This window comes from Arctopsyche grandis, chromosome 2, assembly GCF_051622035.1.
Source record: "Arctopsyche grandis isolate Sample6627 chromosome 2, ASM5162203v2, whole genome shotgun sequence".
In the NCBI taxonomy this organism is placed as follows: Eukaryota; Metazoa; Arthropoda; class Insecta; order Trichoptera; family Hydropsychidae; genus Arctopsyche; species Arctopsyche grandis.
Genome location: NC_135356.1, coordinates 8,471,731 through 8,615,909, shown reverse-complemented (window position 1 = coordinate 8,615,909; position 144,179 = coordinate 8,471,731). Strand labels below are relative to the sequence as shown.

Below are 144,179 nucleotides of genomic sequence, written 5' to 3'. Positions count from 1 at the left end.
CTGTGATATACATATAATACAAATTGTATTATTTGTAATATTTGTAATAATAATATATAATAATGATCTTTTGAAAGTTCATAATGTTTGTAACTCAATTTAATTTATAAAAAACTATGTATTTTTTTTTATATAATATATATATTTACATTTTTTTTTCGATATAAAAATTTTAAACTTAATTTTCTGAAACCGGTGAAAGTCGGCCAATCGGCTTTTCACGAAAACCGGCTTATTCTTTCGGGCGGTTTTTTAGAACCCCTTGTGTGTTCACTCCCTTAATGTGTAGTGTATTTTTTTTATATAAGCTCATCCTTAGCTTGCTAGTTTCTGAATAGAATGCTTTTCATATGTAACATTTATATTTGGTTGATTTTGCAACATCACACCAGACTACAAAAAAACTTCTAGTGCATTTTCATCTGTTTTAATATATGTACAAACATATATGTGCCTATACATACGTACATACAATAGCATAGTTGAACCGAATGCAATTATTCAAAATGGCAATAGGTTCAACACGTACAATTAAAGCGGTACTAGCACGTTGAGAGCAAGTGAATGCTCGGAGATTGGAAATTGTCGAGGTTTCGGCAAGTGCATTAGTTTTGCCGGCAGCAGGATTCGAATTGCATCGGCTGTAAGCTTGTCACTGCAAAACGCTTGAACTTATCGAATAGTTTTGGGTAACCGAAGAGAATCCGAACTTTGGTATCGAATTTAACCACTAGACAAAGCATTTCGAAAAGTTTATTTCGTGTGCACCGTGGTCATCAAAGCCCCCATCCCATCGATTCACATCCACTATATATGTTCAATTGTATATGTATTTCCATTTCAATTCTGACGGAAACGGACGTTCTTTTTATTACATTAAAAGCTTTTTATTAGCTTCACTCTGTTAGTTCAGTGACATTCCTGCCCGTTTAAAAATTGTGATCTAATTTTGAACTACTTCCTTTCCTCAGGTCACTTTGATATTGTAACATGGGAACAAAGGACATACCTATGTGCATTCATGGGAGATCAATAGACACCCCGGATTCGGCTAAAGGGACTCAATAAGTGAGTTCTCACAGAACGGAGCAAGTGCGGGTAGACCTACGTGCCTAGATAATAGACACGCCAACGGATCGGGGTTGCTATGCTGGGCAACTTGTCCTTTATATGAAGGTACTCACGGTAGATCGCGTTAACTAACATTGAAGTAAGTTAATATCTCCGATATGAAGCTATATAAGTTTAATCATCAACAAACTCATTCAAAATTACATCGGAATCTTGTGTCAGATTGAAGCGATGAAAACTAGCTATCCAAACTCTTCTTTCTACCAAACCTTCACAACTTACATATTAAACAGCTATAACAATTACTTTTTTCATTATCATTTACTCTCATCTCTATAAACTTTATATTACAAGCTTTTATACTTTCTCAGATAGGTTTTCAATTTATTTATTTATTAAATAAAGTAATATATTGCTGAAATTAATGGCCAAATCTACTATTGAAATGTTTTGGCCAAATAATAACCCCAACGTAACTGTCACTTACAAGTGTTGGAGAGAGATGTCCTGGAGGGTTACCTGACAACTCGTTCACAGATTTTCCGTTAACCGAGGATGCGCTCCAGGCATTAAATATACGGCCATCTCTTTCTCACCCCGTCTGTTCACCAAGATCTCGTGTACTATGCCATTACGTATACCGTCGTTATCGGTGAACAGACGGTCTGTGAAAGAGATGGCTGCATACGTAATGGCATAGTAAACGAGATATTGGTGAACAGACGGGTGAGAAAGAGATGGCCGTATACGTAATGCCTGGAGCGCATCCTCGGTTTACGGAAAATCTGTGAACGAGTTGTCGTGTCACCGTCCTGGAGCGTCCACACTCCTCATTAGAAGACCAATGGAGGTAGAAATTCTCAGGAATGAGGGTATCGATACAGATATATTAAGGATCAAGACTTTTTGCTGCCGGGCAAGCCTTTTAGTGAAATTACTAAATGTAGAAATTACTAAATGAATAATTAGATTGCTTGTTTAGACATAGAACGAAATTCCGGGACTCTAAAAAGCATAAAATAAAATAATTATGGTAAAAGAAGCTTTTTAAAAACAAGCTTTAACAAAAATAAAAATTTTAAAACAAAAATTGTTATAAAATTAAGATAATAGCACAAAACTGTAATTTGTTAAATACGATAACAGTACAAAAATATAAAACGTAAAGTAGTAAAGTGGTCTAATAAAAGCTTGGGTGTTCGAACACGATTTAAAGGTAACATAATATGTACACTCCAAGCTTTTATATTTGGTCATATAAATAAATGATTCTAAGACTATTTTACGTTTTACGTTTCTGTACTGTTATCTTATTAAACAAATAACAATTTTGTACTATAACTTTATCTTGTATTACAACTTTTTAAATCGTCTTGGAATGTATCAGTGAAAATCATACAGTTTCTTATATTCACTAAATGTGTATATATAGGTATGTATGTAGCATAGATTTGATCGATTTTAACAGCTGTTCCTTAGACATATGGTTGGTAAAACAGGGGCAAACGAAGTTCTGACATTCATAAAATATGTACACTACGTATTCCAAGTTCGCGTTTCATAGTAATCGTAATTATTGATCGCTTCTGACATTCAAAAGATAATTGCAAACCACTGGGGAAATACATACATACATATACCCATATAATTTTTGTTTAAATCATTTAATCATACGTGAAGCGAAGCGATGGCAATGAATTTATAAGATACCCATCACTGGATTTCTCACAATAAGCGTATATGTATGTATGTACATATCTACATATATAAATATAGGTGCACTTATTAAGAATATATATAATAACTGATTTTTTATGTTTAACGATGCACAATAAATATAAAAAATATTTGAAAAATATTCATTCATTAAGGGTTGAGTTATTGAATGATAAGTGTATTTTTACGTCAATTGACGATCAAGACAATACACATACGTACATACATATGTATATATTAATTAAAAATATGAGGATATAATATATATGAATGTATATGTTACAATGAATCAGTATTCCCTTTGAAATTATACTAGAAGAAGTATACTTTTGCCAACTCAATCGATAAAAGCATATCATACAAATCAGGACATAACAAACACGATGTCCAAACTTGGATGTTATGTATGTACATAGGTCATAACATTACCAATTTGACAAAATGACTGAGGGCTCTCAAATTAAAAATAATAGGGCATTCCATTCAGGTATCAAACGGATTTATATGAAGCTGTATTTGGAAAAACTAATGTCTTTTTTGCAAGCTTTTTATTATCTTCACTCTGTTAGTTCAGTGATATTACTGGTTGTCAAAAATTGTGATCTGATTTTGAACCACTATCACTCTTCAGGTCACTTTGATATCTTCCTGACACACAAAGGTTAGATAACATTCAAGCAAGCTATCACCGAAATTAAACTAAAGGAGTATAATCATCAACGAACTCATTAAAATTTACATCGGAATCTTGCGTTAGATTGCAGCGATGACAGCTATCTATCCATACACGTCTTTCTACCACCCCTTCACAACTTACAAGTTAAACAGCTATAACTATTACTTTTTTCACAAGCATTTACTCTCAACTCATATAAACTTTTTATTACAAGCTTTTATACTTTCTCAGATACGTTTTCAATTCACTAATTTATTAAATAAAGTAATATATTGCTGAAACTCATGGCCAAATCTACTATTGAAATGTTTTGGCCAAATCATAACTAATTATAACAGTGGTATAGTTACATTTTTCACTCTTATATACTTCCATCTCATACCAACTTAATATTAGAAGCTTTTATACTTTCTCATATTACTTTTTTTAATTCACTAATAGATTATTTTTCAAAATCTATCAAAATATAAAATTAATTTGAAATAATATCATGTTTAGTAAATAGAAGACGTGAAAAACGATGTTTAGAGAACATCGACAATGGACCAGAGATGCGCTAGTACTAGCGTGATGAAGTTTCAGATTTTTTTTCGTGCCATAGCAATGTGTAAAAACATCCCATGTGAAGTTATTTCAATGTGTAATTATTCTATTTATATGAAGAGGTAAATTAAAAAAAATAAACTACTAAACAGAGCATGAATTAAAAAAAAAACTTTTTTGAATGGGCTGACGGCAGTATAAATAGTTTATTTAGAATTCTTATATTATTTTTATGGATTCCTCATAATACAGAACATCTATTTCAACTCAAGCTGTTACCAAATTCCAAAATTCGCTGTTTTCGACGCACCCTTCTATATGTATGTACATACATATACACCTTGTACGCCCTTTACGTAATACAAAGAAACGCATCCGTTGATTCACACTTTCGTCAAACGGTTAAATTAAAGACGTGATATGAAAACCTACCGATATGTAATTACCCGACTTTGTTAGTATAAACGGCATTTTAAATAATTTACAATATGCATACATACTATGTATGGATTATCGTCAGCTACGAGACATATGTATGGTCGCGAGGACAGGGCCGATTGGGGATATATGTACATAGGTGTCGATATTAAAAATATGAACAGACGAGTCTAATTGCATCTCAGGTGGAAGTTGTACTATATTTACTGTTTTAAGTATTTTGTAACCTTTTTTTATCGCGGTTTATGTATCTTTTTATGTATGTAGTATGTACATATGTGATGGGATTCAATCTCACTAGAACAGTGTTATTCAAATAGAGGCTCGCAGATCAAATGTTCTCATTCCAAATTAGCAATTTATGAAAGTAATGATTTATGTTTTGAATGAATTATTATAGGAAAGTTTAAAAGTTGGATATAATTTATATTTAAATCAAAGGTTTATATATAATTTATATAAACCTTTTCATTTTAAATTGACATTGAAAAGAGAAATTGAGAAGATTGATGAAACATTGACATTGAAATGAAAAACCTGTGTTAGGTACGTATATATATATATATGTATGTATGTCCATATATTCTAATATGTAGCTTCTGATCCAGTGATAATAATCCATTTCACAGATTATTTTTTGTTAATATTTATATTAAAGTATTATTTTTTCTTAAAATAACTTAACCAATTTATTAATTTTTTAAACCTTGTAAAAATCAATAAAACCTGCTTTTATTAGAATTCCTTAACAAAAAAATGTTAATTTCAACAAAATATATGTACCATAGAGGTAAGTGGAATTCAAATGCCAGCTGTACAAAACTTTTGAATACTTTTAATATATACAAATAAATTAATTAATATTATAAGAAATTTTAAAATAAATAAGTAAATATAAATTTATGTAAGCATTTAACCTCTACTTAGCTCGAACTCACGTATTATCAACAAATCTGTTTTTTAGCTTTTATAACTTAAACACTAACATTTAAACAAAATAACATTAAAAATACCGACAAGAAAAATAACACGTAAAATCGATAATGATTAAACCAGACCAAACGTATATTGGGAACATAATATTTATTAAAACAATGAAAAATTTCACCCTTTCCTCGAGGATGACTGCCATAGACGTCATGTGTAAAATACCAGTAGCGAGAATGGTGTGACTAACAGTGTAAACGAAATACTTCAGGCATGATTAATTATTTAAAAAAAGAGCATTGTAAAAATACTGAAAACAATTTAAATATATTATATATTTATGGTTGAAAAACTCGATTTAAAAATTCGCTAACAAATGTTCAGAGAAAATTTCCACGAGCAGAGCAGCTAAAAATCAAAATACACTGATTGTTCATATTGTGCATAGTGAGCACAAAGAGCCAGGTGAATTGACGCACTGACTATATACACACATACATACATATATGTACATATATTAGCCAGCAGCATAGCTCGGTCGCTAAGCTTCTGCCTAACACCGAGAGGTCCCGGGTTCGATCCCATGAGCTGACCTCGATTGAAAATAAATTTTCCGAGTATACATATGTAGTGCTACTGGTCAGACCTGGCTATTTGTGCTCCAGGTCGATCGTTTCCTATCAGAGTTTGCCAATTTTCTCTGATTTCATCGTTGAAACGGTTCCCGATTAAAAATTGGCTAAAACTCATTCCTACCTACTATGTCACCACTATTTGAGTATGATTAATCTACAATTCATAGATGTCTCGTTGATTTGCGAGTTTTCAGTGTCTCGTAATTCAGCGACTTGTATAATAAAAATGCTGTATTGGCCAGGAAGGCACGTTTACCTGTAAGGCCTTCTTGGAATAAAAATGTAATAAAATAAAAATATATGTATGCAGCAACCGATTGTTTCAGGACTATCGCACCATAACGAACATCAGCCTGACTTATCCAAGAGAAAAGGGGGAGGGGTGAGAGGAGGGTGGAAACGCACCCCCCTCCCCCCCCGATTGAGAGCCACTGCCCCGAGCGACCCGCATGAAAACGCAACCCAACCAAACTTTTTCCACGGAAACACAACGGCTTAGATTTTGCGCGGAGCGTGTGCAAAAGTGTTCGTTAGGAATTAGGCGGTTCCGCGAGATACGACCCGCCCGGAGCGAAGGGGTTAAGCCGTCGGAATTTACGACCGCGCGCCGAATAAAACACACCACCACCGTATCTCCGACACCTCCTCTTCCACACCACCCCTTACACCCCCCACCCACCCATCTCCAGTCGCGAATAATAGTTAATCTAGACTAAATCTGGGTGAACTCGGCGACCGGGGCTTAAAGGGTTAAAGAGGAATCGCGCGATCCGAGCCGCGAGCTTATTGATTATATACTACGTACGATCGCTCGATGGGGTAAGTAGTGACGCCATTGTTTCAATGTACTCTTTTTTTAATTGAAGGCAATGTTGACTTTAGCTAGGCGAAGTATTTCGAGCTGAGTGTACTATTGATGTTGGGTTTATTTCAATTTTGATATTCGAAAGAAAATTTCCAATGTACATACACTTGACCTTCTTAGTACTGATTTTTATTTTTGAAAGTATTTTATTTATTACTAGCTGAACCCGGCATACGTTGCAATGCCACAATAACCGTTTTCCGTTCCATAGACATTCAATTTTATTTATTATTTATAATAATAATAACAATAAAATGACCAGTGTGACCTGACAGGTTGTCCCAAAGCGTCACACTAGTTTTATTTATTTTAATTATAACAATAATTAAAGACCGCTGTGACCTGACAGGTTACCCCAATTCGTCACAGCGGTTATATGATAAATTATACAAATTAAAAATAAATAAATAAAAATAAAATTATAAAAAAAATTAAAAATATGTAAAAATCCATTCATACATCTCTTTCAAACAAACCAGTGTTGAATCTCATGAAGCTGACCAAATCATCAACACGACAATTAAACAAGTCAAGATGTTCTCCTATCACGTCGAGGAACCGGACAGCCTCCACCAGTGACGTAGTTTCTGAAAGTAGACGTTCTTGTAAAAATAGGTTGAAATTGATGTACAAAACAAAAGAAAGAAAATAAAAACAATAAAAATTCCAATCATTCATCCCCATTCAAATAGTCTCGTGTTGAATCTCAAGAACCTAACCAGCTCATCAACATGACAATTGAACAGGTCCAAATGCTCATCAATTACATTAAGGAACCGTATAGCCTTTACGTTTTCGCAGGAATAGGTTGGAAAAGTAAATGATGACGCAAAGCTCTACCGCAGGCTTTGCGCTTTACAGGCGCTGAAAATTTAAATTCAAATAAAATTGAAGGTTTGTCGGTTGTTTATATGTATATAGATATATTTGTTGAGATGGGTCATCCACTGAGTGTTTGTGGTACAGCCCTGAATGGTCAGTACATTCGAGTGCGAGGTAGGCGTGGCGCGATTATTGTCACACTCGCGGCATGATGCGTTGAATGCGGCATAGCTTTACTTTCGCGTCAGTAAAATCGTAATTACGAATATTATTATTAAGAGGTTTTTTCCCGTTTTTTTTTTCACAGTAATCTTGTGAACAAAATTCGTGCATACAACAAATCCTGAAAGTTCCGTCGTAATCGGTTCAGTGGTCTAGGAGCCTATTCGAGACCAGACATTTAATTTTATATATATGTACAATATAGATATTGTAACGTAGAGATTATGTATTTAATTGGTACTCGTGGACTGCTGACTTACCATCACTAACCTCTTGATCTCACGTTCGCGCCAAAAAGGCCTCAGCATATAAACGAGCCGTATACAACAACCAATAAGGTTTCGCGATCCATCGACCAATGATATCTCTGTGACTACTTGACTAGAGTAGTTTCGGAGATAACTCGGTGAGTATAAATATTCGGCGGTTTTGGTCCATGCTTCATTCTGAGCTGGCAGGTTGACGGACCAAGAACAATAAACTAGCTCTAATTAATTTCGATTCCAGTTCCGATTTCAATTCCGGTTCCGATTTCAATTCCAATTCAAGATTCTTATTTCAGTGCCAACTCCCGATTCCAATTTCAGCTTCGATTCCCATTTCCTATTTCAGTTCCGATTTTTGATTTCTATTTCGGTTCCAATTCTTGATTCCTATTTCAGCTTCAATTCCTATTCCGGTTTCGATTATGATTCCAATTCTCGATTCTTATTTCTGTTCCAGTTCCGATTCCTATTCTAGTTCAGATTTTGGTTTCGACTTCAGTTGCGACTTCGACGAAAATTGTTGTTGTTTTTTTATTATAATTATACATATAACTTTATTTAAGTGAATGTATCAATTACTTTTCCGAAAGCATCAGTTGATATATTAACAGGTACAACACTTGAATAACATAGTTATCGTACGATATATGACAACACTGAAAAAACTCCGAGAAAGAATATGATGTACATTATGATATATAAAAGGTCTCGGTGAAAATAAATTAAAAATAGTTTTAATGTCAAGCAATAAAGTTAATATAAATTGAAATGGTCATAGATTCTGATGGCGTTAAAAATTCTAAGAAAAATTCATTCTTGAAGTGAAACTTCTTTGCTTATGGAACGTTGAAACGTTGTCGTGTTACGAAACGTTGGGCTTTATGTTATTTTTCTTCACTAATAGTTAAATGGTATTATGGGATTATTGCAATAAATTTTTTACTCAATTTATTGAAATTTTGCGTGCTTATAGATCATATGTATATAACACGAATACATACGCAGTACAATTTTTAGTATTTCAATTTTACATTTATGGTGGTTAATCTTGGCTATTAAGGCGCATACTATGCAAATATTGTAGAAAGGTTAGCATGCAAATACGGCAGAGTACTGTTTGAAACTTGAGGATGAAATTCAAATTCCATATGCATACAATTTTGCAAGGAAGTTGAAATGAAATCGGACTAGTTTCGAATAAAGTATATGTAACGTTACGTCAGTGGCGGGAAGCTCGACTTAAGGTATATTTATATTATTCAGCAGTGCACGTACTTTATGTTTGGTTTTAAATTTATGATACACTCAGCGGCTTCTTTGAATGTCAGGTTAAAAATAACAGAGTGTTGACTCATTTTTTGACTTAAGGCTAAGGTTTCGACTATTTATCACATCGACACAGAAGTGCATGGAAAAGACTACTTCTATTCATACTATACAGCAACAAACGTTTCGGCACATTCAGAATTGTGTAAGGCAAAATCGGCTTCCATATACCTTACAGAGGGCGACGATTTGGCACAATATTGTTTGGGTCAATATTGTCACAATATGACGTGTTACGAAACATATGAATGTCTCCATATAGAATGTACTGAAGAATATGTTTCGTACTGTAGTTGCCGTTGTGTGATGTGCCGGTATAAACAGACCTTTATACGTGCAAACAAATTAGCTTTGGGAAATAAAATATTCTTTCGCTGTTATATGAGACAGTTGTTTTATGAAAATCATCTGATTTGTGTTTATATAAAAATGGAAGTGTATACGATTCTTTTTCATTTACATTCGCATACAAGTCGAAAATGATTAAACCGCTGCAGCGTGGAAATATTTAAAGTGAAAGACGTTTTTCCGACGTCTTGTTGCTTACACTATTGTACAATTGTATATTCATAGTTACAATTTAATTATCTCTAAACAAAGAAGTGCATTAACAACAACAACAAATCCAATTCTTCTGCGACACTCAAGAGTTTCAGCATTGAAATAATAATACATTTATAAAACTTAATGAAAGAGAATTAAACACAACTGGTATGCAATTTATATATATATATATATATATATATATATATATATATATATATATATATATATATATATATATTTATATATATTTGTATTATCCCGAGATAGTTATAAATTTTACTGTATATATGCCCAAATATAATATGTATATATGTTTGTATATGTACATATAATGTGGAAATTGTATTTTTGATATATTTAGATGATAAACATATACCTATATAAATTTTATTTGTAGCCTGATAAGCCAAATATTAATCATTTTTGTCAATATTAAACACTGCTGTTGTACCCGATGAAATATCATCGCGAGGGTGTTGAGATATTAAGTTATTAAATAAAAAATAAATAAAAGTAATATGTCGGTCCTGTGTTCGATCCGCACGCGGTCGAAATTTTTTTAAATACCTTTTAAATATATTTAATTTAATATTTATATGAAAAAACCTACCTACCTAAATATTTAAGCAATATAAAGCACCAATAGAAAAATTCATTCATTATATTTATTTTAAATAGATGTAAACGCTCAGAGACGTCGTCTATTTGCCTAGAGGAACCATTGGTACTAAAAATTACATACAAATAAGTTTTTTCCTTTTGTTATTATATTCGTATACGTTTTGTTGGCATTCGTATACATTTAGCTGTGACGTACATATGTATGTCGAATCGAAACGACCATTATACATATAGTATGGCAAGCGTTATCTCAGACAGACACACAGAATAGCGATATTATATATATTTGATTTATATATTATACTTTGTATTAGTTTATGTTTATTGTATGTATTTTTTACAATATAAAATTTAATGTTTTTCTGTTCTTTTGAAGACTAACAATTTTAAATTTGGAGCCGAACTCAGCCCAACTTTGATTCGAACTCAGCATCGATTACTGATAGTTTTAAAAATATAGAAAAACTGTGACATCCACGGTACCATACCTGGTACTTTCGTACGATCTTATTATTTCGACAAGTTCTCCTACATTTTTCAAATATGGGATACACCGTTATCGATCACTGTCAAGCAAGGATAAAATTTTACCGGAAATGGTCCATAGGGTCGATTTGGTATATATCACTGTCAAGCAAGGATAAAAACTACTATAGATTTCAACGAAACAGCTCAAATGTTTCGTTTGTACCAGATATGGTACTGTGGATGCCACAGTTTTTCTATATGCTCAAAACTATCTAAAAAAAAACCACGTACCCGCATCCCACGCTGTGTAATTTCGCCCTAAGTATCTTCCTATAGCGGATTGACTATAATATACATATACATACATACAATAGTATTATCTTATTTTAATGATGGTGTATACAGTGTAAAATAAATCGTATTTACAATTCGCATATGTTCATAATTAATTGTATTAATTTATTAATAATACAATTACTTAATATAAAAATACTATAATACAATTCTGAATAAATAATCTGTAAAGGCGACGATAATAAGCAGATTATCAGGTAATCTGTGGCTGTTAAAATAAAAAAATAAATATAAAGAGTACGAGTTTTTTCAAATTTTTTGTGAGACTTGATTATGTCTTAATAAATAAAAATATAAAATAAATTTGGGAAAATTCATTAATTTAGGTCCGGGAGAAATTGTGTGGGTGTTCATACAAATGTACAACAAAGTGTCTTTCATCTAAAATATAATTTCGAAAGACACTTTGTATATACATATGTAAGGTTTAATGTATGTAACTATGTAAGGTTTAAGTCGTATAATCCGTAGCGTTAAAATTTATAAAAAAAAAAAAAAGAATATTAAAATACAATAAAACTAATCAAATAAATTATATAAACTGTGTACTATATTAGATTAGCCATGTTTAAGGGATTTATATTACAAATACCGAGCGAAGCCGGGTAAAACAACTATTTTACAATAAATATATAATAAATATATAACCTTCTCCTTTTAAAATTTTCGTTTAATACTGTTTTCTTGCAACCAAAACAGCCTCCGTCCAAATTTAATTCATCGTAATACTTTCTTGGCTCATGTGTATGTAGGTCGAACAATATTCGAGTTTCGCGCGATTTCCATCTCGCGCGAAGTAATTTTCCGTGAAAGTCGTCACTTATTTAAAATAAGTTACGACTCTGAGGAGTTTCGCTGTATTTTACGTAACACGCATTTAACTCGTTTCTCTTTTTCTCGGCGCGGGCAAAATATAATCCGCCATTCAGATGGTTCTCACAGACGCTCGTTATTTCGCTCGCTGATGAAAGGGGAGGAAATTTCGCAAAGAAGAAAATTCGTGCGTGTGTGTTTGTGTGTACATTTGAATTTCCGTTTTTAATTACTACGTAAACTACAGCGAGGGAATTTGCGTTGGCATTTTACGAACGCTTGCTTTTGACAGGTTTCAGGGAAACTCATTTTCTCGGCCGCTTTCGGTAGACTTTTCCCGACCACTCTTATGCACCGGAGTCTGATTAAATAAGTTTATGGGTAAAATCCCGCGAGGTGCATTCGAGCCCTTTCTTTCATCATCAAATTGAACAGGTCGATTAAAACCGTGTAAGCTTAGCGGGTGGTTAAATACTAATCAATGTATACATATATAATATCATATGTATAATACTTTCATTCATTATATTGTGTATATTTAAATACGCGAGTGTAAAAAATACGCGATTAAGAAAAATAATGGCTTTTAAAGTTTTCTTCAAAGCGAAGTTTCAACATTTTTAAATTTCATCACAAACTCATTGTGTGGTTAAACACCTTTTAACAACACTTCACCAGCACACAACAGTTTTATTCATTCACAAATGTTCTATTTAGTACTTTTTTTTTGATTTTTAAATGCTTTTTATAATTACGAAATTATGTTCCTTTATCTATTTTATAATAAATATAGTACAATATATCTATTTTAATAGCTACTGATCATTTTCTATTTTACAATTTTAATTTAATTTTGTTAGTAATCATAGTATTATATTATTCTAACGTTAATGTATGTACAGCATTATAAGAAAAATAACTCAAAAATCTATTTACAATTCTTATACATGCTCATAATACATCTAATACATTTGTAATATTAATTAGACTCTCTAAATTCGATGACCTAAAGCAGATTGTGTTTAGGTAATCTAAATTTAGTACTTTTAAGAATACACAAAAGTATTGAAAATAATATTATATCATCATCTACAGTCATTCGTCATCCACTGCTGGATGAAGGCCTCTCCAACACGCTACCACTCGTCTCTGTTTAGTGCAAATCCCATCCATCTCACTCCACACATTTTCTTAATTTTGTCTTCTTATCTTCCTTGCGGTCTTCATTTTAACCTTTTGCACTCTCTCGGGTACCATTCTAGCACTTCTTTTGGTCACCTTTCGTCCATTATTCTAGTCATCTGACCCTCTCATTGCCATTTCAATCTCTTCACTCTATCCACTATATCCACAACTCTTGTCATGCTTCTCACCCACGTATTCCATTCCCTTTCTTTCCTCGCTATGCCATAAACATATGTAATAATAAAATCATAAACGACGAGACAAGAATTGTAAATACGTTTCTTTCTCCCATTATGCTTTAAAGAAAGATTAAAATAAAACATATTATAAATACTAATAATGGCTATGAAAACTCAAATAAATAAATTCAACTTCTTGAAGCCCCTCATCAAGGGTGTAAATGGAGACAATAGACGAGACAATTTATCGCCTCCAATCCATCTATGTATTGCTGAGCAATCGATATAACAATAAACTGCGGTTGATCCTTTTTACGACGACCGACTTATCTTTAAACTAATAAGGTTTTTATTCACAACACAATAAAGTTGGTCAGATGATACGAACAAAGACACATTTATGTGATAATGTAAAACGACTAAACATCGTTTTTCTTTGTCAAAGCTATCCTGAATTATATTTGACAAAATAATCTTTTTTCGAATTTTTTTTTCAGATATAAAATCAGGCAGTGAGTAAGTCGGTAAATTGCTCATAGAATTTCCATCTAAGATAATTACCGTAGCATAGAATTTACCGAGAAACCTATCACTCGATAAATTGCCTCGTCTATGGTCTCCTTCAGTAAGGATAAAATGAGTAGTATATGTATGCATATATGTATGTATGTATGTACGTTACAGTCAAAGCGTAACCAAAGTGTAGAATATTTTTCATTTATTCCACATAGTTATTTCGCATGACACAATGGATTTACAGGTCAGAAGAATCAACCAATATTTATTAATTTTGAATATGGATAACAAAACCTGGGCTTTCAATGCAGCCTGATTTTGATATATTTGATTCACAGTAATGCTTTTCATATTTTTGTAAAGTAAAGTCATATTTTTGTTTTGAACATATTCTTAGGGCTATCGTAATATTTTCTCTTATCCAAAGTTCGTAATAGTAAGTAATATTAACGCATTGTTGAATCCTAAAGCATTCCGTAAAAAAATTCTGAACTGCTAATATGTATGTACATATAATTACTGGCGAGCACCAGTGAAACCGTATTTTCGCCTGTAGAAACATACACATAACATAAACATATATATATTTTAGCATTCAAAAATGCTGTGTTCTCAATGTGACAAGATCTTCAAATCGCTTGATTTATCCATATCGCCTAAGTGGTGTTGAATTAAAGTTTGTAGATGAATATTGTGATTTGGGGGTCTTGTTCTCGAATAATTTTCAATTTAAACGACACATAGACAATATTTGTTTGCGTGCAACAAAAATGCTGGGATTCTTACTAAGAGTTAGCAAACCTTTCCAGAGTACGTTGGTGCTTAAAATTCTTTATGAATCTTTAGTACGTAGTATTCTAGAATTTTCTTCTATTATATGGAATCCTACCCATATAACTCATTCATTGAAGATTGAGAGAATCCAAAAACGGTTTCTCAGATATCTTTATTTGAAACAGTATGGTTATTATCCTTGGCTATATCCTAGTGCATTCCTATTAGGGGCGTTAGGTTTTAACTCATTGGAGTCTCGTCGGAATATGCTACTGGGAAGACACTTTTTTAAGCTGTTGAATGGGATAATACACAATCCTCAGGTTCTAAAGGAATTTAGGTTTAATGCACCTTGTAAATTCAGGGACTTGAGAAATCGTGATTTGTTTGTTCCTCCTGTGGCTCACACAAATATGTTGTCAACGGCTCCTATATCTAGAGCGATATATCTGCTTAACAGGATTTCTGGTGAAATTGACCTCTTCAATATAAAATATACTAATCTGGTTGAGTGGTTATTGAGGAATGCCAGTGGTTGATTTTGCCTATTATAAATATTAATGATTGTTAATACTTTATCTATGTTTTTTCTTTTTTTTTATGATTTTATGATTTTAATGATGTGTTAATATTGTTATTATTATAAGTTATTATTACTGTTATCATGTTATTATTACTGAATGACCGGCCACAGCGACGCGTTGGAGATCTCTGTAATGTCACTGTGGCTAATATGTTAAATAAATAAATAAATATATATCTACTAGCTAATTTTTATTCGAATATGATTTATATAAAACGTCAAATGAGATATATATCAACTCGAGACGAAAAAATCGAAAGCGAGCTAAGAAGAGGCTAGTAATAAAGCAAATTTTATAAAATATATAGTGAAATGGAAAAAGTTATAGGCGTTTAAGCAATTAAAATCTGACATAGCTAGATGACGACGAAAAGGGATATAAAGCTTTAACGCGATCAATGTGGACGAACAATTTCAACGAACATTTTGGCGGACGTCATTTCCACTTATATTGATGACCAAACCGAGCAAAATGGCAATGTTTGAAAACGATTGGATAATAACCCAAACTTAAAAACGTCAGACGACCAAATCGTTTGCAAGCTAAGAAGATGTTAGTAAAAAAACACATAGACAATGATCACCGAATTAGGACGCATTGTGATCATAAAAAAGGAAAAAACATATATATTTGATAATCACCGCATCACGAACGCATACATACAATATACGATTGCCTTCACGTTGAGCCCGTCATTTAACACTGGCAGGTAAATTAAATTGAATTTATCTTAAGTATACACAGTTTGCGGAAAGATGGCGTGTTTTTGATTTTAGCTTTAATTCCATAGAAAGTGCCGGCGCTTTCGAACCGGTTGCCTTCGGGGCGGATATCCGAGCAGGTGTGGCCACGTCAGGTTTGCGGTCGAACCGGGCCCGATAGTTGGCCTCTCCTGGGAACTACTTCGCAGAATTAACTTGTCAGCGGCTATGATGTCCGGATAATTGAGCTGCTACCGTTCCAACGGGATTGTCGTGCAGACGGGACAGGACAGACGGGACTACTTTGGGATTATGTTACGGCACCTTTAAACTCGTCTTCAGCAAAATTAATTAGTGTTCAAAGTCGCATGTATCGTAGGTTATAGGACGCTTAAACCGTCGGGTATTAATTAATATATGTAATTATAAACGGCTAGATTGCTTGAACTATATGCATGTCTTCCTCTCCCCGCCCCCCCCCCCCTCCCCTTCACCTCTTGATGGCTATGGACGTGGAATAAGTGGAATCCTCTGATAAATGTCAAAGCGAAGCTATGACATTTATCAAATTCTACTCATACAGTCATTACTATGTATGAGTAGAATTTGGGTCGAAACTAAATACATGTAAATAAATTGGGAAATGTTACATTTTTAGTTTAGTCCTATAATACTACACCGATATGATAGGACTATGTAGTCCTACATTTAGTCCTATAATACTTCAGAGTCCACCTATATGAGACGTGGACTCTGAAGACCAAGATGATCAGCCGCATCGAACATTTTGAGATGTGGGTCTACAGGCGTATGCTGAAGATTCCGTGGACCAGAAAGATATCAAACGAAGCTGTCCTCGGCATGATGGGGAGAGGCAGGGAACTTGTTTCTGTCATCAAGCGGAGAAAGGTGGAGTACCTCGGACACATGATACGAGTCCAAAATACGAATTTCTTCGTTTGATAACCATGGGGAAGATAGAAGGAAAAAATGGATTGACAGGAAAAAGTTATCTTGGCTTCGAAACATGCGCATGATATGACCGCCGAAGAGCTATTCCGAGCCGCTGAAGACCGATGTGGATATCTTCAAATAATCAACGAGGTGGTCACCAACGTCCGGATGCGGACAAAGCATCAAGAAGAAGAAGAAGAATATAATACTTATATGAAGAGTGAAAATCCGTCTGGCGTGTTCCCGATTCGAGACATGGAACCTGAAAACATAGAAAGGGAAATTATATGTATGTAGATGCATTCGTGATGTTGGAGACGGATGTTGTCCATCACATGGAGCGTAAGATGCACGAACATCTCCATCCTCAAAGAGCTGTCAGTTTCAGAGAGACTCTCCACAACATGTAGGAAATCAGTTCTTTCCTACTTTGCCCATATGGACTGGAATAATGTGGAGAGTCTGGAGAGTCTAGAGAGGCTGGTTTTTACCGGAATGCTGAAAGAAAAGCGAGAGGACGTTCTCCCAAGAGATGGTCAGACCAGATCAAAGAACTGACGGGATCGTCCCTTAACGATAACTTCAACTTGGTACAGAATCAGGAAAACTGGGAGTTGGACAACTCTCAGTATTGTGCAAACGAGGAAGACGATAATTTAGCCAAAATTCAATACTGTCTAAAAAAAGTCTTAAAAGACTTTCGAAAATGAGTTTTTTCTTATTTGAGATGGTCATTCATAATTACATAAATACTACGTACATATGTAGATAAAGTAGTAAATAAACAAATGTTCAACATAAAATAATGAAACGAGCCGTTATATTTGAAAGAGGCGGAAGTCCAATTTCCAGTTTCAAAAACACGATTTCAGTTTGACTTAATTCACAAATATATTTATTACTTATATTTCGATATGTCCAGAATCTGAGAAAAGCAGAATAGACGTATTACGGGCCACCAGTATTTTTAAATATTGTAAAACGCAAAACATTATATTTAATGTTTTATGAGATATGTCTCAGAATTAAAATAGTAGACTTTCGCCAATCTCAATTACACACTAAAACTTCCAGCTTACAGATTATAATCAAAAACCTTCAATTATTATCAAAAATCAGATACAACTCACACACACACACACACATATGTTTTTCGAAATTTTAGAAAATTTAAACCATAAAAATGTAATTAGTGATGAATTCTCAGTTCAAATCAGTCAAAATCTCGAGATCGAATTTTTCATGATCACAAAACTTCATCTTTTGACACTACGTATGAACACAAATAATGTAAGATATTAATTAATATATTTTTAAGATAAATAATTTAAAAATATTCCATAAAGTAGAGGAAAGTGAGAGAAAGAAAGATAAAGATTCAAATTTTTAAAAATAACTTTTTGACTTAATTTCACATAATTTTTTTCAAATTCAAGTTATTTATAAGTACATATGTATGTATATCGCAATGCTATCTTAGAAACAATTTATTTCCTTATTTCAAATAAAAGTCAATATCAATGCTTTTATGTATTACTAGAATGATTAGAAATAAATAATTTTATTCGCATTTCAATGAAAAAAGTACATTTTAATTCGAGAGCGGCTGAACCGAATTTCTCCATCTTTTTTACTCTATGTACAGTACATACTTATATCATATTATATAGAGGGTGAAAAATAGACATAAGAGAAATCTCGTATGAGTACGAGTATGAGAAAAATAAATGTATATATGTATGTAAAGTCCAGAAACATATGCATGTATGTATGTATGTTGCGTAGCGAGTTTTAATTTGATTGATTGTAAAAGTTTATTTCAAAATTTCATATGCGGTTTTCCGCACAACAATTCACTCTAATTTACGATATTAATTTATTTCATATTGTGAAAGAGTGCGAGCTTGAGGGCATGAAATCAATTTATGTTTTTCATTTCAGCGATTTTAATTCCATGCTAACTAATGGATGGTGCTTTGATGGTTCATTCTATTTGCGAATAATATTCATCGAGTCAGCATTTTATTTGCTCATGCAAACAAATAAATTTGTGTCTATATTTTGTAATCATCAACCACGATTAAAAATATGTACAAACATGTATTGGTTTTAAAAACGTATCATTAAATGAATAATAGAAAATTTCTATAATCTTTACGAAGCATCTATCATTAGTACATTAATTATTTAGTAAAGATTCACGCTTGGAACAAGAACCCAATTCAAATTATAAAATGTATGTATGAAGAATGTAGAAAAAAATACTACGAATGAGCGAAATGATCAGAATTAATCATATAATATATATTAAAACGGACGCGATGTATGTGTGTATGTGGCAGACGCGTGGAGACACAGCCAATCAGATTCACAGTGGCGCACATTTAATCAGAGTCAAGTGGTCGAGAAGACGCGGGGAAGTGTGGTAGCGGGGAAGTGGGGGGTGTGGAGCGTTTGACATGTGTGACGTCAGCCACGGAGGGTACACATATACACACATCCACGAAGACACACACACATTAATTCATCATTTCGAATGGGTGAATGGGTTGGATTGGTGAGCGTGTAATGCACGCACTCAACTTCTTACGATTAATACGTGCATGCACGTCACTATAAATTACCTTACATTATATTTATATATATAACACTAGCTGAATCCGGCATGCGCTGCAATGCTATAACAACGCATGCAATTCCCGTACCCGTTCCAGCTGCGTTTTCGTTCCATTCTCGTTCCCGTTCCCATTCCCGTTCTCCTTCTCGTTCCCGTTCCCACTTGTCAGAAAAATGTAGGCAGCAAACATATATGAAATTATTCAATTGTTTGTTTATTTTACCCTAACAACGCAGGTCGCGACGCGACGCGAAAATATTTGAAATTATTGGGTTGCAATGCCACTCATTCCCGTTTTTTCCGTTCTCGCTTTTGGGCGATTTTTTTTTTATAGTAAGTTTCCCGGACATGACCGGAGACAGGCAGATAAACAGACGTTAATTTTAATAATAAGACAAACAGACATATAAATATATACCTATACATAGGGTTGCCATACGTCCCGTATATACGGGACATGTCCCGTATTTGTCCCGTTTTCTCCCTAAACTTTTTTCCAAAAACAGACTGTCGATTTCTTTAACACTGCTGTGGAATAAATTGATAAATGGTCCCAATCATTCAAAAAATTTAATGCTTTCGATTGGATGACTCTCAAGCAAATTCCTGAATGGGAGGAAATAGAACGAACCGTTGAATATTTGCAAGTAAGGAACATCGATGTTGGAAACAATGAGCTTCTTTTCAACCAGTTCGTATATTTAAAAGATTATTTAAATAAAAATAATACCAACGAAAACTGGGAGACAACGCTGAAATTGAGTATGGAAGAGAAATGGCTGAAGTTTTTTAGATATTCCAAGCATATTGAACAGAAGTCATGTTTAATAAAACTATGTGAGTATATATTTGCCATTCCATCCCACAATGCCAATGTGGAGAGAATATTTTCCCTGATGTCAACACAATGGAGGGATGAAAGAAATAAGCTGGCAGTTGAGACAATTTTGGTTTGCCAGTATAATTTTAAAATGACTTGCGTCCAATTTTATCATCATGTAAAAGAGGAAAACGATTTAAAAAAGACAAATTTTTTAAAATAAACTATTACCTACCTACTTTTCCATGTTTTTTTACGTAGCACTTAAATATCCCGTATCAATGCTTGGCAATTATGGCAACCCTACCTATACATATATATGTTATAGATATAATTTTATTTTAATTCGTGTATCAATTCCTTTCCGAAACCACCCGTTGAAATCAACGGGCACAACACTTGTTATATAATATTATAGAAGATAGAGTGTTATATATATTACAGAGCTAGAAATTGGACTTGAAATTATTTTAGAATGAGAGAGCATGTTCAATTTTGATTCTTATAATATATCTAAATTCCCAAAGGTTGATTTTATATTTGAAATCCACGTGGAATATCTGTGAATGTATACGTGCATATATTGTTGCATCGAAAAGACTTCGACATAAAATAAATAAATAATATATTTTTAGATTTTATATGGCGTCAGTGCTGTGTTATATCAAGTTTCAAAACTGGTGTGGGGGAGGTGGGGGGGGGGGGGGACGTTTCTCCGCAAAGGTTTGACATTCGCTGGACCCCGTGCCGTAAAATACTATATGACTTTTCGGACCAAAAGAAAAAGGGAATAATAAAAATAGGACGTGATATAAAGCAGATATCTCCAAGTTGCACTCTCCATATTCTGCAGTAATACACTAGACATCGGACAGTTTCGGATAAATCAGATGGATTTTCGTGAAAAGTCCAATATACATATTTCATATGATAAATCCCCCCTTTGTCTGAAATCGAAATTAAGTCTATTTTCGAAAATCAAAAAAATATATATTTAATTTATTATATAATATGAACATAAAATAAACCATTCATCGGACGGTCCTCCAGCTTCTTGACAGGGTAAAGGTCACAGATGGGACTTGGACTCGAAAAATTGTTTAGGCCGAGTTCGTACGGGTTGTAAACAATATCTGCCCATGTAGTCAACTACATACATATGTACGTCCAAATACGAATTTGGCATAAGAAGAATAAAAAGATCAGAAACTTTTGTAATAGATGTATTATGAACATAATTTATAAACAATAACAAGCATTTCAAAAGCAAAACCACATATCTATTCGACAAAAAACCAATGGAGAGTAAAAAACCTTTAGCAAGAAAACTTCACTGCATGGCAAATAGTAAAAATAATGTTTGAAAAAGCTGTTATGCTTTAGACAGAGTAATTAATGCATATAATAACACCTTTTACTAAGAGATCTCTTATTATCATAGAAATGAACTAAGTTTTGCTTAATGAACATATGTAAACTACGTATGTATTTTAGTAATTTTTTGATGCACATGTTTTTTGTTATTCTTAGTAAATGGTGTTTTGAACTTCTTTTCCTATTATAATTTATTCCAGGGTTTTCCAAACTTTTTTGAAACGGAACTTTTTGCAAATTCGTAAATTTTAACGGAACACTTATGTATGTATTGTGCGTGTAGCGGTCGGTAGAATTTGACTTTTATTTTTGAGTTCGTGTTTCGTATTTTGCGATACTTACATTAAATAACATTTTAATATAAAATACGTAAGTTGTTGATATTATTAATTTATTTATGGAATACGTGTATTAATGTAAATTTATATATTTCAGGAGATAAAAGTAATTGTCAACGTCATGTTATAGACAGCAAAGCTTACAGTAATATTACTAAAGACCTTGCATTGAATTTTATTGTCATAATATTATATGTATAGTTGAATAAGAAATAATTAAAAAAAAATTATTTCAGATAGAAATATGATAATTCCTTGAAATTATTAATGGTCATTTGATGAGGGAAAAATTTACTTTAAAATATTTGGACGTGCAACACATTTTTTATTTTTTTTTTATGTAGGGGTAGACAACTTTTTGCGGAGCATCCCGTTTTGATTCATGGAAAATATGGTCAGCTCACCAACAACCCTTTTCAATTTTGAAGTAGAAGTTGTTTATAAGTTGTTTCTATCGTATAAAACTATTAAAAATTTTCGCAGAATACCTATTCAGGTTTCTCGGACATACATAGTTTGGGAATCCCCGCATTGAAATAATCATATTTATAATAGCGTTATTCCGTGCGTCTGTGTATCTGTGGGTGACGCTCGACGTACTATAATAGTCGTTCCGATTTGACATTCACAGTTAAAACACTGCCAACATAACGTACGAATATAATACAAACGTAATAACAGATCAAAAAAACTTCTATATATACTGTTTATTACCAATGTTTCCTCAAGGAAAATAAGTCTCTTACCATGTAGCGCCACCTACTGAAAATTTAATGAATCAATTTTTCTATTGGTGTTTTATATTGTTTATATGTAGGTAGGTGATTTTTTACCATTTTTACAAAACTCTTCTTAGTTCAGAAAAGATTTTGTTGTGATACGAAGTTTGGGTTCTTATCCGATCGTTTTCATACTTTGCCATTTTGCTCGGTATGGTCATCAATATACATAAGTGGAAATGACACGTGACAAAATCGTAATAGACACGTGGAAATACCTCTTATTACTTTATACCCCTTTTCGCCACCATCTCGCTATGTCAGATTTTAATTGTTTAAACGCCTATAACTTTTTCTTTTTTCACTATATATTTTATTTTACATATTAAACAATTACACATAAATATTAAATTAAATATATTTGAAAAAAATACGACCGCGTGCGTATCGAACACAGGACCGACACATTTATTCCAATGTTTTTTTTAATTAATAACTTAATATGCCATAACCGATGCGAGTACATATATTATGAATACTAATAAGAAAAATAATGTGTAAAATATGAGATGATCACTTTTCAGTAGCCATTAAAACATACTTGAGATGTCATCATCATTTACAGCCATGCACTATCCACTGCTGGATGAAGGCCTCTTCAACACGCTTCCACTCGTCTCTGTATTGCGCCACACTCATTCATCTCAACATTTCGTCCACCCATTTTCCGTGCGGTCTTCCTTTTACCCTTTTGCATTCTCTCGGGTACCATTCAAGCACTTCATTTGTCCACCTTTCGTGGATTCTTCTAGCCACGTGCCCCGCCCATTGCCATTTCAATCTCTTTACTCTATCCTCTATGTCCACTACCCTTGTCATACTTCTCACCCACATATTCCGTTTCCTATCTTTCCAACTTATGTCAAGCATATAACGTTACATATCTTTCTTAGACAAAACTACGTACAAAACACAAGTTATACTCTAGCACAGCGGACCACTTTTTTACAGCGCTCGTTGTTTTTATTTTGGCCAAAGGATTGATTCTTGGCAAAGCCGAGCATAAGCCGGTTTCATCCACTTGTCGCTGTTGTTAAGCAGCGGACACACCCACCTCTGCAAGTTTTGTTCGACAACTTTTTATCCGGCTGTTTACCATAAAGCGGCGCCGGATGTACCGCACGCGCACCACACACCACACCGAGAATAACAAAACGAGAATGGAAAAAGAGAAAGAAGGCGACTCGGGGTCGAGACGCACGAGATGAGGGAGTGGTGGAGAGTCAGAACAAGACCAAAAAAAAAAAAAACGGGAACGAAATAAAAGGGAAAGTTTCTAGAGGGAGGCGTGTCGCGAATACGACCGAATTCCAATTCGAATATACGTCCGTCGGTACGGCCGTAAAGGGAGAGCGCCTGCAGCTCCTGCGGGATCATTCATCACTTTTGTCCGCCGTGATTTTCTTGAACGGGTGGTGGGAGGGGGTGCAGGGGGTTGGAGGAGAGAACAGCGGGAGGCTGGGAGAGCCCCCGAGGCGTCTCTAGGTCCCGAATTTGCATTCTGTGCGACTTATCGCGTAGGTGTGGAAGAAATTGACCACATGTGACAGCGGTTATACCGAGGAAGCGTCCCTTTATATCCAGGACCAAAACGCACCCTGAATCCCGTATCGAAAATTCATACATAGTTTTACACCTACCGACCTCGCTTACCGCATTGCTGTTAGGTACATACATACATACATACATACGTACATATACACATGCATACTAGTGTTGTAACCGAAGATATGTACACTACCGTCCATATGTTTAAGACCAAACCTATAACTCGATTTCTAATGTCCATTAAAATAATTTAGCGTAAAATAGTTCAAAGAAATGGGTATCATTTGTTTCCCTACACCCTTGGATTTAATTTGAGCAAAAAAAAGCAGGGATTATCCCATTGGTTTGTTGTTTTTTTTATATAAGGGTTCAAAATGGGCTCAAAGACACCGCGTGACGAATCGACACATGTTGCAATTCGACAACTCTACTATACGCAGTTTATGTTACGAACTTTTTTTGTTATTTTATTCTGCTGATATGACATCGAAACAGTTCAAAATAATAAACCCTAAATGAATTTGGTTCAGTTTAATCTGAGCAGTCAGACTTTGAAGTCGTATTAGCGAAAAATTTATAATACATAAAGAGGACAAAAATTTTTGAAGAAATATGGGAAAAAATAAAAATCTCACCATGGAAACTCAAGGAGCCATTATTGCTCTTTACAAACAGCAAAAAACCCAACGATATATCGCCGAAAATCTGAATATTTCGAAGACTGCAGTACAACAGACGATAAAAAAATTCCAAAATTCTAACAACATTATGGATTTATCAAAATCAGGACGTCCCAGAATCACAACTCAAGCATTGGATCAACAAATTATATTATTGAGCAAGCGAAATAGAAGGATAACGGCACCAGAAATCGCCTCTGACATAGAAAAGACAGCCTTCAAAAAAGTATCGGTCACCACGGTTAAACGTCGGCTGATGGAAGTGAAGCTGGGAGGGCGCATAGCAGTAAGAAAACCATTATTAAGAAGAAATAATAAAGCGAAAAGACTAGCTTGGCCTCTTCAGCATCGTAATTGGTCAATTGAAGATTGGTCAAAAGTGATTTGGTCCGATGAATCGAAGTTTGAATTGTTCGGTTCGAAAAGACGAGTTTACGTCCGGCGCACTCCCCAAGAAAAAATGATGCCAGACTGTGTGCTGCCAACAATCAAGCATGGTGGTGGATCCATAATGATATGGGGATGTTTCTCAAGAGCTGGAGTTGGGAATTTAATCAAAATTGATGGAATTTAAAAAAAAAAGGGTATTTGAAAATTTTAAAAGAACAAGTTTTGCCGTGCGGCCGGAACTTATGTGGGCATGATTTTATATTCCAACAAGATAATGACCCAAAACATAAATCAAAGATATGCATGGACTTCTTACAACAATAAGAAGAAAAAAAATATTTAAAAATCATGAACTGGTCTCCTCAATCCCCCGATTTAAACCCAATAGAACTTTTGTGGGACGAATTGGACAGACGAACCAGAATCCATCGCTCAACATCCATAAATAAGTTTTGGAATCATCTACAGGAAAGTTGGAAGTCCATACCTCCCATCACACTTCAAAATTTAATAAATAGAATGCCGAGACTATGTGCAGCAGTGATTAAAAGTAAGGGTGGGTTTTTTGACGAAAGTTCAGTTTGAAGTTTTTATTTTTTTATAATTTTATGTTTATTAATTGTTGTAATTTCTTTATTTATTTTAATAAATGCGTATTTTTTGAACATAACTGAGTTTATATTTTTTAAATTGGTCCAAAATTGTGTTAAATATGCTCCAAAAACACTTTGGTCTTAAACATATGGACGGTAGTGTATATCATCGCATGGGTGTTGGCATATTAAGTTATTAAATTAAAAAAAAAACCATGATTTTATCTATGTATGTATTTGAAGAATATAAGAAGGTCACAAAATAAAATTCGATATTGAGCCGTACAGACACATTCACACATACCGGCAGCATTATGAAATACTAATAGCTATGACAGCATTTTCGATACAAATTGAGCGCAAATGTATGGAAATTTGCACAAGACGAAAGTTCTACTTCCGGTTGTTGGATTTTGTTCAATTTTTTTTTTATTACTTAAAATCACTATCAGTATTATACACAATAAATATCGAGAAGATTAAAATAATTAAAAAGGTCAAAATAAAATAATGAAATATTTTTTTTAAGAAAAGTTTACGACTCTTAGTTAGTAAATAAATAATACAAATATAAAGTTTCAGATTGATACGTTCAGGGGTGTGGACAGAGTAGGGGCGACAACATTTTTGACCTTTCTAAGAGGAAAATATTCCACTTCGGTTTTTAAAATTTAATCATTTTATTTTATTTTCATCACATTAATACAATAATTACACTTGAATTTTTTCGTGAACATAACACATGTTTAAGGGGTAGAAAAATTAGTGGAAGAATAATCGAACAAGAGTAAACTGCCACTTCCGGTTGACGGATGCTTACCAAATTTTATACATAACTTGGTATTAAGCTTTAACTGATAGATATGAAATTTCAGTTCTACAGTTCAGATGAAAATATTTAAAAAATATTAGGTTATAAATATTTTTTTAGGATTTTTATATTATTTTTTACAGATTTTCCATTATACGGAACATTTTTTCCAATTGAAACCGTTTCCAAATTCCAAAGTTCACTGTTATTCGATATACAAAATATAGCTGAATGAGGTTGATCTATTTGGTATTTCCCTACATCAATTCAGGTCTAACATCAAGAGAATCTTGACGGATTGATTAATTTCTTCTCCTATTCTATTTTATAACCTTTTTCCAATATTTTTATACTTTAGTTTAGTTATGTAATGTGCTATTTAATAATATTATACCTTTCATTCTTTTCCTTTTCATTTGTTTATTTTGTATTTACCTTTTTCATTTGTTTTATATTTGTAAATTTCAATTTCTTCTTATATTCTATTTTATAACCTTTTTCCAATATTTTAATATTATAGTTTAATATCATGTTTTAGCCTTTATTCTTTTCTTTTTCATTTGTTTTCCTTATATTTATCTTTTTCATTTTTTTTTATAATCTTTGTAAAAATCTGTTATTGGACTCGGATGTTACATATATTATATATTTACTATTTTATTTTAAATAATTCTAAACTTAATAATAATTCTAAATTCTAAACTTAATTCAAACAAATTATAACAAATTAATAATAATTCTAAATTCTAAACTTAATTTAAACAAATTCTAAACTTAATAATAATCTTAATAAATGCTTGCGATTTAAAGAAATTAATAAATTAGATAAAATAAATAAAAGAAATAAAATCAATATTATAATTCTAGTTATAAACATTAGTTTTTATAGTTTAATTTTAAAACATCGAATACGTATGTCGTAGCTATGTAAACGCTACGACAGACTCTATGAAACACGTATAAATTTATTTTTCCTTTAAATAATAAATTTATGACTTTTGTGCATTGGATTGCCAAAAAAGTTGGAACATTACATATGTTGAAATATTACCAATGCTCCGAAATAATATGAAAACAAACAAAACTGCATTCATAATTTAAATTGGCTAAATTATGGAGCTAATGCAACTGAGTTATCTACCAACATATTATACATATACATATATGTAAGTACGCATTTATGACATGGTGGCCTTTACCTTGCTCAAAATTTTTTATTGAAAGCTCTGAAAGCTTTTTTCTATTTTTAGGATATGGTACGCACTATCACAAAAGGACAATATAAAAATAACTTGAATAGTCGCTAATAATTCTGATAAAGTTAGCATCATATGAGCCGTTATATTTTTAAGCGGCAGAAGGTCCAATTTTTTTATTTGACTTAATTCACAAATTGCTTTCAATTATTTTAATTCTATATGTATAGAATCTCGAAAAAGCAGAATAAACGTATTACAGGCCACAAGTATTTTTAAATATTGTTGCCTCGATAGACTTTTGCCATTTTCAAATACATATGTATAATGGCTCATATATTTATTCATATATCTGAAACCGTATTAAAATTACAACTGTGAATAAGATTTGATCAGACCGAATGCTTAAAAAGCTGAATTTAAAAGCCGAACTTCAATGAATATTAACGTTAAATAAATTCTAGATTTGGTTGCTTCTATAAAAAGTAAACATATTTAACATATTTAAGTAAAAATATTTAAATATAAATACAATCTGCTTTAGATCTTCCACTTTAGAGAGTCTATAGTTAATATTATGTATTAGATGTATTATGTACATTTATAAGAATTGTAAATATGTTTTTTAATTATTTTTCCTATTATGCTGCACATTAACGTTAGAATAATATAATACAATGATATATGTATATGATGATTACTAACAAAATTAAATTAAAATTGGAAAATAGAAAATGATCAGTAGATCATTAGCTATTAAAATAGATATAAGATGTACTGTGAACATAATTTAGTAATAATAAAAAGCATTTAAAAATCAAAAATATTTTGCCAAAAAAAAATTTGTCTAAAATCAAAAATGGAAAATACCACTTGTAACATTTAAAGCTTTCGAAGCTAGGCGAGGCCAAAAATTACGATCACTCACTTTAAACTATATCGTGATTTTAAAAATCATCCCCGCCAGAACTTCGCCCCCTCGCAAATCGTCCGCCATTAAATCTTGTTGCCGTCGAATTTTTTTACGATCACTCCGCGTTATCAGATATTTGATGGCAAACAAAATAAAACCGTTTGATGCGACAAGCAATAAAATCACGCTCGTTTATAACAAAACAAAACCGGTGCACCCCATCGCGCGGGGACGGGGATGGAGAGTAAAAAAATAAAATAAAAAAAAAAACAACAACAACAACGCATCCGAAAGAGGACGAGAGATAGAGGGAGAGGAAGACGTACACACATACACACACACACACACACACACACACACACACACACATAAAAAAAACAACAAACCGGCGAATATATTTTATTTTTCCGCGACATTGTTCCGCCGTCAGGATGCGAACAACAAGCTCGTTTCGGTACTATCACGCCACTTTATCGCGGAGAAACGATCTGCCGGGGATATAATGCGACATCCGAATTGGAGCGGGCGAAACGTGGGGTATCCCTTATATATATATATATATATATATATATATATATATATATATATATATATATATATATATATATATATATATACATATGTATATATGTATGCTCCGGAATGTGTGTGTACATTGTACATATCTATCTGTCTACCCTATATAAAGCACGCCTCTTTCCCACCCCGCGACGGGGACACATGACTATTCGCCATTAACCGAGTCCCCGTGTCTATGTATGTATGGGGGGGATAGCTGTAGTCTCACCTAAAAATGTCACACAATGGTTAAATCACTTGTGCGATTCTCAAATGTATTGCTCGACCTTTAATTAAAATGTTATAATCGAGCTTGTGAGTGGGGAGTCACCACAACTAGGAATTGCAATATCGAAAGTACCGAAACCGTTAGTATCGGCATTTGAACGAAAATAAGCCTTTAGTAATACCGGTATAAAAAAATATATAGAGTGAAAAAATAAAAAGTTATATGTGTTTAAACAATTAAAATCTGACATAGCGAGAGTGTGGCGAAAAGGGAAAAAACGACCGGAAGAGTGTGGATAAATACTAATAGACGAAAAGCGAAAAAACATTGGGAACAGAGTGGACAATACACGTCACCGAGAAAGATGATGGAGTATTTTCAAACGTGTCTATTACGATTATTTTTCACCATCGTAATGGCGGATGTGATTTCCACATATATTGACGACCAAATTGAGCAAAATGGCAAAGTTTGAAAAAGATTAGAAGAGTGTGGAAAAGAACCCAAATTTCGTCAGATGAAAAATTCGAAAGCGAAGTGAGAAGAGGCTAGTACATTTTATTTGTCAAAAACGATATCTCCATGTCTAAAAACGACATACACAATTATATTTTTGTCTGTAAAATTGTTTCAATTTTTACTGTTTTCCGATACATATCGTTAAATACAATATTCGGGAAAATTTTCAGTATCGCGGCCCCCTTACAACGTGTCTCAAGTTCAAATAAAAAAAAGTTTTAAATGATGACACGATAGGGCCTAATTATCTAATTAGTGTATGGAAAAAAAAATATAATTTGTCTTTCAACAACAAATAATTCCCCAGCTGATGTTGACTCTTCGTTTGTATCTCCAGTGAGTGATACAAACGAAGGACGTTCCTACTATACAATTTTGTACCCGAATATCGTGTATTTGAATGTTTGGGTTTGGCGTATTTTTCAATAAACATGTTGAAACATAGAAGCGCTGATAGGCATATCGGAAGGAAGGTTTTCTTATTTATTAAAAAATTAATTACAAAATAATACCGAAAGTACCGGGAATACCGGTATCGTTCTTTTTTATTTCGATAACACTGGTATCGGAAAATATGGTGTTTTTTCCATCCCTAGCCACAACGTAGTGCACTGCTAGAGCTATTGGATCCCAGTAGAGAAGTCGTGGGTTCAATTCCGGTCAATCAATCTTGTAGTCATTAAGAAAGATCAACCGTCAGAATTGTTGGAATTTTCGGATTTTTCTAGCTTAATTGTTGTGGCGGATCTAATAAACCGGTATCTTCCTTCCAGTTTCCACAGCTATTAGCATCTCAGATTTGTTGAATCTTATAAAATCTACATAATGTATAATATTTCTCGCAAATTTGATGTGTATCAAAAATTTTGTTGATTGTTCATATTCTATGTACTGCTATGTTTGAAAAAATGTTAGTACAAAAATAATCTATAATCGAACCGATCTATGTAGTATGAGACTTACATATGTACATACATACGTAAAATATACGGTAAACGGATTATCCCGCAAAAAGCGATCTCGCGCAAGTCACTAAGATCTGGATCACGGAACATCTGGCACTCAAGTTCTCGTTAATACAATATGTCAATTGATGGAGTTTTGGGTGCCAGATGTTCTGTGATCGAGATTTAAGTGACGTGCGCGAGATCACTTTTTGCGGAATAATCACTATCTAATAATTACATACATGCTATCGTATTCACCCCCCCCCCCCCCAGTCGACCCACGATGGCCAATTATATTTCGTTTCAGTTTCGCATTGCATTTTGGTTAAGAAATACAACATTGTTCGTGCGTATAGCGGTCGATAGAATTTGACTTTTATTTTTTGTTAGTTTTGAGTTCGTGTCTAGTGTTTTGAAATATTTACATTAATAAAATTTTAAAATGAAATGCGTAAGTTGTTGATATTATTAATTTTTTTTATGGAATACGTATATATTTTATATAAATGGAAATTTATATGTTTTAGACGGTAAAAGTAAATTAAACTGACACTCTGTATTATATTGAAAATTTCCAATCCTGTTTTATTTGTTTTTGCAATTTTTTTTATAGCTACATATAAAGAATTTTAATTATATTTTTGACCTAATTACTGCGTATGTTCTATTAACTGCACCTGCAAATGCTGTTTATACATTTTAACAATAAAAACTGTTTATTTCCAGCGAAATGAAATAGCAACTATGTACATTTTATATTATGAAATATTATTTTATTATATACACATATGTATATAGACCATTCCAGAATTCTCTAGATAACGTCATTCAATGCCAGTTGCGACCTGCGAGTCAAGTCAGGCTGTTTTGATCTAGGCGGAAACTTAACAAAAACAAATTGAATTTCGACGTTTTTTATCATATTTTGAGCGATTTGTTACGAGAGATTGTACTTATATAAACTAATACGTCTTTGGCTACCGGAGGCAAGTTTATCAGTCATTATTATTATGATAGTTTACTAATGATGTATTAATATCAAATCTTTGGAAACATTTTTGTCATTTATAACAATATGTTGCACAGAGGCTAGGGGGCTCATTGTGCCCCAGTTTTTAAGATCATTTATTTATTTTTTTATATTTGTATTTATTTTACTACAGATTACAATGGTGAGAACTTACAAAACGAAGACTAGAATGGACGGAAGCTAATATGGAAATATGCAACCTATGAGTGAAGTAAAAATTTTATATGAGAACCTATGTATGTATAATGCAAATTTTATAAGATATAAAAAGTTACAGGCGTTGAAAATAACACAGTGTGAAATACCGGTGTTGAAAATAACACAGAAAATAACACGTTGAAAATAATACAGTGTGAAAAATAAAAAGTTACAGGCGTTTAAACAATTAAAATCTGACAAAGTGAGAGGTTGGCGGAAAGCAAAATAATTACGGAAACTTTCCATTAGACCTCAAGATGATCAAAATTCTAGCATTTTCTAAACTTGTCTATTACGGCTATTTTTCACCACCGTACTGGCGCATTTGATTTCAATACATATTGTTGACCAAACCGCGCAAAATAGCATAGTTTCACAATGATCGGAAGAATGTAAGATATCAAATCCAATTGTTGTCAGACGAACGAACGAAGGCAAACATTGAAGAGGCTTGTAAAAAGCAATAGTCAAATATTCAAGTCCAGTAGCATTTAATACTATACTCGGAATAAATTATTTTCAGTCGAGTTCAGCTCATAATGAAACATGAAAGTGTGATAGACAGCAAATACCAGTCGAGGTTGAATTTTTTAACAATCACATTACTTTGTATGTATATGTATGTACATATGTACATATATACATATAATTGGTCGTTAACCAACCGTTTGCCTCTTAATGTCTCCAAGTGCAAGGTTATGTGTTACTCCAGATCTAGATCTATCCCCGATCGTACCTTTCCTTATCTTGCTGGTAACTCTTTATTGGACTGGATCGATTCTACTGTTGATCTTGGGGTTGCATTCCAGAGTGACATTCCATTCTAAATTTCTCTGATCATATTGACTCTGTGTGTTGCTCTGCCTCACGAATGCTTGGGTTTGTCTTTCGTAATTCTCAAAACTTCCATAATCCCGCTATTTTGAGGCTGCTGTACAATACGCCTCTATGATCTGGAATCCTTCCACTAAATCTCTATGTATGAAACTTGAACTTATCCAAAGACGCTTTCTTCGACTGCTTTATAAGGAGCAATATGGGATTTACCCATATTTATTTCCACACAATTCGTCATGGATATGGTCGGCTACACTTCTCTTGAACACAGGAGGAGTGTTGCCCTCATCAAGTTCTTGTTTTCCATATTTAGAGGCTATATCTCCTGTCCGTCTATCCTGGCTGAGTTGGGCCTTCATGCTCCAGATAGTGTGATATGGACCCGCCATCGTCCCCTTTTTCACACTCCTCTGGCTAGAACTGTGGCTTTTAGTTATTCTCCCATTCCTCGTGGCCTCCGTTTCTTAAATTCACTGGATGGTGCCATTGACATTTGTCACATCTCTCTTCATTCTCTGCACCACTTCCTAAGTTACGGAAGTCGCGACCATTTAGAAAGGTTGAGTTAGTTTGTTTAGTTATGATTTTTTTAATGTCATGTTTATTTATTTGTCTTTTCTTTATTTAAGTATTTTTAATTGTAAAATTTCATGTACTTTTTTCCTTTTGTCCTTTCTCAATCTTTTTAGCACACTCGTCCCTTTGGAGCAATCTGTTAGACGAGTGTGCTTGATTAATTGAAGATGTATAATAATAAATAAAATAAAATATATACACATATACATATATATGTATGCATGTATGTATGAAGATAACAAAAAAATTCTCAACGTAAAAAAAGCCCCTTGTCAAAGCGTACAGTCCAATATTAAACGGACGCGTTTAGACTTACGTAGATTTATTAACGGTGCACGTGAGGGGCTGTCAAACGTACACGTCTCGTTGACTTTATGGAATTTTGCAATGTATCAAACGTAAATTTGAACGTTTCCATATAACGGCTCTCGTTCCGCAATTCGGTCTTTGTACATAGCATTCGGCACAGTTACCTCGGAGACGGAAATCTCTTTCATTGCGATCGCGAAGACATTTCGCTTCGTTTACAAATTGTCCCTTTGTTTCCGTTTCATTACTTCCACCCCCTCGCCCGCCCACCGCCCCCGCCGAAATTTTCCGTGAGCACATATTACACAATACACATTATACGGGTAAGTATTATATGATATTATAATATACTCGGCGGGGGCTACTACCTGTGGAGGCTTGCGTGAATTGCCCGAAATGAGCCTATTTACGAGTGGGAACGCAGCTTATAAAGAATACAGCCGCCGTTTCGTATCTTAATTTCCATTTTCATTGCAGCTCATTACGACCCCCCATTCTCTGCATTCAAAGTCCCCTAGAGCTAGGGTGACCATATTTCCTAGGACTCAAAACGGGACGCTCCGCTAAAAATGCCCCCCCCCCCTTACCTAATATATAATTTCGAGAGACTTTGTATGTAAGTACGTACATATATATGTATGTTAGTATCTTTGGTTGGGAACTTCGTAAACAAAACAAAGTTTCTATGATTACAATTTTATTGATTGAATATTATATTTTTTTCGATTCAAATAAATTTAATTAAAAAAAATGAATATTTACTATTAGATCCGCCATGTTTAAGCTGTTTATATTGCAAATACTGAGCAAATCCGGGTAAAACAACTAGTATAAAATAAATTAAAAACGAGTTTCAATTAATTTTTCCTTCAAATAAGCATTAATATTGTCAAGAATTCTTGTGTACAAGAAAAACAAGAAAAAAGAAAGTTAAATTGTAAAGTGTAAAGTGAAATTGAAAGTAAAGTGAAAGTGTAAAGGAAAAACAATAATATTAAATCTAGTGTAGAAGATATAAATTGACGCATTAAATTACAATGGAGTGCGTTTAGATAAATTAATGTGATTTTTAAATTAAAAAATGCCACTTTGCATGAAGAAAAACATCTTCGATCAATGTGTTTTGATGACGTATGGATGTGAAACTTGGACATTGATCACCAAGTTGCTACACAAAGTCCAATGCACTCAAAAAAGTATGGAACGTTATATGCTTGATATAAGTTGGAAAGACATGAAATGGAATACCTGGGTGAAAAGTATGACAAGGGTAGTGGATATAGAGCATAGAGTAAAGAGATTGAAATGGCAATGGGTGGCTAGAAGAATAGGAGAAAGGTGGACAAAATAAGTGCTAAAACGGTACCCGAGAGAATGCAAAAGGGTAAAAGGAAGACCGCATGGAAGATGGTTAGACGAGATTTGGAAAATGTGTGTGGTGAGATGGATGAGAGTTGCGCAAAACAGAGACGAGTTGAAGCGTGTTGGAGAGGCCTTCATCCAGCACTGGATGGTGAATGGCTGTAGATGATGATGATAATGATGACCCAATGTTTGTGTGCCGCAGGCTGATTTTTTGTCGGCTAAAATTAACGTTTGAGACGTGTAAATTTGAGGTTTGAGACGTGTTAAATTAACAAATAAAATAGTCTAACATGCAAACTTCATAATCTAATTTATTTTATTTTGGAATTTTAAAATAAGAATTACATTATAACAATTCAACGATAAATTAAAAATTCAAATCTATCCCAACCATAAAATGGCGCCAATATTTTGCTCATTTTCCATAGAAAAAATATTGGGTTTGAGATTGAGATTATCATTACCATCGCCACATTCAACCGCAACAAAATCTAGTCGACTTTTGTCATGGAAAATTTTCATATGTAATTTGTAATTTGTTGCATATCGGGTAACGCAACAAATTATGTACATATGTATGTTGTGTTCCACTATGAAGAGACTAATCAGTAGAGGTAGGATAGTCACAGTGCTATCCATTGTTCCATTGTTGTAAATCCTTTATAAAAAAGGTTCGGCAAACCTTTAACAATGCATTTACAACCTTTGAACAATACGCGGCACCTTCTGGGTCCGGTGACTACTAATCAGTATCCCACAGTTCTAAATATATACATACATATATATACTTACAATTTGACCTCGAGGAATAAATCTGTGGAAAAATGATTCAGCCCTGGCTATTGAAATTTCACAAAACCATCGATTAACCCAATTATATTGGGTTATTTGCCCAAATTTATGTGTATACTACATACATATGTACACTGAAGCTTTAATTCATTATTACAAACTTATAGTAACAGTATGGTACCTGAACCCGACAACCGAGTTTGCTTAAAATGCCAACTGACATACATATACAAATATACATATGTATGTAGGTATGTTTGTACGTTTACGTTAAAAGTGGTAGAAATAGGGGAGTGGGTGGGTGGGCGGTTGGGGTCAGAAACAATTTGCATGTAAGCTAGTCTGCAAATTAGTTACCCTTGGTCGTCTGCCGAAGGCACTTTGACCGCTGAAATCCTCAATGTCACGAATTTATGTAGTTGCACATTTGGTTTTCCGGCTTTTGAGAGTTCGTCTGTTCTGTTTGGAAATTCAGCTGACAGATCGATACCTTCTAATAAAACCAACAAAGTGTGATCATAAATTAACTCTCCTTCCCTAGCCCGGAAAATTATCCCTATATAAATCGTATTGAAAAAATTTACTATATCTGTAAAACTAAATTAAATAAGCTCTCATATCCCAACTAACATGTACTTAAGCAAATTTCTTAAAAAATCTGTGTGGCAGAGAGATTCGGATATAAATACAACAATTGTATCAAACATGTATCTGCCCGAAAGAATATCATCGAATCTTAAAAATAAGGGTGATGATTCAAATTTAACGACCTACTCTTCAATATGTAGCTCTAATCTGCGGGATGTTACTGGGACAGTACATTTGTACATATGTAGGATTTATAAGACTGAAGATGATGCTGGAATTCCTTATCAATTATCAAACCAATTGTTTGAAAAAAATACAATTCCTTTATTTAAGACGAATCAAATTTCTATGTATGAATGTACATATGTGCAAACATATGTGCTTAATAGCAAAACTTGTTTTTAAACCTATCAAAATATGAGCCGTGATATTTGAAAGTGGCGGAAGTTCAATTTTCAGTTCTAAAACCACTGTTTCTGTTTTATTTAATTCACAAATTGTTATCACTTATTTTAATTGGATATGTCCAGAATCTCGAAAAAACAGAATAAACGTATTACAGGCCACCAGTATTTTCAAATATTATTAAACGCCAAACATTATATTTAATGTTTTGCAAAATATTTCTTGAAATGAAGAAAAGTAGACCTATACCTTTCAAATATAACGGCTCATATTATATGTACATTTGTTATGTCAAAGGAACGTCTATGCTTTTGAACGTCTATGATATGTTCATTCTCGGCCTCCGTGATGAGACAGAATGTTAAATTACAGAAAACGCAAATATCGGAAGGCAAAGATTGAAAATTGAAATATCTTAAGTCGAAAGATCAAAAAAAAATGGTGCATGGTAAACGGTACATACTCACTTAATTTGCGCTAGCAGGATACAACAGAAACAAGAGGAACAGGCTTTTCCTCCTGTATTAATGTGCGCGCGCAGAATACGGGAGGAAAAGCATGTTCCTCTTGTTCCTGTTGTATCCTGCTCGCGCAAATTAAGTGAGTATGTAGCTTTTACCATGCACCATTTTTTTTTTTGATCTTTCGACTTAAGATCTTTCGATTTTCGATCTTTGCCTTCCGATATTTGTGTTTTCTGTAATTTAACATTCTGTCTCGTCACGTAGACCCGTTCATTCTAAACATCTATGTCCATATAATTTATTATTCTACTAACTACTTATTGGAAATGTATTTGGTCAATCTCTGGTTACGAAATTTATTGTGCTTGAGCCATTATGAACAGACCTTACACGAGACATATCGAAAAACGAACCTGAGTTTTGACTTTCAACAAAACTTTCAACAGAACATTTGACTTTCAACAAAAAAAACTAAGCATCCTCTTTTATATATATGTATTATACTTAAAATCTCCAGGTCAAATTTTCTCATGATATGTATTTGGATAAAGTAAAAATTCATAAAGCTGTACATTTACCTATGTATGTATGTGTGTATATATAGAAACTCGAATAAAATGAACTTATTTACCAGTCTGGACAGTATTGCCAGACAGTATTGTTTCTTTTTATTTAGTTTTGTGCTTATTCACCTGAAATAATCCGATTCCCTGGAGCACTACGGATCCCCTTTCACCATTATCTACATATTTCTCATATCCGAACGTTTCAATGGGAAAATTTTTCATCGTCCGGTTCGTGTTTAATTTCGACGTCAAATTTTACAGTCCGCTGCAACTTTCCACTGTTGCAATTATTTACAAACATGTCTATGACAATGAATTTCAGTTTGAGAAACGATAGACTAAAAATTTCGACGTATTTGTATACAAGACGGTTCAAAATCCACAGGGAAATTGCCACTTATGCAACTTCTTAATCACAGTGGAAATCCACGGATATTTTGATTCCCAGATGCATTATATGTGAGGCCGAACACGGCTGAAGTGAAACTTCAGACGTGTTTTTAGTTTTCAGAAAGAAATAGCACGCACTTTGCGCTACCATTTCCGTAACGAAATGCACACAAATACATTTTCACTTCAAAAATACGATGTACATCTATGTATAAATAATATATAAATATGTATGAAGATAAAGTTAATTCGTATGCTTTTCGTTGCCACAAAAGTTTACACCTGAAACATTTTAACGCGAGAAAAAACTCGATATACCAGTTTAATAGGGGGTTGGGTTTTCGTTGTAGTATATTTATGTTAATTGCGAAATATTGCGTCGCAAATACAACGTTTGCCGTCTGGATGAAAACTTTACATTGAAAAATAAAACCAGATGCCAGAATTTGTCCGGCAGTTGTTAACATATACCAGTAATGTCAAAAACACAGCTTTTACATATTTCACATATTTTGGATTTTCCGTAGAATAAAAGTCCTACTTCCGGTTGTCAGATTTTATACATAATTTTATCATTTAACATCATTATAAAGATTATAAGAAAATAATACACAGATAGAATTAATTTAAAAGGCCAAAATAAAAAAAATGAACTGATGTTTAAAAAAAATATTACGTTTGGTTCCAAGAATCTGACTAAAAACCTTATCAACTCAAAAATAGTATCTACATACATTCAAAAGAATATAAATAAAAAGTAAGATAGATTTATAAGTGTAAACAAAATTTTTAAGGTTTCTAAAAGGAAAAAAAGGTCCATTGGTAAAATATGAACTACCTTAGAAATACAATAGATATTGCATATGCAATAGGTACAAAATCAGATATGGCATTGTGGAATTTGATATTGCAATTTATGCGCTGTCGGATTCAATACAGTATTTTCAAAATAACGTGTATAAGATACGAGAATTCAAAGTCGTCATTTCGCTCAAAAGTCCCCATACAAAGCGCACAGTGCTCGCTATACGGGTCTACGTGACGCGACAGAATGTTAAATGACAGAAAATGCAAATATCGGAAGGCAAAGATCGAAAATCGAAAGATCAAAAAAAAATGGTGCATGGTAAACGGTACATACTCACTTGATTTGCGCGAGCAGGATACAACAGGAACAAGAGGAACATGCTTTTCCTCCCGTATTCTGCGCGCGCACATTAATACGGGAGGAAAAGCCTGTTCCTCTTGTTCCTGTTGTATCCTGCTCGCGCAAATTAAGTGAGTGTGTATCGTTTACCATGCACCATTTTTTTTTATCTTTCGACTTAAGATATTTCGATTTTCAATCTTTGCCTTCCGATATTTGCGTTTTCTGTAATTTATTTAACATTCTGTCTCGTCACGGAGACCGTCGCTATACATATGTACATAGGTGCTTGTATTATATTACATATATTAAGCGTTATTTTTAGGAAATCATCATTTTTTCATATTCTTTCTTAAGTATATACCTTTAATCTGAATCCAAAAAATCCGGAAAAAAATGAGAAATTTATGAAATTTAAGGCCAAAATGACCATTTGACATTTTGCATCAAGATAGCTAATTTTGACCTCTTTATATGTAATATTCATAAATTCTTTTAATTTTTTTTTGTTTTAAATTAAAGGTATATACCCAAGGAAGTTCATAGCAACTTTTATTATCAAAATAAATACGGAAACATGGAAAAAATTATGATTTTCGTAACATACCGCTTCCCCCACACAAACACCCGTTACGAGCGCGGCGTGCTTTGTATGGGTACTCTCGAGTGAAACGGCGACTTTGAATTCTCGCTAATCAGTCAAAACTTATCACAATCGACCAAATAAACTTCGACAGGTGAATACAAAATCAAACCATACTCGAAGAGTAGATACATGTATGAAAAAAAATGTATTCTTCCGAAATTTTCTTCAAGATTAATCGATTGACAGGACATTGTTTAAAATCAATAATTTTTTATTTAACATTCCCATGATACGAAGAAAGTTTTCCACTAGGTCCATCGTTGAAAATCTACAATTCGCGTTTTTCGCCCCGGTGTAATGAACAATGCTCGGAAAAAGCTTGAACAAAGCTCGGAAAATGAAAATGCGGATGAAGCTCGATGAGAATAACTAGAATTTAAATATGTTCATATGTCTGAACATGATCCGGTTATATTTGAATGAAAATTGCATACATATATACATATTCATATATATATATATATATATATATATACAATACCACCATGATAGAGTCGTACCCTCGATATTGTATATTGGGTATCGAATTTACAATTACACATCGCATTGTCAATTTAGAATCGTCGAATTTCCCCAACAGCGAGCAACACGCGAACCGTACACATTAATCGGATATCAAACGGTTCTGGTTCGTTTAATGAGAAACATAACGCATCGTATCGCGTGACGTGATTATATTATGTACTCGTAGTATGTCTTTATCTAATGAATGTATATAAAATTAATATGTTTAAATATTTTTATTCTACAATACAATCGAATTTTGTCAGTACTGTCCTTATTGTCTGGTTTTAATGGAGTGTGTACATAACTACATTAAAAGTGTATATTAACCTTTTACAGGATTCTTTTAAGAAGAAAAGAAAGCTGTAGACAGCCCGATAAAGTTGTTTGTTACAACCCCTACGATCTCCCCCCATTCATTCGCCCAAAAATCGAAAAAAAAAATTAAAGGCAAGTGAACTTCCCTATATTTTCTGTTTTTGGTCGGTTATTTAATACAATTGGTCAACATTTCAGTCAGAACATTACACCGAGTTCAATCAGTACGAGCAAAAGCTTGTAATAAACAGGTCTAAATGTCTCTCAAACTTAATCGTCATCATCATCGACGGCCATTTGCCATACACTGTTGGATGCAGGCTCCTCCAACACGCTTCCAATCGTCTCTGCTTTGCGCAACTCTCATCCATCTCATCTCACACATTTTCCTAATTTCGTCTAGCCATCTTGCCTGCGGTCTTCCTTTTGCCCTTTTGCATTCTCTCGGGTACAATTCTAGCACTTATTTTTATTCTTCTAGCTACGTGGCCCACCCATTGCCATTTCAATCTCCTCACTCTATCCACTATGTCTACTACCCTTGTCATATTTTTCACCCACGTATTTCTTTTCCTGTCTTTCATCGTTATGCCAAGCAAACAACGTTCCATAATTTTTTGAGTGCATTTGACTTTGTGTAGCAACTTGGCGTTCAATGTTCAAGTTTCATTTCAAATTTCATTACTGGCAAAGCGCATCGATCGAAGATATTTTTCTTCAGGCAAAGTGGCATTTAAAAACTGCATTCAGTCGTCCGAATGCACTCCATCCTAATTTCATACGTCTCTTTATTTCTTCTTCTTTTCTATCGGACATGTGTATTATTTGACCTAAATATAAATAATTATTTACTACTTCGACTATTTTATCATCTAATGAAATGCTATCAGGCATGCAATAACTATTGAACATTAATTTAGTCTTAAAGTTACCCACTAAATTCGAAAATGACACTATTTTTTGTAAACTTGCTCTCGTTTAAGAAATATAAGCATTTGAAATAATATAATATAAGTAACTATAATAAATAATATGCATATAACTTTTACAGATTTTTGGCTTTTGCAGTTTTTAATTCAAAATCTATTGATATGCCAAAAGTGAGAATTGAAATCAATGGTTAGATGTTTTTTCTATTGTTTGTGTATTTTTATTGATTAAAAATACTTATAACTACATACATATGTATCTAGCGAATTTTAAATGTCAAAAATATACTTTTTTTACAAATGTTATTACCTAATTTACAAGGCTTTTTATTAGGTTTATTCACTTTACCACGTTTATAAAGGATATGTTATAAACTCAATATATTTATTTGAACGTACAAATTCAAGCAGCAAATGATTTTAATTGTCAGAAACAATCGCATTTTTTAACTCAATTTAAATCATTTGCCGATCGAATTAGTACGTTTCAATAAAACAAAAAAAATATTGATAAAAAAACCAATCTTTATAAAGCGGTATAATGAAAAATCAGCAAAATTAGTTCATAATAAATATAACTAAAAAAATTAGCAAAAATACATATATTTTTGACTTTAAACATTCGCCAAATAATTAATTATAAATATTTAAAAGCAAAATAATATTACAAACAATAGAAAAAATCATCATACTATTGATTCCGATACTCATATTTGACACAGCACTACTAGATTTTGGATTAAAGTCTGCAAAAGCCAAAAATCTGTAAAAGTTCCACATTTTATTAAACGCTCATATCTCTTAAAAACTAGGGCAAGCCAACAAAAATTAGTGTCATATTCGAATTTATTGGGTCAAACTTAATAAAGATTGATTAGTCTCCGCTGCGGTAATTTTTATTGTTGTGGCTTATTGTCATCATGTGTAATACAAAATTGACTAAATAAACTATTTAATTTTATACTGAGTGGGTGTATATCCATCTTCTCGAAGATGGATATATTAATTTTAATTTCATTTTGATGCATTAGTACATATGTATGTATGTATTTACTTTCGTGGCATTGTTTAACACGAATCAAAAAGCTTAAATATATGTTCATACATAAAAAAACCAACCAAAACAGTTACGAATACCATTATGGAAATACATACATACATTTGCAAAAGAAACGGAACAGTTGAAATAAATCAAAGAGTAGCCAAGGGCAATATGACGATTTCCGTATATTCAAACGTATACGTATATATGTACTATATACTTTTTACGACATCTACTACTATACATACACATGTATGGTAGATGAACACCGTTTTTTTTTATCACATCTCGTATGGCGTGTATGTAATATAATTTCTCCCATTATATATGTAATATGTGTGTATGTATGTATGTAATTCGGTTTGGCTCCAAAGCGAAATCACCCACGCGGAAGGCGAAGTATAAAAGAATTGCTCTTGCGGAAGTCGGAAGTCGGCGTCAAGGGGTGGTAGGTGTGTCGCCCCGTGGAATGGATGCCAGTAATGGGGGGGTTGAAGGTGGAAAGTGCGCCAAAAACTTCGGACATTAAATGAACTTTTTAAAAAGTCTCCATCCGCAGTCTTCACCTGCGGCGTTCGCGACCCTCACGTTCGGAGGCCATGGCCGGCTGAAAACGACTTTACGACCGCCTTCGAGGGTGGGTGACTGGGTGGCAGTGGGGGAGGGGGGGAGAATGGAAAGGTGTGATGGGGTTGGAATTTTTTTTTTTGAAAAATATCGTCGAGTTGTCATATCGCGTGAGTACGTTTCCAACAGTGGGGTGTCTCTCAGTAGTGACAAGAGGGACGGTGAAGGACCCAGAAGTCTTCTCTGGCACATTTGATTATTCGTATGTGCGTCTCCTTCCATATCCATATGTGTGTGTGTGTGTGTATGTGTGTGTGTAATAGGAAAACTGTAGAATGTGTGATAGAATTCCGAAAGAGTGAAATGTGCGTACGCTGAGCGATGTTCCACGTAAAACATTCCGTTTGAATTTAATTTTAATGTAGAATGATGAAAGAAAATTGCTACTACATCGAATGACAATGGAGTTTGCAACTGAAAGATATGCAAAAACGTTCAGGGATAAATTATGTTTTGAACTGAAATATAATACCATCCCCGCAAGGCAATGTTTCTGATGCTGTGGGATATATACATACATACGTACATATTTATTTATTTATTTTATTCTAAACAGACCATTGTGGCATAACAGTCAAACATATCTATGTACATATATTATATCAAAGTAGATTTATGAAAATAACGATCATGAAAATTACTAATTGAAAATTTTAAAAGGAACATACATATGTACATATACATATATATTTGTCTGGATCAAATTTTTAAATTTGAAAGGAAATGATTTATTGAGACTTTTAAATAAATCATTTCCTCATTATTATTTATAAAAAATTCATAATAATAGCCTATTGAGCTACGAAAATTTGGTTTGATTTCGTTCTTAATATTCTGATACAAATAAATTTTGCCTTAATATAATTTTCTCTCGAGATTATATAATTTGTAAAAAGTCATCTGAAATTTGCTAGTGCTGTTTGGCATCCTTTCTATCGAGTGTATGTATATTAAATATAATCTTAAACGGATATGATCACAATGATCTTTCCGTTTCCTTACAATCTAGGAGGAAAACTTATGTTTTTGTTTAAGTTTTTGAATACTTCTTATTTATCATCCAATTCCAATAATCACATCCCTTCGGAATCCTTAATTTTTTACAAGGTTTATATTAGTTTCATTTTTATCACATTCATCCCTATTCTATAGGCTATTCTTGTAATTCCTATTTACATATTATATATACATATTATAGATCTTGCTCTTCTCTTAACAATATTCCCCCTAAAATTGATCCACTTTATTGTTCCTTTAATTTTGCTTTAAATTTATATTATTCGATCATTATTCTCACATATGATGATGGTAGCGTGTATGTTTAGTACCAAGTGATCAGTGAGTTCGATCCGCCATACCGCTGGTTAGATTTGGGGGTATTTGTGACTATAATTTGATTGTTTCTTATCAGAGTTTGCCAATTTTATCTGAATTTCAACTACTAGAAATACAGTAATTTATATAATAATAAAATGCTGCATTGTTTGTAATTAATTGTCCAAGAAGGCATTGGGGTCTTCCTGTCAAACCTTCCTGGTATATATCTATGTAAAAATAAAATAAAAATATGTACATATGAGCCGTTATATTTGAAAGTGACGGAAGTCCAATTTTCAGTTCTAATAAAAACACCATTTCTGTTTGACATAATTCACAAATTGCTATCATTTATTTTAATTACATATGTCCAGAATCTCTGAAAAGCAGAATAAATATGTAACAGACCACCAGTATTTCAAAATATTGTTAAACGCAAAACATTATAATAATTTTTTGTTAGATATTTCTCAAAGTGAATAAAAATGGACATATGTATGTATGCCAACTTCAATTATAACGGCTCATATACATATGTATATCCCATATCTACAATTATTCAATGCTTTTCTTCTATGTTTTTATTTTATTTCATTGTTGTGATTTATTTGTAAAATCTTTTTTGGTATGTATTGTAGTTTGGGCGTGTTGTGGGGTTTCCGAGATCGGAGTGAAAGTGCAGCAGTGATAGAGGTATTTTATTATTCTTGATCCGTCGGTCTGTCAGCTCCGAATGAAGCACGGATCAAAATCGCCTAATATTTATACCCATTGGGTACTCTCTGCACATATACTCGTAAATCATTGGTCAATGGGTCGCGACACCTCATTGGCTGTTATATACATACAGCTTGTTCATACGTCGATGCTTTTTTGGCGCGACCGTTAGATCAGATAATCAGCGTTAGTAAACCAGTGGTCGACGAGCACCTGTTACCCAATCTTTACTTTACAGTGTCAATTTTATGTTATGTACGTTGTAATGCTGTTTGTTTTTGATTTTAAAAAATAAATATACAGTCATACTATAAAAGACCTACATAATACCTTATATTATATTTTTTGTTTAAATTTGGAGTACGCTAGTAAAAGCAATGCCAATGTCATTTACGATCGTGTTATGGCTTTTCGAAGCCATAAGCCATGTTTATCAAAGCTGAACCGAAATAATCTCAGACTATTTTTTGCCTCTGAAACTATGACAAAAGATCAAATCGCTTAATAAGTTGTTTTTTAATGTTTTGAAACTTGTGCTCAAGTTGATAGAAAAACCAGAGGTTCATTCTAAAAAAACTCACATTAAGTAATGTGACTCAACTGAGCTACTGTGCCATACACTAGTATTGATCCGCATTAATATCTCAAGAACTGGTGGAAGTGACGTTTATTTGGACTCACATTGCCAAGTTCTTTATATTATTTCATTTTTAATGTTCCAATAACTTTGAAAGTCCCACGGCTTGTTTTTTTTTTCTATATTCTACAAATCAAAAAAAAATTAGTTACATACGTATTTCGACCAATTTTAATCAATTCAAATTATTTGGCGCTTGAATTAGTACGCTTAGCTAAAAAAAATATTGAAATAGAAAACCAATCCTTATTAACGTAGTAAAATACAAAACTGGCCAATAAGATGCAAGAGAAAAAATGTGCAAAAATACATATTTTTTGATTTTTAAAATTCACTAAAATAACAATCAATAGAAAAAACTTCTGAACGTTGATTCCATTCTTACTTTTAGCACAGCTATCATTATCATAATCTTACTTTAAGCCAACGAAAATCATTATCATATTCGAATTAAAATTTAGTAACGATTTTTAAGTCTTCACTCTTTTTACTCAAAAACGTATTTTTTGTTGCTCGGTGTAATAAAACAAATATTTTAAAAATAAATTCAAAAATTTTGGTTTCCATACAAAATTTTTAATAGCACGGTTCCCGATTTCCGTTTGAGTTCCGATTCCCAATTCCTGTTTCAGATACGATTCCCGATCCCTGCTTCAATTTCGATCCCCAATACATGTTTCAGTTCCGATTCCCGATGCGGTTTGCCAAGTCCTTAAAATATGATCATATTACGTGGACACCCCAAGAAGAGTTGATCGATATCAGATCAAATTATTTTCTTGAAGGGGAATTATATAAAAAATTATTTCAGAATTTTGGTTAAGACGACAGCAAGAATATCCTGATATTGGAAAAGAAGCCCTGCCCTGGTAACTCTTATTCCTTTCGCGACTACGTACCTATGCGAAACAGCATTTTAGTCATTACTTATATTACAAAATAAACAAAGGTCATGCCTTTCCACGGAGACTGGAATATTCTGACATTGAACTCGATATCGATTTGTTATGTAAAAACATGCGACCCGATCTATCGCATTAAATTGTTTCATGTGTGTATAGTTTTTATTTAAAAAAAAATGTCTTTAAGCTAGTTCCTATAATTTTTGCTGAATATAAATATGTGTATTATAATTGTAATAATTACTGCCAAATAAACCTTTTAACTAGAAAAAAAATTTTTTTAGGGGCCGGGAATAAATTCTTTCAGATTTAGGGGGTCGTGATATGAAAGTAATTGGGAAGCACTGGTTTAAAACTCTTATTTTTCTATTCCTATATTAATATTGTTTTTCATTATTTTTCTATTGTATTATGGTTTAATGGTCCTTACGGCCGTATATGTATAAATAAATAATAAGTCTAACTCCAATTTACATCATACATATATAGCTGGTAATTTTACCTCGATTACGCAATTTCCCACAGATCAACACAACTTGCAATAATCGAACCCCTTTCATCACATCAATAACCAATTGGTTCCCACCCCCCACCCCCCTCCACGTCACAAGTTTCACACAACATTTTAAAATAGCGTGTGCAGTAAAACAGGTGCAGAATCTCACGTACCACCCACATCATATTGCATCGGTTGAAATTATATGGGGATGATGATACACATCCAGATGGCGATCGACCGTTGGAAATTCTGTTTAGTCAGGTTTTTTCACATTGTTATTACATTATTCCTTGAACGCTTTTTTTACATTTATAGGGGAGTCTCCTCATACAAAACTCCTACCCCTCTTAACTGTCGATTGTTTTATCGGCTCCAATTAAGCGACGGCTGCATCTGCGGATGCAGTTCCAGGCGTGGGATACCGACGGATGACACGAACGATCTGCTATGAGAGCATCGGATCGTGGGAACAATTTAATTAACTGCATATATGTATATGTACATGTGTAGGTACTCACGAACACGTCAACGAGCTTTTGTTGCGTTTTGATGACGTATTTCCAATATTCAATTATAAACTAATATATTCCAAACGAACGTACCGGTGGATTAATTTAAAGGCTTTATTATAATTATGTCAGATACATTGTAAATATGAATTTTGTGTTCGTTAAATGAAATATTATTCTGTCAAATATGTAATAGTGTAAAGTAAAAGCTGCAGCGAAATTGAAACACGATTTAAATTGTATATGTATGTGGGAAAATAAATAAAATACGCTTACAGATGAATTAACTCCGCGAATTCAATTAAATTCACTGCAACCTAGAAAGTTAAATGGATAAACTTTTATTAAATAAATTTGCAGAGCAATATAAAAACGGCGTGAAAATTTACCAGCTAAATATAGTCTCCGTAGTAATAGTTTAAGCGCCTTTGCCAATCATCTTCTTCAATATTTGTACGTTTAAAAAGATTTCACATAATTCGACGAACTCTGATTTCTTATGATATAATATATAAATAATTTTTTAAAATTTTAATTCGCTTCATACAAAAACAAATGAATTTATTTTTCACACGCGCAGGAAAATTTTTACACAATTGAATTATTAAAATTATTATTAAAAAAAACATTTTGAAATCACTTTGTTTCACAAATAAATATCTGATAGTCACTAAAATGAGGATTTATCTGAATTGCATACATATACAATATGTATGTATGTATATACACGAATGCTGTATACAAAATACAGATTCGTAGAAGATAGTATTGAATAAAATTAGAGCCGACATTGCAATTAATTTTCTCGGAAATTTTGCGAACAATTATTATTGTATTCATTGATATACTGAATAATTAATTGAAACGTGAAATATTCGCGTTAAATTTTTGTCTCGTGTGAGGTTTATCCGTTATTCGTCAACTGAAATTGATTGAAAATAAACAAGTGAATTGAATTCGCTTCATAAAATTCAAATGCATTGAGATATTATTTATTTTTATTACACTTTTATTTCGTTTGATTATTTTTGACAAAAATAAAAGGACTACGTCTTACTTTATTAACTATTCAATTTATCAAATTCATTAAGTTGATACCTTTTTTTCGGCTCTCGAGTTACTAATTGAAATCGTTCTTGTTATTTTTCAGCCTTTAAAACTAAATGAAGCCCCTGAGTACTTTTTGATCGTATGCTTAGCATAAATAAAATCACGAAACTTATTAATATCAATTTCAAATTTTAAGCCCAGCTAATTTCATAACTTTTCTTGCAAAAATGTTTCATCTCCAAGCATGTAAATTTTTAATCTTATTTGAGTGCATTGAACTTTCGTCCCCTTAGGTTTTAGCCAAATTACTTGACCATTGCCATTTCAATTTCTTCACTATATCAGTTGCGGTATTTCATTTCCGGTCTCTCCTCGTTCTGTTGAGTGCAAAATTTCATATCTTCCTGAGTGCAACATTTTGGCTTTTGATGCCTTAGTTTCACATACATACATATATGTATGTATGTACGTACAATGACGATCTTCTTTTTGGGTGAAAATTTAAAAAAGGTAACATTTTTGTTTTAAAACCAGCAAAGGTTCCGTATTCAATCTCTGGGTTGACCTCAATTGAAAAGAGTTTATTTGGAAATATTTATGTAGAGTTGCAGACCAGACTTGAATATTTGTGACTTCAAGTCTATCGTTTCCTATCAGATTATGCTAATTTATCTGATTTCATTGTTGAAACGATTCTTCGTCAAATTGACAAAACCACTCGACCCAATATGTCGCCACTATTTGATATGAATATGATTTCAAATTTATAATATACTAGCTGAACCCGGCATGCGTTGCAATGCCACAATAACGCATGCAATTTCCGTTGCCGTTCCCGTTCCTATTTGTTGGAAAAACGCAGATAGCGAAAACATTTGAAATTATTTGTTTATTTTACCCCAAAAACGCAGGTCGCAATATTTGAAATTATTGCGTTACAATGCCACTCATTCCCGTTATTCCCGTTTTCCCCGTTTCCATTCCCGTTTTCGGTTGTTTTTTTTTTACAAATATTGAAAGTTCAATCGTAATCGGTTGAGTGGTTTGGGAGCCTATACGAGACAGACAGACAAACAGTATACGTTATGCATAAGGATGTGGTGTGACGACAGATCGTTTTGAAACCAAAGCGGGGAGTGGAGTGAGGTGGTGTGGAGTGACTGACATTTGCTCCTGATATTGATCACCTGACTTGGAATGGGTGGCGTCAGCGTCGGATGCGGTACGTGGGAGCGCACACACATACACACATTCATTCATCATTTCGACATTAATACGCACGCGCCTATAAATTACCTTACGCTATATTTATGTATTTATTTAAAGTTTGGACCATTGTAGCATTACAGGAATTCTTAATGCGCCACAATGGTCAAAAATATAACAGAAACGAAAAGAAACAAAATATATAACATACATATAACTTAAATTCGTATAATTTAATTATATATAACATATAACTTTAATTCGTGTATCAATTCCTTTCCGAAGCCACCCGTTGAAATCAACGGGCTACATTCTAATGTTGACTCTTATCATACCATGTATCAACATATAAATTAAACGGGTTAATCCAAATGTATATTGTAGATTCGTGTGTAACCGGTTTATTTTTATAACTGCTTGCGATTATTTAAAAATACCAAACGAAAGAGCAGACATTTGTGTATCGTAGCGAATGTATCGCGAATACACAAAAATGTGTACTATTATTTTTATCATTTTTTTTTTTTGCCTTAAATCGCTTTACCTTTTCACCGGCGAAATGTCACACGTGTGTGTGTGCACGACGGGTCGACCTCAAAAGGTCAAAACCTCAGGAAATGTCAAAAAATTTTCCACCCTTGCATTTTCGGGGTCCAAATTTGACATTTGTCAGCATGCTAAGTGGGTCGTTGAAATGCTCGCTTGCACACGACGACGACCCTTAAATTATCTAATTTGGACACGACCCTCTCTGTCTCTTAATTTCATCATTTCCTAAAATTCTCGTGTCTCTTCTGGTCCACAACTAAAAATTCATCTCATTTTCCAACCCCTTATACTGAAAAGGGTCGGAGACCCAACACTTCTATAGACGACTCTATCATGTGCCACTTGTGTAATTTTTACCCTTTGGAGATACAGTTGTTCGTTCGTTCAATTTATATACACACACACACACACACACACAAACATTTTAAACTGTCAACTTTTGGATCATTCTATTATAAATATATGTACATAGTACAAATATAGCAAGCTCAATTGCAATTAGTACCTCAGCAGCCGAAAAAAAGATGTTGATTTAAGTAGTCCCACTGTAGAGCTTGAATTGAAGTAACTATTATTTTTTTATTTTATTATTTACAAGCTTTTTATTACTGTTCTATTAGACATTCCTGCCCGTAAGGAATTGTTATCTTATTTTGAACCACTTCCACTCTTTTGGGTAAGTAAGTTGAACATTGAAGTAAGTTAATGTCTCCAATATAAAGCTAGAGGAGTTTAATCGCTAAACAACTCATTGCAAATCATTTGTCAGATTTCCCGTCTTTATACCACAGAAACACACGTCTTTCTACCATACCTGTAAGTCAAAATAATAAATGGCACTTTGGAAAAGATTCTATATTAAATGTGTATTGTTTTGCATGATAATAATTTAATTATATCAATTAAAATAGCGCTTCACGTCAACTTGCGGCTCGCGATAAAATTGCATACTATTTTTTTTTTCACACTTATCAGGTTTTTGATAACATATTGTCAAAATGGACATTCGAAAACTCATTCCGACCCATAACACTGTTCGACAAATGACGACTTTTTGTTTGGTTCAAGACGAGATATGACTTTTCTTATAGATCTATGCCCAGTGAACACGAATCTGGTAATAAAAAATGTTGATTGGCTCGAGATTCAGAGATATACGTGTTTTTAAAATCGCACGATTTTTCTATATCTTGACGTTGTTCGGTCGATTTATGAAAATCTGTCAATTTCCTGTTCAAAATGAATATTGAAATATATAGTCGAATATTTTATCTTTCATTTATAGTAATTTTTAGCTTTCAAATCTCTCTAAGTAGTAGTCCAGTTCAAATCAAAAGTCAAAAGTACGTATTTTTATTTAGGATTTTTTTCCACTGTTAATACTGTTTCATATTGAGTATTTTCTATTGAAAGATGTTTATGGGGATAGTGTTCTGGCCACACTATTTTTTGTTTTCGATTAAAGGGGTTAATCGGAAGCTAAAAACTCGTACTAGTAGAGTACGGTTTTGTGTTGTGTACTCTTTGAAAATAAAATATTATTTTATGCTATCGTTTATTTTATATCAAATATCAGAAGTAGCAATATAATGAATAAAATAATTAAATTAAAAATAAGAGCTTATTATTAGATATTGATGAATATTCTGCAGAGATGCGCTGTGCAATCCTGTACGGTTCCATAATTAAATAAAGCTCCAACGATGTATCCGTAGCATGAAGCAAAATTGGAAATAATTCAATTCCTAAACGAATTATAATGTAAAGGGACTTTTGCCGCACTTTATATACACATATATACTTTATATACATAGATATGTACATCAATTGCCACTATAAATTTCAAAATAAAATTAGATTAAATTGTCGTATGGGAAAGTTCTGTCGGTCTTTTGTCGAACCCCCGAGTGGTGTAGGTCGATTAAGTGGATATTTTTTCATGTTTTTTTTTGTTCCGCGATGACTGCTTTACATACTGGGGGAAGGAAACTTTAAACAATGCCTCTATTGTATACACTAATAATGATATAGAGTTTGCTGCCATGCAATAAGTTCCATTATACATACACATACATTGTATTATATTGTTCCTTATATGATGTAAAATTATAAATAAATGCCTATACACTACATATGTAAGTCGAATGTGCGAAACCCACATGTTGTGTTGTAGCGGCTTTTACTACTTTTAAATTATGTATGATTATTTTTTTTTTACCAAACCTTTGAACCGTATAACGATTTAATTGAAATTTTTTTTGTCCGTAAATACTATATAATTGTCACATATTTATATTTTTACTATAAACATATGTATGTAAAAATATACATATGTGTAAAAAACAGATCGATTGACGTGTCACACATTTGAACATTTTAATTAAATCTGTTTGTAAAGCGAAAATGTATATGAAAATATGTGAAAGCTCGTAATATAAATTTTATATGAGGAACAAAGGGCTATAACTGTTTGACTACGTGTTAACTATTAATTAGCTGTCATCACGTCGATATTGCATTTGATTTTTGACAATTTCGTTAATGATTAAATTCCTCTAGCATTATTCTCTAGCGCTAGATACATTTGTTTAATTTAATTATAGTTTACCCTCGTTTGTTGGTAAAACATCAAAGCGATCGGATCGGAACCTTTCCAAGCTCCAAATAATATATAACTCGTAATATAAATTTTATATGAGGAACAAAGGGCTATAACTGTTCGACTACGTGTTAACTATTAATTAGCTGTCATTACGTCGATATTGCAGTTGATTTTTGACAATTTCGTTAATGATTAAATTCCTCTAGCATTATTCTCTAGCGCTAGATACATTTGTTTAATTTAATTATAGTTTACCCTCGTTTGTTGGTAAAACATCAAAGCGATCGGATCGGAACCTTTCCAAGCTCCAAATAATATAAAATAAATCCATAAAATTTTTCATAACATAACCATGTTTGACCCATGTATGTAACATACACATGAAAAAACTGCAAGCCATAAATAATATTCCGTTAGTCACAGACATTACTAGTAAACTTACCCGTAGATTTTATTACAGAATCACTAATAACCATAATAACACACTTGTGAAGTCTCGGTGATTATAACAAAATGTCTATATCCTTTAGGTATAAACACAGATTACCTAAACACAATCTGCTTTAGATCGTCAACTTTAGATAAGATGAGTAGTTCATAATAAGAATTGTAAAAAAGTTTTTGAGCTCTTTTTCCTATTATGCTGAACAAAAACATTAGAATAATTAAATATTATAATAACTAACATAAATAAAATAAAATTGTAAATTAGAAAATGATTAATAGATCAGTAGCTATTAAAATAGGTATAAGATGTATTGTGAACATAATTTAGGAATAATAAAAAGCATTTAAAAATCAAAATGAACCAAAAATGTCCCTAAAAAGAAAATAATTGTAAATTTTGAAAAATATGTATCTTATATGATTGTAGGTAAGAAATCTTTTTTTACCAATGTTCACATATTGTTGAATAATCTGTAAAATATGTAATAGCAAAAGAACAACGCATTCTACAAAAGGTTTTTTTTAAGGAAATTTGACGAGTTGACTTACTTTTGGATCGGCGCATTCGTTATACATATAATATATACACATGTGTATGGATTGTATTTTTCATTCAAGTACTGAATTATAATTGGTTTACTGAATGTTGAAATTTTCAAAAATTCCAAAAGGTAATGAAATGTATGTAATGAAATGTTTTAAAAAATACATAAATCACCTTATGATATCGTTTGATCAAATTTTCACGCACACGGATCGAATTATAATAGAAAATGAATATTAGTTTTAAAACATGCAATATTGCGCAATAAATTTGAAAAGGTCGCTGTTTAAAATGAGTTGATATTGATTGATTTATAAATTTAATTTGATAAATATCAGGCGAGTAGTAATCTCGCGAATCTGTCACATACAAAATTAATTACAGCGATAAAGTTTTCGTGAATAATAAATATGCAAAACAACACAAATTTATTACCTTCGCCTCGAATTATTTAAGTATAAAAATTTCTCATATAATTATTATACTCACTTGCCTACCTATTTGTGGTTTTATCATAAAAAAGTGAGGAAAATAATGCATATACATATATAATGCATACACCCAGTTTTGTTTGCATTATGTACAAATGCAGCTACTAAGCTTTATGGTCGATTTGTGACGTTTCAAACTTATTACATGTTATATAATAAAACACATAATAGCAGTGCCCAAGTATCATGTCGGATCGTTTAGTTTATTATTCATTGGGCTTAAAATTATATTCAAACACATTTTCAATTAATATATGTACATTTTTAGACATGTAACCATAACGATATGAGGTAATACACTTTTATACTTATTTTACTTTGTTTGCCAAACTCATTACATACATAGTAGAATAGGTATTTTCAAACTGGTATGTGTAGAATGACATACTGACTTTTAAAAGCAAATATGTACGTCAGCTCACCTTGTGTAAATTTTATTTTTAAGAAAACCTTCTGTAGCATGTTCAATGAGCTGTTCTATTATACACTTCACAGATTATTTAGTAACATGAAAACATTGATTGATTCGTAGGGAAAGCATTTCTTATCCATTTAAAAGTCATATTTAATTAATTAAATTAAATACCTTTTAAAACTTTCCAAGCATTTCATTGTTTTTCAACACTTCACTATCAAGATCTTTGGTTGAGTATTGTTAGTAAGTCATCAAAAAAATATTGTAAAATACAAAAAATATTCTAAGCTTTCCAAGCTATTCATAGTCATCATATGTAGTAGCATATCGCTATCAATTTCTTCAATCGAAATATTTTTAAGTCATCGTGATATAAAAATAGCCTTCTACATTTCACAGATTATTTGGCAATATTGGCAATATAGATTTTTTATCCATTAAGTCAAATTTAATTATTGAAATTGCATACCATCTGAAATCTTTTGTAAACCTCCCAAGCTAAACATAATTTGTAGCATGTCGTTATCAACTTATTCAATCGAATTTGTTTGTAAGTCATTAAGGGATGAAAAACAGCCTTCTACATTTCATAGACTATTTGGCAGTTTGACCCAAAGGTAAGAAAATGATTTTTGGTACTATCTTTTGGGTCAAATATTTTTATTACAGTTTCTATTTGATTTAATATTTAATATATTGACCCGCGTTTACATGATAGTTCCGTACTTTTCATATCCATTCAAAAGTCACACTATAATCTTGAAATTCTATAATCTTTTTGTAAACTCTAAAATCACTAATAATCATACTAACACACTTGTGAAGAGTCTCGGTGATTACAACAAAATTTCTATACCCTTCAGGTGTAAACACAGATTACCTAAACACAATCTGCTTTAGGTCATCGAATTTAGAGAGTCTTTAATTAATATTATGTATTAGATGTATTATGAGCATTTACAAGAATTGTAAATAGGTTTTTGAGCTATTTTTCCTATTATGCTGTAAATTAAAATTAGAATAATATAATACTATGATTACTAACAAAGTTAAATTAAAATTGTAAAAATAGAAAATGATCAGTAGATCAGTAGCTATTAAAATATATATAAGATGTATTGTGAACATAATTTTGTAATAATAGAAAAGCATTTAAAAATCAAAAAAATAATTTGTAACATATTTCTAACAATTTTTCAAGTCAAGTGTGCTCGAAAAATAATTTCCTACATTCCAGACACATATGCATGTGTGTTTTGAAATGATTTTACAATTGAATACGAATGCCGAGTGCGCTTTCAAATCGTTTGAAAGCGCATTCGGCATATACTATATAAAGATTTCACAACAGACACATGTACATACATATTAAAAATTACAATTGTACACAAACACACGTGTGTCATATAAAAGAAGAAACGAATGACACTTTCATCGGAAACAATCGAGTACGGCTCTCTCGGAGTCAAGTAACGCTGACTTTGTCTCGCAGAATAAAAACGTCAAAACACACCGAGAGGAGTTGAAAAATATTTATATAAACATACGAATGCGTCAAGAAGAATGGTAGAAGTCACGAATCTCGACATTTAAGCTCACGGGCTAGGGGAAGGGCGTGCTTCGCGTGCCGAAAGCTCACCGGTGAGCTTTCGCATTAGGGTCACTTGTTACGTTATCCCGCGGGAGTGTTTGTGACACCAGTTTGACGGGGAATAGGGTGGGAAAGGGGGAGGATGGGTGGACCTTTTCGAAGCTCGACCCTGTTGAAAAAAATACAAACACACACACACACACACACCCAGACCTATCTATACCAACTCGGCAACAGGTTAACTATAGCTGGCAGGGTAAAAAAGAAAAAAAAAAAAACGAGCGCGTAATAACTGGAGAAATACCCCTTTCGATATTTCGTAGGATAAGGTTCGATTTTCATTTTATTTTTAAATGTGTTTGTGTTTGTGTGTGTGTGTGTGTGTTTTGCTTACCTCTAGGACAGCGGTGGAGAACCTTTTTGAGCTCATATGATTTGAAAAGGCGCCTTGTGCCATATAAAAAAAAATCATTACCCATTCCCTAACAGCGATACTCAACTTATTTTGAACAATATAAAAATGTGTGAATTTCCTAGACACTGTATGGTATTTGTGAATGCTTTATTGGTCCTCTGTAAGAAGACACGTCTTGCTATCTCTTTCACCGCATATATGTATACCATAAAACAGCGGTTCCCAACCTGTGGTACGCGTACCACTTGGTGGTACGCGAAAAAAAATCAGTAATGGCGGACATGCAAGAATGAATGATTTACAATCATAAAAATATAAATATAATTAATAAACATTATATACGTTTTCCTTAGATCCGGCATGGATTTTGAGTGCATTTTTAAATTTACCGCTTTGCGTTCCAATAAATAAATAGCTTGAATTTGACACTTGAGAACAACTCGATAATGATCTTTAATGTTGCAGATAAAATTGAAAGTACATATGATTATAAAATTAGATTTTGGAATCTATGTATCGAAAATGATCAAACTGGAGTATTTGAAACTTAACATAATTTCTTATCTAAAAACAGTATGTCTCGGGATTTACGTGAAAAAATAATTGAACATTTAATAGGGATGTAATCGTCTTTTACGCAGTAATTAACCAAACCTTAAGAAGCAAACAATGGAATTTGAAACCCCTTTGATAATGAAAATTTTCGGACAGCTACCAAGGAAAAGGAGAACTTGATTGAACTTCCAAATTATAGCATTTAAAAACTGAATTCGAAAGAAAATAAGGTTATTAATTTTTGGCTAGGTATTAATTAGTGAAGAATATGAACGGCTTTCTAATATAGAGCTTATTAGCGATAAATAATTTCTATTAAAACCATTTATTAATAATAGAAGTATGATAAAATAGTAGATAAATATATTAAACTTTGAGCATATTATAATTTTGACTCCGGAAATAACTTTTTTTCCACAAAATTTCTTCCCAAAACAGATCTACATATTGCGTGTATTCTGTCTTCACATTCCTTACCATGCAAATACTATATATAATAATTACACTTGCAAAAACAAATTTCATGAAATATAATAATTTTTATATGGTGGTACAATTTAGCGCTATGTACTACCAAGTGGTACGTGAGTCAAAAAAGGTTGGGAACCGCTGCCATAGAACATTGTACGTACGAAATGCTATTGGTCGAGATGGGGTGAAAGGGACAGCAGTGCATTTTACCTAATTGTCTTGCACCAGCGAATGGACTATAAATGCACGTGGAAATTTTAGTTGAAGAAGTAATTTTAATTACTACTAAACAACAAAACAAACAATAGTAATTCGTATCTATGGTATAAAATAGTTTTTTTATACAATGACATTTTCAAAATATGAATCTTTCTTTCGGCATAGAATTCACCCATTATCTGAATTAATCAAAAAAATTGATTCTAGGACATTCCACCGAAAGACAACTCGCCGACAGATTTTATGCAACTATTTCTTAGTTTTTTTTTCGGCAATAAAAATTTTCGAATAAAATGTATAATTTATTATTATTATTTTATTAAAAATTAACTGAACCCGGCATGCGTTGCAATGCCAGAATAAGGCATGCAATTCCCGTTCCCGTTCCGTTTCAAGTGATAGTTGGAGCTCTACTAACGTCTCTTCAACGCTGTGTCGTCATAAACCAATGTGGTTACCAACGAACACATTTCCTTGACTACACAATGGCGCTTCAAACTTTCGCGTCGGTAAAATCGTCATTACGAATATTATTATTGCGAGGTTTTTTCCCGTTTTTTTTTCACAGTAATCTTCCCGGACATACATACAACAAATTCTGAAAGTCCCATCGTAAACGGTTGAGTGGTTTAGGAGCCTATACGAGACAGACAGACAGAAAAACAAACAGACATTCAATTTTATATATATATATATATCATCATCATCATCATTTACAGCCATTCGCCATCCACTGCTGGATGAAGGCCTCTCCAACACGCTTCCACTCGTCTCTGTTTTGCGCAACACTCATCCATCTCATTCCGCACATTTTCCTAATTTCGTTCACCCATCTTCCTTGCGGTCTTCCTTTTACTCTTTTGCCTTCTCTCGGGTACCATTCAAGCACTTCTTTTGTCCACCTTTCGTCCATCCTCCTAGCTACGTGACCCGCCCATTGCCATTTCAATCTCTTCACTCTATCCACTATGTCCACTACCCTTGTCATATTTCTCACCCACGTGTTCCGCTTCCTGTCTTTCCTCGTTATGCCAAGCATACAGCGTTCCATACTTCTTTGAGTGCATTGGATTTTATTTTGCATCTTGGCGTTCAGTGTCCAAGTTTCACATCCATACGTCATCACTGGCAAAACGCATTGATCAAAGATCCTTTTCTTCAGGCAGAGTGGCATTTTTGATTTAAAAACAGCATTCATCCGTCCAAATGCACTCCACCCCAATTTCATACGTCTCTTTATCTCTTCATTTTTACTACCAGACATGTCAATTATTTGACCTAAATATAAATAATTATTTACTACTTCTACTGGTTTATCATCTAAGGGGATGCTATCAGGCATGCAATAACTATTGAACATTAGTTTAGTCTTATCTACGTTAATTTTTAATCCAACTTTTCTACTTTCCCTGTCCAGCTGTGTTAGTCTGATAAGTAGGTCAGCTGAATCACGAGCTACTAAAACTATATCGTCTGCGAACCGAAGGTGACTCAAAAAGCGACCATTGATGCTTACTCCGGCTGTATCCCAATCCAATTTCCTGAAAACTCCCTCAAGCACCGCATTGAATAACTTGGGCGAGATTGTATCTCCTTGTCTTACTCCTTTTCCTATGCTAAATCTATCTGTACCTGAAAAAATTTTAACTGAAGCTGTGGCATTCTTATATATTGTAGCTAACAGTCCCACATAGGGTTCCGGCACTCCCTGTGTTTTTAGAGCGTTAAGTACTGCATTATGACTAACTGTATCGAAGGCTTTCTCATAATCGACGAAACCTAGGCACAGTGGCCGTTGATATTCGTTGGCGCGCTCGATTAGTTCGCCAACTACTTGGAGGTGGTCCATTGTGCTGAAATTTGCCCTAAACCCTGCCTGCTCTATAGGTTGGTTCTCGTCGAGGATATTCTTCAGCCTTTCTGTAATAACCTTCGTGAAGAGCTTGTAGACCGCTGAAAGTAGACTAATGGGTCGGTAGTTCTTGATATCGCTTTTGTCGCCTTTTTTGTGTATTAAAATGATAGTTGCGTTATTCCATCCTTCTGGTATAGCTTGGTTCTGGATGCATTTGCTGAAAAGCCTAGCTAAGATATTAATTAGGGGGGGGCCGCCACATTTTAGTAAGTCGATGGGAATATTATCTTCCCCTGGGGTTTTACCATTCTTTGCAGTTTTTAGCGCGGCCTCTACTTCGCTAGGCAATACTGCAGGAACCCTTTGGCCGTGTGTCGATTCCAGAGTGGGGAATTGGCCGTTGTCGTTCTCGTATAGTTTTGCATAGAACGTGTAAACTCTGTCTATGATTTCTTCTCTATTCCTAATTATTACTCCGCTCTCTGATCTGATTGCGATCATTTGGTTTTTGCCTAAGAAAAGATCCTGTTTGCACTTTTTCAGGCTACGGTTATTCTTAATGGTATTTTCTATTAGCTTGCTGTTAAAATCCCTGACATCCCTGACTATTCTCTTCTTAATTTCCTTATTTACTAGATTGTATTCTTGCTTATTATTATCCCTATCTAAATTCCTTTTATGCTTAATTAGGTTTTTTGTTTCCGCTGAAATTTTGCTTAATTTAATCTGTTTCCTGAAACCACCTAATTTCTTACCTGTTGAGGTTAGAACCGAACTAATTACAGTGTTCAATTCCTCGATGTCTGCTTCTGGGTTTAATTTCCCGTATCGATTTCCAAGTTCGAGTTCGAATTCCTTTTTCCTAGACCTTAGTTGAGCGAAATCTGGAGAGTTACTGCATCCTTTTATTAATTTCCTACGTTCGCAATTTATATTAATGGCCATCTTGGCACGGACTAATCTGTGATCGCTGCCTATATCTACTTTACTTAAAACACTAACGTCTTTAACGGAGTGCAGGGCATTTGTTAGGATGAAATCGATCTCGTTTCTGTCTCCTTTAGGACTCTCCCAAGTCCACTTATTGTTGGTGTTTTTCCTGAAAAATGAATTAGTGATGAAGAGCCTGTTGTGTTCTGCGAATTCTATGAGGCGATCGCCTCTGTCGTTTCTTTGGCCGGTACCAAAATTGCCTACTGCTCTTTCTGTGTTTGCCTTTTGTCCTATTTTTGCGTTAAAGTCGCCCATGATTATTTTAAAGTGGTGGCGGCTATTATCGTATGCGCCCTGTAGTTTTTCGTAGAAGTCTTCTATTTCCTCGTCTGGGTGGCTAGATGTGGGGGCGTACACTTGGAAGATTTGACAAGTGTACCTGCTCGAGATTCTTAATACTACATAGCATATACGTTCCGATATGTCGTTTATTTCTATAATATTTCTTTCTATTCTCTTATTGATAAGAAACCCTACTCCTCCTATTCTACCATTTGGTAGCCCTCTCCAGTAGAGACAGTTACCACTTTTTAGGATTATTTGGTTTTCCTGTTTTCGTCTTACTTCGCTAAGTCCTACTAAATCCCATTTGATACTTTCTAGTTCATTCTCTAATGCAAGCACACTTCCTTCACTCGATAACGTTCTTACATTGTACGTGGCTAAATACAGGTTTCTATTAGCTAAGCTATCATCCATCGTCACTCTTACCTTGTTGGAGGTTTGGATATTATTTTTCTCGCATTTATCCAAGATGTGTTGAGAAAAAGGCGGTACTTGAGAGAGATTTCCATTCAAGGAGTGAGTTCTTACCGCCATAAACTCTTCTCTGTGGTCAGCTTTGACATATAGTCATCCTAGGTATCACTTGGATCACTTATGAGTTATTACATGCCATTTAACAGGGTTACTTTGTAAGTGAAAGTAGTTAGTTATGATAATAATAGATTAGCAATTGTTATACTACTTTTTTACAGATCTTTATCGTGAGACGCCTCTTTGGAGACAACGGATTTATATATGTGAGTGCGGTTTGCAATTTAATATTTTAATAATAACTTTAGTAAAGTATATAAAATTACACGAATTACTTTAATATAATTTAAATATGAAAAAGAACTGATAGACAGTTGGGAAACACCGTTTCTGTTTGCTATTATTCTATTAAGTAAAGTTCGTTAAAGATTTTTGGCTGGAAGCAATTATGTGGAAGATTTATTGCTTCTGTGGGACCGACTTGGCTGGCGAAGGACCCTTTTTTTGTATTCAGGTAGGGAGATGTATCTCGTTTGACACCGATTTGACACAAAAATTAGCACAAAATTTTTCGAAATAACTGATATAAAACCGCTTTTTACGACCGATTTGCTGTTTATTTTTACACTTAAATTATACTAGGATGCAATTAGTAAAATAAGTGATTAGATGGTTAAGTTAAATTTCGTGCAATAGCCGGGTTTAAGCGAGTAATAGCGGGAGGAACGCAGAAGCACGTCCTCCTCACATGACACGAAAGACCGAACTCCATATATATATATATATATATATATATATATATATATATATATATATATATATATATATATATATATATATATATAGAAGAGTAGCTACATACATATGTATGATTCAAAATATTATTGCTCTAAATATTTAAATAGTGGTTTCAATATATATTTTAAAAAGTACAGTCAAAATAAATATTAAATTTTAATATAAAAATCCACTGCGATTAAATGTCCGGAACCGAAATAATTAGATATCTAAACTAACCGAAAAAAGTTTTTCAACTTTAAATGTTAAAAAGTAGAGTTTTTATGCTATATTTGTGTTCCCGTTGATACTTCAAAGCATGACTTTGGAAAGGAATTTTTAATGAAAAACATCCACAAGCTGTTTTAGAGGGGAAAGAGGTAGTTTGGGAGCTTATTGAATTACAAAAAACCCTAATTTTAAGGGTACAATGTTTGAAAATGGGCTTCCAAGTAGTAGGCGAGTCAAAAAAGGTTGGATACTGCCATTTTTTTTCAATTCTCATACTAGTTTTATGATAAAACGATACATGAGAAGAATTTTTATCATTAAAAACTAGTAAGCAGGTGCACGCATTCGTGCACTTAATAAAAATTGAACATTTTATTCAATTGCGATAAAGGCAGTACGAACAATCAATGAGACAAAATAGTAATTTATGTAATGACAGACTAGTGAATCAGTGTGACGAAATAATCATTTTAATATGTATATGCTTAGATCATACATATGATCACTCGTTCAATTATTGATCGAGCCCAAATTCAGCGATCGGACGAGAACCAGAGTCAAATGTGGGGGGAGTAGGAACGTTTCAAGCGTTTCGTCTCGTCTATTCAAACTGACACTGCCGTGAAATAAAAAGTTGGACTTGCTTGGTCAATCAATTGGCCTGCCCGGTAAATGCTAGTGGAAGATTCGTCAACGTATCCGTTGAGAAGCTCTGGTTTAGAGGGTTTTATCCTAGTGGGTAAAAAAATATATTCAAAGTTGAAACAGTTGAGACGCATAACCCATCGGCGTTTATTGGCGAAAACCGGCCCTAGCCAGGGGCGGATCAAAAAATCAATCCCGTCATAAAACCGGCTGGGTTTTTATGGGTTTTCGCATTTACGGGTCGCAAAGGTTGAAAAGTGCTTGCCAATACTCGCCCTCTATATCTATATATGCGCTTACACATGTGCTTGTATTTTTGTTTTATATTATTATATAAAGTTCGGTTCGAGAACGAAAAACTGTTACTTTCGTCCGTGTGCAAGTTTTTGAGATGAATTTTGGACTTCTCAAAATTTTTATTTATTACTTTTCTATTTTTAAATTCTGTAATAAATTAGAGACACGTGACCTTTTTGACACTTTCATATATTTATATATATATATATATATATATATATATATATATATATATATATATATATATATACATATATGTTTTATCTTCATTTATATTTGTATGATATTTTTTATTTTTATATAAATATGTATGTATATGAGTAATTTATCTTTATTTATGTGTATTTATGTGTTTATGTGTATATGCATGTATAATGTGTGTATGTATATGGATGTATGTATTTGTATGTGTATGTATGTATGTGTATATGTATGTATATGTATATATATATACATATATATATATATATATATATATATATATATATATATATATATATATATATATATATATATATTTATATATATAAATATATATATATATATATATATATATATATATATATATATATATATATATATATATATATATATATATATATATATATATATATTTAAAATAATCGATACATCACGTCTAAAGTGTTTAGTTGTGTCATATGCTATGATAACTCGTGTCCGCTTGCATTTTATACTGTAGTCTAAAAAGTTTGACGAAGTTGCTAGTTTAAAAATACCACTGAGCTGAGTTAGTTCCCTTGTATAAAACTTCGTCGTTAGAGCTCCTTAATACAATTATTGGAGACACGGATTCACTTTCGAATTAAAATGCTGAATTTTCGGCTCGAAAAGCTCCATATTAGCACGGATCCTTTTCACTCGCACATCAAAAGAAACACTTGAATGGCGTCTCTCGGCAACGAGTTGAAATAACCTTGTGTTTCTTTCAAAGGGATGACGTAATGACACTTTCTTCCGGTTCAACAATGTGCTCTCGTTGCAAAGGAAACATCTGAAACGCGAACGAGCTCACCTCACTTATCTACATAGTAAAAGTGTATCTTATGAATTATTTAAATCTGTCATAATATTACATTTATTTTTTTACTATATTTTTTGAGCACCCACTACTATTTTTACTTCTGTTTGTATTCGTGAGGAGTTTTGACTTCTTCATAATACTAATGTTGTACCTATTATGGCTATTGTTAAATTCGTAAGAAACTTTGGTATTTTGCACTCTATATTGGAGCGTGTATTGTGAATGTTTATAATGGCCATTTTTCATTTATGTCACAATCATAAATATATGTATGTAATCAACATTATTACTTATAATCATAGAATTCCTATCATGGGAGTTGACGTATGTAAATAACTCAAATCTTGCCAAAGTTTGTCTTAGGGTTGACAGAGAAAAAACCAATTGACAGAGAAAGAGCATTTTTGAACCAAATATAATCTAATATATAATTTAGAAAGAGACTTTGTAAGTTTGTAAGTATTTTTGAATAGAAATCGAAAATAAGTCAGTTTCTATGACGACGATTCGATTGGTTGAATATTATTGTTTCAGATTGAAGAACCCTGTTCGAAGGACCATGTTTGAGATTGAAGAAAGATTACGTTCGGGATCCAGAATGTTAAAAATAAAATCGTCTCTCTTTTCCTTGTCTCACATTTATTGTACTTTAAAATACACTTTCCTTGATTACTTGACTGCCGTGTGTATGAGTGGGCTTGAGTGACTGATTTCACGTGTCTCTCTGACTGTACGTGAGCATTGCAACTTATAGAGCATTACAGTGAATGGAAGGGGAAATAGGTCATAACAGTTATAAACACAAGTCTGTCCAATTATAATATTTTTTTTCGATTCAAATAAATTTAATAAAAAAACAAATGAATATTTACTATTCGCCATGTTTAAGCTGTTTATATTACAAACAATGAGCTAAGCTGAGTAAAACAACTAGTTATTTTTATTTTATTTTTTATTTTATTTTATTAATTGAAAAATCAACAGACAGGATGTACATAGATATGTATAAAAAAACAAATAGTAAATAAATAATATATGTAACATCCGAGTTCAATAATAGATTTTTACAAAAATGAAAAAGATAAATATAAGGAAAACAAATTAAAAAGTAAAGAATAAAGGCATGACAAAATATGTAGAACATTGCATAATTAAACTATAGTATTAAAATATTTGGAAAAGGTTATAAAATAGAATATAAGAAGAAATTGAAATTTACAAATATAAAACAAATGAAAAAGGTAAATACAAAATAAACAAATGAAAAGGAAAAGAATGAAAGCTATAATATGATTAAATAGCACATTACATAACTAAACTAAAGTATAAAATACAAATAGTTATATAAATCTATAGATGATTACTAACAAAATTTTAATAAATAGAAAATGACCAGTAGATCAGTAGCTATTAAAATATATATAAGATGTGTTGTGAACATACACAATTTCGTAATAATAAAAAGCATTTAAAAATCAAAATCAAGTTACGGTCGAAATTAGTACAGATGGACAAGTGTTTCGAACTTTTGCTCCCAGCGGTCTAATTGAGATTTTGCATTGCATGCATTGTGCACGCGTCAGATGCTCTACATACATATACACGTGTATGTATTTCTATTTCAGTGTTGAAGTTTATATCCGTAGTGTGGTCTGATGAGGCTCAAAGTTAAACCAAACAAAGGGGTGTCGGAGATGGCCGCGGGCGTCGCGACGCCTGTTGCCACCTACCCAACAGTACATGCATAACGAGGTTCTCCGGAACTCCGGAAAAACCACCACCAACACTAGCCGGAACACAAAAGAGATACACAACCCTACCCAACAACCACCCCCTCACTAAACCATGTCATGCACACTGGTAATAATAAATGCACGCTTGTGTCACCAACGGGAGGAAGTGATCACGTCATCTAGTACACAGTACATACCAATTATGTTGTGTATATATGTATGTATATATAATAGCCTAATTATACCTGTTTGTCTTTTGCGATAAAGCTATTAGATACGCTACATGGCCTGCGGTATAAAAACATGAGAACAAATTTTTCGCCTTGCGTAGGTCTAGACCCCGTGAGCTCCCTATCGATAACTTCGAGTATTTTGAATGTGGGTAGATGAAAAAGTATTAGAAGTATGTTAGATGAATTGGAATGGATGAGTATTAGAACTAGTTTAAATCTTAGTACTTTGTCTTTTGTTTATAAGTTAGATCATAAGTTATTACCTAAGTACTTTAATGATTATACAATAAGGAATAGAGAGATATACATAGTTTGTATACTAGAAATAAGGACAAATTAGTTGTAAGTAGAGTAAGAAAAAATAAGACAGCTGGGTGTTTTTCACAGGGGTGTGCTCATGTATAATGCCCTAACTGAGTGTATCAGGTCTTCTAAGACCATTGATGCATTATTGCGAGGTGCGAGGAGACACCTCTGTGAGAGACAGTATATATAAGTTAAATATAAAATTTTAGAGTTAAGTTATTAAGATGTATTTTTTAAATTAGCTAATAGCTAAAATTATATACATATAAATAAATAGCTCCGGTGAACGTCACCGCATCGAAAGGTCGAAAAATCGAAAATGTTCGTTTACCATGAATACATATGAAAAGCGGGTAGTATATATATATATATATATGTATATATATATATATATATATATATATATATATATATATATATATATATATATATATATATATATACTAGGGCGTGCGGTAAAACTCTCTCTCTACCCCCTTCGTACAGCCTCACTTAATTTGCACGAGCAGGGTACAAGAGGAACAGGCTTTTCCTCCCGTATCCTGCGCGCGCACATTAAACAAGGCTGTATGACAAAAAGATTTTCAATTTTCAAATCGATTTTCGTTCTTTGCCTTCCGATATTTTCTTTTTCGACCTTTTCAATTTCAGTGCCGTGAGGTAGACCCATAACGTACACAATATATGTATGTATTATTATTAAATCATATTATTAGCTTCACTCTGTTAGTTAAGTGACATTCCAGCTGTAATGGCAATTACATCGACCCGCGATGGCAATTACATTTCGCATTACATTTTGGTCAATAAATACATACAACATTTTTCGTGCGTATATAGCGGTCGGTAGAATTTGACTTTAATTTTTTGCTAGCTTTGAGTTCGTGTTTTTTAATTTGAAATATTTACACTAATAAAATTTTAATATAAAATGCGTTAGTTGTTGGTATTATAAATTTATTTATGGAATATGTATATATTTTATATTAATGGAAATTTATATATTTTAGACAGTAAAATTAATTGTCAACGTCATGTTATAGACAGTAATACATGTTATTAAAGACCTTGCATTGAATTGTATTGTACATAATAATATTATATAGTTATATAAGCAATAATTTAAAAAAATAAAGGAATTATTTTACGTCCTTACAATGTTACAACACGTTGAACGAATACGACAGCATGCTTGGTTCTAGTAAGTCTCAACCTACATCGGATTGACTATAGCATGTAATGCTTTCGACTCTGTGGTCACGGGTTCTATCCCTGACTTTGTTACTGGCCAGACTTTGGATACGTGCTTTTGAAACGTGAACGTGAAGAGTTTGCAAATTTATCTGATTTCATTGGAAACCTTGCATTGAATTGTATTGTAATATTTTTATATAGTTAAATAAGAAATAATTAAAAAAAATAGATATTTTACGTCCTTTCAATGTTACATACAACACATTGCATGAATGCGACAGCATGCTCGGTTCTCGTAAGTCTCACGCTACATGGGATCGAACATAGTACATATATTCGTACGCATTTAGTTATAAGTTGAAACACCGCAGGCGGAATCTTCTTCAACTTTCTTCTGAATTTTAACTTTATATTTAATTACATTACACACTGGAGACACTGCAGTCGTTCTGTCAAAAGTTTGGACAATTATTTTGAAAAGTTTTTACCAAGGTGTTATGAATGCGATATAAATAAAAAGCATCACTTGTTTTAGTGGGACTTAAATCTCTCTTGTATGTTATTGTTCTTGTGTAAGTGCCTAAAAACATTTGATAATTGTGCTTTACGACTTATAGTAATAATATATATAAAAAGAGACGCGATGTAAATATGTATGAATGTATATTTGTATGTATGTATATGGAAGAACGTGAATATCGAAAAAAAAAAAATTACGATACCAGGAGAGCACATATTATACAAACAGATGACGCGCGAAACTCCACTATAGTATGCCGGTAGCGGGGTAGTATGTTAGCGGGGAAGTGGGGGGGGGGTCTGAAGTCGGCGATGAATTGCGTAATTCTTTATTCGTAATTTCTAATTCGTGTATCAATCTCTTTCCGAAACTAGCCGGGGGCGGGGAGTGCTGGGGGCGAAGGCCCCAGGGCGTTGGAGACCGCCGTATTCTGGATTCCTTTTCGTTTCGGATATGGACTCCATTTTCACTTCCGGATACCGATTCCTGTTTCAGTTCCGATTCCCGATTTCTGTTTTAGTTCCGATTCCGATTAATTATTACTGTACGTGCTATTTTAAATCATGTTTGTTTCCGAAACCACCCGTTGAAATTGCAACGGGCACAACACTAGTCTGTATAATAATTATGAAAATATATTTTGATGCATGACTTTTAGCTCGTATTTATTTTATCTACCTATTATTTATATAATCATTTTATATATAATCATTTTGAATATGATATACATATTGTCGAGTGCAAATCTTCATGATTTATATTCATTTTCTTTTATTGAAATTTAATTGAAAGTTACGTTGAAAGAATTATTGATTAATAAAAAAATTTGAATAAATTATTTTTACAAACATATGTAGTACCCATATTTATTCTAGTTTTACATCCCAAATATTCAGTATAATGAAACGTTTTTGTTGGTCTCTAGAAGTTCATTATAAACAGGGCTCTGGAGCCAGAGATGGAGTCGTGAAGTCGTAGCATTTCAAATGGAGTCGGAGTCAGAAACCAACCGACTCCAATTTTGTAGAAGTAAATTTACTTGATAATTTATTTTTAAAAATCAAGAATTTAAACATTATAAATATATCGATTAATTTCTCGTATTCTGATATGTTGTGGCCAAATCTGATCTGTATACTCCGTGTCATACTTTTTTTTATTCTCATTTATTTTATGAAATTGTTTGTTTGTTTATGTAATTCTTACACTTATGAATGTACTTACCTATTAATTAATTTATAATATATAATTTATACCTATTTCATTGCCGATAATAGGTTGTGTCAATATTTAGTAATTTTTGAAATTCCTTTAATTTTATACATATACATACATACATACGTATGTATATTGAAAATCGCTATTCATTACTAAAAATTTTATACGGCTTGCAAGAAAAGTCGTTCTTACTAAAATCGTTCAATTCAATTCGAAGTCGAATCGTTACTTTGTATGCACAATTACTTTATTACTTTGTATGCATAATTACGGCCCTCTTTATAATTAGAGATGAAGACTTTTTTTTTTGCTTGATTCAGTTTTGTTTCAACATTTAATTTGAATTTGGCGAAATGTACCTACATATGCATGTGTCGTTTGGAATATATTTATAGTTATTTTATTTATATTATATGATACATTTTTATAGCAAAAAATATATCTACTGATCTATCACAGCAAGCTGAAATATACATAGTATGTATATGTTTCATTTTCACTTTGGTGTTTTTTGAGAAGGGTTTCCAAAGAATTCAAATTTTATAATATAATAATATAAGTATGATACATACATATGAGCCGTTATATTTATAAAAGTGGCAAAAGTGCAATTTTTTATTCCATAAAAAACACTATTTCTTTTTGAATTAATTCATAAATTGTTATCACTTATTTTAATTCGATATTTCTAGAATCTCAGCAAAGCTGAATAAGGGTATTACAAGCCACCAATATTTTTAAATATTGTTAAACTTAAAACATTATATTTAATGTTTTGCGAAATACTTTTCGAATTGAAGAAAAGTGGACTTATGCCACATTCAAATATAACGGCTCATATTAATGTTGTAGGCTTTTTATTGAAAATATTATTTTTATATTTAAATTGTTAATAAAGTGTAAATAATTATTGTTTTTATGATATCCAATTATGTATTTGAATGATTATTATCATATACTTACAATTTAAGTGAATCACACTTGCAGTATCAACCCCCTCTCTCATATCAGCATTCAATACGTATCAGCATCATATTTTATTTTTATTTTCAAAGGTATGTATGTGATTTAAATACATATTGTGTAAGCTTTGATTTTGTTCCAACATCTTGTAATGATTGTATGTAATATATAGTGGGACTGTGTACGATAGGAACTTGAGGTAAATGTCAAAGAAGGTTTTAGATTTAAAGTCACTTTAATTGTTTCTACACTATTTATTACGAAAATATAATACAAAACTTACTATGTATGATATTATGTTTTTTTTTTGCATCTCCATAATAAACACACATAGAAATCGCATCATTTTTATCAAATGAGTATAATAATCACCCTATATAATGTATATATATATATATGTATTTAATTACATTTTAATATTGAAAGTAAAATGGGAAAACATCAGAAGTAACAAAATCGTCGGGTGGTTTTAATTTTTATAACATTAAAAAAATATTGTTTTTTTTTGTTCTTGATTTATTTTGGTTATACAAAACAAAAAGTGCCACTGCTAATTAATCAAATCTTACCGATCTGCATCTGCACGGTGTCAGGGTAGATCAGGAAACATTTCAAAACATCAGACCCTCGGATTTTTCAATAGGAAAAAATCTTCATTTTTTTTTTATAAATACTGGATCAATGATGACCTGTCGCACTATGCAGACTTGTCAGTTTAATAAAATAAAATATGAATAAAATTCGTTCAGAATGAATATATATTTAAATAAGTATATATATAATGTGATTTACATACATAGATTATGAAAAAGAAAAAACAAATCACTAAAATCTATCAAGAGCTATTCAAGGTATACTTAAGTATGTATATCGCTCGAGGTGCTGCAAAGCCCGCTAAAGTATTTTTTTTTTGAATATTTTTTTTTTTTGTTTGTTTGATAATAAACATGTCATCTATAAGCAAGTACACAATAATTTTTCGCATTTTATTAATATTTCTACGCAATTAATGATTTATTTCTGCTACAACATGATAATCACAATAAGAATAATGGTAATAAACTACTGGCAAATACAACCGCACAAACACGGCAGGTGTTTTCAAATAAAAATTGTTAAAGGTTTCAATGGCACTTTATTGTTAATTCCAGAACTCAGTTCTGTCACAAAGTGAATCATTGCCATATTATTCAGGGCCAGCGCAAGAGCTCTTTCCAAACACACTAAAAGTTGTGTTTCAATTATTTATTATTTATCAATTTGTATCACAAAAGGAAACGTGTGCTTTAAATGTTTCAGCCTATGTAAATATTTATATAATCCAGAAAATGCACTGATTGAGAAAATGATTTTTTTTTACGTTTTTCTATTTATTTGGTCAAAATAGCAATGCGCCCCCCAGACAATGATGACTTGATTTTTTTTTAATTATCTATTCAACATACTTTGTAATTGTTTATTTATTTTTATTTTGCCGACACCTGCAGTGTTTTTAAGAAATGCAATTTAGTTAAAAAAAATGCACTTTGCAAAAATTAACGCACATTACACAATAATAAAAAACAATATGGATCGCAACAGCAAACGTAATTTCTTTCAATATACATATGTTTTAACCAGCACATTTCAAAAATTATTCATTTAATCAATAATCAAGTATGCATATTGAAATGTGCAAATTCTGGTTTAGGTTTTGGTTTAAATATTTTTCCTCTTGTTTATACAATATATCAAAATATAATAAAAAAAAGCTCAGGCGCTGGCTCTTCACATAGTCTGAATTTTATGAAAACAAAAAGTTGTCTGTATTAAATAATAATAATATTTATTTATATAAGTGTGTGGGTGTGTGTTGTTTTTTTTTTGGTTATTCAATTTTGCATATTATATTATATATAATAAGTTTCTAAAAAGGAAACAATTATTTGGTATTAGGAATCATAACCATTAATTACATTGTTCATTTTATAAGAATCATGGCATAACACATGGAACAAATACAATGTACAAATGAACACGAAATAAATTAATAATAAATAAATAAATAATACACGCATATGATGTTAAACATCGTGAAATACAGAGACATGCTTTTACATATATATCAATAATAATCAGTTTTTGTATTTTATTTTCATATTTTTTCACACCATAATACTTTGTATTATCGTCACTAATGTTAATCGTATTATAAATATTACTAAACATTTAGATATATTATATTTATTTTTAAATAATATAGAGTAAAACTAAAATATTTTAATGAATGTACGGGGGTAAATTGTTGCAACTTAAATTATTTATTATTACAAACAAAAAACGTTAGAAAAACAAGAAAAACATTACAAGAGTACGCGAAAGTATCTATAATCTATATAAATAACATTTAAGAAGCAATTTTTACAATATATAGTTTTTCAATGTATATATGTATGTATGTTTATACTAATTATGCATCTAATTATCATCTACATTTACTTAATAATTAATTGTTTTCTTACATTTAATGAATATTCATTTATATTTAACATCTATTATTTTTATATTTTTTAAATATTTGGTTCGAATACTTGTAGACATCATCTGTAAATATCATTATATCAATCTAATCATAAATATTTTTTTTAAATACAAAAATACAGCAATGGTTAACTGACATTAATATTAATAAGGAAAATTGAACAATTACACATATTATTTTAATTTTTTTTTTTAATTTTTATAATTATGTACACGTAAATGTTTCAAATTCCTGGACTGGTTTTTGCGAAATAATTACTAATATTACTAATCGCCTAATGTATTCCATACATTCGAATAAATTAAATATATTAAACGTAATTGAATCGTTTCATTAATTTTAATTTAATTTTTATATGTTTATAAATATTTATAATTTTAATTGAGTGAAACACTACATTTATTTAAAGTATATGTATATATAAATAAATATATACGTATGTATGTATGCATGTATAATAATAATTATATTTTTTCAACTATCCGGCTGGTACCGAATTATTGTTCTATATAATCGACGGTTCACAGACAATGAATACATAAACACTGATAATTAATAATTGATCCGAAATTGACAGTTAATAATTAGTTAATTACATTTTTTTTATATTTATAAAACGACCGATCGAGAGCGATCGTTCGCTACCGAGCACTTGCATAGTCCCAAGTGGTTAAATAATAATACCACTACACTGTGGAGGGGGTGGTTTAAGGGTTAAATAAATAAACGAAACGAAAAAATAATACAAATTTATGTATGTACATACGCTATCGATTTGGTGTTACTATTCGATGTGGAAGCTTTGGTCACCTAAATTTCGATCCGTCCGTCATCACCTACTACATATTATCCTTAATACTCATGTCCATGCACATTTTTTAAATATTTTATTATAATATTAAATATATTGCTGAAAATTTATTGCGTTGCGAAATTTTTTTTCACGTTTTAGTTGGTTAATTTTTTTTTAATTCGATGCCGAAAATTATTGCTTTTCTCTAATTCTAAAATCTAAAGTTTATAAAATATCAATAATTTTTTATTATTATATAAAATTTTTTTTAAATTTCGATTCACTGAAAGTAGCCACTTTCGATCTACGACAATTTTTTCTTCACATTTTTTTTTAATATAACAATTTCACTAGCTTTGTTAAGCTCCTTCGTTCACCTTCATTGAAAAATACCTCAAAATTAAAATTAATTTTTGTAAATATATACGAATGCATGTATGTATGCATTTTTAAGACCAAAAAGACATTTTTAATTTCATTTATCCACTACTTATTTTTTCTTCATATATTAATCCGAATCAGGCCAACGGGGACAGAAAATGATAAAACAAACAATATTTGTTGAATAAATAAAATTTTAATAAACAACAATTAATTTAATTTAATAAAAAAGTTAAATAAAAAATTCATATTATATTTTAGTAAATTTTTAATAATAAAAGATATGTTTGAATAATTAAATAATTTTTTTTTCTAATCAATTTGAAACACTTCCCGACCCCGTTGGAAAAAACGAACTTTAATATCACTTTCGATAGGTTTTTTCATTGAATTTTGAAACTGCATGGAACATGACGCACTACTACCTTACCCAGCGAATGTCAAATTGACCAATTTATTTTTAAATATTGCTTCCGTTTCACTACTAAATTTTTAAATACGATGAAAATTGGATAGAATAATATCTTTAAATTTACTTGGGAGAAAACTTTTATAGGATCAATTTCATACTTACAAATACGGTTACAAGTTTTATGTTTATGCTTTACTATTAATTACATTAGTTTTAACCTACCTTAAGTGTTATTTTAAATGTCTACGCGACCGACCATGGCCGCGAGGCCCTAAGTCACTCATGTCCGACCATGGCCGACGCTACCTAAAATTATTATTGCTTCTGTATACCCGGCATTTCCCGCAGTCGTTACATACCAACGAAAGTCACCAATCCTACGCAAACAATCCTTCGAAACCGTCGGGTAATAATTTTTGTTCAAAACTTTCGGGAGTCCGAGTTTTAAGTCACCTTTAAATCGACACGCGAGTGACAATTTTAATTTGAAAAAATAAATACAAATACGATGTATGTATATAATTGCTTTTTTATACGAATCACATTTTTCAATATAATAAATACGCACCTAACCCTTAAAAGGCGATAGGCAGAGTTGTGCGAAAGGAGGGGGGGGGGGAGGCCCGGGTGCCAAAATTGTCAAAATTGAATTTATTAAATGAATGCGAAAAATTCCCACATTTTAAAGTGAAATAATAAATGCAAAGATATTTTTCCTGACTTTGAATGAAATTTTTCAAATACATGAACCATTTTGAAGTTTTCTGATTAAAAACGAAATATGTATGATTTTTGAAGCACGGAGAGGTTGCAAGATTTTATGTTTTGCCCCGGGCGCATCTTTTTATTCGCACGGCTCTGACGTTGGGGAATATTTTTACTAAAATTTGAATAAAAACCATTGAAATGTAATCTTGATTTGAAGTATTAAGAATATTCACAAAATGTGTATATAATGAAGCTAATATACATGAAATGTTCTAAAATAATTAACGAACTGTAGAGAAAAAGTTTTGTTTAGATGATTTGATTTCGAATAAACTGTGTAAATATATTATATTAGTTTTTTGAAATGTAAATTAAAAAAAATATCAATATACAAATTGTTTAAAACATTATTTTGGAGACTTTTGAATACATCAATTTGAATGAAAATTCAATTTAGTTGAAAAAAAAAATCGTTTTTTATTCCCCAAATCGCCATTTTAAAGTTTTGTACGTATTACTAACGCTTAAATGGACCTAAAATCAAATATTGCTTTTTGCAGACAAGGCGATATTTTCATTGTATCCACTCGTGAACTGATTCGGTGGTAAAAATCGAATGTAAAATTCGGTGGTAAAAAGCGAGTTCTCAAAAGAACATATCCAAGTTGTTTAATTTCAACCCTAAAGGCACTTCAATCTGTAGATTATTATGCAAATAAACATGCTGCAATTTTTCAGAGCATTTTAATTTTTGAAAAGAAAGTTACATTCTTGTAGTTAATTTTGATTTGTTCACGAGAGATTACGAATGAAATTGAATATCGCCAAAAATGACCGTATAAACGGTTTATATTTATCGATAAAATTTTGATATTTTGATTCTATAGCTACATAAGCACATCTTTATGATAATTGCTTGTTTATCTGAAAAGTATCATATTTTAATGTTCGGAATAATTCAATTTTGAAACGTATTGTATGAGTTAAATTTTTTCTGCATTTGGTTGTAAGGATTGGTTTATTTTTAAGTATTTTTAAATTTAAATTTACTGGTCCAAAAAGTGACAGGAATTTTCGAAAATTTCACATCATCATAATATGTTTTTAATTTTTAAAATTTAAAATATTGCTTCTCAAATTTTGATTTATCACAAATTTTTAATTACGCTTGCCAAATTTAGCACTAATTTCAAATTTATAATAATCAATCCTTACGTAAGTGACATGAGATTTCGATACAAACAATTGACGATCGCTTATCAATACTTGACAGACCAGATGACCACAAACACTGTATTCATGGATCTTTTCTGTCGGTTTTCACGACCGAGTACCGCGCCAACCAAACTAAAAAAACTCATAAGACATGACATTTAGTTTACTGTTATACATCCATATTTACATATATATATTTATATTATAATATATATGAAATATATATTGTTTATTGTATATGTTTATGTGCAGATGCGTGAATTTCTAAAATGAATACATTATTTGTATGTATTTATATATATAATACTATGTATGTATATTTGCTGTAGTTTCTGCACGAATAATTTTCGACTGTCCTTGGAAATTAAAAGTATACAATTTTTTTAAAAATATTATGTTTTCTAGAAAAATTATACTACATACATATATGTAATAGTTGGTAAAAACCCGAATTTCGTACTGTGGTCATATTTTCGAATTGTATTTTTTGAAAAAAATTATATGTAAGAGAAATGGCCTTAAAATTATGTACATTGTATACATATAAAACTAGAATAAAATAATCTTTGCGTAATAAAAATCATGAAATCGCGATAAAATTAAAAGTGTGTAAAAAGCGTCTCAAGATAAAATCAATTTTTCGAAATAAAATTCATGTTGTCTGGAAAAATTATATTACGTATGAGTAATATTTGGGAAAAAACGTAATCTGGTCATATTTTCGATTTAAATTTTTTGCAAAAAATTATATGAAAAAAATATGTGGCCTGAAATTACAAAAATAAGACTCGAATAAAAATTTCAGAAAAAAATAATCTTGACGTAATAAAAGTCATAAAAACGAATATATATGTAAAATCGTTTAAAGATAAAATCAATTTTTCTATATGAAGATAAATCATATTTTTTTCTATATGAAGCGTGAAAGTTTCAAATTCAGAGTAAAAGTAATATTATAGCGATAAAATCGAATTTTGCCAAGAAAAGTAATATTTTCATAAAATAAATCGAAATATCGAGTTTTAAAATCGATAACGGTCGTATATTCGGGATAAGCCTCAATTTTAAATTGCTTATCGATTCCTTTCCTTTGAAAATTAACAGACACAAGGCTAGTATTATTATATGCATACATACAATTCTACATATATGACCCGTGCAAAAACACTTCGTACCTGTAGGTTTATTAAATGATTCTCTTTTTTATTATTATTACATATTTAATTATAATATTATATTTTCTTAATTAATAGAATTCGACGGTCGGTAAGAACGCATCCTTTATACTAATTAATACTCGATCTCCAAATACATGTTATACATTAATCGCGGGTAATAGGGGTTGTGTGGGATAAAGAAGGGGTTGAATTATTCTATACAGATTCGCACACAATATGTACATACATATACATACATATGTCGGTATATCATCACATTTCCTTTTTTTTTTCTTTCAAAATATCATAAAGTTGTCACCACATTATGTCAATAGTCATTTGTATGGCATTTTTACAAGGCAAACGCGCACTGATTCTAAAAAATTATATGCTTGTTCATTATATCATACTATTGATACTGATAAAAAAAAATAGATATATATGAAACCAATATCGAAAGGATCGCATCTACATATTAACTTTTCACAACTTTGGCTTTTTATTTGATTTAATTTTGAAACTATTGATTTTTCAATTGATTTATACGAATACTGACGAGTTTAATACTGACATCTATTATTAATCTATCTATGTATGCATGTTTTTAAAATATATTTTTAAAAATGATTTTCAAATACGCTATTGCCAAAGTTGTGATTGATTTTTTTTATTTATGTTTGAAAATAGGTGATATCATCGCGCGATAAGCCTAGCATCTCGAAATTCTAATCAACGATAAAAAATAAATTCAATTTCATTTATTTCTATCATTAATTTGGTGTCATTTCATCTTAAATCGTTAATTTTCACACTGTCATATTTTAGTAATTATTATATTTAAAGCCTACGATTTTTTTATTTTTTTTATGTTTCGAAAATCGCTAGAAATTAAAAGAAAATTAAATGATTTTATGCAGTGTTCCCCAAACTGTTTTTTTCAACTGACTTTATTATTTTTTTTATTTGTTATCAATATTTGATTGCGTTCATATTTATTGATGATTTTGATTTAAAATAAAATAATTGACTTTTATAGTTTTGATGCATTTAAGGGTAATTATTAAATCCAAATAATCGAACATGGAAGAAAATTTCATGCAAATTTATGTAAACTTAAATAAGCAAAAGCTAATTTCTATTAAAATTCCATTTGATTATAATCAAAAAAAAAAAAATAATAAAATGGAAAATTTATTTTTGTTACACTGGATACAGTTTGTGAAACACTGATTAGATATTTTTGAGAATAAAATTAATTTTGATTTCTGTTAAAAAGAACGTTTAATTAGCCTTAATTTACATTGATAAATTCAGCCTAGAGTAAATAATATAAATCCGTTTTATTATTTGTGAGTAGTTTGTTTAATATTATATGAATTCAGATTTATCTCTCGTTTGTAAGCTTAACTCAAAAGTAATATCTGAAATTTGATGTTTTTTTTTTGTTATTAAATTTTATTTTTATGTGAACGAAAAGAAATAATATAACGCCATATATGTACTATCTAATTTCCTAAACTTTCATAAGACGTGTGTTTAAATATAATACATACATATATATTATACTAATAAAAATATAACAACACATTGTATTTTACATATAATTATAATTTTTTTTAATCCTCTACATGTGCACTTTAAATGTTCACACGTATGCGAAATAATTGAGTTATTATTTGTGATGACATACGTATATATTGAATATAATACTGACAGAGTGACTTTGCGCAAATGTTTGTTTTTGTTTTATTTTTTAAACATAATGTGGGTTTACATACATATTTATATCAATCGCCTTTCCATATACCGAGTGTTTGGATCGTTAATTATAACACTGATTATACATACGAAAATATTTTAATCGACGCGTATGCCAATGGTTTAAACGTAAGTCTACTTTTCTATAAATTAAATATTTATAATACTTGTGAGAAAATAAAATATTTGGCTAACACTAAACGCTTACACGCACTGGGGTATGTACGCGTCAAATTGTTATTTTAATTATATTTAAGACATAAATATTTAAATATTTTGAAACATCATATGTCAAATGGGACGCAACCTATATATACAACTGCATGTATTATAATTATAATATTTTACATTTTTTTAAGTAAATTCAATCCCCGAAATCATCCAAATATTCATGCTTCCGTTACCTATTCATGTTTACGTTATGTAAATGTATTCGTTTTTTATTTATACGTATTTTTTTTGGTAAGGCTTCTTTCTAAGTTCTAGTTTTTCCCCTTCTAATTATTCGAAAGTTTGATGTTATACATGTATATATTACATGTAAGTGAAATCATGTATGTATGTACATATACATGTGTAAGAATCGGTCAAAGGAACATTTTTTATGACATTTATATATATATATATATATATTTATATGGTAATATATGTACATATATATACTTGCTTAAGTAATCAAAGTTTAATTTAGGTACGAATACAAAAGAGATACTTTTTTAAAATATTATATTACGTTTATATCTACTTTCCTACTTCTATGTATGGTAATAATAGTTCAATCATAATTTAAAGCTTGTAAAATATACACCAACGTATATTTTATAATTTTTAATTAGTTTTTTTAATTTTGAGATCTTCTTGTGATAGCCGATCTATGTTTTTACAACAATAATATGTACAACTTATCGACAAACACTTTTAAATTTAAATTTTTGACTAGTTAAACACTCATCGCTATAGTTTTATAATAATGAAATCAAAATATTTATATGAAAATAATAATAAAAAAGCACACCACACGCTAAATACTAGTGTTTATATTCTACGGTTAAACATATATTTTAATAAATAACTTATGTATGAGTAAACAAATACTGATCCTTCGAAAGATCGAACCGGAATGTATTGAAGTATGATTAATTCTATCTATTTTGCGTATAAATTAAATTAATGAAAAGTTACATATTTATACAAGTATTTATAGGGGAATTGACACAATTCATTCGTTAAATTATAATAATATAAATTGGACGAAAATAAGGCGCGAGTAGGTACCGAAAATAAAATATAATAACTGAATAAATAAATAAAATTAAACTTAGGTTTGAACATTTGACTTTGAATGGATCGATCGACTCAAATCGTCTTTTCGAGTTTTAGATAAAAACAATAAGTACCTTAAAGGTGGTCCGTATATGTATATATGTTAATAGTGGTTTTCAACGTATATTAACTTTGGGAAGAATAGAAATACATCAGGAGGTAAAATTTTGCTGAATGCTATTTAAAAAAATCATTATTAATTATAAAACCAGCTGTTAATTTTTAATTAAAATATGAGTTGAAGTGTTTTATATTTATCTGAAGTTCTATAGTAAGTTTTGAATCACAGGGAATATATATTTTTTAAATTGAAGAGTGGTATTTGTATCTTAACGACTTTGATTTGTATTATAAATAAAGCAATCCCGTACTTGAATTTTTTTCTCAAAGCAAACGTTGAGAAAAATAACCAGTTTGTGTACATAATAAATAGTTGTTGAAGGACCACCTCTCGAGTACAAGAAACTTTCGATTCAATTCTCGTATAAATTTGATGCCTTTCGAAATATAGTACTCGAAAATTCGATCGGTTTGAACAGAGTCAACGTCATGGCATTGTTCGGGAGACTCAAATAAACAAGAAAACAAACAGAGAAAAAAATAAAGCTCAACAACAATGAAACGACACAACGTGCCTGTTTCAACCGGGAATGGTGGGTTTCTTGAAAGTTGGCCCTAATCCGACATTGTGGGGTTGAAACACCCCGCAGTTTTATAAGCCGCGGCGCATAAAACGAGACTTAAGCTACCCTTACATTTACGGACTTAGCATTCGGGTCAGATGGAACGGATGAGTATTAAAACGGAGGACTTAAACACTAAAAATGGTTATGTGGGGTTGAGAGGGGCGAGATCGGAAAATGAGGGGCTTTGGACGTTGTTGGACCTAAGGCGCGAGCCAAACTTGAGGTTTTGAAATCTACCGAAAAACCACTCGACTGTGATGACTTAAACGCCGTCTTCAAATTTAAACGCATCCCAAGAAAATTTAATTAAAAATATCAAAGATAAGACCTTTTGATACTAAAAATGTAAGACGATAGAAATATTACAAACTATTAGAAAAATCTTCAATTATTATATTTACATATGTAATATCTAAAACATTAGTAATGTTTGTCATCGTCTTAAGCTGCCCATTGATGGAAGGATTTGTTGGCAGACAAGTCTGTCGATAAATCTCTAACTAAGAAATTCAACCCTGTGGCAGACAAATTATTCGAGTCTTTTGTTGGACTAAATATTTTCTGTGAAATTCAATTTTGATATCAAAAAGATGTTTATTTGAAAAGTTTGGTTCATTATTTAATATTTTTGTGAGTATTTTTTTTACCATCACCCGATCGATTGTGTATTTGTTCGTTGCTGAGAAACAGCTACGGCAAAAATTCAATGGGAAAGTCTTTCGTAGAGGCTTATCGACAGTAGAGAAATCTTTTCGTCAATGGTCTACCGTACATTTTTAAAAACACAATTACAGACACTGGTTTTATAATCTATTAGGTATGTATTTTACATATTTACATTGAAAACGAATGATAACTATCTAAAGAGTTGAGTTCAAAATTGAAGACTTTATCTTTCTGTTGAGTTTTAGCTTTATTATCTACAAATAATCAGACTATATTAGCTCAAACGCATGGTGACGGATCATGTCTATGTGTCATCGATTTGAAAGTACAAGTAGTCGCGTTTTGCATCTTTCAGGTGGCAGATTTGAACCAGTTGTAAACATAGGTCACCGTAAAACGCGTTACTGTTGCAAAATAAGATAAATAAACCCTTCATACACTTCACGAAAAGAGCACATATGTATCTATGGACGCCTTCACCAACGATCATTTAAATTTTAATTATATTTTTTTCCATATATTATTTTCGATTAATTTAGATAATTTTCATGTCAATAGTTGCTAATATTTTTAATTTTTTGTAAAGTTTGTCTACAAAAGATAATTATTATTTTCAGACTCGTTCACATTATATATACAAAAATTTTCGTTGGAAATCGTAATATGCTGCTGCTTAACGTTACGTAAATGCTTCGTTCGCTTTTAATGTATTTTAATTTCATTTAGTTTGGACTAGTAATTTGTGACTAGATAAAATCAGTTTACTACCGTATAATGGGCATAATTGTGTAACATATTTTTATTTTATATCCTATCCTATATTGTATATACTAAAGAATATACATATATGTGTTTCTATACATATACATATATACGCATATATAAATAAATACCCTTATGTTCGTAACATATTTAATATAATATATATATTTTTTATATTATATATATTTTCTATTTACATAATTATGAAATTTTATTCGTTGTGTATAAACCGTTGCACAAGTTCGATGAAGAACTGTTTTAAGAAGAAATAAAATGTCTTTGTTATTTATAGAAAGACAAACGAAAAAAAAGACTAGATTAGTGGTGCGACTAGAGGCAAAAGCGGTTAGCATGCTTTTCAAATTATGCAATACCTGTTCTTATTCTATTCATACGTTTTTCGTTCAAAAACCAATGCTAACCGATATGGTGCGACTATTCTAATATTCTAAATAGGCTATAGTTATAAGTAAGTGCTTTTTAGAAATCGGATCGACGTGATCCAATTGTTATATATATAAATATATATATATATATATATTTACATATATAATATATATTAAAATGGAAGAATAGTTCGAGTGTTTTCGAGAGCGTACAAGGAATAGGAAGTTAATCAAGCAAGAAGAAACCAAAACGAAATGAAATCAAGAGGTGTGAAAAATAGGCGATAAGTAGTCATTTTCTTTTCTTCCTAAAAAAATTATTTTTTTACCTACTCTTTTATATCTAAATTGCCCATTTATAACAGGCTGTATATCTAAGCCCCTCAATGAGAGTTGGACGTTTTTCAATTTACCTTTCAAAAATTTTTTAGTCTAAACAAATCAAAACGATATAAAAATTTTTTACGACGCATTCCCTCGATTTGTATGATCTCGATGCAAAACCGAAAATATGAACTATTTGATCCCTGTTTTATTTCATTTTGTTTATTTTTTTTATTTATTTTTTAATTGGTTTTATGTCATTTCGGTTTGCGTGATTCGTCATCATGTTTGAAGTGAACCGACTGCACGGGCAGCTTGCGACGATCACAATAATATCGATCACTTTAATATAAGCGGTCAATCTTCATTAGCGATTATTAGAGGCAATCAGCAAAACCAACGGCACGGTTCACATCAATTCTGGAGCTATTTACAGCGATTTGTGTAATTGTTTGCTTATACAATACCACCTTGGGATTTAAACACATATTGAAACACCTCGCTTTAGTCTACATACGTACGTACATACATATATAGAACTCCAGAATATTCTTGAACCAAAATTTTAATAGTGCACATATTCAAAGTGTAACAAATTTCAAAAAGACTTTAGTTTTTTATTTGGTTATAATCGGAAATAAATACATCGGAAATAAATACGTTCAGTGACAGTATTTGAGTATGTTTCTATTCCAACAATTCCCAACTGGGACACTAAAAAAATTTAATAATATTTTAGGGGGTGCAAAATTACTACAAATTTTACCATCAATGCTAAGGGAGAAGATTTAAAGAAAATTTAAAAAGAAGTAACAGTTAAGACAACTATGTAATTGCAGACATAGACAGTTTAGGATAGCCGTTTTTTGTGTCGCAAACTTCGAAACTTGTTTAAATTTAATTATCAAAGTACTTGGAAATTAATTCCTTGTAATGATCTGTCGGTCTAGCCAAAGATTTGCATTAAAGAAGAGTGGATACAGAACTTTTTGTTGCAAACGGTATTAAGGGGTGCAAAATTACTGCAAATTTTACCATCAATGTTAAGGGAATATTTAAATGTATACGAGATTGATAAGGGCAGCTGGAGTGGGAGCTTATTGAATTACAAAAATTGTATATGAGGGTTAGCATGTTTTGAAGTGGAGTCAAAAAATATTGGGAACCATTATTTATTCGATGCAAGTACTAGTTTTACAAAAACAATAGATGAGAAAGTATAATTTTCATATTTGATTAAGTAGTAACCAGGTGCAAAGTGAGCAAGTTCATGAAATGTGAGCACTGTCGCCGTGACGTCTGTATGATGCTAGTTGATAATAAATAAGCCTTTTGTATGAATGTATGTATGTATGTAGATGGATTATTTTAGAAGACGATGTTTAAATTTTCAATGACTGTTATATTTATTAAATGTTTTGAGAGTAACCAAAGTACTATCTGTCTGTTTTGAAATTTGTTATACGGTGTGTTTATTTTTCGCCGGAGAATACCTACCGTTGGCGTCAAAGTTTCGATCGTAAATCGGACAAATCGAGGAACGTCCGCATGAGAAGTAATCAGTAAAGGTATTTTTAGCACAGGTAGAATAAATGATATAGAGAGCGGCCGCAAGCGTCCGCGTCGCGGATGAACGGCGGATCTCTTCCATCCGCGCGTCCATCCCCGTCGCGAACGCACCCTTAGGAATCGGAGTGAAGGATTCGATCGGATCGGCCGCGCAGGGGTGGATGGATGGGTGCAAACGGATTAACGGGTGAATTAAACGCTGTCGTACGCCTGCTGCTGCTGCAGTTGCATCTCGTCGGACTGCTGCGACTGCGGCTGGTCGGGATCGGCGTCATCCCGACACGCTGACTCCAGATGCTTGTTGAGATAGCTCTTGAGAGCAAACGACTTGTGACACTTGATACACTCGAAGTTCTTGTCGTGAGAGTGGGTCTGCATGTGAGCACGCAGATTGCTGCGATCGGCGAAGGCTTTGCCGCAGTGCGCGCATCCGTAGGGTTTCTCCCCGGTGTGGCTGCGTAGATGACCCTGCAGCAGCCACGGCCGGGAGAACAACTTTCCGCACACTCCGCACACATGGGAAAGCTTATGGGTGAGCACGTGCATGGCCAGAGCGGGCATGGACACGTAAGCTTTGCCGCAAGTCATGCACTTCTTAGCCGCCATTGAGTCTAGCGAGCGGTGGGTCTGCTTGTGCCGTGACAGGTTCGATGATGTGGCGTACCTCTTACCGCACTCGCTGCAGGTGTACTTGGTCTTGCTGTCGGTTTCGACTACCTTGTCGACGACGGGGCTCGGGGTCGCGTTCTTCCTCTTCGATCTGCCATCGCTGACGAAGAATGCCTCGTAGGTGTAGGCGACAGTCTTCCCCGAGCGGTACTCCTGTTGCGTCTTGCCCTCCTCCCACTCGCCGCTTGGTTGAACGGACTCGTCGATCACCAGCTGGGGTGGAGGAGGTACTAGTGGTGGTGGTGGTGGTGGTGGTATTGGTGGTGGTATTGGTGGTGCTGGTGGTGGTGCTGGTGGTAGAAAGGCGGTGCTCTGGCTGAGGTCTAGTATGGCGTGAGCTGCGTGGAGGTCCTCCTCAGCCGGTACCCTGAACTCCGTCACCCTGGTTGGTCTGTCGTCCAGCGAATACGGCCTGTATATATCCTTTTTTTTGGGAGGCAGAGACAGAGCCGCGCCCGTGCTCGTGAAGCACATGGCCAGGGATTTTCGGGTTGGGGGAGGCGGGGGCGGCGGATTGAATGGTCGAGCATCCACTGTCTCCGATGGCGCTTGGAGGGTCGCGTACGTCGGCTGAGACACAGGTGATAGAGTTGTCACGCTCGACTCCTCGTGGTCCGATCGAGGTAGGTAGGCGGTGAAGTGCATCGATGATATCTCTCCACCATAGCCTGCAACAAACACAAAAATGTTTCTTTTAAATATTGAATTGTAAAGTGGAAAATAAAACTAAACCAAAGATCGTTTCATATACACATTAGCCAGCAGTATGGGCCGGGCTGTATGAGCCGGGATGCACCGCTCAACTCGCGAACAACTTGGTTGAGGGCGACCAGACCAATGCATGCAGGTAGATGGCACATGCCGCACCCGTCAACTTGTTTGTCGCACACATTTCCATACATTTTTTCGTGTCGCGAGACTAGTCGGCCGACAAAGTGCGACACGGTGCGGCCCGGGGATGCGGTGCATCCGCTCTAAAATCGCCAGACAAATTGAACGACAGATTAACGGACGGCTGCTTTAAATGCAATTCTCGTCTTCTTGAATGATAGATTGCACATCAGATGACGGATAACCTTTCGATGTGCACAGATACAATTATTAAAATGGTAATTATTAAAATTGAGTTGCATCTTTCAGGCGGGTTTAATAAAAGAAGATTTGATAAGTTCCGAATCTTGCCTTATTAAACTCGCCAGAAAGATCCAACTCAATTTTAATAATTGCATCTGTGCACATCGAAAGGTTAGTCGTCATCTGATGTGCAATCTATCATTCGAGAAAACGAGAATTACGTTTAAAGCTGCCGTTCTGTTAATCTGGCGATTTTAGAGCGGATATACTAAACCCGCGGCCCGGCCCTATGGCTCGGTGGGTGCGTTTATACTTAGCACCGAGAGAATACTGAGTGCGATCGCGTGCTAATCTTTAATACTGCTGGTTAGTTAGTTGACCTCAATTGAAAATAATTTATTCTGAGTATATCTGTAATGCTACTGGTCAGACTTGGATATTTGTGACTCCAAGTCGATCGTTTCCTATCAGAGTTCACCAATTTATTTGATTTTCATTGTTGAAACGGTTCCTCAAATTGGCAAAAATCATCCTAGCCGCTGTCACAAATATCTGAATTTGATTTATTTACAATATGTAAAAATTTATGTACAAGTCTAAATCCATAGACGTCTCAATGGATTAATTGATTAATTGTGAATTTGGTGCTCTTCAGCCTCTCAAAATACAGTGATTTATGTAATAAATAAAAATGCTGTAATGTTTGTAATTAATTATCTAGGAAGGCGCATTGGGGTCTACCTGTCAGGCCTTCCTGGTATACAAATACATATATACCTATATATTATTATTATATATATATATATGTATGTAAAAAATAAAATACATACATATAATAGCTCAAGTTTGCTTGTGGTAACGCTATAAGACGCATATGACAAAAATATATAAAAACGGACGGGATATGTGTGGGCTAGTGAGAATGTATGTTTGTACATACAAATATAGATATTTCAAAAAACAAAATTTTATAATTTATTTATTTAAAATTTCGATTTTGATTCCGATTCCTATTCTGGTTCCTGATTCCTATTTCAGTTTCAATTCCCGATTTATATTCCGGCTCCGATTTCAGTTCTAGTTCCCATTTCAGTAACGGTTCTGATTACGATTCCTATTCTGGTTCCGATTGAGTTACCGATTCCCGATTCCTATTTCAATTCCAGTTCCTATTCCGGTAGCAACTTAGGTTACAACTTCAGTTCCGGTTCCTATTACGATTCCAATTCCTGATTCTAATTCCCGATTCCAATTCCTATTCCTATTCTGGTTCCGATTTCAGTTGTAACTTTAATTCCGACTTCCGAATTAATATATGCTCTTTTAGTACATTTATGTATATATATTGTATTAGTAAAACATTTGTCAATATGAATATAGATTTTATTATTTTAATAATGCCCATGATGGTATTTCAGCACTAGTACCTTTCATATCGTTTTTTAAAAAGTTTCAGACCAATCCATTAAGCAGCTTAGGGAATGAAAAAATCTAAAAGCAATTATAAAAAACCGTCGAGACAACTATGTACATAATTGCAGACATCGACAGATAGGATTGCCGTCTTTTGTGCCGCAAACTTCCAAACTTCATTCAATTTAATTATCAAAGTACCTCTCGGAAACGCATCCTGGAAATAAATTTATTGTAATGATCTGTTGTTCTACTCGAAGATTTCCATTAAAGGAGAGTGCACACGACACTTTTTGTCACAAACGGTTAAATTCCCCGGCGTCTAATTGACACTGCAACTTTTGAAACGAACTGCATTGAACGAAACTGCAACTTCAACCGATCCGAGTGAACCCTTTCTCGAATTATTCATATAGTCGTCTCTCGGTAGTGCAGTTCGTGTTTTGATATTTTTCGATTTTCTTCATACCGGGATGTGTCCTGAGGGGACAGCCTACACTCAGAATCCCCTCCCCCTCTTAAACTTCCAAGCTCCCGTTTCCATCTCACATGGCTGTCGGATGTTTTCCAACTAAATGGAATTACAAATCTACGAGTGCAATCAGAGGTCAGACGAGACGCCTCAAGGGAGGGAGCTAGTCTCGCCATCTAACCCTCAACCATCAATACAGTCACGATTCCATCAGATCATCTTTCAAATGGACTGATCCATAGATTTGCGGCGACTTTGGGTCAACGATCCCTCCTGTTTGTGTACGACGTCTATCTGGATTGAAACACACTTCATTGATTGTCTTAAGCTAAGATTAATCTGCCGATACTCACATACATTTATACATATGTATATATATACATACATTTAAATAGTATATTATATATATAAAGATCTTATAAGATTGAAGGTTTCATATGTGATATTGAATATTCGAAATTTTTATTCTAATCCGATAAAAAAGTATGCATAAGAAATGTTTTCAAAACCGCAAAATTTGATAATGGTGGCAAATTCTTTTGCAACCAATAAATGGTCAGTGCATTTGTATGAATTAAGAAACTTCATTATTGATCATTTTGACAAAAGAAAAATATAATTATTTTTTTCTATGGTTGTATATAGTCAACAAATATTTATAATAATGTGATGCTTAACGACGCTATGTCAGTATTACTTGAAGTTCAAAAATTCTTTTATTTATGAACATATTATGTATGGTGTCCCGTCATTTCCGCGCGACAAAGACGCGCCAACATTTCGGCACGGTACATCTGAGCGCGGCGTCATTTATGCGCGCCGGAATGTCAAAAAAAAAAAAAAATATTTATAAAGCACATGCGATTGATGCAGATGTCCTTTTCTATATCAAACAACTGGGAATTTAAGAAAAAATATAGAGAAAGAGGATGAAAGTGAAGAAACTATCAATAGATTTAATCATAGTACAGATAATGGTAGTTATACTCCAATATTTATTAATTTATTTATTTTGATACACAGAATTGACGTAGCGCCGAAATGTCGCGCGTCGAAATTTCGGTGCGATTTGGTCAGCGCGGAAATGTCGGGTTACAATTATGTATGTATGTATATATGTAGCTTAAATATATAGTATTCCATTCAAATAGTGGTAAAAAATTGGAATCATTGAACGCTTTTTCAATTAACTGACTCAGCTAAAATAAAGTTTGAAAAAGTTATCAGCAAGTCGTTGATTATTTAAATATGTATTCATCACATAAACTGGATCTATAATTTTTCAATCGTGACAAAAATTAATACAAATAATTCTACCGACCAAAAGTAGACAGAATGTGAATTAAAGAACGAGAATATTACTATAAATTATAGATCTGGAAAAGATCAATTTCGTTGACTATACTAATGGCAAGTGTTGACTATACTGATGACACGCAAATCTAACCTATCTACTACTAAAACAAACAAGAAAGTCCTTTCTAAAGACAACTTCATTACATGGCAACGAGTATAAATATTTGATATGGTAAAGTTGCTACGCTCGGAATCGAGTATACATTAAAAATATATAAGCATGTATTTTTAATTACATGCATATTATATGCAAATATTGCACCATTCCAATTTATTGATTTTAATCATTACAAAAGTTCAAAAGACCTTGCAATGGCGGAAATATTATACCTGCATACAAAAATATATATTTTCGTCAAATATAATCAAAATGAATGGAAAGGGTTGAAATAAATAACATATTAAATGCGAATACGTTTGAAATTAATAAATTTCATTCACTTGTTTATTAATATTTAATGTCAGTCGACGAATAACGGACGAGCCTTGAATCAGGCAATAATTTTACGCGTTTATTGAATGCTTCCATTAATTAATCAAAAACATCAATCAACACAATGATATCGTCTGCGAATGAAGCTGGAAATTAATCGCAAATTCATATTGTCGTTTTAATGAACACAATCGTTTGCGGAATACGAATTTCGCACGTAGCATCTAGCGTATTTTGTTCGGATGAATCATCATTCGCGTGGGATAATAGTGACTATTAGCTACGTATTGTGATACAAAGTGATTTCAGTGTGTTTTTAGATATTATTTTTAACTATTCAGCTGTGTTAAGGTTTTCCTGCGCGTGGGAAAAATATAAATTCATTTGTTTTGTATAAAGCGAATTTAAATTTTAAAAATACTTAATATGTATATATTATTTGAGATTAATATCAGTGTTTGTTAAATTCTGTGCAAGAAGATGATTGGCAAAGGCGCTTAAATTATTGCTACGGAGACTTCATAAATACGGTGAATTTTCACGATTTTATATTGCTTTATTTAATAATACCTGTATGCTAATTTTAAATATTAAATTTGGCTTCTTATGTTTCAGTTAAGGTAGGAGATTTAATTCAACTCGCGGATATAATTTACCTGTAAGCATTTTAATTTATTTTTATACATATGTACATTCATATCGGTAGCGTGCCGTCATTGGACTAGAGGGACTAGGTTAGTCCTCTAAAATCTTTTACCTAAAATTTAAAAATGTCAACAACTCAATATTACAATAAATTCAAATCATTATCTGTATTAACAGTTAGATTAACTAACTGTCAGAATTTAGTGTGTGACATTTGGCCGTAACATACATATGTACATATGTATATGTATATGAGCATTATAAAATAAACATTTTGTCATTCAATATATAACCTATCAGTGAAGTAAAAATATATATGAGAGATAATGAGAGTCTATAATGCAAATTTTATAAGATACTAGGTGAACCCGGCATGCGTTGCAATGCCACGATAACGCATGCAATTCCCGAGTAAAACTCGTGGTAATTTGACTTATCCAGCGTTGAACAACGGAAAAACGCAGGCAGCGAACGCATTTGAAATTATTCAATTTTTTGTTAATTTTACCCTAACAACGCAGGTGGAGACGCAAAAACATTTGAAATTATTGCGTTGCAATGCCACTCATTCCCGTTTTTCCCGTTTCCGTTCCCGTATATGGGTGATTTTTTGACAGAAACCATCGCGGACATACACACAATAACTCCTGTAAGTTCCATCGCAATCGGTTGAATGATATAGGAACGCATACGTGACAGACCAACAGACAAACATTGATTTTTATTATATACATACATACTCGCTGAACCGGGCGTGCGTTGCAATGCCAGAATAAGGCATGCAATACCCGTTCCCGTTCCCGTTTCAAGCGATGGTTGGAGCACAAATAACGCCTCTTCAAAGCCGTGTCGTCATAAACCAACTGGTAACGTGGTTACCAACGAACACATTTCCTTGACTGTACAATGGTGCTTCAAACTTTCGCGTCGGTAAAATCTTAATTACGAATATTATTATTACGAGATTATTTCCCGTTTTTTTTCACAGTAATCTTCCCGGACATGCATACAACAAATCCTGAAAGTCCCACCGTAAACGGTTGAGTGGTTTAGGAGCCTATACGAGACAGACGGATAGACAGACAAACAGACATTCAATTTTATATATATAGAAGATTATTGTATAATTCAATTTCACGTTAAGCTTCCCGGACATGCATACAACAAATCCTGAAAGTTCAATCATAATCGGTTGAGTGGTTTAGGAGCCTATTCGAGACAGACAGACAAACATTGATTTTTATATACATATATAGATAGTTTACAAAAATATATTTATGAATATTAATATGTATAAGACTTGACTAATTAAATTATTATAGATATCTTGCTATAATAACTGAGATTTTGTCTTATCCATTAGCTTAATGAAAGTATTACTGTTGCTGTTTCACAGATATTTGAATATTTAAACGTAATTGGCAATATTTTAATTTATTATTCTAATTTATGGAACTCCTTATATGTATATATGGACATCGTAATTGTTTGAGTGGTTTAGGAGCCTATACGATACAGACATACAGACAAACAGACACTCAATTTTATATATATAAATAGATATAGATAGTGTGAAAATATGACGAAAGATATACACACATACATATGTACTAACTTGTGGTGCGGTCCAATTGTATTTCGATTTTGACGAATTTCAGAATTCTCGGATATTTCCCTCAAAGCGACTCCTAAACTGTGTTACAGATCGAACGTGCCTTTGGCTTGTGTGCTATAAATTGCATTTTTGCGGTGTAAAAAGCTTTTGAATTGCCGTTTTCGCTCCATTACACGAAACTCGCGTCGGACTCTATCATGGAACTCAGATCGCTCGCTACCTAGCAGAGTCTTTTTAGCTGAGTAACGAACGCCATATCCCTGGGGCACGATACTTCCTCTCGTCCTTTATATCGCAGCCTCACACTGGAGCAGTGAGGTAAGGACGATTACCTCCACAAGCAATACTGGCCCGTGTTTGCAGACAACTCTAATTCCCTTCAATTCTACCAGACTGTCCACACTCATATATGTATGTATGTACGTAGTGTTCGGAAAATTGTTCGCAAATAGTTGCTCGTACCATCAATTTTTATTTTATAAAACAAGTAGAATACTGGTTTTTAAGCTGTATTTTTATGTTGAACAGTATCTAGGGATGTCAATTTACCGTCAAATTTAATTTTCCGGTGCCATCGGTTGTAGAGAAGTAATTGATTTTGATTTTTTAAATGCTTTTTATTATTACGAAATTATGTTCAGAATACATCTTATATCTATTTTAATAGCTACTGATCTACTGATCAATTTCTATTTTAAAATTTTTATTTAATTTTGTTAGTAATCATAGTATTATATTATTCTAATGTTAATGCTAATAGTAATAACAGTGGGTTAAGAATGAACGCAGCCAAGACAAAATTTCTGATTATTACCAAAAATAAAAAACTGGAAATGCCTCCCACACCACTAAAAATAAATGACAAAAACATTGAACTAGTGCATCAATATAAATATTTAGAATGCTGGTTGAACGACCAATGGGACCATTCACAAGAGATTAAAATCAGAATGGAGATGGCGCGAAACGCTTTCTTCAAGATGCGTGATCTCCTCTGCAATAGAGATTTCAATCTTGACCTAAGGAAGAGAATTCTACACTGCTACGTTCTATCAATACTTCTTTATCGGGTCGAATCCTGGACCATGACTCAAGCTGCAGAGAAAAAGCTGGCAGCATTTGAAATGTGGTGTTTCAGGAGAATGTTGAGGATCCCCTGGGTGGACAGAGTCCGAAATGATGAAGTATTGAAACGAATGAAAAGAAAACGAGAGTTATTAAGCGTCGTGAAGCGCAGAAAACTCGAATACCTGTGTCATGTGATGAGAAATCCGAAATATGAAATCATACAGCTCCTATTGCAGGGGAAAGTACAAGGGAAAAGAAGCGTTGGTAGAAGACGCATCTTATGGATGGGCAATCTCCGTGGATGGTACCAATGTGACTCCACAACACTTTTCAGGGCAACCATGGATAGAGAGAAGATATATGTCATGATATCAAACCTCCTACGAGGAGAGGAATAAAAAAGAAGAAGAAGAATGTTAATGCACAGCATAATAGGAAAAAGAGCTCAAAAACCTATTTAATATTCTTATAAATGCTCATAATACATCTAATACATAATATTAATTAAATACTATCTAAAGTCGATGACCTAAATCAGATTGTGTTTTGGTGTGGAGTATGACAAGGGTAGTGGATATAGTAGAGTGAGTGAAGAGATTCAAATGGCAATGGACGGGTCACGTAGCCATAAGAATGGGTGAAAGTTGGACAAAACAAGTGCTAGAATGATGTCCGAAAGATAGTGAAAGAAAGATTGCAAGGAATGTCGGTAGGCGAAATTAGAAAAAATGTGTGGTGTGGGATGGATGAGAGTTGTACAAAACACAGATGAATTGAAGCGAGTTGGAGAGGTTTCATCCAGCAGTGGATGTGGAATGGCTGTAAATGGTGATGATTTGAATAGAATGTATCTCTAGATCTTTCTGATTAGTGTTTTTATTAAACGTTTGGAGGTTAATCGTAAAATGAGCCGTTATATTCGAAAGTGGCAGAAGTTCAGTTCCAAAAACACTATTGCTGTATGACTTAATTCACAAATTATTATCACTTCTTTCAATTCGATGTGTCCGAAATCTCGGAAAAGTAGAATAAACGTACCACCAGTATTTTTAAATATTGTAAAACGCAAAACATTATATTTAATGCTTTACGAGATATTTCTCAAAATGAAGAACAGTGGACTTATGCCAATTTCAAATATAATATAACGGTTGAAATTATTATATTGTTAATAGATCGCCTATAGTTGATCCGCTGTAGGAAGACAGGAAAAATGCACATGCTGTCACTTACGCGATTCGTGCAGAAAATAGAACATTAACATATACGTTTTACCCAAGCGCCTTCCCACAGAGGATGGACTATATGGACTATCTCCGATGTGGAGAGATTTATTCTTTTCAATCTCATTTTGTGTAATGAAAGTGATTTATGTAAGTTTGGAAGGCATTTTTGACATTTTTCTTTGAACCTTTTCGATCCATATAATATCATTTATGATCATCAAATTTGGTTTACTATCTCATTGTACTACGTATAACCTTTAAAAATTCAGATTTTTTTTTCAAATTTACTAAACTTGGATAATATATTTTTATAGTTCAATATACTATAAATACATATATACAAACGGACGCGATGTTTGTATGTTTGTGGGTATGTGAGATTTAAAAAAAAAAACAGAACAATTTTAGAATGCAATGAATGTATGTTATGCGTAGACATTGCATGCCTACAAATTAATTTGAAAAAGAGACTTTGTATGTATGTAACTATCGTTGGTTCGTAGAATCCGTGACGTTAAATTAAAAAAAAAAAAATGAATATACAAATAAAATAAAACTATTCAAATAAATTCAATTAAATGTTTACCATTAGATTAGCCATGTTTAAGCGGCTTATATTAAACGACTAGTTATATTATATATATATATATATAAAGACACTATTCTTTGTGTGTGTGTGTTCTAACGCTCGCATAAAAAGCCTAAAGTTAATACGTGCACGTGCCTATAAATTACTTTACATTATATTTATACATATACATATATAACTTAATTTTAATTCTTGCATCAATTACTTTCCGAAAACACGCGTTAAAATCAACGGGCACAACACTAGTGTAATATAATAATGTTTTCATTTATTTTTATTTGTTTTCTGTTTTCACTTTTGATAATACTATAAATATCCAAATTTATTTTAATTTTCATGTATTTAAATTATTCAAAATTAGACAAATACGTGTTTTGAACCACTATATGTACATTTTTAGAATTGTTTTTTGTTTTCTTCAAATTTCATTTCAGCTCACCGCATCGATTTTCCTTGAGGTTTCCCACCGTTTATAGCACCAGCAGACAGTTTTCCCCACATACAATCACCAGCGGACAATTCTCCGAGAATTCTCCCCACCCCCACAGACCAACCCGCCCAGCATCCCACCTCCTCGGGATGATGTGACGATCGCGTTTCGTTCATATCGAGTTTATTCCCGGGACGTTTCATTCAATTTTCGACGAACGTTTTCGTCGTGTTTCGCCCTTGTATCGTCCGCTGTCCGAAGTTGTTCGCTGTCCGAACAGTTGTTCGTCGTCTATTAACGGAAATGTCGTTAGACCAAGATTGATGAGGATCCGAAGCCGGAGACCATTTACATCGACCCGGCTTGATTCCAATCACGTATACGAACGGTGAACTGTTAACTGGGATTGGGGCGCCGATCGTAAACCTTTCGCGGAAATATCTCTATATCTGTTGTATACCGCAGCGTGGCCCAATCAGATTGAAAGGTCCAGGTCTCAAGACCTCGAGACCCACGGCCTCGTATTTCTGGTGGCTAGATTTGGATGTTATCAAATCTAAATACTTTTATTCATTCTACATATGTACAAATGCGGTATTTTTTTCCAAATAAAGGCATTATGCTGCTGTCCCAGTCAATCGAAGAAACAATAATCAAAGCTAATGTTTAATTATGGTAATCTTACATTAAGCCACTTTGATAAGATCGAGGCTTAATAATATTCAAATTATACCAAAACTTTTATAATGAAAAACATCGCTAAATGGTGAAAAGCATTTTCAAGTAGATTTTATCTTTTTGCTTTATTTGATATGTACATTTAGAATTTTTATATTTATAGATTTGCATTATATAAGAGCTGAGTTTCGAATCAATATACATATTTTCAATTCATTTTATCAACAATAAAAATAATTTATTTTCATTCGCTTTTTGGTTATATATGTAGTAATCGATTCAAGCTTCAATTTTAAATCCAAATAGGTTTTTTTATTAACCTATTATGGACCGCCAGAAATTTGCGAAAACTCTCTATAAGAGTCCGCATATTTTTCGCAAAGTAACTGTAATAAAAATAATAGCTTTCGTAAATTAAAAATAATTCCATATCTTTCCTATCAATTAAGTTAAAAATTGAAATACCAGATTTTTAACAGTTATCTTCGACCATATCAATTATCAGACCAGTATTTCTCAAACTGTGCTGATTGCTGTATTTAATTTTGTATAAAATTTATAGATACATATCTTTATAGATCACTATGTTATTCCTTTGAATGAAAGAATCAATTTGAGAAGTATGAATGCTACGCGAGAAAAACCCAATCAATTTCAATATTATCGATAAATTCCTTAGAAAAAGAAAGTCAAGCTTAAATTAAAATCTGTTTTTTTCATTTAAATTTGGATAAAGATATGGTGGTATAATATTTATGAATTAAGAAAGTTTAATATAATATTCAAATCTTTTATATCGTACTTTTTTCTTGTTTGAATTTTATAGAATTTAAAAGCACACGCTGTGTTGACGGCCTTTGAACGAAGATTTTTTTTTACAAACCTGTCCCGGGCCTTAGTGAGTTAAGATAGACATTAAATAAAAATAGTAAAAGAGAAACTATCTTAGTTATGTTATATGTAAGGTAATTCAAAATTATAATATTCAACATATTAACGTATAATATTCAAAATTAAAACATTTTCAATAGCATACAAATGTCGATATATTATAATTGGCTCAACTATGTATGTATGTATGTATGATTTTCATAGTTCAAAATACTTACCTTTAGCCATTAGTAGTTTTACAGTATAAGTTTTAAGTACCTCAAGCCGTTTGTTTTTAGTGCTAAATATAAAACTAGCACAACACTCAGTTAAAACAATTTTAAAGTTTGGCATGTGAATGATAATGTTTCTTTCGCGAAATCTACGTATGTACATACTTGTACGGTCGTCAGACTAATTTTTGAATTAAAAATAAACTCACTCTGATACATGTATATGTATGTATGTATGTTTTAAAAAATGGTGGAAATTCCCACAGATACACCACTAAATAAGATACACAAAAAGTGATACACCACTGGTCGATTTTCTTGAAATGGACACCGGATTCGGGGTCACATCTCGTTACGGGCAGATTGTCGGTCCAGGGTCGGTTAATTGAATTCGGGAGTTGGATTGTTGGACAAAACACAAAACAAAAACGGACCCCCGTGTCCCAGCTCCAATTTTAATTTCGGAAAATAATTAACAATCGGGCGTGACGCGAGCCACAGTTTGTTCTATCCGTTCGATTAATTAAATTCTGAACTTTCCGCCCGACACAGCGCTTCGAATACAATTTCAAAAATTCAATGAAAACAAACATCAATATTCTTTCACGAGACTCAATTGAATTCAATATTTCAGTCACTGCAAATTGAAAATAAAATAAAACCGCTTCAAAAGCGTATCATCACTCATACTCTTGATAAAAAGTGAGCACCGTTTAAAAATTCGGTCTACGAACAATCAACAGTGTGAATTGTGACAAAATCAATGGATACGTATTTATGATTCATGCGATTTCATTTAACCGTGCAAAATATCAAGGGTGAACGCCGCTGCAGTGTCGGGATCGATTTAAGTGCCGCGACTCTCTGCCGTCTGAGATATGCGATACGTGTCCGAGATATGTCCGAGATATGTGTAAGTAATACCGGGAGTCCCTCGGGTATCGTATTTGGGTCGACTGGATAGCGTTGTTCTCCGTATCAGCCGGTCGTAACTCACACAGACACCGAGCGCGGTATCTTAACGTGTTGAATCTAACATGCAAGCTCAATTGTCTAAGACAAACGTAGATATTTTTAATGTAATATAATTATACATTACAGAGTTGGACAACTTTATATTTAATTCGATTTGTTAATAATTGGAAAAATATGTTTTTTTATTAAAATAAACGAGAATTTTAATTTTCCCATTTCTTTGCCGCACTTATTTTTTGACTGCTCTGAGGCATATGTATATATATATACATACATTGTAGACTTTCGGTTCAAATTTAGATAGGTCATAAATAAACATTTCTCTTTATGATAAATTCCATTGTAAAATATCTACAAACGTAGTGCGTATCAAACACAAAATATGAATGACGTGTAATCTAAATGAAAAGATATTAACATTCCGAAACAATATTACGACCCTCTTCCGATTACACGTTTTGACGTAACGTTACAGTATTACACGGCTGGAATTCCGCATTATATACAAATACAAATTCGAAATCGAGATAGCGGATATCGTAGCGAATTAGCCCTCAAACGACACGTTATTTGTATATATGTATGCATGTATATATGCATATATTATAACACTAACGATAGCTTAAATTTAATAGGATAACACAGCAACAGCATAGAATAATTAGTCTGTAGGTACATACGCACGTAGATGTGAACTCAGATTCGATTTTATTATTATTGTTATATACATATGTATATATCAAATACAATTTGGATTAAAATGTAATTATTATATTTTTTTACGATTTTATTCGTTCGATTAAAATGTACATACTCGTATGTATGCATGTATTTTAAAGTGGTCGTAATTTGCTCAAATTGTTGACTGGCTTTTTTGGAACCCTTTTCAATGAAATCAGATGAATTTGCAAATTCTGAAAGAAAACGATTGACCTTGAAGTCACATATCCAAAGTCTGGCCAGTAATAAAGTCAGGGATAGAACCCGTGACCACACAATCGAAAGCATTACATGCTATATACATATAGTCAATCCAATGTAGCTTGATACACTAGAACCAAGCATGCTGTCGCATTTGTGCAACGTGTTGTAACAACATTGTAAGGACGTAAAATTATTTCTTTATTTTTTTAAATTATTGCTTATATAACTATTTAATATTATTACAATATAATTCATTGCAAGTAAATTTTGCTGTCCACAACAAGAATTTGACAATTACTTTTATCGTCTTAAAAATATAAATTTCCATTAATATAAAATACTAGTTGTTTTACCCGGCTTCGCTCAGTATTTGTAATATAAAAAGCTTAAACATGGCAAATCTAATAGTAAATATTAATTTGTTTTTTTATTAAATTTATTTGAATCGAAAAAAATATAATATTCAACCAATTGAATTGTCGTCGTAAAAACTTTGATTTGTTTACGAAGTTCCCAACCAAAGATACTTATAAACTTACAAAGTCTCTTTCAAAGTTACATATACATACATATGTATATTATATATATATGTACGTATTCCAAAAATAAATGAATAAAATCAACAATTTACTTTTTTTGGTGACCGGAAAAATGCATTCGAGATAGTTGCACTCTCGAGAAATCCAAACTTTCAAAGATGCTCAAGGAGAACTAACGCAATAGAAAGCGTCTAGGAGTTATCCGAGGGTGCTAAACTTTTTTTTTTTTGTGGAATTCTATTGCATAAGTTCTTTTTGAGCGCTTTTGAAAATTATGACTTGTCAAAACTGCGCTGCTATTCAGTGCAATTTAGTGCATCCTTCCGGGCACCACTTTTTTATATTAAAATTTTATCAATGTAAATATTTCAAAATACGAAACACGAACTCAAAACTAACAAAAATAGAAAGTCAAATTCTACCGACCGCTATACACACGAACAATGTTCGAAACTGAAACGAAATGTAATTGGCCACCGCGGGTCGAGTGGGGGGTGAATGCGATAACATCTACATTGTTCCTACATTTTCTATAATCACTGATCTATGTATGTATGTTGCTGATTTATAAGATATATTTAAAGATCGACACGATACATACATATGTATGTGTAATGGTTAGAGGTAGGATAGTCACAGTGCTATGCATTGTTCCATTGTTGTAAATCCTTTATAAAAAAGGTTAGGCAAACCTTTAACAATGCATTTACAACCTTTGAACAATACGCGGCACCTTCTGAGTCCGGTGACTAGTAATGGTATCGTGTATTATATTATTATATATTGTACATACATGTACAACGATATAATTCTATATGACATAGAGGAGGCCATTTCGAATTTGACGTACAACTTGTTATTTTTCTGTTTCGCAGCTAAATTGAGTTTCGATCGGTATCGGTTCGGCCGCGATGCGGTCGGAACCCTTGCCGCCCGGTTCCGGTTTTCCGGTTTTTCCCCTGCGGGTCGTTCGCTCGAAAATCGTTATCGTTTTAATTGTGTCCGAGAGACCGACCCGAGGGGGCCGCAGGGTCGCCATTGTATACATATATACCTATATACATACATATGTATGTACGTTTTTTATTTTCATTTATTTTGTTTCTACATTTTTCGCGTTCCGCAAAATTGTGTGGAAATCCGCAGGGGCGAGATCGGAATAATTGCAACTCGATTCAATTCCAACGGAAAAGTGTAATTTTTTTTTTCAATAAGCAGTGCACGGTGTTGATTCGGTGTATTTCATTGATTATTTCAATTGTCGCGCGACAATTAATTGATTCGACACTAAAATTACAATTTATTCGATGAAAATGTGTGTCACGGTCGAAAGTTTCGAGTGGGGTAATCGCTCGTGACAAATATGCAATTAATTGCATACATATCGAATGTCTATTATTAGCCTTCATATTTGATGTTTATTGTTTGCTTGGCGAATGTTTGGTAGTACGATTCGCAATATTTTCAGAGCGGATAAGAAATAATTTTTTCATTTTAAAAACTACTAACTGTTAACGAATTCATCGCCATAAGCGCTCCTTCGTTTTTAAGGCTATGGCTCGAAATTAATTTTGGTTTCTTCACAGTGAGATCCAAAAATATCTTGTGATACTAATGAAATTGAAAAAATTCAATATTTTTCGATAGTTTGTGATATATTCAAGAGGTAGTGTCAAGGGATGACACTAAGCACATACATATAATAAAATAATCGCGTGGCGATTAAGTAGTTAGCACTTGCCTTACTGTGATAGAACAAATCCGATAGCCACTGTACTGGACTCCAAGCGTCCAGTTAAAAATGTGTGTTTATAATGCGAAATCAGCGTTGTTAATTATTGTAATTAACTTTAGAAATCATTTTATCGTGTATTAAACGTCGAATAATACAAAATAAGTGCAAGAAATTAAAAAAAAAATGATGGCAGAAGCAGAGCCGTATTCCTCTCTCTCGCATATGCGAGGCACGTATACAGAGGGCTTTCCACGAATATAATCATTACTGTTGATATTGATCAATGGTTTTATTTCGTAATGGCATAATTCGAATCATAGAGGTTTTGATGAGGAATACATAAAATATGAAGACTCTGCATTCAGTATATGTGAAAAAATAAAATAAAATATAAATCCTGGTCACTCGCTATCCATCACAGTGCGACAAGTGTTAAAGATTGCAACTGTCAGTAATAAATATTTTGCGTCTAATTCACTCAATATACATATATATGTATGTTGAATCTTAGAAAAATCTGCAACATTTTACCTGATAGTTCGAATTACGATATGTAAATTGTCTGACTGTAGTATTATAATAAATCGCTATAATATTGTAATATGGCTTTTGATACAAGATTGTTTTTAAACATTTATGACTATTTGTCATATGTTACGACTTAAAGGCGATCTATGTATGTATAATTGATATGACAAGGGAATACGTGGGTGAGAAGTATGACAAGGGTAGTGGATATATGTAGTGGAGAGAGTGAAGACATTGAAATGGCAATGGGCAAGCTGCGTAGCTAGAAAAATGGACGACGGGTGGACAAAAGAAGTGCTAGAATGGTACCCCAGAGAATTTAAATGGGTGAAAGGAAGGTCGCAAGGAAGATGGGTAGATGAAATTGGGATAAATGTGTGGGGTGAAATGGGTGAGAGTTACGCAAAAACGAAACGAATGGAAGCGTTATGGATAGGCTTTCATAGTGAATGCTAAATGTTTGTAAATGATGATAATGATTTCAAACGAATATGAGGAAGTGTAATAATTCGATTATATGAGATGAAAGTATGTAAATGAAAAAGTAACTGTTTCAACTTATGAAGTTTTTAGCATACGAGTTTGCAGATGGGCGGTATTAAGTTTCGTTTGGATACCTAGCTGTCATCTTTTCGATCTGACAGAAGATTCCGAAGTAATTTTTAATGATTTAACTCCTCTAGTTTCATGTCGGGAATATTAGCATACTTCAATGTTAACTAGCCCCCATATGTCGGTAAAATGTCAAAGCGATATTAAGTGTACAAGTGGTTCAAAATCTGATGAAAATTTTTGACGGGGAGGAATTTCACTGAACTAACCGAGTGAAGTTAGTAAAATATTTTACCCGGCATTAAATTCAAAAATAGCATTGAAATACTGGTTAATTTAATGCTCATAAAGCTTTAAATTTGTATAATTATAATTATATATTATAGACAATTTCTTTAAATTAATTTCGAAAGTATTCTCATGTAGCTTTTATAATAAATATAATAAATCATTTCGAGATCAAATAACAGAAAAATAATGTTTTCAACATTGAAATCGAAAATAAAACGCGACTTTCGTGGAAGATATCTATCGAGCACTTCGAGAGTTGAAATCGTATAAATTTTCAAATAAAAACAGTAGCAATTTAATTTAAAACTAGAGCTTCACAACAATACGGATCGGATAAATCAACTTTGAATGGGAACGTTCCTAAAGTCAAATAAGATTGGCAAAGTTTGACTTTTTGTGAAGTATTTATTTTATTTTTACATAGATTGAAGGCTTGACAAGAAGACCCTTGGAAAATTAATTACAAACAATACAGATTTTAATATAACATAAATCACTGTATTTTCAGAAGCTGAAGAGCACAAAGTAACAATTAATTACATAATAAATCCATTGAGACATCTATGGATTTAGATTTTGTACGTAATTTTTACAAATTATACACACAATAAATACAGAACATTTGTGACAACAGGAAAGATGATTTTTTGCCAATTTTGAGGACCTTTTTCAACAATGATCAGATAAAATAAAGAAACGATCGATTTGTCACAAATACCCCCAAATCTAACCAGCAGTATGGCGGATCGAACCCACTGATCACTTGGTGTTAAACATACACGCTACCATTAAGCCATGCTTCTGGATAATATGTGTTGCATTATAGTACTTTTATTATTTGACTCCATTTGTGGTCGTCCAGTTCAAATCAAAAGTACGTATTTTCACTTGGGATTTTTTCCCAATGTTAATACTATTTTATATTGAATATTTTCTATTGAAACATGTTTATTGAGATAGGCCACACTATTATTTCACATCAGATTCGTGTTTACTGGGCATAGATCTATGAGAAAAGTCATATCTCGTCTCTAAACCATTTTTCGTGTCGAACAGTGATATTGATAAAACATTAATAAAAAAATATCAATAAGAATACTCATTACTAGATGTAGGACCGGAAGCGTGCTTTTTCCAGGAAACAGGGCAAACTTCAAAGCTAGAGAGCATAAAAAAGTTCATCATAAAAATGAACAAAGCACGACGAACAGTGAACGGTGCAAAGTTGGTCTGCTCTTTACTCATCACCCAAGTGTATAGTATAATTTTTCAATTATACAAAAAACCAATCTTCAATGTAATATAATACTATATGATATACTATTATAATACACGAGTAAGTGGGCGCACGATAATTGCACACCGGGCGTCGAGCGTAGGCGTGAAAGGGTTATTGGCACTTTCAATAAAGAGCAAAACAACCCAGCCGGACCGGGGTCCAAAACGAGGCCTTCAATAAGTTCCACCACCCCCTATTCCCTCCCCCCTCCCCTCCCCGGTACCTTACTCTACGTTTTGGAAATAAGGACGAGGCCCCTAATTCGGCCGGTTAAGTTTGACTGCGTATCCCTGGCTAACTCGGCCGACAACTGCCCCATAATTCACACCCCCGCAGTACAATCCCCGGGATTAAGCTCTCCCGTCTGGACCCGTGCACCTCTCCCGAAAGCTCCAAATGAGCTTTTGTACCGTCTAGAAAGGGACGAGTGCTGATGTCGCGTTTCGGCTTTAAGCCCCAGCTCGCTAAATTGGAACAAGCTGGCAATTACCGGAGAATGTCTTAACCGTTTCGCTTACCCTTGTTTATTTATACATGTACGTTCGTACGCATCTCTGGGCGTGGTACACATCGAGTTTGTCAAATCCAGAATGGGGATGAAAAAAAAAACAATAGTCTGCCGAATGTATATTATGGCTTTTGTGTCTTGAATTTAAAAATGGCAATATAAAAATAGACTTTTTAAAAGTTGAGACCGTCGCTATGATTCGCGCTCGATTGGCCACAGAATGTAGAAACGATCGCTTGGTTTTGAGAGATCAAATGAATTCATGGATTTGTTTTGTATATTGTACAAATAATTCTATATGTTTAGAATCTAGAATAATCTTCAACGTGTGCGAAACAAAACAAAAACGAAATGTGATGACTTTAAAATGGCTTATAAAATTTAGTGTGATAAAAAGGTTCATAAAATATCGCATTATAAATCTAATATAGAATTTCGAAAGATACTTTGTATTTAAGTATGTACCTATATATGAGGGTATCTTTGGTTGGGTACTTCGTAAACAAATCAAAGTTTTTACGACTATAATTCAATTCAATTTTTCGATTCAAATAAATTTTAATAAAAAAACAAATGAATATTTACTATTAGATTCGCCATGTTTAAGCTGTTTATATTACAAATACTGAGCGAAGCCGGGTAAAATAACTAGTATTTTATATTAATGGAAATTTATATTTTTAAGGCGATAAAAGTAATTGTCAAAGTCTTGTTGTGGACAGAAAAATTTACTTGCATTGAATTATATATGTATGTACGTATGTATGAACATATGTATATCAGAATTATAATATTAACATTTTAAAATTCATTATTTAGCCTATGAGTGAACTGAAAATATATATGAGACATAATGAGAGCCTATAATACAAATTTTATAAGATATAGTGTGAAAAAGAAAAAGTCATAGGCGTTTAACCAATTAAAATCTGACAAGACGAGTGGGTGGCGAAAAGTCAAACATACATACATACATATGTATAAGGTTACTGACCACTTAACGTCAAGATGTTCTAATATTTTGCATTTTTAAACGTGTCCATTACGATTATTTTTCACCATCGAACTGTCGAAATCGATTTAAATTTCCATTGTTGACCAAACCGCGCAAAATGGCTAAGTTTCAAAACGGTCGGAAGACTGTAGGAATAGAATAAACGGATCTGATATTTAAAAATACTGGTGGCCTGTAATACGTTTATTCTACTTTTCCGAGATTCTCGACCTATCAATACATATATTTAAGAGAGCTCTCTCCGCCAACAAACTATTTGTTATAGTTTGGCGGATTTATTTATATATCTGTAATATGTGTGTTTAAAATGAATAAATTCCTTAAAAAAAAAAAAAAAATGAACCTGGAATGGACGTGTCAATAATAAATAGTGTTTTTGGAACTGAAAATTGGACTGCCGCCACTTTCAAATATAACGGCTCATATATCAGCGCATGAGATTCTCAAGATACACACAACGATGGACGTATATTAAAAAAAAAATCACGGCAACAAAATCACAACAATTTGCTTGTAAAGTTTGATCGGTTTATTCGTATGTATTTGTATTTGCATAATACGTTACGAAATAATCGGAAAAATCTGACAAGAATACTCTGATTTACCTTTCGCATTCATATACAATATGTATGTTGTGTGTATAATAAATGTTTCATTCGAATGGCTAAAAGTTCGTGCTTACAAATTCGAAGCTAGTCTCGAAAACGGGTAATATTGAACCACAATAAAATGAATAATAAACGAGTGTATGAACGATTGCGGTACACGTAACGCCGGGACGAGAATATCCAATATATAATATATGTATAAGGGAAAGTCGTGGACTTGTCGTCGCCCTTTGCCCTTTTACCGTATGCAACAGGTAGCTTGGTAAGCTACCTTACCTTACCCACTTACTCTACACGCTCCTTCTTTATAATATTATTTATTCAAACGAGACAAACGATCAAGTTTTCCCTCGCCGTCACCGCGTGGAATAAATCGCAGCATACTTTTCGAAACGAAACAACACTCTGTCACGTGACAAATATTTTCTCGAACTTTTCCCTTTATTTCTCATACGAAATATAGTGATGAATTTTAATGAAACGATTCCCGAACGGCTAAACTGACGGTGTGTCACTATTATTATCTGTCCGAAAGTGTTCACATCTATTTTGAACCTATCAATCTTCTTACTCAATTTTTAAATAATATTTTTTCATTGCCTTTTTATGTGTTTGCTAAAATCAATTTAATAAAATAATATGTATTAAATTTTTGACCATAACGACAAAATTGGATATACCTGTAATTTCGCCATAAACTTTTATTATACATATATTATGTATGTATGTATGTAAAAAAGTAAAATTTTAGTGTATAATTCGATTGTCTTGCCACGTGTGATTTATTGTGATACTGTGCTTAATTTGTTTAGTGACCAAGATTTAGAAAAAATGCAAAAAATACAGAATAAAGCTATGAGAGGCATTTTGAATGTGAGTTGATTTAAGAGTATTCGAGGTATGTTAGATGAATTGGGATGGATGAGTATTAGAATTAGTCTAAATATTAGTACATTGTTGTACAAGTTAGATCATAAGTAATTGCCCAAGTACTTTGATTATATAATAATGAATAGAGATAAACATACTAGAAATAAGGACAAACTAGTTGTAAGTAGAGTAAGAAAAAATAAGACAGTTGGGGGTGTTTTTCACAGGGGTGTGCTCATGTATAATGCCTTCCCTGAGTGTATCAGACCATGGATGCATTCTTGCGAGGTGCGATGTAGGGGAAACTTTCTAAATAATAATATCGTACGGATTAATAATGACGGAAGACACGTTTCCATTCTTATTTGGAGTCTCTAGGCATTACGTGCCGTATGATTCTTTGTGTTTGCGCCTTTACACGATGAAAGTGTTGCAGTTTTTAAATTTAATAAGTACATATGTATCTATCTCGTGGTACTTACATAAACTAAGACCGTAGACGGCACGTAGACGTACATATATATGTACATGCAAAATTTTATTTGAAAAGCTTTCACCCATCCCAACAGCTCGTATAGAGATGAAATAATAATTTTGTGTGCATTCGGAAATCGAATGCATGTTTGCTTTTAGTTAATTAATATGTGTCTGTGTTTCGAAAGTACATTGAAATATTAAGCCGCTATATATAAGTACATCCATACGTATTTACGTAGTCTAAATATCAAATTAATAAACTGTTCGGCATCGCCTTTGATAGAATAAGCAAAAAGCCATTTCATTTTTAATCCCTTTCAGCATTTCATTGAAAATTCGATCGGGCTACCAAATATTGACACAATAATGTTTCAATGTTCAAATTATTGTATATCGTCTATTATTTTTCTCGGGTTTCTTTTTATTGAATCGCCGACATTTTAGAGTGCAATTGAATGTCATTTTCAGAAATATTGAACGCGCAGCACACCCTGGAAATAAACCCAGTAGTGGTACTAATATTGTACCCAATACTATGTATATATATTATTTTGTCTTCAATTTTGGACGTCACAGAAGAATAGCACCCTTTGATTAATTTTTGAATATATGAAACTTTATTATGATACAATAGAAAATACACAACTTACAAAAGCTCAACCTTCAGAACGAATATTCAGTCTGATTAAGACTGATTTAAATCAACGTTCGCTAACAAAAAATTCTTCACCGAAAGGCGAAAGCAATGTACATATTCTCAGAAATATTTTACACGGTTTGGTTAAGCGTGCACATATGTACGTAAAATGTATGAACGAGTGTGCACGCTCAAGCACTACATTGATTTTTTATTATTCTCGCCGAGGTTAGAGGAAATTGAATTTAAATAAAAAAATATATTTGTTGTTTGAGAAAAGTGAGTCAACTTTCATGATATCGTATTGGACTATAGAAAAACTATAAAAAACCATAAAAAATCCACCACCTGTATCCAGCGGTGTAGTGCTAAATAAAAATAACCAGGTCGGTGTTTAATTTTTACGACCCCCCCCCCCCCCAACTTTTTTCCTTACTAAAAAAGAGGTTGTATCCTAATATTTATAAAAAAAAATCAAATAATAATTAACAAATATTCTTACTAATTGAAATTATGATTTCTTATATTTTCTAAAAACTTCCATCATCCTCTGCAACATCTTTGATTTTGCAAAACCCGTGTATGTATGTCAACAGCAACATGTTCTTTTAGCAATGCTAAAACCATGTACATATGTATACATATGTCAAAAAACTATCAAATTTTAACATGTGAATTTGGAGATGACTATTCATTTAAACTGAGTTCCCTCATTTTATCTATCCTCAAGTGCGTATGGTCCATAGTGCAAAGAACGATGTCTTTCGAAGAAGTTTTGGGTGGTTTTAGATAAAAAAGCCAATAAATTTCATTAACGTATTTTAAGTTTAGAATGTGTTCAGATTACTATTCAATTGTGGTCATCGAGTGTTAGAACGAGAGTCTGCTCACAATATTTGGAATTCAAAATTTCACGTGAAATTTTAGTCGAAATATTTTTTAATTGCACTCGAAAAACAATTTTTATATCAATCAAAGTGCCAGGGCGGCGACCTGGCTCAAAAAGAAGTACCAGGGTGGCGAACTGGCTCGACTACATCACTGCCTGTATCGCTTTTCGAACAAGCTCGTCAGTTTCGGACGATCGCTAAATTAAGAGGCGTGTACACATGCGAACGACGCTTGTCGCTGCAATAAAATTTGCACGGCCGTTGGGCGGGAAAATCGCAAAAATGAGCGCGGGAAGAGGGTCAGAATCCCGGGACCCGGAACTTAATTACGGCTCCCGGGCAATTCTTTTGGCCGTAACGGCGACAATTTCACGGGACGGCGGTGCGAGTGTTCGCAAAAAACTCTCGCTCTCACTTAAAATATTTTTCGACCCGTTTGCCGAGATATATGCGGATGATTAGAGTCGGGAGTTAAAGGGTTACGCGCCACTACGGGGACTCTCGCTCACTCAACGTGGGAGTGTAAATTTCGGTCGGAGGCTATTTACGGACCCCCCACCCCCTATATGTATGTATATATACATATAGGGGGTGTATATATATATATATATATATATATATATATATATATATACATACATACATACATACATACATATATATGAAATTGCGTGTGTTCGTTTTTATACGCAAGTGCTGTATACATACATACATATGTAGGTAGAGGTCAACTTAACCTTTTCCATCCATATATGTGTGTTTAGATGCGAGAAGTACGATTACGTTCATAGTGGAGCGAGTGAATAGATTTACGTGGTAGTGTTGAAGACGTGATGATACGTTGATAAGGAAAGTGCTTGAATGGTACCCAAGAGAGGGTGTTAAGGGTGCAAGTGAGTTGAGTGGATGGAATGAGGACAGTGTATGGGATTATATGGAAGAGCGTTGCTCGAGATGGAGATGGATCGGAGAGGCCTTTATCTAGACGTAGAATATGAAAATGCTTAGTGCAATATTTTAAATATTGCTCAGTGCATATGTACATATATATGAAATTATATATGAAGATACGCCCATCACAGCTGGAAGCCACGAGCAGGTTCTTGCCATCATGATGATGGCCAGATCAAATTAAATAATTGACAGGATCGTCTCTGAACGTTGCTTTCAACAAAATAAGTGGAAGTGGATCTTCTTTTAGATTCCAGACGATGGGAATCAGCATTGAGCGAACGATACACAATAAGATTATGTATGCTTTTAATAGCATCCTCTAATTGTTAATAGTCCCAAAATTGACATTGGGTATCAAGTCCAAATAATAATTGTGTGCGTGGTAGACTGATATCATCATTTGATAGTTGTACCTCCTGCTCGCACAGTGCTTTATTGGACGGCTCCTATTCCAAGAACTATTCGACTTCTTAATGAAATCGCTGCTGCTGAGTCTGAATAATGTAAATAATACTTTGTATTATTTATTATTTATTATTTGATATTTTTACTTTATCTGCTATTATTAAAATGCTATTGTTTTTTTATGATTATGTATAAATGTATTTTTTTTCTGTGTATATATGTATATATTTTAATTTTTTTTATCTCACTATATTTTTTCGACCATTGTGGCGCATCAAGGACTCCTGTAATGCCACAATGGTCCAAACTTAAATAAATCATTACCATTACTGAAATGTCAAAATGACAGTCAATGGTTTTTTTTATAAGAATACTACACTAATAACACTTTGAGTGAACTAAAAATATTTATATGAAAGATAATGAGAACCTATAAAGCAAATTTTATAAAATATACCTAGAGTGAAAAAATAAAAAGTTATAGACGTTTAAACAATTAAAATCTGACATGGCGAGATGGCGGGGCGAAAAATAATAAGAAGAGGCTGAAACTACCGATGTGAATGATGAATGTGACAGATAAATGTTGCCGTGTAATACGATGCAGTATTTTCGAACGTGTCTATGACGATTATTTTTCACCATCGTAATGGCGGATAATACTTATATTGATGACCGAAATGAGCAAAATGGCAAAGTATGAAAACGATCGGATAAGAGGCAAAATTTTTTCTTAATAGTAAGTAAGAAGAGGTTTGTAATAAAAAAAAAACGATAAGCTGGTACCATTGATGTATAATAAACTAGATCCGCCCTCACGTCTTATACTGGTCTCCCTTTTGGCGCATGCAAAATACATGGCGCATGCACAGTTTCTCTTAGTAGGTAGGTATGTACTGCTGCGTCGTAGGAAAAAAACCCAACTTCCCCGCTAGTTAAACTCCCCGCACCCCTCAGTTAGTGAAGACAAGATCTTCGACTAAAATCACACGTCGGGCCCATCTATGTGTATTATACATCAATGGTTGGTACCGCATGTACATATGCGCAAAAACAAGCTCAGTTCAAGATCCGAGCATATTTTTGGCAATTTCATGAAATGACCAACATCACCAATCGGGTGTAACATATGTATGTATGTATGCACACTCGAAACACTCTAACACACACTTGCCAATCTGCATACCGTGTCATAATACATTATAAAGTTTTCGAAAGGGAATTCCGAGTGCGTACTCGGTGCATTATGTACATATGTTCGTATACGTGGGGTGTCGTGTCGGCGAAATGCAGAGTTTTGTGCAAAACGACGTTTCATTATTACGTTTCGAGCTCATATTTTGCGAGCGGAAGCCGGGATAGGGAATGTGCCTCGTCGTGTAATGTACGACGTCGTACGTACACGTGCACACGTGTGTAGGTGGCGTGTGTGCACATACACGGATCATAAGGACGATGTATGGGGACCGGCAAGATGTTTCACAACAAGAGGAAAACATAAGGAACACTTCCGTATCCCCCGGGCGTGTATTTGCATCAACTGCAAATATAACCTTCAGGTCGGAGCTTGCACACTTGAAAAATTGCACTGGAATTTTTCTAATATGCATTTATGAGTACATACATAGTACGTATAAGGGAAAATTCCACTTTTTCTTTTTAGTCTTTCATTACAAGTTTGTTAGCGAATCGAAAATTTTAAGTTGATTTTGAAACAGTTTCACACTCTAAGGAGATTGGCTCACGAACTCATCTATCGCATTCACCCCCCACTCTTACAATTACATTTCGTATCGGTTTCGCATTGCATTTTAGTCAAGAAATATACCATTGTTTGTGCGAATAGCGGTCGGTAGAATTTGACTTTTATTTTTTGTTCGTTTTGAGTTCGTGTCAGGTATTTTGAAATATTTACATTAATAAAATTTTAATGCAACATACGAAAGTTGTTGATATATTATTAATTTATTTATGGAATACGTTGGAATGGAAATTTATATTTTTTAAGACGGTAAAAGTAATTGTTTACGTCATTTTATGGACAGCAAAACTTACAGTAATATTATTAAAGACCTTGCATTGAATTATATTGTAATAAAATTATATTACAGTAGTATCATTAAAGACCTTGCATTGAATTATATTATAAGTATGTAGTTAAATTAGACATAATTTAAGAAAAAATAAAGAAATTATTTTACGTCCTTACAATTTTACTACTACAATAATACTTCATAAATATGACAGTATATACGAGTCTTTAAAATACGAGTCTTTGCACAAATTAGTCTTTAAAATAATTTTAAAAATATATTTTTAGTTCGACGACACTTTTTTAAATTTCTATATAATTTAAGATATGTTTTTTTGTCTACATATGTATGTATGGACTTACTGGCACAATTGTAATATTTTTTTCAGCAATGGAGGAACGCTGTAACTTATATTATTATTTATTATTATTTAGTATTATTTTTATTATTTATATATTTATTTATTTATTTTTCATTTTTATAATTATTATATACGATTGTATTTATTATCTATATACTATTTATATGGACGGTGGATATTGCACTATTCTCCCTTTCGTCAGTAATAAAAAAGTAATTATGTTTATTATTATATTACAGGATGCATCGACGGAATTCAAACTACAGAGTTATGTATGAAAGTACCGTTTATCTGATATGATGGGTATTTTTCAACATTCCCCAAAGTATTTCTAGAAAAAATTTCTAGATTAGAGAAAGGAGAAGTAATAATATCAATAATTTGAATTGGGGCATCATTACCCACCATTTAGCTCTAAGCATACTGGTTGATATTCTATCTATATGTACATATGTATGTTCATACATGTGCAAGTGTTTGGGATTCCTCGTGTATTTGCTATTTCAACCTCATTTTTTCAGGAAAAGTAACAGCGAATGGGGTTTGCAAAGCCGCATATTTTGACGCCTAAAGTGAGTGTGGCAGTGTATGTATGTACATATGTATACACAATATGCATACATACCCTGCCAAGTCGTTACAGACAGAAATTGCCGCGTTGGACAAAGGAGAGTCGGGCTAACACGTTTACTGTCCGGCATAATAACTTAAATTGCTCACAACATAGTATACAACCCCCACCCCCTACTTCATTTGCATGTAGGGAGAGTCGCACATGAAATTGGTCTCGCTGAATTTGGTTCGAGAATGCACTGAAGCAAAATATCAAAGTGTCATCGGTTAAAATGGTAATTTCATTTTAAAATTTTACCAAACGAAATGAAAATTTTCCTTTAAATCGTTTGTCTAGTTTGCAAGGAAAAATAAAGATTGAATATTTAGCGCGTTGAATAGTATGTATACGTTGAATGTGGTATATGTATGTATGTGTTTTCGTATACCCAAAAGTTATCCAAATATATAGCCATCTCATTAGAATGGATACAGAGGTCCTTTGAGCAACGGAATAATCGAGCACTTCGCTTGAAACGAAGCGGATTCATTTAGCCTCGGGGACTTGGGAAGCTCTTGAGAACTCTCGCAATACAATTGGTTATGTAGTCTGAGACGTTGAGCTGAATTCATTCGACATTTGGAATAATTGACGTCGAATATGATATAACAAAAGTAATTTATTATAAGGCTTGCTAATTTTGCACGATCAAATCGATTTAAAATAAAAAATATACATATATGTATAGTATTCTTTGCAAGTTTATATATCGATGGCTCGGTGCACCCATATTGTATGTCCATGTTTGAATATGTATCGAATTTTTAAGTATGTAGGTACACCACCTGAATTATTCCAGCATCTACAAACTTAAAATTTGATAAAAATTCAAAAATGGACATACAACATCTGTGCACCAAGCCATTGATATGTATGTACATATGTATAGACTCGATCTGGTTAAAAGATGATTTTTCGTATACAGTGAAATGTCATTTGTGCTGGACGCCAGTTAAAAATGTGTGTCTTAAGTTAAAATAATGCAAAATTTACGAGTTCAATTATTGTAATTACATAGTTATAAAAATCATTTTATCATGTATTAAACGTCGAATAATATGAAATAAGTGCAAGAAATGACAAAAATGACGGCAGAAGCAGAGCCGTTATCCCATGGCGGATATCATTCTCACACTGACCGTTGAGTGCACCGCGTACTGAATTCTACCTCTCTCCTGTATATGTGAAGGATGCGTACTTAGAGGCTTCCCGCGAAAATGATTATTTCTGTTGATATTGATGAATGTTTCTAATGTTAATAGCACAATTCGAACCATAAAGGCTTTGACGACGAATACATAAAATATGAAGACCCTGCATTCAGTATATTTAGAGAAATAACATAAAATATATCCTGGTCACTCACTATCAATCACAGTGCGGCAAGTGTTCAGCGATATATTTTTCTAGGTTTGACAGTGATCGACAACGATGATTCCTATATTTGAAAAAATGTAGGGGAAACTTTCTAAATAGTAATGTCGTACAGATTAACAATGACAATTTCCATTCATATTTGGAGTCCCTAGGCATGACGTGCCGTATGATTATTTGTGTTTGCGCCTTTACCCGATGAAAGTGTTGCAGTTTTTAAATTTAATAAGTACATATGTATCTATCTCGTGGTACTTGCAGAAACTAAGACCGTAGACGGGACGTAGACGTACATATATAAAATATGTACATGCAAAATTTTATTTGAAAAGCTTTCACCCATCCGAACAGCTCGTATAGAGATGAAATAATAATTTGTGTGCATTCGGAAATCGAATGCACGTTTGCTTTTACTTAATTAATTTGTGTCTGTGTTTCGAAAGCACATTGAAATATTAAGCCGCTTTATTCATACGTAGTATTTACGCAGTCTACATATCAAATTAATAAACTGTTTGACATTGCCTTTGATACATAGAATAAGCAAAAAGCCATTTCAATTTTAATTCCTTTCAGCATTTCTTGAAAATTCGATCGGTCTACCAAATATAGACACAATAATGTTTCCCTAGGCATGACGTGCCGTATGATTCTTTGTGTTTGCGCCTTTACACGATGAAAGTTGAAAGAAAATTTTTAGTTTTTAAATTTAATACTTACATATCTAGAGCATTCAGTATATTTAGAGGAATAAAATAAAATATATCCTGGTCACTCGCTATAAGTGTTAGTTCCAAAAAAAATCCGTTTCATGAAATAAGCTAACTTTATGAAATTGGTGGATATTTTGGTTTTTTCAATAAAAATGCAACGAGCTCGCACCGTTCGTGAACTAACGATATCACGAAATGATCAATTTATGAAATACATATTCATGTAGCTAACATGAATAGACGTTTGAGTTCGTTATCGGTTTGAATGCACCGCATTCATTATACATGCATACGGGTTTGAATGGTGACAGCGCGCGGCAGATGCGTCGATCATATGCAATATTTCCATTAGTGCAGAAATTCTGATACGTCGAGTCCCGGACGTTTGTACCGGAGCTTTTCCGGGACTCGGGATAATGGGACAGGCGGCAATTTGCGACCGACGCCAAATTAACTCCCCGTAAACCGGCGTCGCCGTGATTCGTCCCCAGCGAAATTGCAATTAAGCTCAGTCGGATGCACCCACGGATGCATCCTACGATAGCGTGTGGAGGATACGATCTGGGGGTGGAGGATGGAGTCAGCTTCTGTCAGATGTCAATTAACAATTATTTACGTTACGTCACCTACGCAGACACGATAATTGACACTGGCTGGGCTTTGTGTCTGATGAGCTTTCGACGTCTAACGTTTGTCTATGAGAGTGTTTGCCGAATCGCTTGGGACTGGCTAGTACAGTCTGGGTCGATCATCATTGGAAGCTGTCGGATGGATGACTTTGTCTAATTATTCAGTCGAAATTAAGCACAACTCTTCTAATAATATCCTACCTTTTAATGCACCCCCGGTAGAAACCGTTATACTTTGATTATGCCCACTGCTCTACAAGACTATTTTTAAATACTGTCCTACCTTAAATTGCACTCCCGGTAGAAATCGTTACTCTTTGAGTCCACTACTCTATAAAACTTTGTGCAACACTTTTCTAAATAGTGTCCAACCTTTCGGTGCACTTCCGGTAGAAATTGTTTCTCTGTGATTCTGTCCACTACTCTATAAAACTATGAGTACCGACGCAATGAAAGCTTTTTTTTAGCACTTTACTGACTGACAACATTTTTTCGTCCTTCAACTCTATATGTTCCGGGCTTGGTTTATAATTATGTATTATATATTATATGATTATAACTAGTAATTCGAACTGAAGATTTGAATTCCTCGAAATAAAAAATAAGCGAATATTGAGTGCTTACTTTTAATGACCACCATTGAAAGCGTAACGCATTCTGATAGCATTTTATATCTAGAAATGCTACTCTTTATTGCTAAATTATTTCTACTATCGTCAAATAGTCGACAGTTTTCTTGAAAGGTTTGAAGTACGATCGTTATTAAAAATACTATTACTGCAATAAAATAAATAAAGATGTGAATCATACAGTTCTTAAAAACCCTTTAAAATCCGAAACGATTTTAATCAAGTTTTAATTAAGAATGTCCAAAATTTTAGCCGTTAAAGATGGCGTTTGATGACTAGCCATTACTATGATACGAACCGTATATAAAAAGAGTGGAATATCAGCTGAAACTTTTTAATATCGATTTTAGCTGATGGGAACATACCAATGCTCCGGATGGGAGAATACCAACAGCTGGGGAAATATTGAGATTCCTTTATAGCTCCGTTATCAAAAAGTGGGAGCTCAATCAGATAACAAAAAGGAAAAAATAAATATATGTAGAAGGTTATTTATAGATCGGTACTGACCTATAGACATCAATTTTGGATCCAGATTTGGAGTGTCTGATTCAGGGTCCAGGGGTCGAATATGTGTGAGTAATTACGTAACGCTGAAATCAGGAAATCCTTCAAAATTATATCGAGAGATCTCAGTTGAACCGGCTGAGCACGTTATCTGAATCTATGGACTAAAATTGTTGAAAATAATTCTTTTCTAAATATCGGAGAGCAAAAGATCAACTAAGCGACTTCAAAGAAACTGTAAAATTAACTTAAAAAGATTATATTATAATAAAATGATCAACTTCTAAATGTAAAATGACACGTCGTAAAGTAATATGTTGATTTTGTTGTCATGTCAAGTTACTTTTATTTCATTTTATTGTGACTATTATGCATTTATTTTATACAAATATTTGAGGCTATAATAATGTAAATAAAAACGGACGCGATGTACATATGTTTGTGTGTGGGAATGTGACGGACGCGCCGACCAGTTTGGAGATTTCAAAAACAAATTTTTGAATGCCAGCAGGAGTATATAATATGTTGTGCCTAGATATATTTAATAAAATAAATAAACGCGAACGAGGCGCACAACCAATCAGCGTGAAGTGGTCCAAATGGACTAAAGTGGTATTTAGTCCACGTGGACTAAAATGTTTGACCAATTAGAGCAACGACGATTCATTCTGACCAATGTGTGAAATTTAATCATCCGCTATAGGGATGTGGCGTGACGACCGATCGTGTCGTTGGGATGCGGGGAATTGGGAGGGCACCTGACTTGGAACGGGTGACGTCAGCGTCAGATCCACTGCGCGAGAGCGTACACACAAGTATATCTGAGTTCAACGACGTTGCGAATCGATCACATAACCAAATGTTTGCGTTCACCTCTCGACTAAAACCATTTTCATAAATGTGTTCATATGAGAATATATGTACATATGTACGTATAATGTGATTCTGATTCTGATTTCAGTACCGACTCCCGATTCCAATTTCAATTCCAATTTCCGATTGCGATTCCAATTTCAGATCCGATTCCGATTTCAGTTCCGATTCCCAATTCTGATTTCAGTTCCGATTACCGATTTTTATTTCAATTCCAATTTTGACTTTTCTTGTATCGAATAATTTAATATGGTATAACCCATGCGATGATATTTCATCGGGCTTATCACTAGTTTGTATATCTAATATATAGTTTCGAAGGAGACTTTGTATATGTATGTATGTAAGTTTTGCTTCGTCGAATCCGTGACGTTAAATTAAAATAAAAATTACAAATAACGTAAAACCACTAGTAACATATGTATAACTTTATTTGATCTCGTGTTCAATTCCTTTCTGAAACCACCCGTCGAAATCAACGTGTACAAACAACACTAGTCTATTAGAATGTTGAACATTATGTATTTGTATGAATGCATGTATGTATGTAGGTATATCGTTTCAACGTTTCAAACTCCAGTAATAGTAAAAGTTCACTAATTAGATTATTGTACATATGTACATATGTATATCGGTATTCGGCAAATTATACGACATTTATGAAATGTACAAACTGCGCTTTGATGCTCTCAAATGCGCTCATATGTATCACAGAAACATCGCTTAAGAGCATTCGACGATTGTCACAAAAAGGATGAATAAAAAAATAAAAACCAAACGTAGAAAGGTAACGAGCTGTAAAAAAAAATACAAAAAAAAATAAGAATATAAATGGAAAGAAAAACGTGTAAAAGTCTGACAGTATGCAATTTGCTGCTGCCGCATCGTTGGCAAATATTTGCCTGAGCTTTTGCTAGGCTGGCGAATATTCCCGGTGAGCCCTCTCGTCTTTGGAGCCCTTCTCCCTCATCCCTTTCTCCCATCGGCTTCGTTTCCACTCTGCTAGATTGAAAAATTGAGCAGACAATTCTTCGCGGACCATTTAGCGTCCGGATACGCCGATACCGGCTCCCGGATAATCGACGGCTCGTCGTTAACCGTAATTGTATTACGGCGACAATATCCTCTAAATATATTATCTCACTTTTCATCAAATTACCCAAAAATATATACGTACACGATCGCATTAGAGTGGTCGTCAATTTTTCTGAAAAACATTATTTTTTCGAACTTTTAGTTAACACGAGTCTATATGAGTCGTAAAATATGTATGAAAAAAACGTCGAGCTAAAAACATCTGAATTACTGTACAAGATGCCTTTTGATGACGATACTATTCCTTCTTGCCTATTATTATCTTATTATTCGCTGGAGTGGTAGCAATTAGTTTCCCCTCTAGTCGACTGATTCCAAATATTATTTTCACTGCTTTCAAAGAGTATGCTTTTATGCTAACATTTATTTTCCAGTCGATCGCAAAAATATGAGATTGATGTGCATGCTGTCACATTTGTGCAATGTGTTGTTACATTGTAAGGACGTAAAATAATGTCTTTATTTATTTTTTTATTATGTCTTATTTAACCATATAATATCATTACAATATAATTCAATGCAAGGTCTTTGATAATATTACTGTAAGCTTTGCTGTCCATAACATGACGTTGACAATTACTTTTATCGTCTAAAAAATATAAATTACCATTAATATAAAATATATACTTACTCCATAAATAAATTAATAATATCAACAACTTTTTTATTTTATATTAAAATTTTATAAATGTAAATATTTCAAAATACGAAACCCGAACTCAAAACTAACAAAAAATAAACGTCAAATTCTACCGACTTCTATACGCACGAACAATGTTGTACTTCTTGACCAAAATGAAATGCAAAATTGAAACGAAATGTAATTGGCCATAGCATATACATTTTACGTAAGACTCGTGCTAAATCAGTTCGATTATACTAAAGCAGATCGCAAATAAATGGGATAAGTCTATAAGAAGAAGTAGATTAATTATGAAAACTTCAGTAAACCTATTAAATGTATAACTAACTACCTTCAAATGCTGATTACTTCCACTAACCGATACATATTGCAATGTTTAACTACTGCACACATAAATACTTAAATAGCTTTGACATTTTAAATGAAAGTTGGGAAAAACTGCCGATGATTGAGTTTCGAACGAAGATTAGTATAAATAAAATGAATTCATTGATACTGCGGAAATGGACCCACGAAACGTCGAAACTAATGTACGTATTCACAAAATACGCACCCGATCGATAAGAGCCAAAAAAAAAATAAAACCGAAAAGGAAGCGCGTGTGCCTAATTATTCCGAATATTTTGCAATAAATCAAATAAAATATTCCGATCCAACCCAGTCCAAAGATTACACGTTCGGTAGCTGTTATCAGCTCTGAGGCGTCTTGCAGTGAACGTCTATAAATCAATACGAACTCCATATATAATACATACATTTGTATTCGTGCGTATATGAATGTGTGTGTTCTACGTCAAAGTCATAAATTATATTGCTATTGACCACCCCGTTATCGGATAAGGAGAAAATCTCTCTAGTGCGATCCAACCTCGTTATATCGGCGAAGTGATGCAGAAGCGAGGGGTAGGACGGAGTGGGGTGGGAGGGGGATGGAACTTGGCAACCGATAACGCCTTATGAAAAATGAACGAACGGCAAAACGGACTGAATAATGGACAAAAATAAGCCGAGATAGACGGACAGACGCGACGGAAAGACGATGAATGGAAAAGCTGACAGCGCCAAGATCTACAAAAACCACCCCCAGCATCATCCCTAAAAGGCGAAGTCCCATAACGGCGATAACTAGAAAGAGATAATCCTATGTATGTATGTATGTATGTGTGTACTTTCGTTAATTATCATAAGGTTTAAATCATATAAAAACGACAATTAGATTAAAGTCAATATAATTATGCATATACGTATATAAATGGTAGTATCAGCAAGAATCAAGTCATTGTCATCATTCTTTACAATTATTTGGAAATATTTCAAATACTTAAGCTTCAACTCCTGTATTTTTTTACATACCTCCTTTATTTATAAAATACCTTGTTGTATTTGGTGGAAGTAATCAGCATTTGAAGATGTAAAATTTACTTTTGACTCAACTTTATTATGATCTACTATTAACTTTTTTAATTATTTTAATTTTTAATTTAATTTAATGAAATAAACTGTTAAGATTGAACTCCGGACGGTGAATGATGCCAGTAACGTATTAAAAAAGTTCTTATGCCATTTAATGTGATAGATTTCTAGAATTTGGCACTATTGCCAACAATTAGGCATTCATATTTATGTCATTTATATATCCCATTACATACATAAATACATACATGTAGCAAATACAAACTGTATTGCCACAATAATGGGTAGAATACGACGATTTTATATCTACAATATAATCAGAAAAAGTAACTATGTATGTATGGACGTATCAATTTGGATGTTTATAAAATCCAAATGTACAGCATTTCTTTTAAATCTGATAATCAAAGGATACCTTTGGCCTATCTGTTAAACAAATAACATATTTGTAAGCATGAATTAGGAAGACCTGACAATTTATATGAAACAAATTTTCAAAAATATGCTGCTCAATACAATACTGGTATATGTATAAAATACCAGTAGGATGAATCAGGCAAAGTTCAGACTTCCAAATAAATAAGTTAGGCGCAATATAAGCTCATCTGAAGAAGGTCGATCGAAACGTTGGATCCTCTATCTACGTTAGGCAAACAAATAAAGACTCTACAAACAAGGTAGAAAAGACAGGCTCGTCTTTTTATATTTACCTGTAAAATATGACGTCATCTATTTGCTACGGAAGGTAACAGGAAACTGATGAAACACTTTTGATGAAAAGTATATGTATGTACTCTTTTTATAACTAGAGTTTGACGACTAGCGAATATTCCAGGAACAAAACAATTGATACAGTAAATTTAACTTTCAGTTTATTTAGAATACATATGTACAACATATATTGACCTGAAAATGATTTGAACTATCTTAGCGTACCTTTCACAATCATATCTGATTTTAAAATAACTTCAGCACAGTAAATATTTATTAAAGTATTTATCAATATATTATCATATAAATTAAATTAATGACTTGTTGCCGATTCGGCTTTTTAGCTACCTCTAGTTATTACCCACTCATATCGCAATATAACATCTAGAAATTTATTAAAAAGAGCAACGCCCAAATTTTAACTAGAAAATAAATTTGGTTGGTATCGGAAAAAAAAATATTTGGTGGGTAAGGGTTAATTTTATTCGTACCTAACGAGAGTTTAATGACGGCGAAACGCTGGTGTGTGTTTCACATTAATTATTCATAACTTTATTACAAATATTACAATAGTTTGGCCCGGCTAAAATATTATATTAAATCGTTACCGTGTAGTGTTTGTATGTATGTATGTGTATTTTTTTTTTGATGGGGTTTTGGTTGTTGTTGTTGTGCTTTTCGCGTAAAAACCCATTAAGTGCGATTCAATCACGCAGTTAAGTCGAGAGGTGCGCCCCGAATATTCACGATAACCCCTTAACGACGTCGCTGGGTAGTTCCGAAAGCTTCGCATTACCCCAACCCTTAAATAAGCCCTCGCATTATTGCATATCAACCCTCGCTGCCCTACACGTACTACGAAATCATGGAAGCGAACCAACCTAGGGTGTTGAGTTGACAATACCCAATTTACGAACACACATACGATACTGAATGTTCATTATTGATTTTTGAGAAACTTCCTATGATTACATTTCCTTTTTCAAATGGGTTAAATTTGATGGAAAAAAAATTTGATTAGTGTATCTGCATATTTGTATCCGTTTATTTGGACCATTGTGGCATTACAGGAATTCCTAATGCGCAATAATAGTCGAAAACAAATCAGAGAAAAAAAAATATTTATACATAGTACATTAAAAAAACTATACCAGAAAGAGTTCAATCAGCAATGGAAGTAGTCACAAAATTGGGATTGTCCTGAATCAACAGTCAGCACCAATATTTGTATGTAAATACAAGAACAAGCTGTGAATACAAAACATCCTTTTGAGGCCCGAATGGAAGAGAGTCAGAAGACCAAAATTTACTCATACATCACACACGATTATGAGAATAATGATGAGCGCAGGCTACCAGACAAATAGGTAAAAATAATGTCTGATTACTTAAGCCCATTGAGGTGGAAAGTAATACATTCATACACGGCAGCAAAGATTTTCTATAGTCGGATAGTTTTTGGAATATGAGCCATCCAATAAAGCACTGTGAGAGCAGGAGGTACAACTACTGAATGATGACAAAATTATTCGTGACATAAAGTCCCAACTGTCCCAAAAGTCCCAACGACAACAGGCATGACCACGTATTAAACTTTGACGCTGAAGGACAAAACGAATTAATAAGACATTTATCAAGGGAATTAATTATACCCAACCAAGGCCAAAAGGAAAGAAATATAGTTTTAATGTATATTAAAATAAATAAATAATAATATAGTCAATTCGTTGAACCATTTGTCATTTGTCGCCAATTTTTTGGCTGATAAATGTCTGCCTAAGAAATTTAATATAGTAGAATAGGCCACGACGAATCCTATGAAAGACATGAATATTCAAATCTATCAATTCACATTGATAAAAATGAAACCTCATCGTTTGTAGCAGATCGGTGCTTGCGTTAATGCTAACCACCGAAAGGTTATCGAGTTCAAGCCCTAAGTTGATCTTGACTGAAAAAGATTTTATTCGGAAGTATTTCTGTAGTGCTGCTTGTCAGACTTGGGTATTTATGGCTCAAGTCAATCGTTTCCTATCAGTTTGATAATTTATCTGATTTCATTGTTGATGTCATTATGTCACCACTATGTCATCACTATTTGAATATGATTTCAAATTTATAATTTATATTCGAGTTGCTTAAAGCTCTAATTTTGGTAGAAATAGGACAAGGTTGTCAATTTGTTGAAATCAGATAAATTGGCAAACTCTGACAGGAATCGATTGACTTGGAGTCACATATCCAAGGCCTGGTCAGCAGCACCGGGCCAGCGATATAGCCCGTGATTACGCAATTGAAAGCATTACGCGCTAAGCACTGATCTATGCTTTTTATATACAATATAATGATTTTTTACATATATATTGCATACATATGTAGGCTTGTATATACATACAAATATAATACTATAGGTATCACTAATAAGTTAAATACCATAATACAAGTATAATACCATAGGTATCACTCAGGGCAACCCGTAATAGCATCATTGGACAATTTAAATTGATATGAAATTTTGCCACCGAAAAAAAACACGTGAATGCACTTCTTCCGATCAATCTATCGCATTCTTTTTTTGCACATGCATTTAGTCGCGAAAACGTTTTAGCGCCGTTACAAGCCCACTCGTGTGGAGTGTTAATATGCACAAAATATGGGCTTTTAGTGTAATAACGCTTTTTCTGAAAAAAAAAACCAATACGCCCAATCGAAGGCTTTTTAACACCGCGTTCCAATATGTGAAGTGAGGTGGGTGGCCAAAATCACCACCCCCTTCCCACCTGGTCGGAAGTCTAATGGATGGAAGCCTGTTGCGAAGTACCTGGCAGTCTACGATCCACCCATCCACCCCAAAAAAAAACCCCCCACCCCTTCAAAACTCCAGTGCTGAGCTTTAGATAAAGCTTTCACTCAGGGAGTGTGCGGATTGAGCGCAACTCGCCGATAAATTATCCCTAATACGCGCTCCTGTTTTTTTTTCTTTCTTCTGCCCCTCTTCTTTTTGATCTGCTTAATATATCTCAGCGGTCGGTGTGGTTAAGTAGCCATAAAAATGAGAAATTGGTAGCCAAACTACATTATGTATATTCGTCGCGATTTATAGTGAATTTTGCCGGGTAAGCTGCCGTCAAACGGTCGTAAACTCTTTGACCTCTTCCTCTTCATACCCTTCGATTTATGACTGGTTCATACCCTATTGAAGCGAATTAAACGACTTCGAATGCAAGCATTTCGGCCATAAACGGTTCGATTGGTTTTATTTATTTAACTGTTTAAACATCCACTACTGTCGCCCGACAGTAAACATACTTTGGAGCCCCTCCATGGAGTATACTCTTTTTGATTCAACGTATGTACATAGTTATTAGTAGAGCCACTATTCAGATATTGAAATTGTAATGTTATACAAATGAAATACATATGTATATGTGAATCGTAGCTGTAAGAGCAACTCTTTCTAATGAATGTACCTTTATAGTACATATTAGCATATAATACATTATTATATAGTAAGAAATTGATTGTCAAAGTATTGCTAACAAAATATAGCTTTCTGATTTTTTTTATTTTAAATTCATCTTCCTATGTATGTATGTAATATATGATACATGTGGCAAAGGTGAAAAACCGATTTTTGGATTTTAAGCAATGGATGTATAGTCGAACTGAAATCTAGTATGAGATCTACATATGTACATACATACGTAAAATGTACCTAATGCTATCGCATTCACCACCCCACTCGGTCAATCAAATTTCATTTCAGTTTCGCATTAATTTATTAATTTTTAATTATGGAATACGTATATATTTTATATTGATGGAAATTTATATTTTTTAAACGGTAAAAGTAATTGTCAACGTCATGTTATGGACAGCAAAACTTACAGTAGTATCATTAAAGACCTTGCATTGAATTATATTGTAATAATATTATATACGTATGCAGTTGAATAAGAAATAATTAAAAAGTATTTAATAAATTATTTTACGTCCTTAAAATGTTACAACACATTGCATAAATGCGACAGCAAGTTCGGTTCTCGTATGTAAATCTCATTGTATCAAAGAAACGTTGAATAATAAAATCATTCACTTTTAACAACCTCCTGTGACTCCAACCAATTTTTCGAAAACATTTCGAAAAAATATGTTTTTATATATATTTCGAATAGTTTTGATTTTTTTAATATATTTATGAAATTGAAAATATTCAAATATTGAAGTGTATTTGGGTCGATTATGAGCTTAACGAGAATTCCAAGTCACCGTTTCGCTCGAGAGTCCTCATACAAAGCGCGCCTCGCCCGCAATGGGTGTTTGTATGGGGAAAGCGTTTTTTTTTCTTCTTGAAAATCGTCATTTTTTTCGGGTCCCTGTGATTATTTTGAAAATGTAAAATCATTGAGAGCTAGCTTGGGAGTATAGCTTTAATTTGAACAGATAAATTCCCAAAAAAATTACAAAGTTCATGAAATACAAGGAGGCCAAAATGACTTATTTTATCGCAACTATGTATGTATGTACATATGTCGTGTTACGTTATAACAGGTCATTTTGGCCTCCCCCCTATTATGTGCATATCAATATTTTTTTCCCACCATCGTTGTATGAATATTATCTATTTACGTGGTCGAATTATATTATCTACATTGTGTGTATAATAATATATTAAATAAACATATGTATAATAAAGCTCGCGTGTCGCGCCGACCGCCAATCGGTCGATAATATTATTTATCGCCGGGTACGAAACGAGCGAATAAACAATTCGGTCACAACGATGAGTAAATTATATTTATAAGGGAAAATTGTTAACGATAACGACACTTCATAAGTGTGGTTTTTAGTGGACCAATAACCCGCATTTATGGGTCACTGGCGATAAGTGTCCCGGAAAACGACGCATAAGACACCCCCCTCTCTACCATACGAGAGCTCGAGATTAAATCACCGCGGTTTATTTATACGTCATACGAGCGCGGTATCCTCTCGCCGAATTAGGCACTAAAAACCCGTCTCAAATTGGCATTTAAAAAAATCCAATTTCGCAAATCGAGCGGCGAAAATGCCGATGGGTGAATTTATATTGCGGGGAGCCAACGGCTTTGGGTGTTCACAATAGTGCCGATTTCGCCGCATAAACTCCAGTTTGCGATTATAATATAATAAAATATTTATACTTGTTTATTATACGAAAATATACGGAAGATGAGGTTTAACTATGTAGAGGATGAAAGAATCGTGAAAGCGTCTTTTAATTAATGTTAAAAAAATCTTAAAAAGATGTTCATGTATGATCCGTTATATGAAAACGCTTACACAATGAAAGCATTTAAATTGCAATTACCGCTTTAATTAGTACGTTTAGATAAAAAAAAAAATATTGAGATAGAAAACCAATCTTTCACATCATCAAATTTACCTTCTGATGTAATGAAACATTTATATGAAAAACTTTTCTTGAAAGTAGAAGAAGACGACACAACAATAATATAAGTCTTATCAGAAGTAAATGTATTCGAACTATTCGAAATATGAATTCCCTAAATCGCCAATGAAAGTATACTTTCACTGCTAGTATGAAATCATTATTACATACATACGTTGAAGTTTTGTGATTATGCGAAAATTAGACGTCGAGTCATTTTGTTTGATCTGAGCATGGAATTGATCGTTGATCACGTTTTCTTGTTTCAGAAAATTCATATGTATGTTTGTATGTAGCTTTATGACTAAATGATTTTTCATCAGTAGAATGGTCGTGGGTTTAAATCTAAGCCGGAATTGAAAAGTCGTCTATCACTTTTGAAAATATATGGATGGTAATCAAATCAATTGTGATAATGCGAAAATTCGACCACAAGATTTCGACTGATTTTAGCTCTTGATTACGATTTTTTGTTTAAGAAAAAAAATTATGTGTTTGTAGCTCACTGGTTTTTAATTTTTGACCAGTAGAAAGGTTGTGGGCTTAAATCACAGCCAGAATCGAAAAGTTGAGAGTGATAAAGTAGCTTTACCACTATTTCAATGACTTGCAAAGGGGTGGTAGAACGAAGCGTATGGAAAAGGACCTGTCATCACTTTGATTTGACACAATATTCAGATGTAAATTTTAATGATTTTGTTAATGATTAAACTTTTCTTAGCGTCATGTTGATGTCAGAAAGATATCAAAGCGCCATAAAGAGTGGAAATGGTTCAAAATCAGATCATAATTTTTTTGACGGTCAGGAATGTCATTGAACTAACAGAATGAAGCTAATAAAAAGCATGTAATAAGTTTTACAAGCTTCTTATTAGCTTCACACTAAGTTACGTTAACTGAACGACACTTGTAGCGCTCATATATATGTAAGTATAGCGGTCATAGGGACATAACAACATTAACATTAACAACCCAAATTGTCAATAAACATAAGCCCGTTAACTCGTAAGCGTATTTAACGTCACCAATGTCGAACTTGCAATTTGGACTATTTACGCAAAGTCACCATCGCAGACTAATCATATCATCCTGTCTGATATCTGACCCATGATGGGGGGCGACAAAGCCATTCGTGAGTTAACAAGGCCCTGGACCACATTTAGCCCACTCAACCCGGCTCTGTGGCCGCTTTGGAGCCAAATTATAATCCTCCACCACCCCCTCCCCCATTTGGGGAACGAACCCTTCGCCGTATATCCCGTAAAATTCCCATCTTCCATGGACTGTGGCTGTTGGGATATTACCGGGAGCGTATTATTGTCCGGTAACGGGATTGCACCGACTTTAATAGGCGAGTGCTGTGGTGGGGAGCCTATGGCACGCGTGCCAAATGTGGCACGCTCGACAAATTCATCCACTACATAAATAATGAATACGAATTAAAAACCGCAATTTATCATTTGACATATAGACATATACATATGTACATAAAGACTGTAAATACTTTTTGACAATTTGATGGGTTTGAGGAATGTGTAATTTCCGGATATGCATAGTCAATCGAAACGAAAATCAAACGTAGAAACTAGTAGAAATTCTTCAACGAGTCAAAATATATTACAACTGAAAATATACCTCAACTATAACAGTAGTTGGTGTCAGTTTAGATGGAATATAGTCAAATTACAACTTGAAGATACACTTCAACTGTAACATATATACCAGGAAGGCTCAATGCGCCTTCCTGGCCAATTATAAACGTTGGACAAACTTTTTTGCATTTTTTCATCAGCGAATTCAAGATAAACTCAAATTTTGCTAGAAATAGGACAGGGTTGCTTATTAAGCCAGCAGCATAGCTCGGTCGTTAAGCTTCTGCTTAGCGTCGAGAGGCGCCGGGTTCGATCCCATGAGCTGACCTCGATTGAAAAGAATTATATCTGTAGTGCTGCTGGTCGAAACTGGATATTTGTGACTACAGGTCGATCGTTTCCTATCAGAGTTTTCCAGTTTTCTCTAATTTAATTGTTGAAACGGTTCCTGGTAAAATTGGCTAAATATCCTTCCTACCTACTATGTCACCACTATTTGAGATTGATTAATGCACAATAAAATGTATGTACAATTCATATATGTCTCGTTAATTTGCGAGTTTTTCGGTGTCTCGTAATTCAGCGATTTGTATAATAAAAAAATGCTGCAATGTTTGTAATTGGCCAGGAAGGCGCATTGGGGTTACCTGTAAGGCCTTCCTGGTATATATGTAAAAAAATATATAAACATATATATGTACATTGGTCGAAAAACAAAATTAAAATTTGTATAAACCGTTACAATTAAATTAGACAAATTGGCAAACTCTGATTGGAAATGATCGACATGGAGTCACATATCCAAGATCTAGCGAGCAGCACCAGCCCAGGGATTGAACCCGTGACCATAGATGTTTCGTAAATTAAAATGTCCATAGATGGCTCGTAAATTTTGAGTTTTTCAGAATCTCGAAATTCGGTGATTATAAAAAAAGGGTGCAAAAATGCAAATTTAAAAAGAATTTATCCATAGATGTCTACATGGTGCTCTGTAAAATTACTCTAGACTTAATTAATTTGAACATTGAACATATTGTTAAATTGATGTGGTAACCCGATCGAATTTTCTATGAAATGTGAAACGTTCTATCAAAGGCAAACAGTGTATTATTTTAACGGCTTTTACCTCAATGTGCTTTTGAACACAAATTAATTAACTAAAACCAAAGTTCATTCGATTACCGAATGCACTTAAAATTATTATTTTAGCTCTATAGGACAAACTGATATTTCGCAATATAGTATATGTACATAGCACCTAATCGAATTGCACATCGAATAATCGATAAGTATAATTTACCATTAGGGCGTAGTGGGCTTTTCCTGTTATGTACGTAAATAAAATAAAATATGAGTTTAAAAAAGTTCACAATCGTTGAGGGAATCACGGTTCAAAGTACAACAATCAAAATTGGTTATCAATCTAAGGTTATTAAAAAAAAGTAAAAAATTCTTGTTAATATTTGCAACTTCCCAGAGAAACAACAGGGAATTTTATAAAGCTTTGAAAATAAATTATGATATATTGAAATTAAATTAAAGATTTATTAACCATCGACTAAAAAAATGACATGTGTATTGTCATTTTTAAGCAATACTAGCCTTAAGCTTGCTAAAATGCGTATTCGACGTATTTTTGGACCAAATTTACTTTATGATTATTATATAATATAAACGTAGGTGGGTATTTTCGCCTTGAATTTCGTCGACTTTACTTTCGTTTTGTTTGACCCGATTTCGCGAGACTCGAAACCTTGCAAACGCACATCCTAAATATATACGCGCTTGTGTTTGTGTATGTGTGTGTGTGTGTGTGAAGCGTCACTTCCGGTTTGCGAAAATTCGGTCAAGTAAATAAACCGTTTGTCAAAACTGCCAATATGGCATATATGTGCGTTGGAATTTGATATGACATCCCTTACCATTATTTTACGTATGTATGTATACACCGTCGGTCAAAAGCGTTGTGGCATTTATGAAACATATGTAGTAGTATTTATTGATATTATCTGTAACTTAATCTTCTTAGTCTAAAATCGCATATTTTTATTTGATTTTTATGATGGCTGCTGGTCTTATAACGTCTTGCTAAATGATTCGTTTGATAATTTCGATTATATGCGAACTTAAAATCAGCGTATTTACATACAAATGAAGTGGATTCACCAATTGAAATTCTAATATAAATTTATTTCCAACTTTAGTCCGCAAGTCATTCAGTCCCAGCTAATATAAGTGCAATTCTTGCTATATCCAATGATTTGAATACTACATATTACTATGCAAGATATAATCTCAAAATTTTTTTCGCATAAATTTATGTACCTGAATGTAATTCTACTTCAAAGAATGAAAAGGAATTATCGAAGATAAAATGCTTAAGTGGAATCGAGTAATTAACACATATGTATATTAGAGGAATGGTTATTGATTTACGAATTATACGAGAAAAAACGACCTTAAAAGTCTTGCATAACTTTGACGCAATACTATGAACTGGCTATAAGTCATAAGACCAACTAATTGGTATCGTAGCAAACCGTAATTCCTCGCGATGAACGTACTTCTACGTCAAAAAATGAAGAGGAATTTTTCGATGCATAATTCGATGTTATTCGTAATAACATAAACATAAGTTATACAAAAGTGAGAGAGTAACTGTTCTCATTGGAGGAATGGTCACGAGCTGAAAGATTTTTTTGATGCTATACTATAAACTGACTGTAAATCATCAGGTTGACTAATTTGCTATTATTACAAAACGTCATATCTTACAAATATATGTATGTATATGTAGTTCTATTTTTTAAGATATTTTTCATGATATCCATACAAAAGAAAAGATCATTGAACGATGACGTATGGTTGCGAAACTTGGAAACTGGAGGCTAGAATGCTGCATAATATCCAGTGAATTCAAAGTATGGAACGCTGTAAGCTTGGCATAACGAGGAGACTTAGACAACGGAATACGTGGTTTAGAAGTATGACAAAGGTGGCTGATGTAATTGTGAGTTTAAAGAGATTGTAATGTAAATGGGAGAGTCACGTAGCTAAAAGAACAGATGATAGATTGTCGAAAGAAGTGCTAAAACGGTACCTGAAAGAATGTAAAAGAGTACAAGGAAGGTCATGAAAGAGATGGGTGGATGGATTCAGAAAAATGTGCCGGATGAGATGGATGAGAGTTGCCGAAACAAAGACGAATGGAAGCGTAAGTCAACTAATATCTTATTAGTAGTCACCGGAGCCTGAGGGGGCCGTGTATTGTTCAAAGGTTGTAAATGCATTGTTAAAGGTTTGCCGAACAATGGATAGCACTGTGACTATCCTACCTCTACTTATTAGAAAGCGATGAATATGTATTACTTCTGTGCATGAGATAATCTTGAATCTGCAGTAATTATCGTGTCTTGAATAGACGCAGTTCCACGTCGAAATCCTCTCTTGAAATCGAAATGTGAGTCTGAGAAAAGGATACAAACTACAGGTGGAAGGGGAATGTATACTAACCTTACTGTGTGCGGTAAGTGAAGTTTTAACTAGGCCGCAAGCAAGGGTCTTTCTAAGAACAGCCATCGCGCCGAAACGTGTCACCGATGACATGATTGATTGCCAACGCCATGGCGCCCAACAGGGATGGGCTTGGCAGGGCATTACCACAGATTTTCCGATAGCCCGAGGCTAATTTCCGCGGCACCCAACGCCATTAGCCGCGTTGCATCGCCGCAATGCAGCAGAACTGAGCAATGCGTTGCACGCGCGGCCGGACATCTCCCACCCACCCACCCACCCACCCACCACCAACCCACCACCCGACCGACATTTTGGCACCAAACCAACTCACACATACCCATACACATCCGACATCTCCTACCCTCCTCGATCTGGGATGAGGCCGAGAAAATTTTCTGAGCCCCTCTGCCTGTTATGAGACACGGGCCGCCCCTTTGATCCGTCGGGTGTGAACAATAAAAAATTTATTTCACCTTATGAAATTACGAAATGATTGAGCGCACAAAGGATCCAAATATAATATAATAATAATTTGAAGAAAAAAAATCGAGCCCAATGAAACTGTAGATGGAAAAATAAAATTGGGACGTCGCGTCGTAATAAATGAATTAATTTTGCCCAACAGAAGCTATGGTTGTGTGTGTGTGTGTGTGTATTATACATATAAAAAATGTGTATGTACATACAAATATGATAAATTTAATGCAAATAAGATTAATATTTCATATCATTATACAAATGAAATTATTTAGTGAATGATCTCGAAATCATTTTTAATCGAAGGAAAATAAATATACATTTGTATATATATCAGACTAGTTTTAATAATATAAAAAAGTTTTGATTGTGATGTTTAGCTGAAAATTAAAATGAATTACTTTTGTAATAATGGTTATTAAAATAAATCGCATTTTGTGTATAAAAATTTTGTTGAGATTTTAATTTGTTTGGTGAAATCTTTTAATTTATGGTCAAATTATTTTTTAACGTAAATAATTTAAATGAAACGTGTTATTGGCTGCGTAGTGCATGAAGTTCACTTACGTATATTTCGTATGAATCATATGTAGTGATGTAATATTTTCGGGAAAAAAATCAACTACATATTACATCAAATCCCTTTGAAGTATCATAATCGTTATTTAATTTCCGCTTGTATTATTTGGATGAATTTCCGAATAATAGATTTTCATGAAAGTGTGTAGACATACATACGTAGTACAAATAGACGAAATCGGCATTATGATATATATATATATATATATAATATAATGAGTTGGTATAAGTACCCTCCATTGAACCGGTCCCCGAGGCGACAAGCAGGCAACTGGTCTCGCAACGCACAGTCAACTGGTAGATTAATCAACTGTTGCAAAACACAGCAACAGATTCCATCCAAATTTTATCCTTAAAGAGCAACAGTTATTCGAGACATGTCACTTTGCGGGAAGGGGGTGGGAGCACTCCCACAGGTTATTTTCTTTTTTTTTGCCAAAATTTTCGCTCGAACGCAACTGCGAAAGTGACGTCGAAGCCGACAACGCAGATTCGACATCGTGCTCGGTCCTTAAAAGCGACCCTTTTCCACGCTTTTCAACTCGCATCAAATACATCCATGGCGAAATTGACGATTCTTATACATTCGATCGATTTGGGCAATTTTAGAATAACGCATGCTTTTTATAAGATTTTGAAATAAATTTTACCGTTTCAATTTTGTACGAACAGTATATAAAAGTTTTATATACAGACATATAACATTTTTGTCATATTTCACTGCTTTAGAACTTAGCAATGAAATGTCTAACACAAACGGTGAAAAATATCTAGTTTTGGAATATGCATTAATGTTACAATTTTTGGCGCATTTATCAGTGAAATGTCGAGTTTTGGAATATACATACGCGTTCAATTTTTTTGGCGCATTTAACTGTTTTCGAATAAAACAGTGAAAGATCTGATACAAATGGGTTAAACGTATAGTTTTGGAATATGCATTCGTGTAACATTTATTTGATGCATTTAACTGTTTTGGAATTAAACAGTGAAATATCTAGTTTTGGAATATGCATTAATATTACAATTTTTAACGCATTTATCAGTGAAATGTTGAGTTTAGGAATATGCATTAATATTACAATTTTTAACGCATTTATCAGTGAAATGTCGAGTTTTGGAATATGCATTAATATTACAATTTTTAACGCATTTATCAGTGAAATGTCGAGTTTTGGAATATATGTATGTACGTATTACATTTTTTGGCGCATTTAACTGTTTTGGAATTAAACAGTGAAATGTCTGATACAAATGGCTGAAACGTCTAGTTTTTAAATATACATTTGTGTAACATTTATTTTATGCAATTTAACTGTTTTGGAATTTAATAGTGAAATATCTTATCATGCAATTAGTGAAATGTCTTGTTTTGGGCAACACATTCATGTTAAATTTTTGACGCATCTTAACAATGAAATGTCTTAAACCAACGTTGAAATGTCTCGTTTTGGAATATACATTCGTGTAACATTTACAATTTGATGCGTTTAACTGTTTTGGAATTTAACAGTGAAATTTCTGATAACAAAAGGGCGAAATGTCTAGTTTTGGAATATTGTAAATTCGTGTAAAATTTATTTGATGCATTTAACTGTTTCGGAATTAAATGGTGAAATGTCCGATACAAATGGGTGAAATTTTTAGTTTCGGAATAAACATTCATTTTATATTTTTGACACATTTAACTTTTTTGAAATTTAACAGTGAAATGTCCGATACAAATGGGTGAAATGTCTAGTTTTGGAATATATGTAAATTCATGTTACATTTTTGGCAAATTTGACAGTGAAAGGTCTAGTTTTGGAATATACATATTGAATATCATTTTATGGACGTAAACGATCGTTCAATTCAGTTTTTAATTAAATACGAAATATTGGCAATTTTTGCCGCGAATATATTCAAATTTAAAACTTGTTATGATCGCTCATTTTTTTATATGGAAAAAGGGGTTTTTAATATACACGATTTAAATGAATTAAAAATCGTTTTATGTGCGATTTTGTACATTCAATTTATATAAACATTTTGGTGATTTTTTTTTTATATGACGTACATAGTTTCAAATTTATGCAAGTAGAAAAAGCGAATGTTATCACATCGAATTGTTTTCGAACAAAATTATCAACAAGCTTAAAAAGTTTGTACGTGAAAATGTTTATTTTTATTATTTTTGCATTATAAAAATCGTCAATTTCACATACGTATGAATTTACGTGTGTGATACGCCAAAAAAAGTGAATAGATTGATCTCACGTGAGATAAACGCGTCGGAAAATCGGCGAACGAAAGTGAAAACGTCAAAGCGCTCGTTTGACGTATCACAACCACGTGCGCGTACTTCCGTCGTGTACCTGAATAAATGTATTATTATTATTTATCGAATAATTAGAACTTACCGTTGTAAAGTAGTGAGGGGGGCGGATCCGCAGCAGCAGGACTTGCGGGCCCCCATCTGGCTCGGGCCTCCCCTGCCTCGCCAGCACCCACGACGTCCACCTCCTCGTCGTCTTCGACGTCTGCAGCTCGCTCCGGCCATGGATAGGCCTTCCACTTCTTGGCCATGAGGCATCGCGGCATTGTGCTCACAGCATCGGACTACCACCGCCCAACACCAGCGCGAAACGGAAACGGAAACGGGAAACGGGCGCGACCCCACCTCCCCTCCGGACCACGAGACGGACACACAAACGGACGGACGGACTGACGGAGCCAAGCGGATAGACGTTAAAAAGAAGAGACAGAGACAGAGACAGTTGGAGAGTGAGAGAGAAGTATTAGAGCCGAGACTGAGAGATAGAGAGAGAAGAGAGGCAGCTATGCACGACCGTACTGGCGCAACCCCAGTGCGGCTTTGAGCGGTTTAGCCCCCGCCGAGCCGTTTTATAGGCTTTTGGGGGTTGCGCGCGCAACCCGCTCTGCGCGACCAACCCTCACCCGTCAACTCTCCCAACACCCACCTCTCCTCCCGCATCGATTGATCCCGCTCCAATTGTTGCATTCCTTAAACAAATTGTTTTCGTTTGGCGACTTTTACTGGGAGCGGGGGCGCCGCCCCGGTGGCGCGCGCTCCGATGACGTCACCCAAGACCCTCCCCCCCCCTATAACTTCCCCTGTCGTCTTCGCCCCCCTCAGTTCCATGGTCGTAAACAAACTTTTCGTGGTCGGAAAAAGTTGCGTCGGATAGTTTTTTGCAAGTGCCCGGCTCCACTCGGATCGGCGGACGGTTTGTTTGGACTTGCAAAAACTTTTTACTCTTCTTCCTTCTCATTTTTGCTCAATACTGAGGAGTAGGGATTGCAATTTACCGTCATATTTCATAAACCGGTAAACTGTGAATGATTTTTCTTACTACTGTTATGAAATTACCGTGAAAAATAAAGTTATTTTTGTGGATTCTAAGATGTATGTGTTAACTTTTTCTGAAAATGTTCCACCCGGATTGACGAACGGTTTGTTTCGACTCTTAAAAACTTTTTACTCTTCTTCCTTCTCATTTTTGCTCAATACTGAAGAGTAGGGATTGCAATTGACCGTCAAATTTCATAAACCGATAAACGGCGAATGATTTTTTCCGCTACCGTTATAAAATTACCGTGAAAAATAAAGTTATTTTTGTGGATTCTAAGATGTATGTGTTAACTTTTTCTGAAAATGTTCCACCCGGATTGACGAACGGTTTGTTTCGACTCTTAAAAACTTTTTACTCTTCTTCCTTCTCATTTTTGCTCAATACTGAAGAGTAGGGATTGCAATTGACCGTCAAATTTCATAAACCGATAAACGGCGAATGATTTTTTCCGCTACCGTTATAAAATTACCGTGAAAAATAAAGTTATTTTTGTGGATTCTAAGATGTATGTGTTAACTTTTTCTGAAAATGTTCCACCCGGATTGACGAACGGTTTGTTTCGACTCTTAAAAACTTTTTACTCTTCTTCCTTCTCATTTTTGCTCAATACTGAAGAGTAGGGATTGCAATTGACCGTCAAATTTCATAAACCGATAAACGGCGAATGATTTTTTCCGCTACCGTTATAAAATTACCGTGAAAAATAAAGTTATTTTTGTGGATTCTAAGATGTATGTGTTAACTTTTTCTGAAAATGTTCCACCCGGATTGACGAACGGTTTGTTTCGACTCTTAAAAACTTTTTACTCTTCTTCCTTCTCATTTTTGCTCAATACTGAAGAGTAGGGATTGCAATTGACCGTCAAATTTCATAAACCGATAAACGGCGAATGATTTTTTCCGCTACCGTTATAAAATTACCGTGAAAAATAAAGTTATTTTTGTGGATTCTAAGATGTATGTGTTAACTTTTTCTGAAAATGTTCCACCCGGATTGACGAACGGTTTGTTTCGACTCTTAAAAACTTTTTACTCTTCTTCCTTCTCATTTTTGCTCAATACTGAAGAGTAGGGATTGCAATTGACCGTCAAATTTCATAAACCGATAAACGGCGAATGATTTTTTCCGCTACCGTTATAAAATTACCGTGAAAAATAAAGTTATTTTTGTGGATTCTAAGCTGTATGTGTTAACTTTTTCTAAATATATTCCACCCGGATTGGCGAGTGGTTTGTTTCGACTTTTAAAAACTTCTTACTCTTCTTCCTTCTCATTTTGCTCAATACTGAGTAGGGATTGCAATTTACCGTCAAATTTCATAAACCGATAAACGGCGAATGCTTTTTTCCGCTACCATTATAAAATTACCGTGAAAAATAAAGATATTTTTGTGGATTCTAAGCTGTATGTGTTAACTTTTTCTAAATATGTTCCACCCGGATTGGCGAACGGTTTGTTTCGACTTTTAAAAACTTTTTACTCTTCTTCCTTGTCATTTTTGCTCAATACTGAGGAGTAGGGATTGCAAATTACCGTCAAATTTCACAAACCAATAAACGGCAAATGAATTTTTCTACCTTTATTAAATTACCGTGAAAAATAAAGATATTTTTGTGGATTCTAAGCTGAATGTGGGTTTTTTCTAAAAATGTTCCACCCGGATTGGCGAGTGGTTTGTTTCGACTTTTAAAAACTTCTTACTCTTCTTCCTTCTCATTTTGCTCAATACTGAGTAGGGATTGCAATTTACCGTCAAATTTCATAAACCGATAAACGGCGAATGCTTTTTTCCGCTACCTTTATAAAATTACCGTGAAAAATAAAGATATTTTTGTGGATTCTAAGCCGAATGTGGGTTTTTTTCTAAAAATGTTCCACCCGAATCGACGAACGGTTTGTTTCGAATTTTAATTTTTTTTTATTCCTCTTCCTTCTCATTTTGCTCAATACAGAGTACGAATTGTAATTTACCGTCAAGTTTCATAAACCGGTAAACGGTAAAGGATTTTTCTTACTACCATTATAAAATTATGATCTAAACTTACAAATAGTCCAAACTTTACATAAATATGATAGGTTATAAATAAAATATAATTTATTTATTTTTACAAATTTACTGTAATGCATTTACATATATGACTTTATCCACCTTCTTCTCGGTCCTGTTGATAACTTTTATGACTACCTTCGTCTTCGGCCTTGATTCAACACTGCTGACGCTGCTGCTAGAGCTACCAAATATTCGAACTATTCGAATAGGCTTTTAAGTTTTAGAAAGATAAATATACTATCAAAATTTCAACAGAATCCTCATTTGGTATATAAGAATAATATATTCTTTCTCATTTTATTCAATACTGGGCTCGAGATCATTACTGGTGCTAACCGTTGATGCAAGAAATTCCCAATTTTTACCCTTATACATATGTACATAATAGTCCAAATTTTAAGTAAATAATTACCTGTCATCTGGAATTCGGTGGACGATCTTCCCGCACTCTTCCGGATCCTGTGGATGACTTTATCATGACTACCTTCATCTTCGGCCTTGATTCAATACTGCTGACGCTAATGCTGGAATAACCAAATATCCGAACTATTCAAACATCGAATAAGGTTTTAGAAAGTTATAGAAATGTCGAGATATTATCAAAATTTTAACCGAATCCTAATCTGGTACATAAAATAGAATTAAATGCATTAGCCCACCAGTAGTTGCATGCATCGAATTCGTTAAAGATGTCCATAAATATAAGGAGTTCCATAAATTAACATAGTAAATTGAAAATATTGCCAACTACGATTAAATATTCATATATCTGTGAAACAGCAACAGTAATACTTTCATTGAGCTAATGGATAAGAAAAAATCTCAGTTATTATAGCAAGATATCTATGTACCTACATATATACTTCGGATCATTGAATTTAGTTAGTCAAGTCTTATATATATTAATTTTTGTAAACAATGTATAATAATTTAGTGTATAATAGTTTCTGACCTTTTATTCCTATTATTTCATAGGCAACGTTGAGTACGTTAAAATAAGAGGAAAAAAGTGCGTATAAATAATTATTGCACCGCGGCGTAGCGAACGCTTTTGAAATAAATTTACTAAATTGTATAATTTATAATTTATTGTATAATATTTTGATTAGCTGGTTTGTATTGCTATAAAGTTTTAATTATTTAGTGGTCGGCATTCTATGTAACGTTACAACGATATTTCAGTTTAAGCTGTCTGATTTGTTTTCATATTCACAAAACAATGCATACATAATCTCTGTTATATTTGATTTCAAACGTAATACGTCAATTATTATGCTACAGCATAATCTGTAAAATAAACAAATCAAATAAAGTGCACTTTAATGCGAATACTGAGTATTGCAGTTTCATTATAACGAGACCATTTTAATCCCCCAGCGGCAGTGCCGGCTTACACCGAATGGGGCCCTCGGGCAATATTTTCTAAATACCCTAGAAAAAAATTTTGCCTTTGGCTCTTAAATTTAAAATTTAGTATGGCCTTTGACGGTCTAATTTTAATTTTAAGGCGCCTTTGGCGCATCCAGCGGCGCCCTAACTTATCTGGCGCCCTCGGGCCCCCTCCTAAAACCGGCACTGATTTTGATTGACAATGATTCTGACATAATCTGACAATGATTCTGACGGGGTATGATTTCGAAATACCAAATCGACAAAACATCAATGAGGAACGAAATTAACTTCTCAAACATTGGTAATTTTATAGTATGTGCCATTATATTGTATATATATGTATGTATGTTTAAAAATGTAATTTTAAACATATTTACGTCTAAAGATGATTGAATTGAACAGAATTTTCCATTTAGTACACTGAGCCGTGATTATTTAACAATGCCTACCTAAAATTTTTATATTAAAATTTCTTTCGAAAATATTTGCTTTACAAGCTTATGTAAGTGTATGTACCGCCAATGCCTATGATAATATAATATCACATTTTTTTATTTATAACCCTTCGCGATATATTATAAATTATATTACATTGCTTCAAAGGGTTTCACTCTGAACAATTTAATATTGTAATACATATTAAAAATTCAAAATGAAAAATACCAAACTGAAATTCAAATATTTGCAATATATTGTAGCCGTGTGATCAATAGTAGACTTTTCATACGCATGTCGTACATTTTCGGATACCGAATACAATTTTATGATTGCATATTTTCAATAATTAATACAATCGAATCTTATTTATTTATTTATTTAGGTGAATACAATTATTTAATAAACACATATAAACAAACAGACCTAAATTACCATCAATTTTAACAATCCTATGAATAAATGGCTGTTGAAATTAAACAATATACTAAATAACTAATACTAATAAATAACTAACTAAATAACAAATTTTAGAATATCAGGAGTATACGCTATTTATTTTATTTTACATACATATACAGCCGCAAAGATCATTGAATTCATTTTAACAATGAATTAAGTACAGAAATAATCATATGACATCTATGGATTTTAGTTTTTTTGTGCACAATTATTACAATTTATACACATAATAAATACAGATTATAAGATTATAGAAACATCTATAGATTTAAATACACATAAGATTTTTTGTGACAAGAGGAATGAATTTATATGCCAATTTGAGGAACCGTTTCAACAATGATCAGAGAAAATTGGCAAACTCTGATAGATAAACGATCGATTTGGAGTCACCAAACCCCCAAATCTTACCAGCAGTTTTGGCGGTTCTAACCAGTGATGGCATTGTGCTAAATATATACGCTACCATTAAGCCAAACTGCTGATTGGTTATGCATAGGTATGTGGCGTGACGACCGATCGTGTCGAG

At 33.0% G+C, this 144,179-nt stretch overlaps 1 protein-coding gene across 1 annotated transcript; it reads right to left on the bottom strand.

Annotated features, from left to right (window-relative positions):
* Positions 1-86,999: 86,999 nt before the first annotated feature.
* Positions 87,000-138,537, bottom strand: scrt (scratch). The gene is made up of 2 exons (XM_077445476.1): positions 138,357-138,537; positions 87,000-88,144 (listed from the first exon to the last, which is right to left on the bottom strand). The coding sequence occupies exons 1-2, from the start codon at positions 138,535-138,537 to the stop codon at positions 87,000-87,002; spliced, it is 1,326 nt and encodes a 441-aa protein (XP_077301602.1).
* Between the last annotated feature and the right edge of the window lie 5,642 nt (positions 138,538-144,179).

What these genes read in the sequence shown, in the direction of transcription:
- scrt (XM_077445476.1), bottom strand. Translation starts at nt 138,537, where the DNA reads ATGCCGCGATGCCTCATGGCCAAGAAGTGGAAGGCCTATCCATGGCCG. An exon ending in CCCCTCACTACTTTACAACG is followed by an intron (nt 88,145 to 138,356) that starts GTAAGTTCTAAT and finishes TGTTTGTTGCAG; the next exon opens with GCTATGGTGGAGAGATATCA.